Source organism: Quercus suber, unplaced genomic scaffold (assembly GCF_002906115.3).
Source record: "Quercus suber isolate HL8 unplaced genomic scaffold, Cork oak 2.0 scaffold_420, whole genome shotgun sequence".
NCBI lineage: Eukaryota > Viridiplantae > Streptophyta > Magnoliopsida > Fagales > Fagaceae > Quercus > Quercus suber.
In genome coordinates, this window is record NW_027069871.1 from 46,847 (window position 1) to 165,962 (window position 119,116).

The following is a 119,116-nucleotide window of genomic DNA, read 5'->3' on the forward strand; positions in this document are numbered from 1 at the left end:
TTCCTCACAACTTTAGAGTCCTCCGTTTTCTCCCTCAAGTTGAACTTGCCGACGACCACTTAGTTCAACTTGTTATAGAAAGAGTCAAAAGATTCATCCTCACTCATTTTAAGCTCCTTAAACTGAGTGGTCAACATCTGCAGCTTGGAGTCCTTAACTTTCTTTGTTCCTTCATAAGTAGTCTCCAGAATCTCCCATGCTTCCTTAGCAATAGTGATATGTGAAATCATGTGAAATCATGTGAAATTCTTCTAGAGAGACACCACAGAAAATAGCATTCAAGGCTTTACTATTAGCATTAGCCACCACAAGAGTTGCCTTATCCCAAATGGATTTGGCAGCCTCCGGCCTAGTCCATCATACTTCAACTACATCCTACACAGTATCATCAATAGAACACAAAAATGCCCTCATTCGTACTTTCCAAAAAGTATAGTTGTTACCATAAAAAAATGGTGGAACATTTAAAGATTAAGACCGGTCCATCTCAATATGGGGTCAAGGATCGCACTAAGGTGTTTAAACCACAAAGAGTGCACTCGCTCTGATACCAAATGAATGTTCAAATAGCGTTAAAAACACTATGAATGTTTAGACCCCCAAATACAAATTACCAATTCAAGCTTATAATCAAACAATAAATGTGTTGAATATGAACAAAAGCTAAACACAGAATTGATAAAAAATCTAAACCAAATAAAATCACATCCACAACAAAAATTAAATGGCAAAGATTAAGGGAAGAGAGATGCAAACACAAGGACAACACAACGATGTGTTATTGAAGAGGAAACCAAAACCCTTGGCATAAAACCTCTCTGCCGCCCTCCAAGGGGTAAATAATCCACTAAAGAATGTAGTTGGGATACATGAACAGCAGAAGACCCTCCAAGCCTAATCTACCCGGTGTACCTAAGCCCTCCAAGCTTCTTGCTCCAACGATGTTACGTCGAACCTATTTCTTCTTTAGCTTACTAGATTCCGCTATAGCCCATAGCATCAACCAATAACCATTGGTCCCTTTCTAACTGCTTCCCAAAGCACCAAATAGCCTTCTCACAGATGTGGGTATAATGAGAAAAGGATTTGGGTAAGAACCTCTCAAGGATGTAACAATGGAGAGGGTGAGAGTAAAGAAATTTGAAGAGTCTCTATATGAAGATTGTGGATGAATCAATCTTGTTTTTCTCTAGGGTTCTCTCTCAAAATTCTCTCTTGAAACTCTCTACATTTCGTGGGTATAAGGTATTTATACTTGGGTGAGAAAGAAATGCGAAGAGTCAGTTTTTCCCAAACATGGTGGTCTAGTAGCTTGGCCTCACAACTTGACTGAGTCGCGAGTTTAAGCCGCGAGATAACAGAACGGCCAGTCTGGACTTTTTGTCTTGTAGTGCTCCAGCTGGCGCGACTGTTCATCTTCTCGCACGCTTCACCCATGTGCTGCATTTGGCGGCTTGCCAGTCGCGAGTCACCCGCGAATCCCAGCCGCGAATCCCTGTGTCTTGCACAAACTTGAGTATTTCTTCACACTCTCTCACTCACTACCCTTACATGATTCCCACCTAAATACAGGGTTACTAATTGCTAAATTTCAAGCAAATTTAGCACAAAATAAAGCCAACGAGATGGTTCATTAAATTTAACCTTACAACTTCATAATGATTTGGCAATTTAAGGGTGTGTTTTTTGCCCCATGTTGATGAAATATGTAGTTTTTGTATTTATTTCTGAAATCATTCATTGCTAGATATGAGTTAGGTTTCTTCTCCAAAAAAAAAAAAAAAAAAAAAAGAGTTAGGTTATTACTCACAAACCAAACCAGATATGAGTTAGGTTTCTTCTCCAAAAAAAAAAAAAAAAAAAAAAGAGTTAGGTTATTACTCACAAACCAAACCAATTATGTGCTCGCTCTTTTTCAAAGGATGTGAAAATAATAATTATGCATGTAACTTAACATAAATAATTGAATAATCATGAATTCATTCACGCAATACATACATATTCTTAATTATGTTATGCTTAGTAATTTATGTTTCTTTTTTATTTTCCTATTTTTTAATAAATAAGATAGTTTACGAACCTTGTCTGAGATTAAGAAAACAAATACAACAGACAAAGTCAGCTATTTCCTATTGGGATCGGTAGCCTACGATTGGAGGTGAGCAATGAGATTGTGATGATGATCTGCTTGACAAAGCATTGAGCGGAACAAGTATGAAAGGGAATATTTTAAGTGTTTGGGTTTGTTGGGTGGTCATTATTTTGATAAATTGGTTACAAGTTTCCTTCACGCAAGTTGCTCAAGCATCTCTACCTGCCCCGGTGCTGACTGCAATCGAAGGAAAAGGGTCAAATATGGGGGAAAAAAAAAAGGTCTCTACGATATTGTGGAAATTGATATACTATTAAAAAGATTAGAAATTAATAATGTTATCATGATTCATGATTAGAGTAGTTTAAACATTAATAATAGAAAGAAGATAGGGTCCAATTAGAATAAATTGATCTTTGGGCCGAATAGAAACAATTAATGTGAACCTTATTAAATTCCCATGCTAACAAATGAATAGCTATACAAATCTCCTAACTCCTAATACTCTAGTTAATTGTTTTCGGGTTTTATTAATAGGTGCTCTTAAAACATTTATTAATGACTATTTTAGAAAAAATTTGATTCCACTTTTATGATAAATATAAAAAAATTGAAAAAAAAAATCAATTACTTTTTTTATTTTTCCATAAAAAGTTTTTAAAAATATTTCTCATTATATTTTTCTCATTATATTTTTTTATTGGAATTGCACAGAGGACAAACATTAGGGACTTGCATGCCCTTTCGGGATGGGATATGTCTCACTAGAATTCTATTGTGGGAGACAAGTTGTCATAAGAAAAATGCAATTCTTGAATTATAACTAATTTTCTATATTGCTCTTCTCAAAAAAATAAAAAAATAAAAAGTTCTATATAGAGGCACTATCAGCGACAAGGTTCAATATAAATCCTAAAAGGCTGATCCAAAACCCAAAGAGTCAACCCAAAAGTTTACTAAAGAACCATTCCTCATTGCCCATTTAATATCCCTTATTAAAAAAGGGCCCATTATTGTTTAAGGCCCATCTAGAAGTTCAACCCATTAACTTTAAACACTCCCTGCCTTGGAGTCCTTGAAGGTATTCTTGTCTTTAATAACTGAGGCCCAAAGAACATATTTACATTTTTGTAGTCTCTAACACAACTTTGCAATGGAAGCAAGGTTTCTGGGTTTAGCTAAATAAAGACCAAAGCCTGGCTTATTTTTTTTGGTCTGTTAACTTTATTCCACCAAGTAAGTCCATTAATTTAAAATAGATCCATCCTATTGTTCAAATTAAATATTATAAATATAAAAATAAATCTGAGTGTCATTTTATCATAAATTTTAAATTTCATGTTACTCTGTACATAGAGAAAAAGAAGATATTGTTCTGTGAATTTTATTTTATTTATTATTATTATTCATCACGTACCATTACCATTACCATTACATTTACATTTGACCATGAATTGAAACACTTGACGTGGTTGGAATTTCACTGTGGTTACAAATAGTATTTGAATAAAACATCCGGGGAGAATTCAAATAAGCACTGATGTGCATTACCAAAATTATTATAAAAAAAAAAAAAAAAAAGAGAATTGTGTATTATATAAAAGTAAAATTTGATTGGTTAGATGTCTCACCTATCACAATAAATGAAAGGAGAAGAGTAAAAGCTTTCTAAGTATCTGGCTAATACTAATTTAACCAATGTCAAATTACATCATTTAGTCAGCTATAATGAACTGTCTGGCAATCTATCAAGCTTGGTATGTTCAAACAGTTAATCCAGTCATCATCAATCCATTTCAGAATTTAAAGAAGCTTATTTGCCAGCAGTGGTTTCAAAATGGCTGAACCTGAAGCTAAGTACCAAGGATTCCCTATATTCTTTAGTATAAATAAAATGCAGTTCTTTTTAAATTATTTTTTATTATTAATGTGGTAAAAAGGATTTAAGCAAGAAATTGGGTCGGGAATGCTAAGGTATTAACACAGGCCAGACGAATTAATCTACTGGGATTAATCTAGTAATAGCTATTTCCGAGTATGAATCATTAGTCAAACTACATTTAATGTATTAGAGAAATTGCTTTGGTTTGCCAGACCCAGAACTGCAAGTCATTGGTGGGCGTGAGTAGCTTGTCTGAAGTGGCATAGAAATACCCTGTATCATTGGTTGCTCTGAATTCATTCAGTCCAACTTTCAAAGTTGTCTCCTTTTCTGGTTTTCTATTTTCTAAAAGGATTTTACTAATGTGTGCCTTTAGGGCACACATTAATTTTCATTTGTAGAAAAAATTTTCTCGAGAATTGAAAAAGTAATGACAACTTTTTCAATTTTCGAGAAAATGTTTCCACAAATGGAAAGTTTAACGTGTGCCCTTAGGGCACACGTTAACCGGACTCTTTCTAAAATGGAATCTTGGTATTCGTCATAGTTCTTTTTCTCGGCTCCTTGGTATAAATGTTGCTTCAAGGATCCTTTGTGTGATTCATCAAAAGGTGGTTTTTTTTTTTTTTTTTTTTCACAATTCACCCTCTGATCCCCCATTGAAAGATAATGAACCCCCTGACCCAAATTTTTTTTTATATATATAATATTTTTACTAAAATTTTTTGAACCCTTGACAATACAAATTTGCACACCCCCTGGAAAAAAAAAAAAATTCCTTCAAACCTGACCCTTTTTATTGAAGCCCAGCTTAAACTCAGGAAAAAAAAAATTCAGTCTTTAATTTCAGAAATACAAAGCCCATGAATAAAATTTTGAAAAATCATAAAAATAAGGCCAAATAAAATCTAGTAGTTGCCGTTGCGTAGCCTCAAAAACTCTCACTATTCTTCTTCACTCTCCAAACCTAAAGGAAAAAGACTGCCTATGCTTCACACACAAAATCTACCACTACTTAGCCCCACGATCTGCCACCGCTACCACTTACTTAATTGCCACTTGATATGCCGTCTGGATCTGGTTTTGACAATCTATGTTCTTAATCGCCGCCTCCATATCTCTCTCTCACTGTGAGTGTGTTTTTGCTTTGTCTTTATCTCTGTTCATGAGTTTGTCTTTTACACTTTGACTATTTGACTGACTTGTGAGTAGTTGTTGGCAATGTGGGTGGGTTAATACTTTAACACTTTCAATAAAAATATAAAATATTTAAAGAATTGTAAACTTATAAATTAAAAAATTGCAAAAAAAAATCAATTAACAACAATAATTAATATGTTTATTACATTAGAAAAAAAATATGCCAAATGATCTTATAGTTTATTTTTTATTCTTTTGCTAGAACTATGGACAAATTTGTAATAAATAAACTCCATAGACCGCAAGATTCATCTCTTATTCAGGATTTATCTTCTACTCAAGTTTCTTATTGACCCCCCCGACATAAATCCTAGAGCCGCCCTTGAACACGTTACGATGGGAATTTTATTTATTAAGAATGGTTTCCTTTCACTTGAATATGCTTTTCGAATACTTAATTGTATTTATATATTTTTTTAATGCAAATGTCACATATGCCCATGTGGTCAATTTATAGTGGGTAAATTTTATATTAAAAAATGAATGTGAGTTAAAAGGTTTAAAGTCTGTATTATGTATCTAAGAGTTAAACTCTTTTAGATATACACAACTATTAGTTTCTTCATGATCTTTTTCATTTTCCCCATGTGTGTTAAAATACTTAGAGGCTGTTTGGGTGAAAAAAAATGCTCACTTATCACTAATTACTGAAATATCATCACACATCACTCTATAACTCATTTCCTATCGCCCAATAGCGATGAAATATCTCTTAAACCCCGTTTGGCACCTAAAACCCAGTTAGAGCATCCACATCTAGAAATCTCATCCCATTATATTTTACCATCCCAAAAAGCAACTTTATCAATTATAACATATCATTTTTCAATACACCCAGCATCCCAAAACTCTATTTTTTTTCCCATTTTATTTAATTATTTTTTTACTATTTCTCTCTCTCTCTCTCTCTCTCTCTCTCTCTTACTGAGTCATAATTTTTCCTGTTCTTGACAACCAACGTCTGTTGTCAATCGATTAATTAAAGCATTGTATTTCCTAATTTGTGTAAACCTTTTACGGGTTTATATATGGGGTGGTTAAATACATTTTTTTCATTTTCACTTGTTGATACATATAAATCCAGATTGACTTTTTCTTTCCTTTTAAAATTTTGTGAGATTCGATATTTCTAATGGTATATAATGGTGAATTGAAATTTCAAGGAAGGAATTTGGCCACAACTCGATGATGGTGGGTTTGGATTACCACCAAGTGATTATTATGATGGTGATGGTACTGGTGGAGGCAACTAGTCAAGTGGATTAATTCTTAAAGGATAAGGAAAGTCAGGGGCCTTACAAGAAGAGAAGATGAAAGAATGATTGGAAGTTATCACTAGTGATAGTCCCTCTAGAAACAATATGCACGCGCGTGCGTACACACACACATATATATATAACATGTTCGATTACTGATATGGACAAGGTTCTTTGTACAGATGGGGAATGTCCTCAATTGTTTTTTTTTTTTTTTTGGATCGGGAAACCAGATACATCATAATAGCCTCCACTACGATAGACATATGACTTTCTCTTTTGTATTTTGTGGGAGAAAAAATCAATTGAGGTGAATGTTTCCCTTCTCCCCATGAGAGCAATTGGTAGCAGCCAAGAGAGAACTCGTAAATTTCAGGTAAGCTAGTTACTCTAAACATTCGCTATGTTAAATGCTCCTAAACTAGGATTCCTTCGATTTTTTTATTCCTATTTTTGTCGCTGGGATTCTTGTAAGAATTAAGCTCACTATCCCCTTTAAATGCTATCTACCAATTCTCGGTGTTTTTTTTTTTTTTTTTTTTTTTTGAGAGANCTCTCTCTCTCTCTCTCTCTCTCTCTCTCTCAGGCACAAAACAGATAAGGAAAGAAAAAAAAAAAAACACAACTAGCAAACCCATCCTCACGCTGATCCCAAACCCACCCTACTAATCCAACCCAGCCCGCCGATCAAACAACTCCCCCACCCTAACTCTGATCCAAACCCACCTCACTCCGATCCAAAAAAATCACAAGCAAAACCAACCCTCACGTCGATCCAAACCCACCCCATCGGTCCAAACCCAGCCCGCCGATCAAACAACCCACCTTAACTCCGATCCAAACCAAGCCCTCACTTCGATCCAAAAAAATCACCAGCAAACCAAGCCCTCACGCCGATCCAAACCCACCATCAACCGCCCTAACCAACCACCATGCCCAGATCAACCCATAACCCTCCGCCCAGATCAACACAGAAACCCACAAATCCATAGCAACCTCATCGAATTCCATAACAAACCCATCGGAATCCATAGCAAACGAAGCAGAGAGCAGAACGAAGCAACAACAATTCTTAGATCAAAACCCAAACACAAACACAAGCTGAATCTCCCTTTTTATTGCAGAAACACAAAACACAAACACAAAACCCACCTAGTAAATTGCTTTGATTTTGATTTTGATTTGAGTTGAGAGAGACCAACGAAGCTTCGTGAAAAAGATTTTGCAAACAAAATCTTAATCCAAACCCACAGACCCTTCAGATGCAATAAAAAGGATCGGAGAGAGTATGGGCCAAAGAGAGACAGAGCAGAGGAGAAAGAGAGAAGGAGGAGAGAGAAAAGATGAGAAATAATGAGAGATGAGAGAGAAATTCTCGGGTAAAAAGCATTAATTTTTTTTTTATACCATTCGACTACAGTACCATCTTACATTGAGCTAAATCTCAATTTTTTTTTTTTTTTTTTTGCATATGGGATATGGCCTTTCTATTGCTGATCAATTTTGGGGCTTAAATGCCAAATGTCCTAACATTTGACCTCAGTGGCGACGGCCACGTTGAACTCAGGGTGTTCCTAGGAACACCCTAAACTGAAAAAAAAAAATAATATATAAAATTAAATTTTTATTTGTTTACCCTTAAAAAGAATTAGGAACACCCTTAATCAAAATTAGGAACACTCTCAAATACAAAAAATAATAATAATAATAATAATAATATAATAATAATAATGTTCTACTTTCAAGCAAAAAAAACTCAAAAAAAAAAAAAAAACCCAGCCCATTCTTTAGCCCATAAACAATTTGAAAAAAAAAAAAAAAAAAACTCAAATCTCTTGTAAATAAGGACTCCAAAATCCGAATAAATACAAAAACACAACCCAAACTTCCTACCTCAAAGATCCACACTTCAGGAGGCTCACTGCCATTTGTATATAAAAAAAAAAAAAAAATTGCTTTTATGCCGCCAGCTACAACCGAGCAAGTGGCCATGACAGCCACCAACAAATTAGCCCCACTCGACATTTACGCCACCTCCACAGCTCCGCCTCCGTTGCAATCTTTGGTCTGGTATGAGTTTCTCACTCTCTCTATCTATGTTCCGTTGTCTGCATCTCTAGAGTAAAGTAGTTTTTTCACTTTTTTGGACTTTACACACTACAAGTCTACAATTCAATAAATATTTGTACTTTAAGTTTGAAAAGGCAAGACACCACGACCGATGACACTTCATTGCACAACACAATAACACTTAATGGTTTCCAGCTAAGCAATAATCTAATTCAAACCAAAAATTAAATACTCCCTCCGTCTCAATTTTTTTGTCCTCTATTCCATTTGAGATGTCCCAAAATATTGTCTTATTTCTAAAAAATAAAAGTCATTAATTACTAATGTTTCTATTATACCCCTATTAATTATTAATTCAATTTTTAATAATTTTTTAAGGATAATTTTGAAACTTATACATTTTTAAAAGGTAGACAAGACAATAAATGATGTTTCCCTTAAAAAGTTTGACTTTCAAACAGGACAAAAAATTTGGGACGGAGGGAGTAATAAAAAACCAAAAGCAACCACAGATTGTTTCGTACGGCAGCCTAGTTAACACTTAAATTAAATTTATTATTTAATTTGATAAAAGTAAAATTTTTAAAATATTTGTTTAATTAATAGTAGTGGCTTGGATAATTAAATTAAATTATTGTTTTTAGTAAGTTATTTCTAAAGAATTTAGTTCAAAATCAATTAAATTAAGTTATAGTTAATTTGTCAATAAAGAATGTTTTCAATCATTATTTTTGTTAATACTTAAGAATTTTATTTTGTTTACCTTGCCCTTCTGGAATAAATTCCTAGCTCCGCCACTGTCTAGTCTTGTGACTGGGCCATGGGGCATTGGGGCTTGTCTATTGAATTAGGGGTGGATGGGGCACGGGGCCGGGTAGTGCAAATGTGTTGTGTGATAGTACTTGTGCAAGTGTGCAACTAATAATTAATAATATGGCTGTGTGCTTTGTGTTAGTTGATTAGTTCAATTAATCATCATAAAATATGTAATAAATCACTCTTTTTTTGGACTTGACTTAAGCTATACTGCCTATATATTTTTGTGCTATACAATTATTGACTTTTTTTTTTTTGGTTAAGTAATAGTGTGATATTCCAAGTATCAAAAACCATAGTAATTAGTTGAACTAATTAATTTTGTTTGTTTGGATTATTAATTAACAATAATTAATTGGGGAAAGCAACTAATAAAAATAATTAATAATTTAATTAACCAATACATTATATTAGACAAACAAATTAAAATTATGGTAGGCTAAACAACAATTAATAATTTTGCTATAAAAAAACAATTAATAATTTTATAATTAATGAAACAACAATAACAATTTTTTTTTTTTTTTTTGAGAGAGAGTTTCAACCTATGACGTCCGCTTCAGATGATAGCTCTTTATCATTAGATCAAGACACCAATCAGTTTTTTGGTGTAAGCAGAGATTAGACCCCAGATCTCTTATACAACCATTAGAGACTTTACCAGTTAAGCTAACTGGAACCCACATACTTTGCGTTATTTTTGAAATCAATATTTAATGTAATATAATGAACATTGTTTGAATGTGTTATATTGCGTACCAAAATATTTTGTTTCCATAAACATAAACATATTAATGTCTTAATCATGCTGCTAAAACTCATAATTCTCCAACTACTGTCCCTATGTACTTTTTGAAGACTATTTAAGCTCTTTTCTCTGTACTTGTACTTGTTGGAAAAGTGCCAATAGAATAGAGAACTCAAAATAAAATTTTCATCTAAACCATCCACCCTTCACCAAATCAATTAAAACATATCTTTCTGTTTCTTCTACAATTCAAATTAGCAACATAGTCTTGCCAAAAAATATAATCTGTGATAATCTTATAAAATTGCAGCTTGTGACAGGCCATATAAATGTAACATATGAATTCATATTAACAGCTTCTGTGATTGTTCATTTGATTGGTAATGTTTTATATTATTCTCAAGGTTGTAATAGACAACATATGGATGAAAATGTGGAGCAAAAGCGTCCAAAAGATCAAAGAGCAGATGGACCAGAAGATAAATACAGCAGAATTTAGTTTGGTTGATTAAAAGCATTCTCATTTACTTGTGTCACCAACATATCAAGGGGGCTCAGGCAAACAAAGTTCAAGGTGGAAGAACTATCTTTGCACCCCAACAACACGTGGGGTAAGGTGTCGACACACTGGAGGTTCCATTGGTTCCAACCTCTCTACATTGGCTGCTAAATCAGGACCCACCAGTGACTCACTCCAAGCTCAGTAGCTCTCCTTTATCATGGGGATAAAACCATTGGCATAGTGGTTTTATATTCAGTTATCCTATTTTTTACTACGAGAATGTACTCGCATTCAGCTTTCTCTCATTACTGTTAATATTGAGTTTTCTCTTGTATGAAAACCACATTGTGCCTTAACACTATTATAATGCTATATATATTTACACTTTCATGGTCAAAGGAAAACATCCAAAAATTGATCTGTTGGATAAATACTAGCAAAATAAAAAAGGCCTCAACTTTGATTAGAAAATTGCATAGAAACTGTCAGCTGTCAAGATGTTCACTGCAAAAAGTAAATTTCAGCAGGCAGAACTACTTTAGGCTTCACATATTTGGAAACAACAAAAGATAAATTTCATGTAATACCCTACTACAGTGGCAACGAAGATAATTTATAACTCACACCTTGACAAGTTTTGAGAAAGAAATAAGGAAGATATAGTTTATTATCCTCTGGGATTTGTAATGTAAGGTTTGGATTCCCTTGCCAAAATCAGGTTGTCAGATATTAATCTCTTCTATGGAGACACTCAACATTAACTGAATACGTAGTGTTGAGTTTATTAATTTGAAGTGGACTAACATTCTAACATCATAACATTGTTGTTTTCCAAAGTCGGAAGGTACATCATCCTCCTACACAAAAATTATTGTGGTGCTACAACAAGCCATCACATGATTGCATTACAAGAGTTTAAAAAATGAGCAAAAGCTAAATCAATACAGCAAACTAATAACACATACTAAACATCAACACAAAACCTGCGACAAACTAGGCAACAACACTACAACACAGAAAACTACACAGTCGAAAATGGCATGACCCAATCACATACAACTTCTGTCTTAAAGATGGTTGAGGATTTCCCTAATTAAAAGAAAGAAGCCTGTTCATAACAGTTTTCTATTTTTTCTCTTTCATTAATGAAGAATACATGTACATATAGTTTACTCTTTCACAATTTATACCCAAATGTCATTATATAGAATTTTTAGCTATTCAAACTGGGATAGATAGCTACAGTTGAAAGAGATGCTAAGGGGGTGCCTTTGGTTAAAGCTAAATATCTAAAGGAAATTTGTTCAAAAGCCTTTAAACTAAAATCATGCTCTTGGCTATGAAAAGGTATATGTAAGGGATCTCATGCAACCTGACAAGCGGTAATGGGATTTTTAAAAACGCACCAATCTCTTTGATCCTCAAATAGTTCAAACTATTTGGAGAATTCACCTCTCCCCCTTCATTACTCAGGATAAATTATTCAATACTGTAATGAAGGCAAGTATGCAGGGGACACCAACATAGTTCTGACTTGCACCGTGGAGGTCCCATTGGTTCCAATACAGTAATGAAGGCAATAACAGAATCAACACAGCAAACACTTACCAAACATCAAAAACAGAACTTGCAATGAACTAGGCAGCAACACAACAACAGCGAAAACAACACAAAGCAGAAATGGTGGCATCACACCAGATACAACATCTTAGTCTTTAAAGGGAGTAGAAGACACTCCCCAATCCAAACAGAGAACCTTGTTCATAACAGTTTTCTAATTTGTTTTCTCTTTGCAAGAATAAAGAAAACACATACATACATACACACACACACACACACACACACACACACATATATATATAATGACATTTGCTATGCTATATGTAAATGTACATGACATTTGACCTATAAATATATATATTTTAGCCACATCAAAGCCATTACATGCAAGCATACCAACGAAACACTTGGCATACTTAAACCACTCTAGTGACAACAAATACATTTCAAATAAAAATTATTCTTTGTGTAGCATGAGTTTAAGAGGTTCATATGCTCTACACAGAAAAGACAACACAACTACAACAATACAATAACAAAGGCATCAATGGAGATGAGAACAACTATTGATGTTCTGCTTGGTTGAGCACTTGAAAATCCTTGAAACATTGGCATTTGAAGCCTGACAGTAAGGATAATAGCAATATAAATAACAAATAAAATAAAATATAATATAAAAATGTAAAAAAGAAAATGGTATATAATATGTGAAATGGGGAAATGCAGGCTTGCCAACAGTAATTCGCTCAAATGTCTTTCCTATCACAATAAAAACTTGGTAATATGAATTATAACATTAGTAAAAGAATTTTCTACAAATTTAGAAATTTAAGTAATGTTTGTTGTCCAATTATTACTTCATTCTACTCACAATGATATTTGTAAAATTATTTATTAGTTTCAAGCTAATTGGTACAATAGAAACAGTTTAGTTAGAAATAATAGTAGTATAAGAAAGAGGAAAAAACAGGGAAGATTGAAAGATTCCAGTAACTATTTGGGCTGCTTTCTTTTATCTAAAATTTTCATTGTGATACCAAACAGAAACGATGTTTTTGATCTTTCTTTGTAACATAATATTTTATGGTTATATTATCTCTATCAAAGCTAAAAGATATTGGGTTGAAGCTGTTTGGTAACACAAAATGGTGGCCGTAATTGTATGTGTGAGAGACTTTGGTAATTTACCATATATGTAATAGTCTAACGGAAAATTGGGTAGGGACGTACCTCTGATTTTCTGAAAGTGGTGTGGGCACTTTGGACCTCCACGAGTCACCTTTGTAGACGCTCCAACAATTTTGAATCGCCAAGCTTGGAGGTTTCATAGTAGTTTCCATGAGTCCTATACCAGAAAGTGACAAAGGGAATATGCTTGACTTTTCCAAAATCAGGGCCTTCATCTATTATCAACCAATTCAATCCTCCGAAATTATAAATCCTTAGATGCTTGAGTTTCTAAAGCCTCCTCTCTCAATATGTAATTGCTCACCTCTGTATCCATCGAGAAGCAGAAGATCCATCAAATTAGGGAGAGCTTGAAGGACCATTAATGGATCTTCCATTAATTTTGACCATCTTAAATGAATTCGAGCTATACTGTTGAGTTTCAAAATCCATTCTGAAAACTTTTCTAGCCGCCCAGATAGGGCAAGAGTTTGTAAGAGGGGTGGAGGAGAAGACATTGATTGTAGTTCAAGAACTTCTTCCTCACTTGTTGCCTTGATTCTCAATGACTGAAGGTGGCTCATTGTCTCTAGCACGGTGCACAAAGCTATCCCATTTTCTCTCTTCAATTTAGCGATCTGCAACTTCCTTAACTATCCCAAACTCCCCAATTCTGTTATAAGGGCATCGTCGTTGGCTTCAATCTTAGAAAGCTTTTGTAAGGATTTTAAACGCCCAATGCCACTGGGTATCTTTACTGCTTGTCTATAGTCAATATTGTATTCTACATCATAGTGTTCAATGTACGCCGCAAGATACCGTAACTTTTGGAGCATACTGATCTCCACTGGTAGTTTAGACACAAGGGAACCTTTCAAATCCAAAGTCTCTAGGTAGTACAGTTTACCTATCGACTTAGGAAGCATTTTCACTTTCATATCTTTAAGGCTTAAATATCTTAGATGTAATAGGTTTCCAACTTCTTTAGGAATGTAATCAATTGGAGCACCTTCAAAATCCATTGTTCTCATGAGCTTGAAATTTGCAAAACAAGTAATAAAAACAGAATTGGGTACTTCATCTACCCAAAAATAAGAACAGAACAAGTTTGAGAATTAGAAATTCTCTACAATGGAGTATTTACATTATTCATAATTGAGAGACGTCGAGCAATTTTGTCGAAACTTGTGTAGTTCTAAATTGAGACCAAGCAAAAATCCAACTCCTCTGATCTTGAAAGAATGACCTCACGTAACATATCATGAACTCGACAAAATCTTTTTTTGCCAACTTCATCAAACTTTGCCACTTGAACCAAGCTTCTATGAATGAGTTGGTTCAAGTGGCCTTGTGCAAGTTCTTCCAATGATATTCCTTGTTTTTCTTTTACAAAACCCTCAGCTATCCAAAGTCGAATTAGTCTTGCACAATCTATGGGGTAATCCTCTGGAAACATACCTAAATACAGGAAACAAGCTTTAAGGTAGTAGGGTAAAGCATGATAACTAAGAGATAGAATTTTAGGGATACTTCTTAGACATGAATTAGTGTCTAATTCCAAACTAAGACTATCATGCAATTTACACCACTCAGAGATAACCTTGTCCTTGCTTGACAAAAGGCCACCTATAACCACAATTGCAAGTGGCAAACCTTCACATTTCTCAACTATTTTGCATGACAGCTCAACTAGTTCATGTGGACGGTTGTCCTCTTCATGTTGGAACACCTTCTTGTAGAACAATTCCAAAGCTTTATCTGACGGTAGAGGTAGTTGCTTGTGCACATAACAAGATGAAGATTCATTGTGAGAGGGAGCAACATCCTCATTTCGAGTTGTAATTACAATTCCACTACCTTTGTCATTATTAGGTAAGACAAATTTTAAACATTCTAGAAAATCTGTATTCCATAAATCATCAGCAACAATTACATATCTTTGCTCATGCAAATATTGCCTTAATACTGTAATAAGATTTACCTCTTCCATTTTGTCAATTTCTTTAGGAACAAACTCCTTTCTTGCCTCATAGAACTGCTTTATCATGTCCCTGAATAGGTCTTCCTTCTTGTATGATTGAGACACAGTGATCCAAGCACGACAATTAAAGTGTCCTACCACTTTCTTGTTGTCATACACTTTCTTCACAAGAGTGGTCTTGCCAACACCGCCAATGCCAACCACTGAAATCATAGTGCGATTAGATGGTTCTTCTACTAGCCGGTTTATCAGTTTATCTCTATGCGACTCAATGCCCACAACCTCAGCTTCCTCAAGGAAAAGAGATGCCACTCGAGGGTCATACCATGTAACACTTCTAGCATTGTTGCTCAATCCACCTTGATCAATAGTGTTGAAACGATATTTTACAGCCAAGTCTCTTTTTTCCTTGAGATTGGCGTTGATGTCTTGAGTCTTGGAGGCTATGACATGTTTAGCTTTCAACATTTTGGTAAATTGAAAAAACTTTCAGAGGAAATGGAAGTGTTGCCTTGGCCCAAGAGGACCTTTTGCTAAATGAAGTATGTATTCATCAATGATGTCTTCAATGTGGTAAGCTTCTTCCCTTATCTATTTCACCCATGTTTTCTCAACATTGCTTATATTCTCTTGCTCGACCCTCGTATCTGCATCCTTAAGGAAAGATTGAATAATCTCTAATTCATCTTTGATTCTTGCAACTTTGTCGTGGACACCCTTGAGTAATCTCACTTCTTGGAATAACAATGGGACCAAATTTTCAATTACTAGGCTAACTGCTATCTCTGTCATTTCTCCTCCCTTCTTAAATAAGTGGCCACACTAAACTGTAAATGAATCAACTCAATGCCAGATGTAGCAAAAATACTATTGAAGGACAAGGTACTTTCTCTCCTTTATAACTTCACAAATTAGTTGTGTACGCAAAAGAAAAACCAGAAAGTGGGAGTCACTCCCCCATCGATCCTTACGAACCCACCATGTGCAATAGAATGAAAGAATCCTTGGTGCATGACAGCAACATTCTTCTATAAAAAGCAAACACAAACACATGAAAGTATATGTCAGATAAATTCATTAAGCCAAATGGCAAAGCTATATGCTTAGAATTATTTGGATTTAGTTTCTAAATTGATGCAAGGAAAACAAAATCATCATCATGGTGTTTCTGATAATTTCTAAATCAGACAAGTAGAATAAATTTTGCAATACAAAATAGTCTCTTTCTCCTGCTAAGAATAAATAAAACGGAATAATAAACTCTTTTTGGCATAGACCCAATGAAAGGCATCAGAAACAAATGAGTACCTTATCTTTATATTGAACCTGTTTTTCTTCTCAAGTAGACAAAGCAGCAACTTTAACCTGACATAAATGTCTAAGATAAGCTAATCTTGGTGAAAGGCGTATGCTACATTACAAAACACACTTAATGGAGTTTCTAACTATGCTAGGGGCTTAGGAACAGAGAGTCCCATAGATGTATTTTCCTTCACAAGTTATCACATCTATGGCCAAAGACGTGCAGGGAAAAAAAGGATGAGAGCCAGATTGTGACATTGCTTTGGGGAAAAAGAAATGATCTAAAGTATTTCCTCCAACGATTGACCGGTCAATAGCAATATGTAAACAATAATCTAAAGAATGTGGGAGACAAAAAATGGACCTACTGCTCTTAGTCTTTTACACTTTCTTAAAGTTTTCCACCAAAGGACCATTCATTTTCTTTTCTCCTCAGACTATCAATTCTATTTCTTGAGAAATTGTGTGGATATTCTAATATTCAACAATGTGCCAACGTTAGTGGAAAGGCTTTTACATTGTTGAATATGAGGATATCCACACAATTTCTTGCTATAGACTTTTAAAATAGACTTCACATGCCATATTATTCAAAGTTTCAAACCAATCTTACAATAATAGATTTCATAAAGTTCCTTTACTGTTTCAAATGGTGATTCTTTTATCATATTAAAACCTGGAAGCTCTGTATCTTCCCTTTCTAAAGTGCCCCTCTTCCTTTTGGAATCATTGATTCCATGTGTTGTTAGGGCCATATGTGCTCCTTTTTCTTAGCAATTATTGCTAGCTACGTTGCCATGAGGACCACACCATTTATACACTTCTCCCTCTCTCTCTCTCTCAAATTTTTTTTTTTTTCGGGGGTGGAGGGTGATTTGAAACAATAGCCCCATGTTAGGATATTTATTTTATTAGTAAATATTGTATTTTATATTTTCAAAATATAAAAATATTATATATAAATTTGGTAAAATTTTAAAATACATTTAATTATCCTTATTGGTAAATAGATCCCATGTATGTGGAAGTGATAGCAGCGATAGTAGCGAGAAGGGCTCTCTTATTTGCCAGAGAGCTGGGTTTTGAGCGAGTCGTGGTTGAAGGGGACTCTGAAGTTGTAATCAATGCCATCAAAGTGAAGTCTCTTCTCTGTTCGGACTGGGGCCACATTTTAAGAGACATCCATGCTCTTTCTTTATCCTTTAGTAGTATTTCTTTCCTTCATGTAAAGCGCTCAAGTAATAGAGTAGCTCATTGCCTAGCCCGTAGATCATTTTGTAATCCTCTGTTAGTTTGAATGGAGGAAGTTTCTCCTGACATTGTGGATGTTTACAGCCATGATCTTGGTTTTATTAATGCATAGTTCCTGCCCTTGCTTGTGGGCTGTTTTCTCAAAAAAAAAAAAAAAAAAAGATCCCATGTATGTATATGCAAACATGACTAAAGCTAGTTTTAAGGAATAGTGTGGGCCAATACTATCCATTTAAGGTAGGTCTGGACATAATTGGGCAAAAGTGGGGACATTATACTCTCACTCCCCAACCCAACTTTAAATTCAGCCCAATTAAATAAAACATAAGAGTTTCTAAAAAAATAAAAAATAAAATAAAATAAAATAAAACATAAGCAAAGAAAGAAAAATAAAAAATCAGTCGTCACATTCACCGCCCTTGAAATTGTAAACACTCTCATTCCCTGTTTGGTTAGCGACAAAACAGAGAGAAAAACACGAACCCAGAAGGTAAATCTCTCAATTTGCGGTCTTGTTGGCATCTCTGTGCCCACAGCCAATCCTGAGGCCAACAAAAGATACAATTTTACCCAAGGTAAATCCCTCTCTCTTAAAGTTTATATTTTTACTTTTTAATGATTTCTTCTCTCTTTATGTGTTTTGTTTTAGTGAGAATCTTCTTTGACTTTGAGACTAGTGAATACACATAAATTCTAAGTTTCACATTCTGAGTGTCACAAATTTTGCATAAATTCTAAGTTTCACATTGTTATTTGTCTGGTAAGTAATGTAGCAGGGTGTTTTGTAATCAAAATGTAAAGCTGTATGTATGACTCTGAATTTGGTGTTTAATTTTTTGAAATGGGTTATTGATGTTGAGCTGATGTATCGGGTTAATTGTGTGATTGGTTTTTATTTTTGGGTCTAAGAGATTATTTTTATTCAATAATTATCTCAAAAAACTGCAAGGGTTTCTCATATTATAGCTTCGAAATTAAAGACAACCTTTTCTATTGATATGTTGTGAGCAATCTTTTGGGAAACACAGAGATGTGAGTGTTTTGTTAGCTACATTGGACTATTGGCAGTTCAAACATTGGAAAATTCATAGAAACTTGGAGGCCAAAAATTGGACTAATTTAGCTAGGATGTGGTTTTTTTTTTTTTTTTTAGTTGAGTTGTAAGGTGTTATTTTCATCTTTCAATTAGGAATGAAGACCCCTGGCTTGGTGCTTTTAACCTTAGGGACTTGAGAACTTGCATGAACAAACTCTTTTGCTACAAGAACAGCAATGAATCACTGTAGTTCTATCTAATTTACTCTTTGTTTTAAGGTGATTAGTTCTCAACAGGAAAATGGGTATTCTTCTTAATTTGAGTTTTTTTGTTTTTGTTTTTTGTAACATTATCTTTGAAATACACACCCTTACAATTTAATCCAGAGCTTGATGGGATTAGTCATGTATAAGGGTGCTGGACAAAAATTATTCCTACTTATAAATGACTCTTGCTGCTGTATGACCCTTGCTTCCCTTTTATTTATTTTTATTGGAATGATTTTAATTCCATTATATATGAATTTATATTAATTATCTTTTTTCATATCACAAGCAATGGCAGGGAATGTAACATTTTTTTGTGTGTTTGTGTATAACATTTTGGAATATAAGTCTACTATTTTGGTTCATCTGATTCCAAATGCAAATCGACAGGATACCTAATTTATGATTTATCATAATGTCTTTTATGTTTCTTATTCCCATCATTAATTTCATCAATATTGTAAATCTTAATTTATTTGATAAATTTTATTTGTTTCTTGTCATTGTGTGAATTCTGCTCTAGCAGGCTGCCATTTTTGCAGGTTGTTTCACTACAGTCAAGATGCTGATGTTGACTGCGAATACTGTTGCCACCCTGCCTCAAATACCACTAGTTATACATGGTGACTACCTTCATGTAATCTAGCTTTTTAGGTACAATGATTTAGTGTGTGTTCTTTGGCTGCTAAAGGTGCAAAATAGAGGGCTCTTTTTCATTTTATTTTACCTTTTTGTTTTTAAAACCGAAGATGATATAACAAATGTGAGTTAAATTTTATGTTACATATAGCCAGTACAACCCCTAGATTAGTTTGATCTAAGTTCTCATTGGACCAAATCAAGTTGAATCCCAACTAAAGATGTTGGTTTACTTGGTTATCACTTTTTAAGGAATTCATGCTTTTGGCCCCCTGCATTTTTTGTTAAAATTATGATGATGAATTTAGAGTATGAGAGGTAGAGAGAGAATATATGTTTCATTTATTTCATCATTCCTTTTTGGTGTTATCATTTGGATGGGAAATTTTTACTCTTTCAAATATTTTTTTTTTTTGAACAAAGAGCTTCCTTCATGCTGTACTATAAGAACAAGTGCATTCTTTGGAGTTCTATTTTATTGGGTATTTTGAAGAGAGATTTTTGGTCTTGATTTTAACAATGTTTTTTTTTTTGATAAGTAATGGAAGATATATATTAATGAAGAACGCAGCCCTGTACATAGGAAATGTACTAAACAGGCAAAAACATCAGGAAACCAAATTACAATGATCAACCAAAACAGGAAGAGAAAAACAAGAAAAAGTTGGTATAGCTAAACACCATTCGAGAAGAGTAAAAAAGAAAAAAGACTTAAACTCAAGAATGGACCGTTCGTGACCCTCAAAACTTCTGGCATTCCGTTCCCGCCAGATACACCACATCAAACAGTGCGACACCATCCTCCAAATAACTATATTACGATGACGCCTGAAATTACATGACCAACAATCCAACAAATCCACAACCCTTTGAGGCATCACCCAACAAATACCAAACAAGCAAAAGACCATACTCCACATCTCATAGGCCAAGGGACAGTGAAGGAGGAGATGATCAACAGATTCTCCACACCTTTTGTACATAAAACACCACTCAAGGACAATAAAATGCCTCTTCCGAAGGTTATCTATAGTTAGAATCTTGCCTAAGGCCGCAGTCCAAGAGAAAAAAGCTACCCTGGGGGGAACCTTCGATTGCCACAGCAATTTCCACGGGAAGGGAGTGGCGGTAGAGGGGGATAGAGAGTGATAATACTTGCTCACCACGAAACCCCTATTGTTGGCCGGCTTCCAACAAAGCTTGTCAGTACCAACACCTCGCACCCTAGTGGAGTAAATCATAACCATACACGAATCCAAAGATTGTGACTCTTGATCATTCACTAGGCGGCGAAACTGAAGGTCCCAAAAAATTCTTCCATTAGCAAAACACATAACCTCAGAGACAGAAGCATCCCTTGTCCTATTGATATTATATAAATCTGGAAACGCCTCCTTAAGAGGACGATCCCTACACCACACATCATCCCAAAACTTCACACGAGAACCATCACCCACATCATACCAAAGGAACTTAGAAAAATTCAGCCAGCCTCTTCTGATGGACTTCCACAAACAAACACCATATGCTCCAGGCACGGATTTTGTACACCAACCACCCCACTCATTCCCATACTTCGCCTCAATGACCCTTCTCCAAAGGGCATCATTCTCCACACCATAACGCCACAACCATTTGGCTAATAGGGCAGAGTTAAACCTTCTCAAGCATCGAATGCCAAGCCCTCCATTCTTTACTGGCCTACATACCTTCAACCAACTTACTAAGTGAAGTTTACGTTCGTCACCTATACCTTTCCAAAGAAAGTCTCTTTGTAAATCCTCCATCCGCTTGGCCACCTTAGCTGGAATAGGGAAAAGGGAAAGAAAATAAGTAGGCAGGCTAGAGAGAGTACTCTTAATGAGGGTGACCTTGCCCCCCCTTAGATAAATACAATCTCTTCCAACCAGCTAGCCTTCTCACCATTTTCTCCAAAATAGGATTCCAAATCGTCTTATCTTTAAAGGAGGCACCCAACGGAAGACCAAGATATTTCAGCGGAAGAGTAGACACTTTACAGCCCAAAATCTCCACTAGCTTAAGCATATTAGGCACATCCCCAATTGGAACCAATTCAGACTTATCTACATTAATTTTTAGCCCTGACACCTCCTCAAATCTAGAAAGAATCCCACGCAGAACTGTTATATGATTACTGTCAACATCACAAAAAACAAGAGTATCATCTGCAAACAACAAATGGGACACCGTCACCAAGGAACCAGAAGCCCTCCCCACTGAGAAGCCCGAAAACTGACCTGTCACAATAGCTGCGTCTAACATATGGCTTAAAGCCTCCATGACAATATCAAAAAGAAAAGGGGATAACGGGTCACCTTGCCTCAGTCCTCTAGAACTCCCAAAAAAGTCAGAAGGACAACCATTGATCAAAATGGAGAACTTAACAGTAGATATACAACACCTGATCCATCTTCTCCACTTATCGGAAAAGCCACTTTGCTGTAACAAAAATAGGAGAAACTCCCAATTCACATGGTCATAGGCTTTCTCAATGTCTAGTTTGCACAACACCCCCAGAACCCCTGTCTTCAGTCTACTGTCTAAACACTCAGAAGCAATCAAGACAGAATCTAAAATCTGACGACCTTTCAGGAAGGCATTCTGAGATTCTGAGATAATACTGTGAACCACCCTTCGCATTCGATTGGCTAACACCTTAGCAATAATCTTATACAACCCTCCCACCAAACTAATAGGCCGAAAGTCTTTGATATCCACAGGATCATTTTTCTTAGGAATGAGAGCAAGGAAAGTAGCATTGAGACTCTTTTCAAAAACCGCATGAGCATGAAAATTATGAAACACCTGAAAATAGAGGGTTAATGCATGGGCCTAATATGCATACCGTATCTAATCTAGTGAAAGTTTTCATGTTGTTTCAGCACTTCAATGGAAAAACGAGGTCACTAAGATTGCTGCAGCTGGACCAATAGGGATTTTTGCCCAATTTTTGACTATTAATAGAGGAAGACATATCTTGCATTCTAGACAAATGCAGTCTGCTTCTGACATATGTCATACCGCTTTGGTAATTTCATTCTTTTATATCTCCAATTACTTGTCATATATGCCTTTTGTGCCTTATACTGTGGTAGAATTTTCTCATCTATTATCAATTGTGTTCAATGTAAATTCTACAGATGTTATATTTGTTTTTAAAGAAGGTAAATCTCTCTCTATTTCTCTGTTTTGTTAATGCTTTATGGGCTTATTATGTTAATTCCATGAAGGTTTTTTTTTTTTTTTTTTTACTCTCTATCTCTGTGTGTACTAGGTCCCTGGGTTTTTGGGGGTGGCTCACTTAATAGATCTTTATCACCCCTATCTTTGGATTTTCTCAGTGACCATGAGAAGTGTTATTAAGGAGGGACCTGAGTTTGGTTGTTTACAGGGTGTATATATATATATACCTTTAAAAATAACAACAAGATGGGAGAAATCAGTATCTAACCTTGCCCATTACAAGTTATGCTATCCTAAGCTGTCCACTAAATTGAGTAAGAATTTCGAATATAACAATTAATAATACAATAAGCCAAAAGATGCAAGAGAAGAAAAATTCACCATCATGGTGTTTCTAATAATTTTTAAATCAGATTTATTATAAGAAACTCTGCAATTCCTTTTTAAGTTTTTTACTAACAATTCAAGAAAAATTTGAAACAAAATGGGCTCATTTCACATGCTAAGAACAAATGTGTTACTGATTAGGAACCTGAGTTTGGTACTTTGGTTGTATACAGGGAATATACATTTTATATATCCATCCATTAAAATAACAGCAAAGTGGGAGAAAGTTCGAATTAGAATTATTTGAACTCAGTATCTAACCTTGGCCATTACAACTGATGCTATCCTGAGGTGCCCGCTGAATTGAGTGAGGAAGAATGTCAAACAATTACTGATACAATAAGGCAAAAGATGTAAAAGAAGAAAAATCCATTGTCATGGTGTTTTTGATAATTTTTAAATCAGATTATTATAAGAATTTCTTTAGTGCTGGCTCAAGTTCTTTACTAACAATTCAAGAAAATTAGTAACGAAGTGGGCTCGACTCGATTACCATGCTAAGAACAAATAAAACAGAATAAACTCATTTCAGGATGGTCCCAATAAAAAGCATCAGAAAAGTATGAGTACCTGCTCTTTTAATTGCACTTCTGCTCTTTAAATGTCGCTTCTTTTTCTTCTTAAGTAGATACAGCAGAAATTTCAATCTGAACATAAATGTATGTTAGTTATTCCCCACATAAAGTAGATGTCTAAGCTAATTTGCGAAAGAGCATGACATCTTACATTACAAAATTTACTTAATGGAGTTGTCTTGTATGCTCAGGGCTTAGAAGCGGAGTGCCATAGATTTATTTTGCTTTGCAAGAGATCTCTTCTATGGCTGAAGATGTCAAGGGAGAAAAAGAAAAAATGAAAAAATCCAGATTGTGCCATTGCTCTAGGGAAAAGAAATAGCAATTTGATATTGAATATGAAAATTGGTATTGCTAAAGACTGGTGATCAAGTTGAAGCCATATTATCAACACAACTATGAAATTTTTGAGGTGGGTATAAAGTTGCTAGCTGAAAGTTTATGTTGGTGAAATTTATAATAAAAGAATCCAACCGGATTGTAATTGCATACAGTCAATGTTACCCGCTGGACCCGAACTTATGGAATTTGATCACCGGCCTTTAGCAAAAGAAAAAATTTAGGTAGTCTTGGAGTAGTGCTCTTTGTGAAAGCCTAGAAACTACTCTAAAACTACCTAAGAATTGCCCATAAAAACAGATCTATTTTCATTTTCTGCAAGTTACAAATTAAAAAATTATAAATATATTGTGATTGGAGTACTTCTAACATTAATAATTGAATGAAGGAAAGCAAAGCAAGAGAAAAGTCAGATCTTTCCTATTGGGTGAGGGAGCCTTTGAGGTAAGCAAAGCATTTAAAGGGAGGATTCTGAAGGGAATTTTTTTCAGTCTTTGAGTTTGTGGGGTAGTCATTGTCTTGATCAATTACTACAAGTTTCCTTATTGCAAGTTGCACAGGCATGAGGCATCTATGTACCTTTATAACACTGACGATGACGGTACAACATCGCAGGAACTAGGAACAGATTATTACATCACAATTTATGGACTGTAGATTAACATTCATTTGTAAAGTGTCTTCTTGTTATAGTGTGTTATGAGTTTATTTATTTATTTATTTATTTTGCAACTAAACTTTTTTAAGATTCAAATGTCTCATTCTCTTAAAGAGATCATAATAATCAAACCTCATAATGAATTCACAATTGATATTGCTCAAATCTATATATTACTAAAAGCTGAAGCGTAGCGTTTAATGTTGCTGCTCTCACGTTGCACCACATCAAGTGCCACGTCATTTTTTTTTATAAATATATTTTGTCCAACAATTTTTAAATGGTTTTTACAATTTTCAGCCCTATAAATGCAGCCCACTACTTATTTATTTACTTCTACTATCACCCTATAATAAATCTATATAATTAATCCAGCCCACCTCTTATTTATTTAATTCCACTATCAAACCCAACCCAAAGCTTTTTCAGTTCAGTTTTAGGATTTTGTATGAGCCTTTTCAGTTTAAAAAAAACTTTTAAAAAAAAAAAAAAAAATTTCTTCTCACTCTCTATCTCTGTGTGTACTAGGTCCCTGGGTTTTTGGGGGGTGGCTCACTTAATAGATCTTTGTCACCCCTATCTTAGGATTTTCTCAGTGATTTAGTAGATGAAACCACTTGTTTCTAATTCCGAAAAAAAAGGTAGTAGACCATGAGAAGTGTTATTGAGGAGGGACCTGAGTTTGGTTGTTTACAGGGTGTATATATATACACCATTAGAAATAACAGCAAGCTAGGAGAATTCGGTATCTAACCTTGCCCATTACAAGTTATGCTATCCTAAGCTGTCCACTAAATTGAGTAAGAATTTCGAATATAACAATTAATAATACAATAAGCCAAAGGATGCAAGAGAAGAAAAAATCATCATCATGGTGTTTCTGATAATTTTTAAATCAGATTTATTATAAGAAATTCTGCAATTCCTTTTTAAGTTTTTTACTAATAATTCAAGAAAAAATTGAAACAAAATGGGCTCATTTCACATGCTAAGAACAAATAAAACTTGTTTTAGGGTAGTCTCAATGAATGGCATCAGAAACATGAGAGTACCGGCTCTCTAAATTCCACTTCTGCTCTTTAAATTGCACTTGTTTTTCTGCTTGAGTAGGCAGAGCAACAACTTCAACCTGATCACACACGTACGATAATTATTCTCCACATAAAGTATATGTCTAAGCTAGTCTTGCAAAAGAGCATGAAATCTTACATTTCAGAAATAATTTTATAGGAGTTTCCTTGTATGCTTGGGGCTTAGGAACAGATTCCCATGGATGTATTTTGCTTTACAAGTAATCGCATCTATGGCTAAAGATGATGAAGGGAGATTGCGCCATGGCTTTGGTGAAAAGGAATGGTAATCTGTGTTTTCTTCTTCAATTTTTTCGTCGATACACATAAAGAATGATCTTCAACATTGTGCCAATTGTTTTCTATTCTCTAAAGTTATCCACTAGAGGGACCGTTCATTTTGTCTTCTCTGCCTTTCAATTGTTTTTTCTTGAGAATGCGTGTGAAACCTTCCATCTTTCAATCATTGTAGAAAATTCAACATTGTACCAATGTTAGTGGGAACGCTTTTACAAAACCAATTGGTAGCTGACGAGTTTCAACTTTCAACTTGCTATAGACTATTCAAACTATGTTCTCCATCTTCTAAATTAATCATAACCAATATTACATATTTACACTGGTAGATTTCATAAAGTTCTTTTTTTTTAGTCCTGAAAATTTCATAATGTCATTTTTTACTGTATTAGATGGTATTTCTTTTTTATCTATTAATGAAAACAAATAAATGAAGAGTTGATGAATATTCTTTCTGCCTGATTTCTATTATGGTCTTTGAAAATGTTCTCCCCAACTGCAATAATCATCTATGCCATTTAGGATTGAGTGAAAAAAAGAAAAAAAGAAAAAAAAATCATATTCCCTTAAGAAAAGAATGTACCTCCTATATAAATAGCAGTAGGAAGTGTTGAATATTTCGATATTAGGAGTATTATATTAACCATTAAAAGAGAATACCATTTGATATAATGCTAACAGGAGCGAAGTTTTTCTTTTAAAAATGTCTTGTTTGAATACATCCTGAAAATAATAATATAAGGCTAATTAAAGGAGTTTCCTGAATTTAGAAAATTAGTGTTTCTTGGGTCCAGAAAAAGGTGTCCATTAGTTTGTTATCTCAATTTACAAAGTGGAGAGATCAATAACTCACTATCCATGCACAGCTCACCTTATCTGATATTTTTGAGAGCTTAACAACCAACCAATATCGTGAACCCATCGACCTATCTCATTCACTATCAATTTGTTATCTTAACTTATTACACATGAGGTAGAGCTTTATGACTTAGAAATATTGTGCAACTAGCAAGAAGAAATTTTGAGCCAATTAATCAAGACAATAATACCACCATGGCGGCAAGTTTTTCATGGAATGTACATCCTTTTGTCATTGGCCTTTCATTTTACTAGTCAAGAGTCTCTAGAGAAGATATTTGTGCAAGTTGCAAGAAGAAATCTTGTACCAATTAATCTGGACAAAAATGGCACCATCCAACAAGCTTGACAGAATGCAAGGTGGAAGAATTGTCTTGCTTGCCCACAACACGTGGGGTCCTTCCGGTGTCAACACCAACAAAATTCCAACTTGCACCATCGAGGTCCCATTGGTTCCAATTTCCAACCTCTCTACATTGGTTGTTAAATTAGGGACTATCAGTGACTCAATCCAAGCTCAGTAGCCCTCTATTTAACATGGGGATTAAAACAGTGGCATAGTGGTCTTATGTTCATTCTCCTATTTTTTACTCGAGTATTTTCACACCTACAAATTTTTTTCAATTAATGTTGATGTGTCCCTTGTAAGAAAATCACATTGTGCCTATATTCTTTGACACATTGCCATCCATTAGCATTTACACTTTCATGGCCAAGAAAAACAAAGGAAAACATTCAAAATTCAAAATTTGATCATTTGGTAAATGCTTATTTAAGGATACAACTTGGATTAGAAAATTGCAAAGATATTATTAGCTGTCAAGATGTTCACTGCATTAATTAAATTTCACTTATTTGGTAAGGATAAAAGATAAATTCCAAGTAGGACCCTGCAGTGGCAATGACAACCTAATTTATGAACTCATCCATTGACAAGTTTTGAGAAAGAAACAAGGGAGATATAGTTTATCAGACTCTAGGATTTTGAATGTAAGGTTTGGATTTCCTTGCCAAAAATCAGGTTGTAAGATATTAAAGCCTTTAGGGGAGACACACATCATATCTGAATCCATAGTTTTTAATAGTAATTGAACTTGTGTTGAGTTTAGTGATTAGTGGACTAATGTTTTTACTTATCATTATGAACAATGCATATGGCAAAATTTCATAGTTTTTCTTTTTAGATGGGTGAGTTAAATTTATTGAAATAAGAATCCAAATACAAGAGGTTTAAAATATGAATCAAAAACAAAATCAACACAGCAAACACTTAAATCAGACATAAAGAATAGAACCTGCGATGAGCTATGCAGCAACACCACAACAGTCAAAACAACACAAAATAGAAATGGCAGCACCACATCAGATTGACGCAGGACAATCAGTACAGAACTGAAACAATAGAAAAATAAAGGGATATGACCTAAGAGTCAGCACTTAGGCCTTGCTTGGAGTCAACATCAAGCGGGAAAACCACTAAGAGTCAGCACCTAGGGTGGACCTGGAGTGCTGGAGTCAGCACCAGACCAAGAGAGACCAAACGGCCATTTTTTCACTCATCAAAATATCAACTAACTCCTCAAGGAGTACAATAGGTTGCTTATAAAGGATTACTAAACCCTAGTTCTAATTAACTAGGAAACCCTAATTGCCTTATTACAAAAATAACCTTGTTTTCAAATTAAAATATTAATAGCCTAATAAACTATTAGGACCTAAAACATTAAAAATACAATTGACTTGCAAACATAAATAATACTAAATAAAAATCTTCTTTCGTCTCCCGCATCACAGATACAACATCTTAGTCTTTAAAGGTAGCAGTGGACACTCCCCAATCTGAACAAAGAACCTTGTTCATAATAGTTTTCTTTCTCTTTTTATTCATTGCATGAATAAAGAAAACACATACATATATATATATATATATTTTTTTTTTTTGATAGGCCAAATGTCATATACATTTTACATGTAGTTTACTCTTTCACAAATGTAATATTATATATATATATATATATATATATTAGCCACATCAAAGCCATTACATGCGAGCATACCAATGAAACACTCTAATGACAACAAATACGATTCAACTAAAAATCACTATTTTGTTAGCATGATTTTATGAGGTTCATATGCTTTATATGGAAAAGATAACACAATTACAAAAATACAATAACAAAGGCAGAAAGGGAGAAACCACTATTGATGTTTTGGTTGGTTGAGCACTTGAAAATCCTTGAAGCATTGGCATTTGAAGCCTGACAGTAAGAACAATAGCAATATAAATAATAAATAAAATTAAATATAAAAATGCAAAAAGGAAAATGGTGTATAATATGTGAAAGGGGGAAATGCAAGCTTACCAACTGTTGTTTGTAGGCAAGTAAAACTTGATAGCTCAAATGTCTTTCCTATCATAATAAAAACTTGGTAATGTGAATTATAACATTAGTAAAAGAATTTTCTACAAATTTAGAAATTTGATTAATGTTTGTTGTCCAATTATTACTTCATTCTACTCACAATGATATTTGTAAAATTATTTATTAGTTTCAAGCTAATTGGTACAATAGAAACAGTTTAGTTAGAAATAGTAATATAAGAAAGAGGAAAGTACAGGGAAGATTGAGAGATTACAGTAACTATTTGGGCTGTTTTCTTTTATCTAAAATTTTCATTGTGTTACCAAACAGAAATGATGTTTTTGATCTTTCTTTGTAACGTAATATTTTATGGTTATCTCTATCACAAGCTAAAGGATACTGGGTTTTTTTTTTTTTTTTTGAGAATGAAATACTTCCTTAAAATTAAACCAAAGAGGCTAAATCAGCCTGAACAACATGAAGGATGTCTGGTGGTACATATTCCATCCAGATATTTTGAACGGGCGAGCTAAAAGCCCTTCAAGCCAAAGCATAGGCGACACTATTTCCATGTCTACGGGTATGAGAAAAACGAATACAGGTAAACAGAGGAGTCAACTGTTTAACATCTTGTATAATGTGGCCATGTAGCGCTAAAGATGGGTCTGTGCTAGACAGGTCCTTAAACACGACTTCTGAATCACCCTCTAAAATCACAAAAGTGAAACCACGTTCCACTGTAAAAACAGCAGCTCGCCTCGCTGCTAGAGCCTCGACTAGAGAAATAGTTGTTGGCAAAGGTATTTGCTCTGACAGTGAGGCGATGACTTCACCATCCGAGCTGCGGCAAACTACTCCCAGACCTGCTCGACCCTCATCAGAGAAAATTGCACCGTCGTAATTTATCTTTACCACGTCAGCACCTGGTGGTCTCCAACGGACATGATTTCGGTGTACCAGCTTCTGGGAGGGAGACCTGGTACCTTGAAATTCAACTCTCCTCTCCTTTGACAGATTGAGGATTTGATCCAGTGGACAAGCAGCTACCTTGAGGCGAACCTGGTTTCGATGATTCCAAATTGCCCATCCAGTAAAAGCCAGCAGCTCAGTATCTTTATTTTTTGACAGGGCAAAGCTGAATATATCCTTCATAGAATGACCTTCCAAAGCCGAGAGCCAACTCCACTCCAAGTCAGACCGCCACACTACCTGCACATTTAAACAAAAGAAAATGGAGTGTGAGCCATCCTCAATCTGCTTCTTACAGTTCTCACAAAGGGCATCTTGGGCAATTTTCCTGTGAAACACATTTTCTTTAGTTGGGAGAGCTTCCTTGCACGCTCGCCATACAAAATTTTTCACTTTGTTTGGAACTTCTAGACCCCATATCTTCTTCCAAAACGATGAGTCATCAACTGCTGCTTGGGCTGGTGCATTATCTTCATACAAGAAACGATACCCCGACTTCACAGTGTATTGACCCGATGGTGTGAAGGGCCAAATGAGCTTATCTCGTTGGTTGAAAGAACTTAGTGGGATGCCCATGATGATAGCTGCTTCTGCTGGATCGAAAACATGCTCGATGACATCATTACGCCAAGTTCTAGTAGACTCATTAATCAAAGCTGCCACTAATGAATACATCTGCCCCTGAATCTGCGGAGAAGTAACTTTGGACGTCCCTTTTAAGGGGAGCCAATTATCTCCCCAAATCCTTATTTGCTGTCCATCTCCCACTCTCCATAATGCCCCCTTTTTGATGGCATCACGCCCCTAAAGAATACTCCTCCATGCATATGATGCCGAGACTGAGTCCTTAGCTTCAAAGATGGTTCCAGTGGGAAAGAAATGGGCCTTAAAGACCCTAAAAAAGAGGTAGTTATCATCGTGTAGAAGTCTCCAAGCTAACTTGGCAAGCATAGCCTCATTGAACAAAGTAAGGTCCTTAAACCCCATTCCCCCTTTATTTTTATGTGGACATAAATCATCCCATCTCACCCAATGGATTTTTCGCCTCTCACCTCTTTGGCCCCACCAAAACTTTCTAACCATTACCTCAATCTCATGGCACAAGGTGCCCGGGAGTTTGAAACAACTCATCGTGTGCGTGGGGATAGATTGAATCACTGATTTAATTAGAACTTCACGACCCGCTTGTGACAAAAGCTTCCCTTCCCAACCTTGCAATCTCTTCCACACCCTTAGTTTTATTTTCCCAAAGCTAGCTTTTTTATTTCTTCCCACCATGGCTGGTAAACCCAAATACTCCTCATATTGTTTCACCTCCGAAACCCCAAGTTCTTCCATAATCTGGGTCTATTGCTCTAAGGGCGTGGATTTGCTAAAGAAAAGGGCCGTCTTGACTCTATTCAATCTTTGCCCCGAAACCCTTTCGTATGCAGCAAGAATCTCCATCACCTTTCGACATTCTTGGATAGTAGCCCTATAGAACAAAAGGCTATCATCGGTAAGCAACAAGTGAGTCAGCTTTGGACCATTACGACAAATTGATACACCTTTGATATCACCATTGCATGCCGCTTTTTGAATCATTCTGTGGAGCCCCTCGGAGCACACCAAAAAGAGATAAGGTGAAAGTGGGTCACCTTGGCGAATACCCTTACTTGGTTTGATGTTCCCCATGGGTTCACCGTTGATCAAGATGGAGTATGTCACCGTAGTGATACATTCCATAACAAGGGCCACCCATCGCTCATCAAAACCCATCTGCAACATAGTATTTTCCAAGAAGGACCACTCAACCCTATCATAGGCTTTGCTCATATCTAACTTGAGCGCCATAAAGCCAGGGCTCCCTGAATTATGATTCTTCATATAATGCAAGGTCTCATAGGCAACTAGGATATTATCTGTGATCAAGCAACCCTTAATGAAAGCACTTTGGTGTTCGAAAATGATATGGGGTAGCACTCTTTTCAATCTATTTGCTAATACTTTTGAGAATATTTTGTATAGCACATTGCATAGACTGATGGGTCTGAACTTGGAAACCTGTACAGGATTTTTTGTTTTTGGAATCAAGATAATGAAAGTATGATTAAGAGGGTTAGGCAAGGAACCTGAATTCAGAAAATGCAAAACAGTTTGGATAACATCACCTCTAACCAAATGCCAAAAATTCTGGTAAAACAAGGGTGGCATTCCATCTGGTCTCGGTGCTTTGAGAGGGGCCATCTGATTTAAGGCTGCTTCAATCTCCCATTAGTAACAAAAAATGGTGGCAGTAATTGTATATGTTTCAAGACTTTGGTAATTTACTGTAAATGTAATAGTCTAATGGAAAATTGGATGGGGACATACTTGTAATTTCCTGAAAGTGGTGTGGGCACTTTGGTCCTTCACGAATCAACTTTGTAGATGCTCCAACAATTTTGAATCGCCAAGCTTGTAGCTTTTGTAGTATTATCCTCGAGTCCTATACCAAAAAGTGACAGAGGGAATATGCTTGACTTTCCCAAAATTAAAGCCTTCATCTGGTTGTAGACTGAGAACGAATTCGGTCGGCATTTCATCAAATCGCAGCTGTTTGAGGTTTTTCAAATGGTGGATGCCAGAGGGCACCTCCTTCAGCTGTGGGCAAGGTCCAATGTGATGCTGATCAAGAATGGGCAGCGCACCTTCGTCTGTCATCAACCTATTCAAACCTCTCAAACTTTGAAGCCCTAGATTCTTGAGTGTTTGGAAGCCTCCTCTCTCAATACATAATTGCTCACCTATGTATCCATCGTAAAGCCAAAGTTCCACCAAAATAGGCATAGCTTGAAGGAGCTTTAATGGACCATCCATTAATCTTGACCAAATTAAACTAAGTCTAGTTATACTCTTGAGTTTGGGAATCTATTTTGGCAACTTTTCTAGTTGCCCAGAAAAGCGGAGTTTTCGTAGGAAGGGTGGAGGGGAAGACATTGATTGCAATTCAAGAACTTCATCCTCACTTGATGCACAGATATCCAAAGATTGAAGGTGGCTCATTTCCTTTAGCATAGTGCACAAAACTATTCCATTTTCTTTCTTCAATTTAAAGATTTCCAACTTCCTCAATAGTACCAATTTTCCCAATTCTTCAATAAGAGCAACGCTGTTGGCTTCAATCTTAATAAGCTTCTGTAAGGCTTGTAAACACCCAATGCCACTGTGTATCTTTACTGCTTGTCGAAAATTAATATCAAAATTTTTATCAGTATTTTCAAAGTAGGCTACAACATATCGTAGTTTACAAAGCCCACTGATCTTTGCTGGTAGCTCAGATACAAAGGAACATTTCAAATCCAACGTCTTTAGGTTATGCAGTTTACCTATGTCTTTGGAAGCATTTTTACTTTTGTATCTCTTAGGCTTAAATATCTCAGATGAAATAGGTTTCTACTTCTTTAGGAATGTAATCTATTGGAGCACCTTCGCAATCCATTATTTTCATTAACTTGAAGTTTGCAAAACAAGTTGAGAGAAAAGAATTAGGCACTTCATCTACCCCTAAAAGCAGAATAGAACGAGTTTGAGAATTAGTAATACTCTGCAAATGAGTGTTCACATTGTTCTGAATTGAGAGGTATCGAGCCGCTCTCTCAAAATTTGAGTAATTTGTCATTGAGACCAGATTGAAACTTAATTCCCCTGACCTTGAAAGAATGACCTCATGCATAATATCACGAACTCGACAACATCGAATTCTCCCAATAAAATCTTTCTCATTCACTTGAACCAAGCTTCTATGAATAAGCTGGTTCAAGTAGTCTTGTGCAACGTCTTCCAATGTCGGCCCTTTCTTTTCTTTCACAAAACCTTCAGCTATCCATAGTCTAGTTAGTCTTGCACAATTAATTGAGCAAGCCTCTGGAAACATTCCAAAATGTAAAAAACATGCTTTAAGGTTGTAAGGTAAATCATGATAACTGAGGATAGAATTTTAGTGATACTTCTAAGATGTGAATTAATTTCAAACTCTGAACTAAGACTATCAAGAACTTTGCGCCACTCAGAGACTACCTTGGCTTTGGTTCAAAAAAGTCCACCTATAGCCACAATTGCTAATGGTAACCCTCCACATTTCTCAACTATTCCACAAGAAATATCAACAAAATCAAGGGGACATTGCCTCCCTTCACGTTTAAACTCCTTCTTACAGAAGAGCTCAAAGGCTTTTTCAAAAGGTAAGGATGACATCTTGTACACACAATAATCAAGAGATTCATTGCTAGAAGGAGCAACTTTCTCATTTCGAGTTGTGATTATTATTCTACTACCTTTGTCATTCTCTGGGAAAGAACATTTTATACAGTCCCAAAATTCTATATCCCATACATCATCAAAGATTACTACATACCTCTGTTCACGTAAATAGTGTTTCAGTTCTTCAATTAGTGATGTCACCTTCATTGTGTCAAATTCTTTTGGAGCAACCTCCTTCCTTGCCTTGTAGAATTGCTTAATCATATCCCTTAATAGCTCCTCCATCTTGTATAATCGAGACATAGTGATCCAAGCATGACAATCAAAGTGTGGTGCCAACTTATCATTGTCATATACTTTCCTGACAAGAGTGGTTTTCCCAAGGCCACCAATGCCGACCACTGAAAACACCATGCGATTAGATGATCCTTTTAATAGCCATTGATCAATTTGTCTCTATGAGACTCAATGCCCACAACCTCAGCTTCCTCAATGAAAAGGGATGTCATTCGAGGATCCCATGTATCACTTTTAGCGTCAATACTAGACCTTCCTTGCTCTATGGCATTGAAGCCATATCTTTCACCACTCTTTTGGATGTCCTTGAGTATCATGTTGACACCTTGAATCTCAGAGGCTATCACATGTCATGCTTTAAGGTTTATGGTAAAGTGAAAAACCTTCTAAAGAAAATAGAAGCAACGCTTTTGCCTTTGAGGTTTTTTGCAAAATGACGTATGTATTCATCAATGACATCTTCTATGTGATAAGCTTCTTCCCTCACCTGTTTTACCCATGTCTTTGCAACATTTCTCGTGTCATCCTTCTCGGCCCGTATATCAACATCCTTGAGGAAAGACTGAATCATCTCCATTTCACTTTTGATGCTTGTAACTTCTTCATGGATGCCCTTAAGCAATTTCGCTTCTGTGATTAACAGTGGGGCCAAATTTTGTATAACTAGTTTAGGGGGGGCAAGGTTTAAAGACAATATTAAACTAAAATAACCTTAAAAAAATTAGTCAATATTAATAAGCTAAAAAATAAACAATTGTAAATAACTGTAACTGTTATACAAAATTTAATGTAAGTATAAACTATAGTTTATTTTTTCATAACAAATTTAGTTTGTTCAACAGTATTTGACATTTTATATTTTGAAACCATTGCATAGTCACTAACAATCAAAGTAAAAAAAGTATAGCAATAATCTATAAAATTGAAAACTAAAAAGTCAAGAAGGAGAAAAAATGGATAGTGGAGGTTTGAGAATTTCAATACCATACTGGGACATTAGGTAGTTTATCTTTTCTATAATAAAAAATAATTAAAAAAAGTGTGTAAAATTTAAGGCCACCATTGTTGCGGTGAAAAAAACCCAAAGATAATAATAAAGAAGAAGAAGAAGAAGAAGAGAAGAAAACTGAGTTAAACAGTGAAGTGTCATATATGGTGATAAGCTATAAATTTGGATAATATAAGAGCTTAATAGAGAAAATATGTATTACTATTATAAGTGGGATGAGCTATGCAGCTTTTTCTCTTTTTATTTTTGCGCGTTAGGATTGTTTTTCTATAACAAGACATTTTGTCTTTTTGAATTCTTTTCCTATGTTGGGCAAAGCATTTAAGAAAGGAACGTAAATGCTATAACCTAGGGACTTTTCAGTAGGAGTCAGGGGGCAGTTGCCCTAGCTCGCCCCCCCTTGGCTCCGCCCCTGTCTCGAAGTCAATCAATATTTGTTACTAAAACAAAACACACAGAGAGAAGAAATCATTAAAAAATAAAAATAGAAACTTTCACAAAGAGAGAGAGAGAGATTTACCTTGTGTAAAATGACCTCTATTGTTGACTACAGGATTGGCTGTGTGCACAGAGATACCAACAAGACCACAAATTGAGAGATTTACCTTCTGGGTTCATGTTTGTCTTTGTTTTCTTGCTAACCAAACAGAAAGGCGGTGATGATTGTTTTTTATTTATTTATTTAGTGCTATTTAATTAGACTGAATTTTAAGTTAGGTTGGAATATGGAGTGAGGATATAATGTACTAGGCTGAGCCCAATTATGTCCAGATCTTAAATGGATAGTATTGGCCTACACTATTCTTTAATATTCTTCTATGATTGAAAGATTTAAGGTGTCACACCCTTTTTTTTTTAAGGAAAATTCAAATTTTCAATAAGAAAGATTGGCCAGTCTAAAGTCTGAACTACAGTTATAAAAGGTGTGGAGAGATATTTTCCAACCGCAATAATAAACCTGTGACATAAATTGTATTCTAAGCAAGGTTATAATTAAGTTATAGAATTGCGTCTTTTGAACAATTTTTCATATTGTATTAGATGATCAAGGTGCCAGACCCAATATATTGTATTAGATTGTTTGTGATTTCTCTTTTCTTCTTCCTCCTTTTTTTTTTTTTTTTTTTTTTTTTGGAGAGAAAAGATAAGTAGTGTTCCGTGTTGAATTGCAATTATGTATTTTACTAGAAACTAGCTCTAATTCATAATAGTGAGAATAGCATACTTAACTGTAAAAATTGCTCTCCACATTTGATACGTCAATAAAAATAAACAATAAAGTAGTGTATAAAATATTAGCTAGACTATACTAATACTAAACAATCGTGGGTGAATCCCATTGGAAACAATAATCTGAAGCCCACATGTGCTTCTCCTATTGTAACGAACTATCTAACTAACTTAATCTCAACATGTGTAACTAACTAATTAGTAACACGTGTAACTAACTAATTAACTACTAATTGAAGCAATGAAACTACAAAAATTATTATTATTTAGGATATTAAAATATTACAAGGCATATGAGATTCCTAACAGGATATATAGACAAACATTTCCATGAGGACGAATCTTTTATAGAATAAAGACCTTATTTCTTGCTAGTGATCGAATTCAATTCTTTCTCCTCTCCATTCTGTATGGATGATAATCCCTACTTTTCCAATTATTCATAGTACTATTGACTCTTTACTACCATTCCTGCATTGCATAATTTACAAGAGGGTTCCTCTATGGAATAAAGAACCAGAGACACTTTGAAAAAGAAAGATGCACTATAAAACGGGGTAGTGGGCCGCGTTTTTACAAACGCGGCCATAGACCCGTCTACAGCCCCGTTTTTATAAAACGCAGCCCAAAAGACCCTTCCTAAAGCCCCATTTTAAACGCGAGGCTATAGAACGCGTCTACAGCCGCGTTTTATTGAAGTATGGCCGCATTTTCAACGCCTATGGCCGCGTTTAAAACACGCGGCTCTAGCCTTTCATATTTTATTTTTTTGGCAAACATAATTTTTTTTTTTTTTTATCTTAACTAGAGCCGCGTTTTTAAAATGAGGCTCTAGCTTTCCTAAAGCTGCATTTTATACACGTAGCTTTAAATTTGGTCTGAAGCCGGGTGTACAAAACGCGGCTCTAACTATGGTCTAAAGCCGCGTGTTTAAAACGTGGCTTTAGCCAGGGATTGGGCTGCGTTTTTTAAACGGGGCTTCAGGTCTTGCCTATAGCTGCATGTTAAAAACGCGGCTCTAGGCTTTGTATAAATTACTTAGTTAAAAATGTCGTAACCCTATTTCTCAAGCTTTCAGCTCTCACACACTCTCAAGCTCGATTCCTCCACAAAATCTCACCTTGAGCCCACTCCCATCATCCTCATCCACAAACTCTCACCGATCATCAACCTCCTCACTGCAGCCACTAAATCGCACGCATCATCGCCGACCCACGCACCATCGCCAACCCACGCACCATCGCCGACCCACTTTCTAAGATCAATCTTCAAAAAAACACCGGCGATTTGTCAATCACCGAGTCGACTTAGGCGAGTTCACCCCCCTTTTTCTCTCTTTCCTTCAAATTTCTATTGTATGCAAATTTCAATTTCTATATTTGGGTCTTAGGGTTTCGTGTTTAACTTTTATTGTTTATGCTACGATTTCTAGGGTTTTGGATCTCACCCCTACTACTCTAATCCGAGTGATTTTCGAGCTAAATAGGACGAATACATCCAAGGTCTACAAGTATTTCCTTTTTCTTTCACTGATTTAATTTTATCGTTTTTTTTCCTCCTATTGTTGTTTGGATCTTGGTTTGTTTGATTTAGGGTTAAGCCTTTGTAATTTGTTTTTGTGCCTTTTTTTTTTTTTTTTTTTTTTAGAAAAATGGTTGGGAATTTTGTGTGTTTGATCTTAGCCTTGTTGTCCCACTTCACCTGATTGTGTATATGGCTCCATTTATTGATATAACTGCCAGATAGATAATTGTAACTTTTTTTTAGCAAGGATAAAACTCAAATTTTTATTTAATAACAAAAAATTGTACAAGTTAAACTAATTGAAATCTACTATAAATAATTGTGATTTAATTTTTGTTACTAAAATTTTTTATGTTGAGTGGCTGAGGTAGTTTTGAACTTTTGTTTCAATGTCTGAGTGTTATTTATTTATTTATTTTTTTAACTTCAAAACAATAATTAGTTTTGTATTTAGAAGAATGCTTGACATAAATTTTGTACATTAAAAGAAAAATTGTCAAAAATTTAATGAATTAATCGATCTTAACAATTCTACTAGGACGGGTCTCCCTGCCACCCATCCTAGTAGAATTGTAAGATTCAAGTCCATTTGTTAAAGAATTTTGATACTTGGAATAAAATTATAGATGATTGAATATGAAATCGAATCTGTTAGTTATACAATACCTTAGATGGGTTTGTACATGGAATGAAATTGTAGATGTTAGAATATGGACCATGATGCTGCTTAGGATAACTGGGGTCTACCTTGAAGCTGTTTTGTGTGGGCTCTTGTGTGAAGAAATGGCTTTGTAGGTCCTTGGACTCGTTGCTGAAAGTCATTGCATTGTATTCTTCTTCGATGTGAGAGTCCCTGCAATATGTGTGTCCTGCAAATAAAACTTGAACTGCGAAGTGTTTGATGAAATGCCTAAGAGAAGAGGAGAACAATTGGGTATATCTAGGTTGTGAAATTAGGTTTATTAATTGGGGGTTGTGACTTGTGTGGGGGGTTGGCGATGTTGATGAGGATGATGGATGAACAGCTGAAGGGTCATGTGTCAAGTTGAAAAGTGTGTATATGTGTCACTTCTGGAAATAGATGGAATAAACATGCTGCAGTAGGTCTGTTTCTTACCCACATCTTTCTATGTTCTGCTGCCATAGCTTGGGGAGGTATGTGAATGCCAATGACACTGGCTTTAACAATAATTAAATTCCTGTGAAGATCCCATGCTTACTGGTCAAGCTAGATAACTTACCTGTATAATCTTGGGAGACATCTATTACATTACTTTTTTACTTATCCCAAAAAAAAAACTATACTATCAAATGATTATAAGAGTATATCATTTACACTTGGATTTTGAAATAATTTTATGCCAGGAAAGTGTGACCTACATGGCCTGATGTACCACGTAAGCAAAAACTTGGTGAAAAATAAGTCCCATAACTGACCATGTTTTTGTGATGCCAGCCAAAATTGAAAGGGGCCTATACTTATAAACATTTATTTTTATTTTATTTTAAAAGAGGCCTAAATGAAGGTTGAAATGGATAGATTGAAACAAATTGCAGAGTTTAGAATTAATATTACAAAAATATAAAGTCCAGGAACAAAATTGAAACTCACCCCAATGTTCGAGGTACAGAATTGTAGGTTACCCTTACACCCCCCCCACCCCCCCCCCCCCCCCCCCCCCCATTTAAAACAAAGAAAAAGAAAAAAAAGAATAGGCTTTGAATTCTTTGGGTCTTTTGTACTTTCATACCCTTGTATACATGGAATCAAGTATAAACTTTCTGCCTCTTGTTGAGTTTTACTCATTTGGCTATTTGAATTAATATAAAAAGTGAATGCAAGGTTACATTATGTATGTTTTCAACCTACCAATTATCAGGCTGAATTGGCAATACTTCAATCTCCTGGATTTTGGGGAATTGAATATTATTTATTTGAAAGTTTGATGATGTTGAAAACTGTTCCTTTATCTTGAAATTGCAGTCTTCAGTTCTTCACTCAAAAGGTCATGAGTTTAGTTTACTCCGAACAAAAATTTGCATGATAATTCAATAGTTACAATGGGGGAGAGGAGATTTGAACCTTGGACGTCTTGGTTGGAAACTCCATGAGGTGCCAGTTGAGCTCCGAGGCTCTTAGCATTAAATTTATTATTTATTATATGTGGCTGCTTAGCTAAATTATTGACTCACATCTGATGTTAACTAGTATATTATCATATTAGTCGATTCCACATTTCTGGTTTAATTCTTATCCTTTAAGTTGTTAATGATTGCAGCACTTATTAAAAAAATGATTGCAGCGGTAACATAAGTTGATGTTTCAGTTTAAATTTTTGTAGGTACTTGGATCCTTTTCCCATAATAGGATGAGATTTTCAACTGCTGCGCCCAATGATCCTGACACGCATGAAGATTTTAAACCCACTAACAAGCTTGAGAGTTCTGACCTTTCTTTGAATGATGTTGTTGAGCAGGTAAATGAATCTTTTATATCATATTTACAATTTGTGTTCTGAACTCTGTCATCTGCTGTTAGCAATATGAAATTTTTTATTTTGAAAGATCTATGTTTATTGATTGTGTTTGTTTTTGGTGTAGGATGTCAAGGAAAATCCCGTTATGATTTACATGAAAGGTGTGCCCGAGTTTCCTCAGTGTGGATTCAGCTCGCTAGCAGTTAGAGTGTTAAAACAATATAGTAAGTTTTGGAGATGTTTTTTTTTTTTTATAAGTAACAAATTTTTTATTATCAAAATATAGAAACCAAGTACACTGGGGGTGTACAGAGGGTGAGGAACAATCAAACTCTCAAATTACAATGATCGAACAAATTGGAGATGTTTATTTTAATGAGCAAATCTTTCCATTCCTTGATTGGTTTAATTTAGCAATCAATATGTATGACTGTGTATACACAAAGTTGTGTGCAGACAGACATACAAACACATACCAGTCACATATACTATTTATTTTATTTTATTGGTAATATATACACGCACCCAATGGGTTTTGAACCCACGACCTCACCCTCCTCCTAGTACTTATAAGGGGAGGAGGTGCCAGTTTAGTTAGAGCTCATTGGCATCAGACACATGTATACATGCTTGTACAACATAACTCTGTATGTATATATGTTAGTTATGCATGACTTATTTTTTCCTTTAAAAATGCTAAACTTGAACCATAGTAATCTGGATTGTGTTTTTGATTTTACTGTTTTCTTGTCTTTGTGGAGAGGGCTCTTAGTTAATGGCATGAAAATTGTTTTTGTACAAGTGCAAATCACATGAAAGAATAGGAGGATACGAAGAGAAGTTATCTTTTGATGAGCTATTGGTATTTAGTTATGTGCAATGGGATGGAGTGAAAAAGAGTTGGGTGCACACACTCTCTCCTTATAATTAGGGATTAGTTGCATCTATTATTTTGTTATCTAATCTAAAGGGTGTTCTTCTTGGCACTTGTTAACTTCCGATGATGAATAAATTTATCTGGTTATTGTACTCTTACCATATATGTGACTGTTTCAGATGTTCCTTTGGCTTCTAGAAATATTTTGGAGGATCCTGAGCTTAAAAGTGCTGTAAAAACCTTCAGGTAAGTCAGCACTTGGTGTTTTTCTCTACTTAAAAAAGAGAGGGGAAAAGTTAGATTTTGATGTTTTACATATTTTTTGGGAATCTTGATGACTATTCTGCTTAGTTGTTTCAAAGTTGTGCTCACTTGGCTTCTGGACATTCTTAGTAATACAAGATGAATTTAGCTGGTTGTGATGACTAACGTAACAATCTATTCTGGTTGAGTGAAGATTTGTCATTGTAGTCAATTAGAATTTCATTCTACGTGTGTGCTGATGCTCATCAAATTCATTCTACATGTCTTATATGTGTCTATTGAGTACTGTCTATGTCTGTTGTGTAAACATCTGATGTATTTCTGCAAAGTTGTTTTGTTGTTGTTGATAAATATGAGACTGTTGGAGCTGGATGAAGCCCAATATAACTTGTATTCTGTTAATTTTTCACTCTGTTTGTTACAGTATAAAATGTTATGCGGAAACAATGTTTTGTTGTAAAACGTTGGTCAAACTGAAAATGTTTTCTGTTGACTGTAAAATCCTCAGTAAATTTTATAAAATGTTTTACCAACAAAACCATAATAAAACATTTTACAAAATACACAGCCACACCCCCCCCCCCCCCCCCACCCCCCCCAAAAAAAATTTTTGATTGATCTTGTGCTTTAAAAATTTGTTAGCGTAGGAATAGTTCCTTGATAAATTGCTGTTGTTCTATCATCATACGCAAAACCCAACATACACAGCTACCAGGAGTGATTTCCCTATCAGTCTAATGGAAATCTTGATTTCTTGATGGTGCCTATGAAGCTTATTTACCCTTAACGTCTTTGATTATTAACAAGAGACAAATATCTACAAGGGAATTATGTGTTGGTTCCATAGTCATTGGTGGAAGCAAAAAAATTCAGCTTGGTAATAATTTTTCCCTTATTTGATATCATATCATGGATAGTAGTGTGGGTTTCACTCGTTGGTCTCTTTCTCTATAAAATTCTGCTTATAAAAATGAAAATGGGTAGTAGCATCACATTAGTGTGGGTTTTAGTTTATATTTTTTTATTTTATTTTTTGGTTTATTTTTAAAATTTTTAATGTTTATTTTAATTGGTTTGAAATTCTATAGCTCAATTCGTTAGCTTTGTGGTGGAATTTTAGCCTTGTTGGAGGCGGCGTAGAAGTTGAAGATCGGAATTTACTTCACTACTTGGTGGGCTTTGCCAAATCACATTTTCCGATTTCATGGAGTGGGTGGTGCTGACAATTCTAAGGTTCGTTCTCTGATCTTTTATGTTATGAGATTTTATTATGGTTTGTTGGAGTTTTGCTATGCAATCTGAATTAACATGCACACTTTTTTATTTATTTGTTCTGTTTGGCAAAATTCCTGTTTGTTGGGATAAAGATAGTTCTTAAACCCTTCTGTTTTGATAGTTGGCAAAGGTTGTTAAAAGTTGAGAATTTTGGGTATCTCGAGTCATTTGGGTTTTATCATTTTGCGTAAAAAAAAATGCCCCACTTCTAAAACTTAAATGTAAGGGTAATTTTACGAGAAAATGAAAAAAGAGAAGAGAAAATACCTACAGTGTAATGTACACACCAATTTTGCCTCATATTGTACACACAAATTTTAGTTGTTCAAAAACTTATTAAAAGCTGGGATAATGTACACACCAATTTTAATTATGTGATTTGGCATCAAGCCTAATGGTACACACAAATTTGAAGCATTAAGCAATTAAACTGAGACTACACCTTATGTTCTTTTTGTGCATGTGCTACACTTTCTCGAATACAGAATCTTATAATATGCACTAAGGTGTTCATGATTGGCTAGTGAACAGTGGTGAGATGGTTATTTATGCCTTTCTCAAAAGGTTCAAGTCCGACAGTCAAAGACATGTGACTTCAAGATCAAGACAAAATGATCAAAAACCATAAACATCTTTCCCACACAACATGCACTACAAAGCTTCAGCTAGAAAAGTGCAATAGATAAGCTCATCAAAGTTAAACAAGGTACACAGACATGTTATGTAAAAATAAATTGACCAACTTTGTTTTCAAAAACTAAGAGAATGAATACAAAACACAAATTGCTTTCCTTTTTCTCCTTTTTTTTATTTTTTTATTTTTCTTGAAAAAAAGAAAAAAAGCAAACCTAGAATGAAATGCAGAATGTTATGCAATGCAAATCCTAGAAACAAAAAAACAAAAGAAACCAAAAAACAAAGGTCACAAAAGATAGAGCAATGAAGTATAAGGACCATGTCAGAAAGACTCAATTAGATCGAGCCTTTTGCATCCAAAACCTCTTAGTTGCATTACGAGCATTGGAGTTCATATTCACATTAGAGTGATTTCTAACACCAAGATTAGAATAAAGGTTTAGAGCCTTTACCAATTCACCAATTAATGCCATAGAATCTTGTGCTTGAGGCACATGCACTTTCGGCTTATTTGCTCGCTTAGCTGCTTGCAGCTTATAACAATTTGGCTGAATGTGTCCAGACTTTCCACAAAAATGACAAACCCAAACAGGTTTACCATGCATCTTGTCCTTAATAAGTGTAGACTCCTTAGGTTTAGACTCTTTCAGATCAACCCTAATCTTCCTAGGAGGTCTGATCTCTATAGGTTTAGTAGTCTCACTCACAACCTCACTCACAGGGGGTTCAGAGGAAGAAGAAGGAATAAAGTTTGTGGAATAGGGTGCGGACACAGAGATGCTCTCAACAATACCTAATCCAGATTTGTCAGAAGGAGACTTTTGAACACTCAGCATTTGATCAAGTTTAGAATCAGCAGATCTAGCAACAGATAAATCATGTTCCCAAGATTTAACTTCATCAAGTAAGAGCATATTCTCAGTTTTCACATTGTTCAAAAATTCATTAGCATCAAACAAGTTAACAAGCAAATTTTTCTTTTCGAGCTCAAGAGATGCAATTTTCTTTAAGCCTAATTCGACATTCATGGCATCCTTTGCAGCAACTTTACAAAGTTTATTGTAGGCTTCTTGAAGATCTGCATCCTCAAAGAGTTCCCCATCAGAAGGGTTCTCTTCAATAGATACACTTTCATTGACTACAGCAGTAGCAGTGAAAGTAATGAAGTTTCCCTCCTTGTCACATCCGGACTCATCATCAGAAACTTCATTATCACTAAGGGTTACAGCCATAGCCTTCCCTTTAGACCTCAAGTATGTGAGATATTCAGATTTCATGTGACCATACCCTTGACATTCAAAACACTGAGGACCCATAGAATTGTTTGGAGATTGACTAACTTTTTCTCTAGGTTTTTCATTGTTATTAACCTTAGTGGGATCATTCTTCCTAAAGTTTCTAGGTTCAGCAGTGTTTGTACCTCTTGCCTTTCTGTTATTATTCCTAAAAAAGTTTTTAAAGTTCTTGGCAAGGTAAGCAATCTCTGTAGCAGAGAGCTCATCATCAAATCCACTAACATCAACATCATCAACTGACTTAAGAGTCATTGATTTGGATTTGTTAGCTTTGGGTAGGTCTAACTCATAGGACTGAAGAGATCCTACAAGTTCATCAACAGGGATGGAGTTCACATCCTTGCTCTCAGTGATGACAGTCACTTTGGGTCTAAAGTCCTCAGTCAAAGATCTAAGAATCTTCCTAACAATTTTAGGTTGATCATAGATTTCACCCAGATTATATTTAGAATTAACAATATCATTCAGTTTAGCATAGAAATCATCAAAAGATTCATCATCAGACATCCTAATGATTTCAAATTTAGATGTTAACTGCTGCAACTTATTAATTTTAACTACCTTTGTGCCTTCATGCACAGTCTGGAGGATTTTCCAAGCAATGTGAGCAACCTTAACATTAGAGATTCTCTTAAATTCCTTCATAGAAACAGCGTTAAAGATGACATTCATAGCTTTGCTATTGGACCCAACTGCTTCTTTTTGAGAAGTTTACCACTCACTCACAGGAGTAGTGGGCTTCTCCCATCCGTATTCAACGGAGTTCCAGACTCTCTCATCAATAGATTTCAGGAATGCTTTCATCCTTACTTTCCAATAACATAATTATTCCCATCGAAGTGAGGAGGAATAACCAAAGAGTATCCGTGTTCCATGACAACAGGGGTCAAGGATCAGCTCAGAGATCAAAAGATCAACAAACAGAGAGCTACCCGCTCTGATACCACTTGAACAGTTTTTAGACCCCTTAACACAATCGGATTAACCTAGTTAATTAACCAAGTGACTAACTTAGTCAAATTATGTAAATCTAAGTTATCACAATCAAACAATCATATCAAGTATATAGCAGCGGAAAAATAAATAACACAAAGATATGATGACCTAGGAAACTACATGGTAAAAACCTGGAGAAGATTTAACCTAACTATCCTCAAGATAAACTTGAATCCACTATCTTGAAAGAATCGAAATTCATACAATAAGACTTACAAACCCCCAAACTTGACTTCTTATTGCTACCCACCTGTAGAACTTACTGACACGATTACGTGCAAGGTCCGAAATCACGGACTCCTTCTTTCTTTAATTCTCCAGCAAGTACAAGCACACCCGCTTGTGTATCATTAAGTTCCAATGGCAGCAACTGAGTTGATGATCAAGGTGTAGATAACATCACCTCCTTGAAAACCCTAAGCTTTGTGTAAAGGAAAGCTCCTCTAGATCTCACAAGAGATTTACACAAAACAGCAATATGAGCAACCTCTAAAACATGGCTAGGGTTTGCCTTATATACCTAGGGCAAAAACATAAAACCCTAAACGTTTTAGGAGTTAGGGCTGAGTTGGAAAAACTGCAAAAAAACGCATCTGTGTGAAATTCGATTGATCGAGCCTAAGCTTCGATCAATCGAGCTAGGCCGAGATGCACAGTGAATTCTGCATCAGCTCGATTCCAACTTTACATAAACAGTACAACTTTGAGCACATCTAAACAAGATTAAATAACCTGTTTTGATCATGGTTTGCCAACAATATAAATTAGAGTTCTAAACACATAAATTCCTAAATCTTTAGAACCTAACACAAACAATAAAACAACTCTAAGTCATATTCATCAAATCACAGCAGTAAAATGAAAGATAAAAGAGTAGGGAAGAAGAATGCAAACACAAAATAACAAGCCGATGTGTTATCGAAAGAGGAAACTGAAGAACTCAACAAAAAACCTCTTCGTCACCCTCCAAGTGGTAAATCAATCCATTAGAGAATAAAGTTGGAGTACACGAATAACAAAAGACCCTCCAAGCCTAGTCTACCCAATATACTTAAACCCTCCAAGCTCCTACTACCAACTAACTTCGTCAAGCCTTGTTTTCTCTAGCTCTTCAAATCCTGCAATACGTCAGATTACATCCGCCAAGCCTCACTGACTTCTTTCAGCAAATCTCCAAAACTTCCCAAGCTCCAAAACACTCTCTACACTCTAAAAAGATGTGGTTTGTGTTTAGGTATAAATCTCCTCTCAAGGAATGACAATGGGAGAGGGAATGAGAAGAGGCTAGAATGATTTCTCACCAATGATAAGTAGCTCTCTCTCTCTCTAAAAGATGGGTGTATGTGTTGTAGAAAATCTATCTAGGGTTTTTCTCTCTGAATGACCTCCTTACAATTTGTGGGTAATGATGGTATATATAGTATGGGTGAAGGGTAATAAAGTCACACTTAAAAATCCTCCAGGCAGAATGTTTCGCGAGTACCTTGCGGGAAGGCCTTACTCGCGAGACACTCACGAAACTGACAGCCTGGCATGACACTTCAGCTTTCAGTCATGTGCTTCTCAAATGGCTGCTTCGCGGGTTGTCTTCTTGCGAGCTTCTCGCGAAATCTACTTAATCTTCAATTAAGCTTGAGTCTTCACCAACTTAATACTAAACCCAATACAATAAAATCCTACAAAAATACAAGGAAACAAATTTATGCAATTAGAACACTTTTTGTCATGGAATAAGCCAATACTAATGTTATGATAAAAATCATAATTTAACAATCTTCCCCTTTGGCTATTCCGTGACAAAACATCCTATAACAGATTCTAGACTTAAACGTGAGTTTGAGAATAATGGCAAAATTCACTCACACCTAAATCTAGAAGCTGTGATGAACTTGGAACATGTATACCTGTAACTTGAAACACTTCCACAAAACACATTAGACCCTCAAGGTAAAGCAAGTAATAAAATGACAAGTATAATGTAACAAATAAATTGCGATCAAGTAAACATGATATGAAACATATGAGTAACTTGATCATACACCAAAACAGTCATATAGAAAAGACTACAATGATCACCTAGCAAAGCAAATGATCGTCTGAACATGCAATTAATAAAGCACAATGGCATAAGGATGTATACATGTTCAACACATAAGCATGATACAATGAGAGCAACAAAGTATAGATACTAAATGTAACTCAAAACACTATAAAGCAACGAGAAAACAAGCATAAAGTAAAACAAACAAAACAAGGTTTTCTCATAAAAAATGTCTTCTCCCCCTTGGTATATGCATCTCCTCTATGGCTTTCTCCCTTTATGAATGTACACGAGGTAGAATTTCTCCCCCTAAGAATGTGCACATGAGTCATATAAAAGTGATGAAACACACTGGTATACTCTTTGGAATACTCTCCCTCGATTTGTCACGAATAGACAAATGAATCAAGAGGAAGGAGTGAAAGAAAAGAAGATATGAACAAGGGTAAAGATGCATGAGGGGTGCAAGATATATGAGAAAATGAAGCTCAAACAAAAGATAAAACATTTTAAAGACACAATACTACAAAGCATAAAGTAAACACGACATGCTAAGGATGATGGAACATGATATAGACGTAGGTATGATATAGACACAAGAATATGTTATATATGCTAAAAGGGTCTAAAAGGACTTAAATAGCATGAGTGAATGCAAAACATGTCAAGTGTTAGAGTGTGTGCAGCAAATGTGCATCTAGTGTGCATGTGAGATGCATGACCAATGCATGAACAAGACACTTATGGGGTAAATTGTGTAAAATACGCAACCAATGATCAAAACATGATAAACATGCATAATCATGGTAATCCCCAAAAATTGGTATTCATCGGAGTCCAAAACAATGAGAAAATGTCATTTGGGCATTTTATCAAACACTCAGAGAGTGCACACACTACACATGTATGTTAAACAATGCATGAACATATGAAAATCTTATCTAAATACATGTTATTTTTGCCAAAAGAGGCCAACATCCAAAACAAATTATCATTTAAAACAAAACCCAATAAAAAAGATTGACAAAAATAAGTTTTCCAACTCCCATTTGTATGAACATAAAACCCCCAAAAATATAATCTAAGGATCAAAATCAATGAAAATGGTTATAGATTATCTTAGAGATGTTAATAGAATGAAAAACACTTGAATTTAGTTGAGTTTTGTGTAGAAACATTAAAACAAAGGTTTCGGAGAAAATGGGAGACGTTTAGAACAAATGTCCCACGAAATGCCCTTTAAAAAAAGCTGATCTGGAAATTTTTGCTGGTATCTCGCTTGTTAGCTTCCCATGACAATTTTGCTGGTATTTCGCTAGTAAGCCTTACTCACAAAACAATCGCGAAACTCTCTATCCAAAATTGAAAAACTTGAGAATTGGATCATTTAACTCACAATTGAGCTTACAAATGAAATAGGTCACGAAAACACCTAGAAAATATGTTTTTCACATAAAAACAACTTAAAAAAACTTTGAAATTTTCCAAAAGCAAACAAAAAAAACAAAGGTCTTTTTGGTTTGATCCACATATGGTTGAGCACACACACATCACATTTGAACATGTACAATCACACAAACGAAATAAGCATTCATTGAACAATAAACTTGTGTTTTCTGTGTGTGTATCAAATGTGGAATAGTCCTTAGTTTAAAGTGAAGCTTCAATGATCAATTCAATCACGTTGTACACAACTAGTACTAAGTCAAGAGGTCTATCTCAATTATAGAAATGAACATATATGACCTCCCACAAGAAAATGATTACATATATTTGAAGCTTTTCATTTGGCTTCATTACAAATTATAACATTTGATCATTTTTGAACAATACATCTCATTTTAAGATCGGTGCCTGAAATTTTTGATATTTCAATATTGAGAATAAGCCTTTGACTTTTTGGGCACCATACATTTCAATACAAGTTGCTTTCCCTTTTTTCTAGCAAAATACTAGTATGTGCGATGGCTTTTACAACTCATTATCTCTTTTCATTTTGAGATCCACATTTGTTAAGCTCTTTAATCAAAAACATAAAAAGTGTGGGAAGATATATAGGCACAAGTCTATGCATGTATTAAAACCATCAAGACTATTGACCAATCATTCATGACAAGCTTGAAGATCGATTTACAATAGTCACACATAGATTTCAAGATTTTTCCCACAAAGATAGATGTGCATACATAACAAGTTAAGCTCGTAAATGCGCTATGCCATTAGTATGAAGGTACTCGGTCAAACTCACATGTGACATGTGCTCAAACATATTCGATCAAAATTTTTGAATTTTTCACTTTTTATGTGGTTTTGGATTTTTATACACACAAGACATAAAAGTAAGATCAACAACAAAAACAAAACAATGCATATAAAGAGATGCATGATGCACAAATGCATGACAATGAAGCATCTAATGCATGAAGGGTCCTGCAAAGATCGAAAGAATTAGATCAAGGACCAAAAGAGCAAAAATTCACCATAGGAACCCTTTCTCATCCAAACGGAATGATTGTTTGGAATGATTGTCTCATGAGAAGTGAGATGATGGTTAGAAAAATGAGAACCGGAGATGCACATAGGCAAAGAGGTAAGAACATCAAAAACTTTCTTCAACAACTTACCATTTTCCCCCAAAACCGATTTAGCTCTTATAGCACAACTTCCAAAAAGCTCAAGTCTCTCTTTTCTTTTGATTCTTTTAAGAGATTGAAACTTAGAGTAATGAGGTCTAAGATGACCAATGGCACCAAAATGGTGACAAACAATGGGTTTAGGTCCACTCGGCTTTTTAGGAAGGAATCTAACAACATGGTTTTGTTCTTTCTTTAACTTGGGACATTGTGGTCTTATGTGACCAATCACACCGCAATGGTGGTAAGTTGGAATAAACTTATTCATTTAAAACCTTAGATTGAGACCTAAACGGAGGCTTTGGCTTAATAGTCTTTCTCTCCACTTTTTGATTTCTTTTGTGTGGAGAAATGTACACGAATTTGTCCTTTGAGGTAGAACATACAATAGGCATAAAATCGGGTACCACAACATGATTGCAACAAATATTTTCATTCTTTTTAGCAATAGGTTCAGTAATCAAACACTTGGCATGCATCTTAAGAAATTCATTTTCACATTTTAGCTCATCAACAAGTTTGTTAGACAAAACAAGTTTAGCATCCAAGTCCATATTCAAACATTCAAACTCTTTCAACTTTTCAAGAGAATTTTCAGCAAGTTTCTTATACTTTTCAACCAATTTATTGGATTCATTGAGCTTAGCAATCAAATCATCGTTTTCACAACGAAACTTGCTCAAATTCTTATGAAACTTCTTAGCATCTTTCTTCAAGAGTTTAATGTTAGGAATATCAACAACACCCAAAGATTCATGTAACATGGAATCATAATCACGAGGATAAACACTTATAGAGGCATTTTCACAAACACATGGCATGTTACAATCAACAACATTCATAGAAGCAAACAAAGCATTATCCATGGAAATAAACACAAGGGATCAAGAATCACACTTAGGTAATGAAACCAAAACAAGTGTACTTGCTCTGATACTTGTGTTATTTGTGTTTACATCTCTCTTCCCTACTCTTATTCATTTCATTTTTACTGCTGTGTTGCTTTAAATATGGATTAAAGTAGTTGTCTTGCTTATACGCTTGTGTTTACACTATTCCATACTTAGTATTAAGTTAGTGTAAAATCAACCAAGTCGTAACTTTAATTTGGGGGTCTAAACAGCTCGTGTTTTCCACACATTTCCGAACTTTCAATTGGTATCAGAGCGGGTACACTTATTTTGGTTTCATTACCTAAGTGTGATCCTTGACCCCTTGTGTGTTTTTGCTATGAATAATGCTTTGTATGCTTCTATGGATGTTGTTGATTGTAACATGCCATGTGTTTGTGAAAATGCCTCTATGAGTGTTAATCCTCATAATTGTGATGACATGTTACTTGAATCTATGGGTGTTGTTGACAAACTCTTGAAGAAAGGAGCTAAGAAGTTTCAAAAGAATTTGAGCAAGTTTATTTGTGAAAATGATGATTTGATTACTAAGCTCAATGAATCCAATAAATTGGATGAAAAATATAAGAAACTTGCTGAAAATTCTCTTGAAAAGATGAAAGAGTTTGAATATTTAAATATAGACTTGGATGCTAAACTTGTTTTGTCTAACAAACTTGTTGATGATCTTAAATGTGAAAATGAATCTATTAAGATGCATGTCAAATGTTTGATTGCTGAACCTTTTGTTAAAAATGATGAAAATAGTTGTTGCAATCATGTTGTGGTATCCGATTTTATGCCTATTGTGTGTTCTACCTCAAAGGACAAATCGGTGTACATTCCTCCACATAAAAGAAATCAAAAAGTAGAGAGAAAGGCTGTTAAGTCAAAACCTCTGTTTAGTTACGATCCTAGGGAATTGAGTGGATCTAAGTTTGTTCCTACTTGTCACCATTGCGGTGTGATCGGTCACATAAGACCTCAATGTCTCAAGTTAAAGAGAGAACAAACTCATATTGCTAGATCCCTTCCCATAAGGCATAGTGGACATAAACATATTGTTTGTCACCATTGTGATGCTTTTGGTCATCTAAGACCTCATTGCTCTAAGTTTCATGCTCTTAAAAGAATCAAAAGAAAAGAGAAACTTGAGCCTCTTGGAAGTTGTGCTAAAAAGGGTAAACTGGATTTGAGTGAAAATAGCATGTTGTTAAAGAAAGTATTTAATGTTCTTAACTCCTTGACTATGTGCATCTCCGGTTCTCATTCTTCCAACCCTCATCTCACTTCTCATGAGACACTCATTCCAAACAATCATGCCATTTGGATGAGAAAGGGTTTATAAGGTTGAACTTTTGCTCTTTTGGTCCTTCATCTAATTCTTTCGATCTTTATAAGACCTTTCATGCATTAGATGCCATATCTTCATGCATTTGTGCATCTTGCATTTATTTGTATGCATTGCTTTTGTTTTGATCTTATTTTTATGTCTTTGTTTTATGTGTGAAAATCCAAAACCACATAAAAAGTGAAAAACTCAAAAAGTTTAATCGTATATGTTTGAGCACATGTCACATGTGAGTTTGGCCTAGTACCTTCGTACTAATGGCGTAGTGCATTTACGAGCTTGGCTTGTTATGTATGCACATTTATCTTTGTGGAAGAAATCTTAAAAACTATGTGTGATTATTGTAAATAGATCTTCAAGCTTGTCATGAATGATTGGTCAATAGTCTTGATGGTCTTGATACTTGAATAGACTTGTGTCTATATCTCTTCTCACTTTATTTTTATGTTTTGCAAAAGAGCTTACTAAATGTAAATCTCCAAATGAAAAGAGATATCGAGCTGCAAAAACCTGTCGCACATACTAGTATTTGACTAGGAAAAAGGGAAAGCGACCTGTATTTTGAAATGTATGGTGCTCAAAAAGCCAAAGGCTAATCCTAAATTTTGATATATCAAAAATATTAAGCACCGATCTCAAAAAGGAGATGTATCATCCAAAATGGATTCAAATGTAATCTGTTTATGTTTTGAGTAGAAGCCAAATGAAAAGCTTCTAAGCTATGTAATCAATTTGTGGAAGGTCATATATACTCATTTCTATAATTGAGATAGTCCACTTGATTTTGTATTAGTTGTGTATGACTTGATTGAATTGATCATTGAAACTTCACTCTAGACTAAGGACTATTCCACACTTGATCCACACACACAACACACAAGTTTAATGTTTAATGTTTAATGAATGCTTATTTCATTTGTGTAATTGTACATGCTCAAATGTGATGTGTGTGTACTCAACCATATGTGGATCAAATCAAAAAGATTTTTGTTCTTTTTGTTTGCTTTTGGAAGTGATTTGTATCACCTTTCTTTTTCAAAGTTTTTAAAATGTTTTTGTGTGAAAAACATGTTTTTTAGGTGTTTTCGTAACATATTTCATGTATAGGCTCAACTGGGAGTTAAATGGTCTAATTCTCAAGTTTTTCAGCTTTGGACAGAGAGTTTCGCGGCTGTTTCCCGAGTAAGGCTTACCTGCGAGATACCAGCGAAATTTTCGCGGGATTCTAACCAGCAAGATACCAACAAAAATTTCTAGATCAGTTTTTAAAGGGCATTTCATGGGTCTTTTGTTTTAAACGCCTCCCATCTTCTCCCAAACCCCTGTTCTAATGTTTCTACATCAAAACCCAACTTATTTCAAGTGTTTTACATTCCATAAACATCTCTAAGGTAATCTTTAACTCTTTTCATTGATTTTGATCCTTAGATTATGTTTTGGAGGATTTATGTTCATAGTTGGGATTTTCTCAAATGAGAGTTGGAAAACTTATTCTTTTGTCAATCTTTTTGATTGGGTTTTGTTTTAAATGATGATTTGCTTTGGATGTTGGCCCATTGTGGAAAAAATAACATCTAATGTTTTTACATCAAAACCCAACTTATTTCAAGTGTTTTATATTCCATAAACATCTCTAAGGTAATCTTTAACTCTTTTCATTGATTTTGATCTTTAGATTATGTTTTGAGGTTTTATGTTCATAGTTGGGATTTTCTCAAATGGGAGTTGGAAAACTTATTCTTTTGTCAATCTTTTTGATTGGGCTTTGTTTTAAATGATGATTTGCTTTTGATGTTGGCCCCTTGTGGCAAAAATAACATGTATTTATGCAAAATTTTCATATGTTCTCGCATTGTTTAACATACATGTGTAGTGTCTGCACTCTAAGTGTTTGATAAAATGCTCAAATGACATTTTCTCGTTGTTTTGGACTCCGATGAGTAGCAAACTTTGGGGATCACCATAATTATTCATGTTTATCATGTTTTAATCATTGGTTGTGTGTTTTATACACCTTGCCCTGTGAGTGCTTATTCATGCATTGGTCATGCATCTCACATACACAGTAGATGCACCTTTGCTGCACACACTTGATCACTTGACATGTTTTTCCATTCACTCATACTAGTTAAGTCTTTTTAGACCTTTTAGCACATATAACATGTTCTTGTGTCTATGTCATGCCTAAGTCAATATCATGTTTCATCAACCTTGGCATGTCATGTTCTTTATGCTTTGTAGCATTTTTTTAAAGATGTTTTATTTTGCGTTTGAGCTTCATTTTCTCATACATCTTGCACCCCTCATGCATCATCTTTTACCCTTGTTCATATCTTCTTTTCTTTCCCTCCTTTCTCTTGATTAATTTGTTTATTCGTGACAAAAAGGGGGAGAGTATCGTCATTTCTATATGACTCATGTGCACACTTTTAGGGGGAGAAATTCTACCTTGTACACATTTGTAGGGGGAGAAAGACATAGGGGAGATGCATATACCAAGGGGGAGAAGACATTTTTTTAGAAAACTTTGTTTTGCTTTATGCTTGTTTTCTTGTTGCTTTATGGTGCTTTGTTATGCTTTATTGCCCTCATTGCATCGTGCTTATGTGTTGGACATGCTTTTATCTTTATGACATTGTGCTTTATTGATTGCATGTTCAGATGATCATTTGCTTTGCTATGTGATCATTGTAGTCATTTCCATATGACTATTTTTGTGTTTGATCAAGTTGCTCATATATTTTACAACATGTTTACTTGATCGCTTTTTACTTGTTACATTATACTTGTCCTTTTATCACTTGATTTACCTTGAAGGTCTAATGCATTTTGTGCAAGTGTTTCAGGTTACAGGTATCTTGTTCCAAGTGCATCACAGTTTTTAGATTTAGGTGTGAGTGAGTTTTGCCATTGTTCCCAAACTCACGTTTAAGTCTAGTGTCTATTACAGGGTGTTTTGTCACGGAATAGCCAAAGTGGGAGATTGTAAAGTTGTGATTTACAACTATGTTTTATGTTGGCTTTATTCCATGACAAAAAGTATTGTAATTGCTTTAACTTATTTCCTTGTATTTTTTGGGATTTTATTGTATTGGGTTTAGTATCATGTTGGTGAAGACTCAAGCTTAACTGAAGAATCAGTGGATCTCACGAGTGTCTCGCTGGAAGCTAACCCGCGAAAGAGTCATGTGCTGAAAGCTAAAGAGTCGTGCCAAGCTGTCGTTTTCGCGAGTGTCTCGCGGGTAAGGCCTTCCAGCGAGATAGTCGTAAAACATTCTACCTGGAGGATTTTAAAGAGTGACTTTCTTACCCTTCACCCATACTATATATACCCTCATTACCCACAAATGTAAGAGGCTATTCAGAGAGAAAAACCCTAGATAGGTTTTCTACAATACACACACTCATCTTTTTGAGAGAGAGCTACTCATCCTTAGTGAGAAATCATTGTAGTCTTTTCTCCATCCCTCTCCCATTGACATACCTTGAGAGAAGATTTATACCCAAACACAACCCACACATATTCAGAATGTTGAGAGTGTTTTAGAGCTGCTTTGAAGCATTGGAAGGAGCCAAGGATGGCAGATGCAACATGAAGTTTGTTGCAGGATCCGGAGAGCTAGACAAGACACGGTTCCGAGAAGCCTTGTTGGAGTAGGAGTTTAGAGGGTTTAGGTACATCGGGTAGATTAGGCTTGGAGGGTCTCTTGCTAACCCATGAAGCCCAACTGATTGTCTAGTGGATTGATTTCTGCTTGGAGGGCGGCGGAGAGGTTTTTCGCCGAGTTCTTCGGTTTCCTTTTCAATAACAAGTCTCGGTGTTATTTGTGTTTGCATCTCTCTTCCCTACTCTTGTTTATTTCATTTTTACTACTGTGTTGCTTTAGATATGAATTAGAGTAATTGTCTTGCTTATATGCTTGTGTTTACACTATTTTGCACTTAGTATTAAGTTAGTGTAAAATCAACCAAGCCGTAACTTTAATTTGGGGGTCTAAACAGCTCTTATGTTTTCGACACATTTTCGAGCTTTCAAATACAATAAAATCCTACAAAAACACAAGGAAACAAATTTATGCAATTACAACACTTTTTGTCATGAAATAAGCCAATACTAATGTTATGATAAAAATCATAACTTAACATTTCTTTTTTTTTTGCAATCAGGTTATGTTCTGCATCACCCTCTAAAGAAAGGCAAAGAACAACAGTTAGAAATAGAAAATCCTGATAGATGTATTCAGATTATAAATGAAGTTATGGTACATGCATCTACAAACACATTAAGTCAATTCATTTTGTATATTTTCTTCATTGATGCTTGGAAATTGAGGTTAGGAAACAAGGGATTCTATGGATTCTTGATATTGATCATTTTTTGGGTTAAAACCTTTGTCTCTGCCTCTCTGGTTTTTTCTGCAGAATGCAAGATGTGCTGCTGAGCAAACTCAAACTGTTACACGCATTGCTCCGACAATTACTCACATTCGTAGTAATAGTTATTTCCATGTATCAATCATTAGTCAAACTACATTTAATATTAAAGGAATTGCTTTGGCTAGCAAGACCCAGAACTGCCTGCCTTATGTCATTGGTGGGTATGAGTAGATTGTCTGTAGTGGCATAGCAATACCCTGTATCATTGATTACTCTGAATTCATTAAGTCCAACTTTCAAAGCTGTTTCCTTTACTGCTTTTTTATTTGCTAAAATGGAGTCTTGGTACTCAACATAGATCTTTTTCTCGGCTTCTTGGTATAAATGTTGCTTCAAGGATCCTTTGTGCGATTCATCAAATGCTAGTTGTATTGCTCTGTTCAGTTTAATAAATGCCAGATGAGTTCTTTTTGAAGTTGGATTAGTTTTAGGAACCAAGTCATAATTTGGCCTGTCCTTGGCAACCAACGTCTGTTGTCAATTGATTAATCAAAGCATTGTATTTCCTTTTTTGTGTAATCCTTTTTATGGGTTTATGGTATGGGGTGGTTACATACATTTTCACTTGTTGATACATATAAATGCATGTTCACTTATGCTTTCTTTCTGAAATTCTGTGAGATTCGATATTTCAAATGGCATATAATGGTTAAACAGAAATTTCAGGGAAGGATTTGGCCACAACTCAATGATGGTGGGACTTTGGATTACCACCCAGTGGTGATGGCGATGGCGATGGCGATGGTGATGGTTGTGGTGGAGGTAACTGGTCAAGTGGATTAATTCTTTAAGGATAAGGAAAGTGAGATGCCTTATAGTTACAAGAGGAGAAAATGAAAGAATGATCGAACTTTATATAACAAATTAGATAACTGGTACTAACAACGTTCTTTGTATGGATTGGGGAATGTCCTCAATTGTTTTTGTTCAGATCTGGAAACCAGATACATCATCCACAAGAGCCTCTACTACCAGAGACATAAGACTCTTATTTCAAGCTAGATAGTATCTAAGAACCTTAGCATACAATGTTGTCAAATTTTGTTCCATATTTCTAATGTGGAATTTTCCATTTTTCTTTTGTGGGAGGGAAGAAATCATTACAGGAGAATGTTTCCTTCCTTGGAACTTTTAATTTTCAGGTAAGCTAGTTACTCTAAACATTCGCAATGTTCAATGCTTCTAAACTAGAATTTCTTTTATTTATCATTCATTTTTTTTTGCCAATTTCTATCATTGGGATTCTCATAAGAATTAAGCTCATGATCCCCCTTCATGACATCCTTTAAGTGCTATCTGTGATACTATTGAAAATTGTAGCTTGTGACATGCCATATAAATGTAATATAGGAGTTCATATTCAACAGATTTTGCAATTGTTCATTTGTTTTGTCTTATATTTTGCTCAAGGTTGCAACAGACAAAACATGAATGAAAATGTGGAGAAAAAGCCTCCAAAGATCAACCTAAAGCGGATGGACTGGATGATAAATAGAGCAGAATTTAGTTTGGTTGATTTAAAGCACTCTCATTTACTTATCAAAAAAAAAAAAGAAAAAAAAAAGAAAAAGAAAAAAGCACTCTCATTTACTTGTGTCACCAAATTCACAAGGGAGCTAAGACAAAGTGTAAGGTGGAAGAACTGTCTTTGCTTGCCGACAACACATGTGAGGTCCTTCCGTTGTCAACATCATCAGAATTCTAGCCTGCCCCCTGGAGGTTCCATTGGTACCAACCTCTCTGCATCAGTGACTCACTCCAAGCTCAGTTGCTCTCTATTTCACATGGGGATTAAACCAATGGCACAGTGATTTTATATTCATAATTCTCCTACTTTTTACTATGAGAATGTACTCACATGTGAATTTCTTTCATCTTCTAATCAATTGATATTCTAATCAATTTTCCCCCTAAATAAAATCATCTTCTGATCAAATGGAAATAATTAATGTGAGTTTTCTTGACTTCTTTTTCCAACAAATAATATTGAGTATGTTCCATTATGCTTCTTTTATGTTTATTTTAGTGTCCTATTCCTATCTTTAATTTATTTGTTGTCTGTTTGTGAGTGCAAACCATCAAAGTGATGCAACTTTATGCAAAACTTCCAAAGTTTTGACAAAGGCTTTTTATTTTCCATCTCTCCATTTTTTTTTTATCTTAACTCCATCAAAGTTTGCATATTGACAAAGAATAATGTTCTAAAAAGTACAAAATAAAGATAAATTCAAATAATTTGTTCATTGCCAAGAGACTTGTAGCTTAGTATTCATCTTGTTTTCTTTTATAAGGAGAAATAGGATCCAAATCTTCATATCCGATTATACTATTAAACTGCAAGTCAACAGCATATTGTAACTATCTCAAAAAAATTCAAAAAATAATAATAATAATTCAAAATAGGTCAGTCACTCTTCATTTATTATATCCATTGAGTTTAACAGTAATTCAACCCATGTGGAGATAGAAAATATAATTTTGCTTTCACAATTTATAGGCAATTGTGTTTGATAGAAAATTGTCTTTCACAAGACTGGACGAAGTTGTTCATGCACAAGACTATTAATAGAGTCCGATCTATATACAATGCGATTCAACCAAATAGTCCACACAGCCATCGGAAATAGTCTCTAATGTTGAGGTTGCTTATACTGCATGAAATATTTTTCAAACTGTGCGTGAAGGCATAAAGATAGTTAAGATCAATAAACTGCAGCAGTTAACTACTAGATTTGAAAGTATTAGAATGTTTGATGATGAATGTTTTGATGAATTCTATGCTAAACTAAATGATATTGTTAACTCTACTTATAATTTGGGTGAAATTTACGATCAACCTAAGATTGTTAGGAAGATACTTAGATCCTTAACTGAGAACTTTAGACCCAAAGTGAATGTCGTTACTGAAAGCAATGATGTAGACTTCATCCCTGTTGATGAGCTTGTAGGATTTCTCCAGTCCTATGAGTTAGATCTACCTAAGACAAACAAATCCAAATCAATGACTCTTAAGTCAGTTGATGATATTGATGTGAATGGATTTGATGATGAACTCTCTTCTACAGAGATTGCCTATCTTGCCAAGAACTTTAGAAATTTTCTTAGGAATAACAACAAAAGGGCAAGAGGTAAAAACAATGCTGAATCTAGAAATTTTAAGAGGAATGAACCATCTAAGGTTAATAATTCTGAGAAATCAAAAGAGAAAGTTGGTCAAACCTCTACTAACTCTCTAGGTCAACAATGTTAGAATTCCAACCAAGATCACAATACAAGAGGTTCATAATAAGCAACAAAACCATTAACAACAAACCACCAAGTTAGAATTCCAACCAAAAATTAGGTTTTAAGATATCAAAGTCTTTTGTGGGAGACATTCAATAGTAACTAAATTCATAATGTGTAATACTAATTGAACCTTTGTTAATTTTGTTGTTTAGAAGTGGACTTACCTTTTTATCAATATGAATGAATGTTTCATATAGTAAACAAATTTCCCAAAAAAAAAAAAAAAAAAAAAAAAAAAAAAAAACTCAAATGAATGAGTAAAATTTATTGAAACAAGAAAAACCATACAAGAAGTTCAAAAAGAAGCAACAAAAGTTGAATTTAAACATCAAGCTAATAGCACTTAACAAACATCAAAACTAAATCTACAACAAACTAGGCAACAACACTACAGCATCACTAAAAACTACTCAAAGCCAAAATGGCAGCACCAGTCCATACACAACATCTTAGTCTCTAAAAATAGTCCCGTAATTTGAACAAGAAGCCTGTTTGATACAGTTTCTTTTTTTCTTTTTCTTTTTTTTTTTTCTTTTTTTTTTTTTGATGAATAAAGAAAGAAAACATATACATTTAGTTACCCTTTTACAAATTATATGCAAATTTCATTATATAGAATTTTAGCTATTATATCAAAGCCATTACATGTGGTCATACCAATGAAACACTTAACATACTTAAACCACTCTAAAAAGAAAACAAATACAATTCAACTGAAACATCACTCTTTTGCTTAGCATAAGTTTGATACAGAAAATATTACACACCATAACAATATTGATACAAAAACGATAATGCATTACAATAATACAATGACAAAGGCGACATTGAATGGGAGAAACAACTACTGATGATCTGGTTGGTTGAGAAAAGAGTTGTATCTTATTTGATCTGGCACTTGAAAATCCTTGAAACATTGACATTTGAAGCTAAGCCTAACAGTATTAACAAGAGAAATATAAATAAAAAGTTAAATCTAATAAAAAATGCAAAAAAGAAAAAGGTCTATAATGTGTGAAAGTGGGAAATGCAGGCTTACCAACTACAATTCAAACATAGTAAACAAACTTGGTAATAAGAATACTAACATTAGTAAAAAAATTGTCTACAAATAAAAAATTTGAACAATGGTTGTTGTCCAATTGTTGCTTCATGCTACTCACAATGATATGTATAAAATTATTGATAAGTTTCAAGCTAATTGTCATAATAAAGGCTATTTATTTGTTAGAAGCATTAGTATAAGAAAGAGGAAAAAAACCATTGAACAATGTCTATGATCATTTTCTGGGTTGAAGCTGGTTAACAAAATGGAGTAGTGGCTTATGAAAAATGGTGCTTGTAATTTAAAGTAAATGTAATAGTCTTAAGTGGGTGGGGATGTACCTGTAATTATCTAAAAGTGGTGTGGGCACTTTGGTCCTCCATGAATCACCTTTGCAGATGCTTTAACAATGCTGAATCACCAAGCTTGTACCATTTGTAGTTTTCTCCACGAGTCCTATACCTAAAAGTGACAGAGGATATATGCTTGATTTTCCCAAAATTAGGGCCTTCATTTGGTTGCAGACTAAGAACGAATTCAGTCGGCATTTCATCAAATTGTAGATATTTAAGGCATTTCAGATGGTGGATGCCAGAGGGCACCTCTTTTAGCTGTGGGCAATCTTCAATTTCAAGCTTTTCAAGAAGAGGCAAGGCACCTTCATCTATTATCAACTTATTCAATCCTCTCGAAGTTCGAAGAACTAAAGCCTTGAGTTTTTGGAAGCCTCCTCCCTCAATATGTAATTGCTCACCTTTGTATCCATCTTGAAGCCAAAGATCCATCAAATTAGGCAGAGCTTGAAGGACCTTTAATGGATCTTCCATTAATTTTGACCAGTTTAAAACAATTCGAACTATACTCTTGAGTTTGGGAATCCATTCTGGCAACTTTTCTAGTTGCCCATGTAGGCCAAGAGTTTGTAGGAGGGGAGGAGGAGAAGGCAGCAATTGCAAATCAAGAACTTCTTCCTCACTTATGGCAAAAATTACCAACGACTGAAGGTGACTCATTTTCTGTATCGCAGTGCACAAATCCATCCCATTCTCTTTCTTCACTTTAGAGATCGAAAATTTCCTCAACTGTGCCAAACTTCCCAATTCTGTTATGAGGGTAGCACTACTGGCTTCAATAAAAAAAAGCTTCTGTAAGGACTCTAAATGCCTAATGTCATTTGGTATCTTTATTCCACAATGAGAAACTATACAGTGTTGAGTATCTCTTTTAAAATTGTAGGCCACAAGATATCGTAGCTTACGAAGCCCACTAATATCTGCTGGAAGCTCAGACACAAGGGAATGTTTCAAATCTAACGTCTCTAGGTTGTGCAATTTACCTATGGACTTTGGAAGCATTTGCACTTTTGTATCTCTTAGGCTTAAATATGTTAGATGGAATAGGTTTCCCACTTCTTTAGGAATGTAATCTATAGGAGCACCTTCACAATCCATTATTTTCATTAACTTGAATTTTGCAAAACAAGTAGAAAGAAAAGAACTAGGCACTTCATTTACCCCCAAAAGGAGAATAGAACGAGTTTGAGAATTAGTAATACTCTGCAAACGAGTGTTCACATTGTTCTGAATTGAGAGGCGTCGAGCTGCTCTCTCAAAATTTGAGTAATTTGTCATTGAGACCAAATTGAAACTCAATTCCTCTGACCTTGAAAGAATGACCTCATGCATCATATCATGAACTCGACAACGTCGAATTTTCCCAATAATATCTTCCTCATTCACTTGAACCAAGCTTCTGTGAATAAGCTGGTTCAAATACTCTTGTGCAACGTCTTCCAATGTCAACCCTTTCTTTTCTTTTACAAAACCTTCAGCTATCCATAGCCGAGTTAGTCTTGCACAATTAATGAAGCAATCCTCTGGAAACATTCCAAAATATAAAAAACATGCTTTAAGGTTGTAAGGTAAATCATGATAACTGAAGGATAGAATTTTAGTGATACTTTTAAGACGTGAATTAATTTCAAACTCTGAACTAAGACTATCAAGAACTTTGCGCCACTCAGAGACTGCCTTGGCTTTGGTTGAAAAAAGGCCACCAATAGCCACAATTGCTAGTGGTAACCCTCCACATTTCTCAACTATTCCACAAGAAATATCAACAAAATCAGGAGGACATTGCCCCCCTTCTCGTTTAAACACCTTCTTACAAAAGAGCTCAAAGGCTTTTTCAAAAGGTAAGGATGACATCTTGTACACATAATAATCAAGAGATTCATTGCTAGAAGGAGCAACATCCTCATTTCGAGTTGTGATTATTATTCTACTGCCTTTGTCATTCTCTGGGAAAGAACATTTTATACATTCCCAAAATTCTATATCCCATACATCATCAAAGATTACTACATACCTTTGCTCACGTAAATAGTGCTTCAATTCTTCAATTAGTGATGTCACCTTCATTGTGTCAAATTCTTTCGGAGCAAACTCCTTCCTTGCTTTGTAGAATTGCTTAATCACATCCCTTAATAGCTCCTCCATCTTGTATGATTGAGACACAGTGATCCAAGCACGACAATCAAAGTGTGGTGCCACCTCATCATTGTCGTATACTTTCCTAACAAGAGTGGTTTTCCCAAGGCCACCAATGCCGACCACTGAAAACACCATGTGATTAGATGATCCTTTTAATAGCCAATTAATCAATTTGTCTCTATGAGACTCAATGCCCACTACCTCAGCTTCCTCGATGAAAAGGGATGTCATTCGAGGATCCCATGTATCACTTTTAGCATCAATACTGGATCTTCCTTGCTCTATGGCATTGAAGCCATATCTTTCACCACTCTTTTGGATGTCCTTGAGTATCCTGTTGATATCTTGAATTTCAGAGGCAATCACATGTCGTGCTTTTAGGTTTATGGTAAAGTGAAAAACCTTCTGAAGAAAATAGGAGAAACGCTTTTGCCTGTGAAGTTTTGCAAAATGAAGTATGTATTCATCAATGACATCTTCTATGTGATAAGCTTCTTCCCTCACATGTTTCACCCATGTCTTTGCAACATTGCTCATGTCATACTTCTCCTTAAGGAAAGATTGGATCATCTCCATTTCACGTCTGATGCTTGTAACTTCTTCATGGATGCCCTTAAGCAATTTCGCTTCTGTGATTAACAGTGGGGCCAAATTTTGTATAACTAGGCTGACTGCACTTTCGGCCATTTTCCTTCCTACTTAGATCACTGGCCATAATTATGTGCAAATAAAGTCAATGCCAAATATAACAGAATATCAAAAAAACAAAAAGGGCTTATGTTTCACAGTATTACCTTCTGAGCAGGAAGGTCAAGTTTCGTGTTCTCTTTTACAAATTTGGTGTGCACTAAAAGAAAACAAAATATCCCGCATGGCCACTAGGTGTAGTAGAATCAAAGAATTGTTGCCTCAGGCTAGCAACCTACTTTTGTAACATAAAGAAAATATATCAATACCACATCATTATTGTGAGCTAAATGGCCCAGCTCTATAAATGCTTTGTACTGAGACCCAAAGAAATGTATATCCTTACCAATAGTAGTACATCCAACAAAGGAATTTTTTCTTTTTCTTTTTCTTTTTTTTTTTTTTGTGCTAAATATTTGGTTTTTGAAATTTATTTTGTTAAAAAGCATCTATTGCTACTTATTTAGTTATGTAGTATCTTTTTGGAACTTGACTTTCTCAAAATTGAGTTCAAAGTAGAACTTGATTTTGCCAAAGTCGAGTTCTATACAATTTAGTGATATGTGGCAAATGTGGAACTCGATTTTCTCAAACTTGAGTTTCACGTTCCACTAAATTTCATAATACTCGACTTTAGTGAAATCAAGTTCCAAGTTCAAACTTGTTGACTTTCAAAAAATTGAGTTTCAAAAAGAAGTTACTTAACTAAATATTTTACGATAGAGACTTTGGAACAAAATAATTTTCAAAAACTGAATATTTAGCATAAAAGGCCCCCAAAAAAATATAATCTTTCTCATATTAATATAGATGCTAATTAGCGGGAATGGGAATAAACCTAGCAGATTGGAGCCTAGTATTTATTTTTATTTTTTTAAGTTAGGGCAACTGCCACTATATCTTACTAGCTTTACCGTTTTTGCCTTTACACAATGAAATGCTTGAACAAACTTTAATTTAGACGGTGGAAATGCATTAAAAAGATGCCATGTCACTATTAGTTAGCCCCATAGGCAATAATATTAACGACAGTTAACAAAATTACTAATAGTGCTCATTTTTTAAATTGAAGAACTAATAGTGCTCAATTGAAACTTAAGGTATTAATTGCACTCAAAGAGTAAACTTTAGGAACTAATATTATAGTTTTGCCTATTTAAATCAATAAATAAAATGGTCAAGTAAAATAATTAGAAAAATAATGAAACATTATTTTGTTTTAAAAAAAAACTAAAATTTTATTGGAATTTGTTTAGTGCAGGTTTTTTTTGGGTTAAACTATTATTTCTAATTAGTTTTACCTAAAATATAACAAAAGAAAAATCAAATACTTCGATCAGTTGATAGTGTAAAATTATCATGAAAATTTGATATAGGTAGGGTTGAGGCTCATGTAAAATAAAAGATATTTATTAGATATTATATTTATAATCTTCTCAATCCTTCCTAAGGAAAGTTATGTGTGTGTGTGTGTAGAGAGAGAGAGAGAGAGAGATTAGTATTATGTCAATGCGATATAAATAAACTATGGGTCATTCTACCGTACCCCCTATTATTTTTGGGGGGTACGGTACCCACCCATATCTGAACCATTGATTTGGTGTTGTTATCATCTTAGCCGTTAATTTAATTTTAGTAGAAACCGGTTACTGGCAAAGCAAGTCACTGTATATAAACTAAAAAAAAAAATTCTGATGGTCTCTCTGAGTTTTTTTTTCTCACGCGTTCTCCGATTTTTCTTCCTCTCTCACGTTCTTCACTTCCTCTTGCGTTTTCTGGTAAAGGTTTCCTTCTTTCTAAAAAACATTGAAGGTTTCTTTAAAGGATCATAATCCTTTTGATATTGCTAGAGGTAAGTATCAAAATGATAAAACCCTATTTTCACTGCTATTGTTTTTTTTTCCCTTTTTTCTTTATTAGTTTCTTGTGGGTATTGTGTATGGGGAAGAGTCCTCAATCTTCTTCTGGTATGTTTGGATGGCATGGGATTTCGTTTAGGATTTGGATTTGGGTGGGTAACTTAAAAAGAGAAGAATTTGTATTTGACCCAAATCCATCTTGGAATTAAAGTTCCAAATCTATTGATTTCAAATCCCTCACTAACCGTGGAATTTGGGAAATCCTTCCACAACGCTCGCGTCTTCACTGCCTCAAGCTACGACAACAATGTTAAAGCCGCAACCACCATGGTGTTCAAGTTTGTCTCTCTTAGCCTATCTAAGTTCGTTCTGGGTTTGTCTGTATTTCTGTTTTTGTTTGTATTTGAGTTGTGTGGGTTTTGTTTGGATTTTTCTATGTGGGTCTGTATCTACTGGAAAGCATGGGTTGGTTTAGTTTTGTTAAGAAATTGTTGGAGATATTTTTTTAGAGTTCCGAGTTGGTCTAATTTAAATGCAATGAATTGTTTGATGAAATGCCTCTACGAGCTATGTATTTTAATGCATGATAACTTTTTGGATGACAGTGGTGATAACATTTTAACTAGTTTAACATAAGATGTTTGCTTTGTGTATACCTACATTGATATCAAAGTTTGTCCTGTTGGTAGATTTGTATCAATGCCTAGTCTATGATGAAAGAAGACTACCTAGTGCTAATTATGTAATTGATTCCTTTTGTTTCCATAGAACAGGCAAAACCTTTTTTTTTTCATGTCTAATAAGCATTTTGATGGCTTTGCTTAACCCTGGAATAGCTTTGAAATATATTTGTAATGTTGAGTAGATAACATCAATTCATCTCAATCCAACATCCTCTCTTTCTCTTCTTAGTAGTTCTTTCATAGTGTTTCTCCCTTATTTTAATCACAATGTGTGGGATGCTTATGCCAAGGTATGGTCCCAATTTATGACTCTTTTTTCGCTTAAATTATGATGGGGTATTCTTTGTATTTGCAATTTTGGAACTTGTTGGTCAGTTTTTTTGGGTTATGTTATACTACTTAGGTTGGTTTTATTTTCCTCTTGTTATACTGTTAAGGGAGTGCCATTGGCCATTACATTGGGGCATTGGATTTTTCTTAAGGTACTAGAGTTTGCCGTTTGTTAAGGTTTTGTTACACATTTTCTTGTTGTAGATTTGGTGATTGAAGAACAGATTCAGCACTAGTAAATTATATCAATACTCGATAAAGTAATTCATTTGTACATGGTAGAGAATAAAAAGATCTCTATACTCGTCGATTCTTTTATTCCTTCTGTATTAAAATTTTATCTCTCAATGACTACGCAAGTATAGTGCCTCTGTTTTTAAAGTCATTCTCATCTATCTTGAGTCTTTGTGTATTATTTGCAAACAGGACTCATACCATTTTCAAAAAATAAAATAAATAATCCTACTCAGTACAACAAAATTGAAAATTCAAAAAAATAAAATTGCAGGCGTGAAGGATTCGAACCAGAGTTGCTCGGCAAAAAATATACTGACTTGCCACCATGTTGATTCGAACAAAGTATAGAGATGAAAATTGACCTTTTAACAGCCAATTATGTTCAAATTATATGTTCCAATATTTTATAAGAACAAATACCAAATGGCTTTAGAATGACGAGTTTGTATAAATTTTGCGAAACCTAAGAGAGAGAGAGAGATAAGTGTTTTGTGGCATCGCTAAGTCTTCAACAACAAAAACATTTCATTGCTATTAGGGCTTTCTTAGACTTAGCTAGTGGAGGCTCTGCTGACTCAAATGAGGCTTACACTTATCATTGTGGTCGATATGCTAAACTCTCAATGACAAAATTATTTTGATAATTTTTTTAAAAAGACTGGGTTGTTCGTTTTTGGTAAAATCGGTCAATTGTGCTTAATTGTTTTTAGCTTTTCTATTGGTAATTTTTGTTATTGTGGAAATTTTTTGGGATGTTTATTTTGTTTTAGATGGGTCTAAATATAATAATAATTTAATGAAACAAAACTACATAGACACTTTAGTTGGGGTGGTTATACTCATCATACACAGTCATTTGACACTTCCGCATACGTGGATCTAATGAAAATGCCTAAAAAATATAAAACCTGGTGTAGTAGCCTTGATTGATGACTATTTTATACTGATCTGTAGTTTCAATTCAAGTTTTTATTGAAAATTTTAAAATTTTCAACAATCTTTGTATTGGATTTTTTGCATAACTTGCTAATTGTATAGTCACCATATTTCCAACCTTAAACACCACAATAAACACACAACTGTGATTAAGTTGCAAATGTTGCATAAGAACAATTAGAGAGCACATAAGGTTATACATCTTCGGTTTTATAGTATATATTGATGATGCATAGAAAATCAGTAGGCTGAATGCTTCGGGCTTCAATGGGCTTGAGATTGCTTGGAAGGCCTGAAAAGAAAGAAGCATGAGATCAAAGGTGATCGGGGTGAACTGGCCGAGAACCCTCCGATGCTTAAGTTAGTTTTCTCTTTTAAACTCAGGAATTCCAACTCTATAAGTGGTGAAAAACTTACTTTGATTTCATATGGCTGAGTCCTTTTATAGTGAGTTTTGGAGTGGTCACTTGTTTAGTAACTTCCTCAACGTGGATGGAAGTTAGAAGTAAGGGAACCACCAAATGTGAAAAAAGAACCATCACATGTGATGTTGGAACAAGATAATGTGAGGATGGAACCGTTAAATATGAGAAAAAAAAAGTAAGGAAACCACCCAATGTAATAAAAGAATTGTCACATGTGATGTTAGAACTGCACAATGTGAGGATGAAATCGTCAAATGTGAGAAAAAAATAAGGGAACCACCAAATGTGAGAAAAGCACTATCAAATGTGATGTTGGAATTACATAATGTGAGGATGAAACTGTCAAATGTGAGAAAAAAAATAAGGGAACCATCAAATGTGATAAAAAATTGACACATGTGATATTGGAACTGCACAATGTGAGAATGAAATCTGTTAGGTTCTAAGGTCTTAGGATTTTATGTATTTAGAACTCTAATTTGTAATGTTGGCAAACCATGATCAAACATTGTATTTAGTCTTATTTAGACTTGCTCAAAGTTGGTCTTATATTGTAAAGTTGGAATCGAGTGGCTGCAGAAGTACTTGGGACTTTCGGCCTGGCTCGATCGATCGAAGAATAGACTCGATCGATCGAAAATCGCACAGGTTGATTTTTCTGCAGAATTTCCAACTCAGCCCTACTTCATTAAACGTTTAGGGTTTTATGTTTTTACCCTAGGTATATAAACAAAACCCTAGTCACGTTTTTGAAGGTTGTCCATATTGTATTGTTGCTCATACATTGCTGTTTTGTGTGAATCTCTTGTGAGATCTTTGAGGAGCTTTCCTTTACACAAAACTTAGGGTTTTCATGGTGGAGATTATTTCAACATCTTGAAGATCATTACTGTTGCAACCATTGGAACTTAAAAGAAAAGCAAGCGGGGAGCTTGTAGCTGATTGAGGAATTCAAGAAAGAAGTAGTCCGTGGATTCGGAGCCTGCGCGTGGTCGTGTCAGGAAGTTCTACTGGTGGGTAGCATTAGGAAGTCGAGCGGGGAGCTTGTAGTCCTTTTGTACGAACTTCAATTCTTTCATAGTGAATTCAGGTTAGCCTTGAGGATCGGTGGGTCAAATCCTCCCCAGGTTTTTACCGTGTGGTTTCCTGGGTGATCATATCTTGTGTTATTTATTTTCCGCTGCTTTATATTCTTGATATGATTGTTTGGATTGTTTTAACCTAGAATTGCTTAATTTGACTAAGTAACAACTTGGCTAATTAATCTAGGCTACGCAATCTGGTTGTTTAAGGGGTCTAAATTCCCGTCAAAATCATCAAATGTGAGAAAAAAAAAATAAAGGAACCACCAAATGTGAGAAAAGAATTGTCACATGTGATGTTGGAATTGCACAATGTGAGGATGAAACCGTCAAATGTGAAAAAAAAAGTAAGGAAACCACCCAATGTGACAAAAAAACTATCACATGTGATGTTGGAATTGCAAAATGTGAAGATGAAACCGTCAAGTGTGAGAAAACAGTAAAGGAAAAACCCAATGTGACAAAAGAATTATCACGTATGATGTTGAAACTGCATAATGTGAGGATGGAACCGTTAAATGTGAAAAAAAAAGTAAGGGAACCACCAAATGTGATAAAAGAACTGTCACATGTGATGTTGGAATTACATAATGTGAGGATGAAACCATCAAATGTGAGAAAAAGGAAGGGACCACCAAATGTGAAAAAGAACTGTTACATGTGATGTTGGAACTAAGATAATGTGAGGATGGATCCGTTAAATATGAGAAAAAAAAAGTAAAGGAAACCACCAAATGTAAAAATAACTGTCACATGTGATTTGAAACTGCACAATTAAGGATGAAACATCAAATGTGAGAAAAAATAAAGGAACCACCAAATGTGAAAAAGACTATCAATGTGATGTTTGGAATTCATAATGTGAGGATGAAACGTCAATATGAGAAAAAAATAAGGGAACCACTAAAGTGAAAAAAATGTCACATGTGATATTGGAACTGCACAATGTGAGGATGGAATCATCAAATGTGAGAAAAAAAAATAAGGAAACCACCAAATGTGAGAAAAGAACTGTCAAATGTGATGTTGGAACTGCACATTGTGAGGATGGAACCGTCAAGTGTGAGAAAAAGTAAGGGAACCACCCAATGTGACAAAAGAATTGTTATATGTGATATTGGAACTGCACAATGTGAGGATGAAACCGCATAATGTGAGAATAGAATCGTCAAATATGAGAAAAAAGTAAGAGAACCACCAAATGTGAGAAATAACTGTCACATGTGATGTTGGAACTGTACAATGTGAGGATGGAACCATCAAATGTGAGAAAAAAATAACCTGGTGTAGCAAGTTACTTACTAGTGGGTATCGTACTCCCCTTTTTTTTGGAGGGTACAATAGAATTACTCATAAACTATATGTAAACTAATAAATTTCAATAGTATAATTAAATTAGACAATAAATAGTTAATAAAAAATAACAAAAAGTACTTTAAGTTATGTGATAAAACACATCATTCAATCCAAATTTTTATTAAAGCCTAAATTATAAATTAGGGTAAATTACAAAGTTAGTTCCTATCCTTTACATCATATTTCAATTTGGTCCCTAACCTTTCAGCACTATGTCATTTTAGTCCTTGCTGTTATCTTTTAGATGAAAAAGTCTGATATGTTAAATGTAATAATAAAAAATTAACTTATTTGCCACATCAATCACGAACAGTACACCCACGTCATATTAAAATTGTTTTTTAAAGAAGAAAACTAAATTGTTGTTCTCACTTCTCACGTGAGATTGGGCTTGGGAAAATATTTAAAATCCCTATCACTCTCACTCTTGCTCTCATCTCTATGCCTAATCCCTAACTCTCTTGGCTAAAACAGGAGTTGCAGACGGATGGCAATGGCGAGGTCAGGGCCGGGTTTTCTCTCTGGCCACATCAATTGACTTTTAGAATTTTCTTTAAATGTTAATCTTCTCATACTCTGTTTGTTAATTAGCTTACACAAACTGTTTCTAGTTTTGAGAAATGAGACCCAAAAAAAAAAAAAAATTTGAAATCCAACCAAAAAAAGAAAAATAAAACATACAACAAAATCAAAGAATGCACCTATCTTCGAGTAATTGAGCAAACTCCTCTTTTATAATCTGGTACATGTAGTGTAGTTTATCGATTGGATTTTACATTGGGGCCCACAAAGTTTCAGCCATTTGGTACATGTAGTTTATGGACAAGGATTGAATATGGTAATAATGATTTCAATGATATCATGTGGTCATTATCTTCTAGAGCACCAAAACAGTCGAATCTCCCATATGCCTGAATATACAACTATTAGATTGATAAATCCATATTTCTAACTTTTGTATGCGATCTCTATTACGACCGCTGACAAAGAGGATAGAAAGTAGAAACCATAAACAATCACCCAAACCCCAAATGAAAATCCACCTTTCCAAAACCCCCAAACCCAAATTCCAAATTAGTAAACCTAAGGTGAGCGTGAGAGTTATTAGGGACATTGATGAGCATGAGAATGAGTGAGAGGGATTTTAATTTTTTTTATTATTTTGTTTGACAGTTGGGATTTGGTGTGACAAGTAAATTAATTTTTTATTATTCCGTTTGACACATCAAACTTTTCCATGCAAGAGATAATGGCAAAGACCAAAATGACATGATGGCATGACGCTAAAAAATTAGGGACCAAATTGACACATTGAAAGATTAGGGACTAAAGATAGGGACTAGCTTTGTAATTTACCCAAAGTAAAAATTTGGCATTTGCAGCCTCAGGATAATAACACAGATTTGGCTAAAAAAGAGTATAGGTAGTTAATAGTCTTGTTGAAAATATTTAGGATTGTAATTTCTCCTATCTATTGTAATTATTATATACTAGCCTCATCACACGCGCTTTGCGCGTGCGATGAGGCTCTTTTTTTTTTGTTGGGGTTTAGTGTCGTAATTTTTCATTTATCACAATTTGAGGTTTACATGTTTGTCCATCGTATTATGCATTTCCAAAATAACTTACCAAAAGACAAAAAGACTCCAAACAAACCATGCCTTTTGAATTATCCTATTGTTTTAGCAGATTTTATGTTACATCCCTTAATAGGATTATAGGACCAACAATTCTTTTGGCTTAGTAATCGATAAATCCACTAGGAATTTCCTCATGTGAACTTCTGGGTTCGTTAGTTGGAGGGGTAAAAAAGTGAGAGGATTAAAAAATGGTGGGAGGAAGGAAAAGTGAGAGGATAGAAAATATTTTAAAGAGGATAAATCCTGTGATAGAGAAGAAACCACCAAGCATTGTAGGTGAAAAAAAAAATTTATAGTAGTAAGAAAATTAAGCATTTAGTAAATTATAATCTACTATTTTCAAGTCACATCACTATTTGCAGTTCACTTTAACAATCTCAAGCTTCTCAAAAAAATTTAAAAATCTCAAATCATTCTTATGGAAGCTTTAAAGGTTCAAAGAATGATAGATGCGATTCTAAAGAGAAATCGCTGAACATTGTAGGTGTTGTGATGAAATAATTCAACAAAAATTAATTTACTTGGATGAATGATTTATTGGTCACAAATAACTGGCCTCTGAGCACACGCTCACGCGTGTGCTCAGAAGCTCTTCTTTTTTTTGGGTAAGGGTTAATTTAGAGTATCCATTATAATTTTGGATTACTATATTTTCTAATTACAAAAAAAAAAAAAAAAAAAAAAAAAAAAAAAAAAAAAAAACTTACGGGTGTGATGAGTATTATGTGTGGTGAAATAATTTCTTATCACACTCATAGATTTTTTTTGAAATTGAAAAATGTAGTGATCCAAAATTATAATTGATACTTTGGCTATATGATGGACAAAAACCTAGGGAAAAAAAACCCAAAATATCGCGTGTCCTAGACATCTCTCATTTTAAAAAAGAAACCCACCTCCCAATTTTCGGTCTTGTTTGGGAATTCGGCTTTCTTACGGCTCTTTGCGCACACAGCCAAGGCTGAGGCAAATAAACGCCACCATTTTTCACAGGGTAATTCTCTGTTCTGTTAATGATTTATGCGCTTATTATTTTTAGTCTCTTAAATACTTTTAATTAATATTTCTTCTCTCTTTTTGTTGTGTTCTGTCTTTATACTATGTTTCTGGATTTTTCCGATGTCTCGAGTTAAGAGTAGTAGGCAGAGCAATTTAATATATACACTCATTTTCTCTTTTCTCTATTAGAGTGAAAACTTCTGTCAGTTAATGCTCAGCTTTTTTTGTTTTTTTGGCAGAGAAGGGGAAGGGGATTCATGTGGTAGAACTCTTTGCTCTTCCTTTGTTAATTATTATTGTAATGTGTCTTTTCCAAGTTCACATCTATGGCATTTGTTGTCATGTTAATTCTGTCCTTGTTGAACAAGGAAACCCACTGTTAATTCTAATGAGAAGAACAAAGGAACTAGTTAATAATGCATTATTACTTTATTTTTCTGTTATTGACATGTCCATCCATTGCTTCCCAATTTGTGATACAAGTCTAGTGGCAACATTTTTCACAATTGTTGATATGGTCTGTAAAGTCATATCAATGGTAGACATAGGTGAAAGTGATGTTGCTCCATTTAGAATTGATCATGTTAATCGTTATGAGATTTAAACATTTGATTGTGTGCTTGTGTTCAAGCTCAAGAGCTTGATATTGAGCATGAACTTGACTTGACTAATGAAGCAAGCCGAACTCAGGCTTTTAGAATCTCTGACAAGCTCAAGTCAAAAAATTGTTTGTAGGCTTTAATCAAGTTCAAGCAGAGTTTGAACATGCTATCTTTATTATCAAGCCAATCTTGGCCTTTCTATACTTGGCTTGGGTTGATTACAGCCCTACTAGTTGAAGTTCTACGTATATTTCTCTGTTTTTTTACCTATATTTTCTCAGGGACCAAAAGCAGCCCGACCAAGACATTTTGAATTTAAAGTTGTGCTCTTTGTGCTGGAAGATTTCATCTTGGTTTATTATTTTTTTGGCATTTTATTGGGATGTCTTGTAATCAAAAAGTAAAATCATATGACTTTGAATTCTTTGTTTCTTTATTACTGAAAGGAATTATCGATGTTGAGCTTATGTATTGGGTTTGTATGATTGTTTTGCTCTATTGGGGTCTTAGAGATTGTTTTGATTCAATGATTATCTCAAATAAGAGCAAGGGGTTTCTCATATTATTGCATTGGAATAAAAGGTGACCTTTTCCATTGTAATGTTTAGAGTCATTTTATTTTTTGCAAACACAGAGATATGAGTATGGTTATTAAAATGTGAATTGTATTGTGAATCAAATTTTTCACTTTTTTGTGTTGTGTATCTTACTATATAAAATTTATAAAAAGAATTACAAATGTACATATAAATGGTATGTTTAATAAAAAATTGGAATATATATGATGTTGACTGCAAATAGCGTCACCACCTTGCCTCAATTACCACTAGGTATATTTGATGACCACCTTCATGTAATCTAGCTGTTTAGTGCAAATGTGTTCCTTGGTTTCTAAAGGTGCAAAAGGAAAAAAGAAAGAAAGAAAGAAATATATATTTATTTATTTCTTTATTTATATAAACCTAAGTAGATGATATAATGAATGACTAGGATATGAGTTAGAGTTTTCCTATATATAGCAGCAGGTGGTGCTTTACTTTTTCTTTTGTTTTTTGTTTTTTGTTTTTGTTTTTTTTTTTTTTTGAGAATCAGGTGGTACTTTACTTGATTATTTCTTTTGAGGAATTTCATGCTTTTGACCCCCGCATTATTATTATGTTAGGTACATTGGACACTTGGCAGTTCAAACATTGGAAAATTCATAAAGCTTGGAGGCAAAATTGGACTAATTTAGATAGGATGTGGTTTTGTTTACTTGAGTTGTGTGGTGTTATTTTCAGCTCTCTCTCTCTCTCTCTCTACACATGCACCATTGGGTTAGAATTCATTGGCAATGTTTTTCATCTTTTGATAGGGAATGAAGACCCCTTGCATGAACAACTCTTTTGCTACAAGAGAATCGCTGTAGTTCTATCTAATTTACTCTCTGTTTTAAGATGATTAGTTCTCAACAAGAAAAGGGCTATTCTTCTTAATTTGAGTTTTTATTGTAACATTATCTGTGAAATACACACCGTTACAATTTAATCCAAAGCTTGATGGGTTTAGTCATGTATAAGGGTGCAGGAAAAAAACTATTCCAATTTATAAACGACTCTTGCTGCTGTATGACCTTTGCTTCCCTTTAATTTCTTTTTATAGGAATGATTTTAATTTTATTATTTATGAATTTTATAATAATTATCTTTTTTTCATATCACAAGCAATGGCAGGGAATGTAACATTTTTTTGTCTGTTTGTGTATAAGATTTTGGAATATGTCTACTATTTTGGATCATCTGATTCCAAATTCAAATCTACAGGATACCTGATTTAGGACTTATTGTAATGTCTTTTATGTTTCTTTTTCCCATCATTAATTTCATCAATATTGTTCCTTGATAAATTTTATTTGTTTCTTGTCATTGTGTGAATTTTGCTCTAGCATCTGCTATTTTTGCAGGTTATTGTTCCATAACAATCAAGATGCTGATGTTGACTGCAAATTCTGTTGCCACCTTGCCTCAAATACCACTAGTTATACATGATGACTGTTTTCATGTAATCTAGCTGTTTAAGTACAATGATTTAGTGTGTGTTCTTTGGTTGCTAAAAGTGAAAAATAGAGGGCTCTTTTTCATTTTATTTTGTTTTTGTTTTGTTTTTTTTTGTTTTTTTGTTTTTTTTTTTGTTTTTTTTGAAAACGAAGATGATATAAGAAACGACAAGGAAATGTGAGTTAGATTTTCTCTTTGATATAGCCAATACAACCCCTAGATTATTGTGATCGAAGTTCTCTTTCGGATCAAATCAAGTTGAATTCCAACAAAATATGGTGGTTTACTTGATTATCACTTTTAAAGGAATTCATGCGTTTGGCCCCCTGTGTTATTTGTTATAATTATGAAGATGAAGATTAGAGTGTGAGAGATAGAGAGAGACAGAATATATTCCTATCAAAAAAAAAAAAAAAAAAGAGAGAGAGAGACAAAATATATGTTTCATTTAATTCATCATTCCTTTTTGGTGTCATTTGGATGGGAATTTTTACTCATTCAATTTTTTTTGAAAAAGGAACTTCCTTCATGTTGACTATTAATAAAGGAAGACATATCTTGCATTCTAGACGAATGCAGTCTGCTTCTGATATATGTCATTCCGCTTTGGTAAGTTCATTCTTTCATATCCCCAATTACTTGTTTCTCATCTATTATCAATTGTGATCAACGTAAATTCTAAAGATTTTACATTTGTTAGAATGTGAAAATAGTGAGCAATAAAAGTTATCTTTGATTCATTGCATTTTCTAACATGCATCAGTGATACTTTGAGGTGAGCCCTTTTGAGGTGAGCCAAAGTTTCAGAGCTTTCTAGGGATTATTTTGTGCTTGAATTTTTCAATTTTAGTCTCACTTACGAGTTGTCTTAGAATCAGTTACTAACCAGCTGGTTTGGAAATTTTCTGAACACAGTCTCTTGATACTTTCAATGTTAGAGCTTATCTGTGACTTTAGGATTATACTACTGCATCTTCCTTTTGCAATCAGGTTATGTTATGCATGATATATATATATATATATATATATCAAATTAGTTCTAAGCATATGTATTTTTAATGTAACAAAAATAGATAAATAATAATGTACTTTATACTTATCAAAAAAAATAATAATAACGTAGTTTATGTAAGGTATTAAAATTGAGCCCTTGAACAATTTTTTTATATAAAAAATAATAGGCATATAAAAGAGTACCAATAAGATACCAACTTGGAGTAAGTAACTTGTTCAATTTTCAAGAACCTTTTTCTCAAAAAAAAAAAAAAATTTCAAGAACCAGACTTAAAATAAATTATAATAAATAGGTATATAACTATTTTAATCAAGCTAATTAATTAAAAAATGTAACCCTAATATGAATTAGAAATTCAATAGGTATAAAGATATAAGTTTTTCTCATCCAGAATTAAAATAATAATAATAATAACAATAGCAAAAAAAAATTTCTTGAAAAAAAATTTCTAGGCTTAATTGGGCTCAATCTTTCTCAAAATAATAATAATAATAATAAAGCTAATTAATTAAAAAATGTAACCCTAATATGAATTAGAAATTCAATAGGTATAAAGATATAAGTTTTTCTCATCCAGAATTAAAATAATAATAATAATAACAATAGCAAAAAAAAATTTCTTGAAAAAAAATTTCTAGGCTTAATTGGGCTCAATCTTTCTCAAAATAATAATAATAATAATAATAATAAAATTGGACTCAACCCAACTTGAAACTCAGCCTTTACAAGGTCAATAGTCCAATCAGATAAAAAAAACATTAAAAAAAAAATAAAATATCATTCTCTCATTCCCTATTTGGTTAGAAAATGAACCCAAAATTTTTCATTTCTTACATTTTTCTCTTCCTTTCATGTATTGGGGTTTCTTTTTTCCTTGTGGAGGTGAGTTTTAAGTTCCAACAAATTCCTGGTTCTTAGTGCTCTCTGTGCACAGATCCATGGCCGAGGCCAACAAAAGCGACGATTATAAACAAAAGCAATGATTATAAAGAAGGTAAATGTCTCTCTATTTCTCTGTTCTGTTAATGCTTTATAGGCTTATTATGTTAATTCCATTGAAGTATTTATTTAATTTCTTCTTTCTCTATCTCTGTGTACTAGGTTCCTGGGTTTTTGGGGTGGCTCACTTAATAGATCTTTGTCATCCCTATCTTGGGATTTTCTCAATGATTTAATAGATGAAACCACTTGTTTCTACTTCTTAAAAAAGGAAAAATAGTAGACCATCAGAAAATTTGGGAGTTCATTCTAGTGGTTAAAATGTGTAGAGAAGTGTGTTATTGAGGAGGGACCTGAGTTTGGTTGTTTACAGGGAATATATATTTTTATATATTTATCCATTAAAAATAACAGCAAGCTGGGAGAATCAGTATCTAACCTTGCCCATTACAAGTTATGCTATCCTAAGGTGCCCACTAAATTGAGTAAGAATTTTGAATATAGCAATTAATAATACAATAAGCAAAAAGGTGAAAGAGAAGAAAAATTCATAATCTTGGTGTTTCTGATAATTTTTAAAGCAGATTATTATAAGAAATTCAGCAATTCCTTCTTAAGCTTTTTACTAAGGGTGTGTTTGGATACCGCTTATTTTGCTGAAAATTGAAAATTGAAAACAATAAAAAAAAATTTCCAGATTACCATTCACACCAAAAACACTGTTCATTTGCCTATTTGCATTGTTCATGACCCATTAACAGTGTAATAAGCGCTGGTAAAAAAAAAAAAAAAAAAAAAAAAAAAAGTTGAAAATGTAAAACGTGGGACATGGACGCTGAACCCAAACGCTGCCTAATAATTCAAGAAAAAATTGTAACAAAATGGGCTCATTTCACATGCTAAGAACAATTAAAACTCGTTATATGGTAGTCTCAATGAATGGCATCAGAAACATAAGAGTACCTGCTCTCTAAATTCCACTTCTGCTCTTTAAATTGCACTTGTTTTTCTTCTTGAGTAGGCAGAGCAGCAACATCAACCTGATCACACACGTACGATAATTATTCTCCACATAAAGTATATGTCTAAAGCTAATCTTGCAAAAGTGCATGAGATCTTACATTTCAGAAATAATTTTAATGGAGTTTCCTTGTATGCTTGGGGCTTAGGAACAGATTCAATGGATGTATTTTGCTTTACAAGTAATCGCATCTATGGCTAAAGATGATGAAGGGAGATTGTGCCATGGCTTTGGGAAAAAGGAATGGTAATCTGTAATTTCTGCTTTCATTTTTTTTGTCAATATTTATAAAGAATGATCTTCAACATTGTGCCAAATGTTTTCTGTTCTCTAAAGTTATCCACTAGGGGGACCATTCATTTTGTCTTCTCCTCTGCCTGTCAATTGTTTTTTTTCTTGAGAAAGCATGTGAAACCTTTCATCTTTCAATCATTGTAGAAAATTCAACGTTGTACCAATGTTAGTGGGAATGCTTTTACAAAACCAATTGGTAGCTGATGAGTTTCAACTTTCAACTAGCTATAGACTTTTCAAACTATGTTCTCCACCTTCTAAATTAATCATAACCAATATTACATATTTACATTGCTAGATTTCATAAAGTTCTTTTTTTTCTTTTTTTTTTTTATCCTGAAAGTTTCATAATGTCGTTTTTTACTGTATTAGATGGTATTTCTTTTTTATCTATTAATGAAAACAAATAATGAAGAGTTGATGAATATTCTTTCTGCCTGATTTCTATTATCGTTTTTGAAAATGTTCTCCCCAACTGCACTAGTCATCTATGCCATTTAGGATTGAGTGAAAAAAAAAAAATCATATGCCCTTAAGAAAAGAATGTACCTTCTATATATAAATAGCAGTAGGAACTGTTGAATATTTCGATATTAGGAGTATTATATAAACCAATGATAAAAAGAAAATACCAACCCTGAATAACATTTGATATAATGCTAACATGAGGGAAGTTATTCTTTTAAAAATGTATTGTTTGCATACGTACTGAAAATAGTAATAAAAGGAGTTTTCTGAACTTAGAAAATTAGTTTTTCTTGGCGCTAGAAAAAGGTGTCCACTAGTTTGTTATCTCAATCTACAAAGTGGAGGGATCAATAAATCACTATCCATGCAGCTCTTCTTGTTTGATATTGTTGAGAGCTTAATAACCAAACAATATCGTGGACCCGTCGAACTATCTCATTCTTCATCAACCATTCTTATCTTAATTTATTACGCATGTGGTATCAAGAGCTTTATGACTTGGCAATATTGTATATTTCCACTTGAAACCAATTTCCATGTGCACGCTAACTTGACTCTTGGTAGTCAAAAATTTTGAATGAAGATATTTGTGCTACTTGTGAGAAGAAATATTGCAAAAATTTAATCAAGACAAATATGGCATTATCGCAACAAATTTGATGTGGAAGAAATTTTGAGCCAATCAATGAAGACAAGTTTTTTCATGGAAGGTACATCCTTTTGTCATAGGGCTTTCATTTTACTAGTTTAGAATCTAGATATAGAGAAGATATTTGTTCAACTTGCAAGAAGAAATCTTATACCAATTAATCTGGAAAAAAATGGCACCATCCAACAAGCTTGACTTGGAAGGAACACCATTTTTTTAGTTATAACTTAATTGGGGGGTTAACCAAAGACCAGCGGGGGTTGTAAATTTTTGTATGGATAAATGGAGGAAAGGTAAGGCTGACTCAATAAGAGTTGAGGGCTAAGGCGATAATATGAGTGAGTTATTTTTTATATATTTATATATTAAAGACAAGGCGAGAACTTTGGAACATATAAAATGTTTAATTTTTTGTACTCTGTTTCTTTGGGCTCGTATTTGGGGGTGTACGAACTGTACTGCTGTAGCTGATTTTTTAGTTTCTATTTCTTTTAGCTCTTGATCTTCTTGTATTTGTTTCATTGTTCAAAGTGTTCACCATCATGAACATGATGTTCAATTTTTTCAATAAAAGTCTTATTACCTATCAAATATATATATATAATCTTCTTTAGAATTGATAATATGACAATTTCTTCTTTATATTTCTTTGTACATAACTGGTTATATGTATGGTTTTATTAATTTTAAATTTGAAAATTTTCCAATTTTATTAATATATTAAAAAATAAATAAATTGTACCAATACATGATTTTGGATTAGAACCTAGTGTGTGTGTGTATATATTAGTATATCAATTGGATTTTCTTTATTCATAAGACTTCTTTTAAAACTATAGTTCTTAAAACTAAATTTAAACTATCAATATCAGATTAAATTTAAAGTGTATAACAATATAATTCGATTTATCAAATACGCTATTATAGTTTCTTTGAGTAATAGAATCACTCAATAATCTCAATCTTCATAAGCAAGAAATCATGGAATAATCTTTTACATTAGATTTGGGGTGACATCTTTAATCCTTCAATCATAGAAGAATAGTGAAGTTGAAATGGGTGAGTCAATACTAGCATGCCAACTTAGCCCGTCAAGGGTGAAAAGCCCTTGGATTACCCAGTAACTGGTTTTGGCGGGTGGGGTTAGTTGCCCGTAGGAGTTTGATTAACAGTGAGGATTGTTATACAGTATACTCTGCGACGTGCAACTAATCTGAGTAAAGTTCTCCTATGTCATTAAAAAAAAATACTAGCATGCCAACTTGCAAGGAGAGTTGGTACAGGCTTTCCTTTCAAAATCATGATTCCACGCACAGCCAACTATTGACTCTTGCTAGCCAAGAGTCATGAAAGAAGAAAAGTCTAGAACAAATTAATCAAGACAAGGATGGAATCATCAAACAAGTTGTCATGGAATTCAGTCCATAGTCTTGAAAGTAGATATTTGTGCAACTTGCATGAAGAAAATTTTAATTTTCCACATAGAAGAGCTGCCAAATTTACCTTAGAATTAGTCAATGTAGAATCCTAGAGCAAGTTCCATAAAATTTAGGAAGGAGAATCAGAGTGAAACAGAGACTGAAGTTTCAGATTGATAAACAGAACTAATGAAATGCGGTAGGTTGAATGCTTCAGGGAGGATAAGGAAAACCCATGGAGGAAAACATGGGTAACCAACATACATTGAGTGAAAATGACTTGAGAAAGTGGTGATACTAAATGAATAAATGCCAAGTGCCAACCTCCACGCTTTTGGAACTAAGGCTTTGCTATTGTCGTTGTCTTTGTTTTATGGGATACAAGAACTGGGTACCTGAGGTTGTCCCTCTTTCTCTCTTTAGTAGTAATGCATATTGGGTTCTCATTAGTACCACAATTGAGAGTTTCATTGAACAGTGAACAAAGCAAAGTGACAAGCTAGTACATTATAGAGTGATTAATTATTTTCTACAATTGTACCACAATTTTTTTTTTCTTTAAAAAGGAGCTCATTATGATTACTTTCAGTGATTAATTAGAGCACTCCATCCTTTATGACGATGAAAAAGACTATCAATTTTTCTTAATAAGTAATTAATCAGAAATTTTTTTTTTTTAGTAAGAAGAGATCCCTTTTGCATACACAAAAATAAAAAATTGGGGGGTTATTTTATAGAAAATGAAACAAATTTATTGATCATGTAAACCAGGTACATCATATACTAAAAGTCCCTCTAGAATCAATATATAAAAGAATTAGAAAACTGTTGTAAACATAATTATTTGTTGGGATTGGGAATGTTCTCAACCGTCTTTGTTCAGAATGGGAAACCAGATACATCATCCACAAGAGCCTCTACCAATAGAGACATTAGATTTTCGCTTTTATCGGTACAGAAAATTATTTTCTAAGAACCTTAGTATATTGTGTTCTCAAATATTGTTCCACATTTCTCATGTAAAATTGTAGCATTACTCTTTGTGGGAGAGAGAAGAAATCAAACTTTTTTTTTCCTGATCCTGAATACAATGGTAGCAGCTGAGTACTTATAATTTTCAGGTAAACTGCTTACTCTAAACAATCACCATGTTAAATGCTCCTAACTTAGAATTTCTTCATTATTTATTTATTTATTTGTATTTCTTGTTTTGGGATTTTCATAAGAATTAAGCTCATGATCGCCCTTCATAACATCCTTTAAGCTTTAACAGCCATCCACCAATACTTTTGGAGTTATCTTTGAAATCTATATTTAATCAGCAATCAATATCAATATCAATTAATAGTCATATATATATAAAAGCAGAGACCTCATGCGGGAGAGTATGAGATTTTGCCAAGTGGAGCCTTTTATGGTTAGCTCTTTTATTTAAGCCATCTAGCTTTTTTCTTTTTCTTTTTTTCTTTTTTTTTTTAAATTTTTTGGTTAAAATTTATTACACCTTATCTGTTATTACTTCTCACTCCTCTCTCTCAATTGACAATATAAGATTAAAATCATGTTTAAAGTTTCTCAATTGATTATAAATTAACGTTTAAACTTTCAAGTATGTCTCAAACGTCTCCTTAATTACACAAGCTCAATTATTTTTACCTCTTGCTAATCTGAGTTCTGACCCTTCTCATTTCCATCTCAATCTCCTCTGTTTCCCATACATTTGGTCAGACAACCAAAAAACCAATCTTTCCTGAACTATGTGGTTGAATCTCAATCTTAAAAGATTTCGTGAATGACTTTAAAGGGCCTCAATTCAACTACGGAGATGTTCTCCATGCTTGGCATGACATCAATTTCAACAGGTCCCTAAATCTCTCACTCTGTTTCTCTAAAATTAAATTGTTATGCTCTTTCTCTTTCTCATCTCCTTTTTGAGGAAAAAAAAATGATTATTACCTGTAGCATCACAAAGATTTTTGTTGCAAAATTTCAAAATTAAATGAATTTGAATTTTGGGTTTCTATGTGGTCTTTTAACATTTGGAATGATTCCAGGAATATAGGTCCAACCAAGAAGATCAACCTCAAGCCAAACAGTCGACCTGTCAAGGTAATAAGAGAACCTGCATTTGGGGTTTTTTATTTTATAAATTTATTATTGTGTAGTTAAATTCTTTAAGAAAATGGTTTGGGTTTTTTATTTTATAAATTTTTTATGGTGTAGTTAAATTCTTTAAAAAAGAAATCAGTAAGAAACTTTTTTTTGAAACAAAGAAACACAATTTCTGTTAATCTATTAATCCATATCCAGATTTTTGTAAATACAAATTGTAAGGTTGAATTTAATCAACCATCTAATTGGCTTTATTCCGTGACCAATTTGCTTGTAATTTAGCACTTAGTAACCCTGTATTTAGGTGGGAAAATTGTAAGGGTAGTGTGTGAGAAGATGTGAAGAAAAGCTCAAGAGTGTGCAAGAAAAACAGAGTCTCGAGGCTAGGACTCGCGGGTGGATCGCGACTGGCAAGCCGCGAAAGGCAGGCACGTGAGAGGCACACTAGGAAGCTGAAGGGTCGCGCCAGCTGTCACGCTACAGGACAAAAGTTCCAGGCTGTCCAGGCCGTTACGTCGCGACTGGAACTCGCGACTTGGACAAGCCGCAAGTAAACCCTGTTTGGCAAAAACTGACGTTTTGCATTCCCTTCTCACCCTACTATATATACACCCTTATACCCACTAAATTGAGAGAGCTTCCAGAGAGAATTTTGTGAGAGAAACCCTAGAGAAATACAAGATTGCCTCATCCCCAATCTTTACCTTAGAGACTCTTCAAATTCCTCTACTCTCTTCCTCTCCATTGTCATAACCTTGAGAGGCATTTTACCAAATCCTTATCTCACCACACCCACGTCTGTGAGAAGGTTCATTTGGTGCTTTGGGAAGCAGTTTGGGAAGGAATCAATATACATTGGTTGATGCTATGGTCAAGTAGCGGAATCCGGGAAGCTAGAGAAGAAATAGGTTCGGCGTAACCTCGTTGGAGCAAGAAGCTTGGAGGGCTTAGGTACTTAGGTAGATTAGGCTTGGAGGGTTTTCTGCTGTTCATGTATCCCAACTATATTGTTTAGTGGATTGTATCACCACTTGGAGGGCGGTGGAGAGGTTTTACGCCGAGGACTTCGGTTTCCTCTTCGATAACACATCGTGTGTTGTCCGTGTGTTTGCATCGTTCTTTCCTTTATCTTTACCTTATATTTACTGCTGTGGATGTGTTTATATTTGGCTTTGATTGTTCTATCAATTCTGTTATAAGCTTATTATCATATTCCGCACATTAATTGTTTGATATAAAGCTTGAATTGGTATTTTTGTAATTAGGGGTCTAAACGTTCAAAGGTGTTTCATACCCTTTTTGAACTTTCACAAATGGATCCCACAGATCGATGATTGAAGCCAAACGCATAATCTGCTCATGACATATAAAATTTGAGGAACAAATACTTCAGTGTCAAGAGGAAAGTAAAGGCTCAAATTTTTATTTTATTTTTTTGTGCAGGTAGAGTTGTCCAAGGCTCTAGGTAATTGGCAGTGATCTTAGGTCTCTGACATTAGTCATGTTAAGATTAGTGTAGGTACATAACTAGAAGTCTAATGTGGTGTATTTAATACAACATATGCGGAGGCGTATGTGTTCATGACTTTTGTTGGATGTTGAAAAAGCCACAAGATTTTCTGATGGTAGTTAATCAAGGTAAATTCATATCTGGTAGTTCAGCCAAATCCCACAAATCAAATGAATGAGTTATGATACTTCTGAGCTTCTGAAAGTGGCTTTCCTTGATAGAATACCTTTATGGACCTGAAATACATAGTCATTAATCTCCAGACCAAGAAGAACCAATTCCCAGAGTTGCAGGACTCTATAATCACTATGAATGGCAATGGAGTAAGAACTAATACTACAAAATCATATATAACTACACACCATAACTGCCAAAAAAACCCAAGCTAAGTGTCAACCTTCTATTATGTGTGGCTACTGTAGGTGAGGTTAAGTAGTGTATTAACAGTTGGTCATTATTTTGCAAGAAGTAGAACCCAACATAAATAATGTTATAGTTGGTCTTAAGTAAAAAGATTTCATCTTTTAGCCAAGTTTCTGGAGCCCTTTGCCATAAGGAAAAAATTCCTTTTGTTTTATGCCTTTTATCTATTTTTTACTGCCTATTCTCTTCCCTACTCAAAATTTTCATGTGTTTTATGGTTGCCTTAGAAATTTTCATAATTTTTTGTACTAGGTATGTTAGAGATTGCCAGATGCATATTATCAATTTTATTTTTATTAATACTTATGCTCTTTTAAAATTTTATAAATTGAAATGGTTAATCTTAGTTCTAATCCTTTCAATCTTTGAACTTTTTTATTTATTATTTATTTTACCTTTGCTTGGATCATGGTCCTCAAAGACTCAAACAAATTTCCAAATATTGCATTGTTTGCACCTATCTCACTTCAATCAGTTATGCATCAAGTATTGCTCAAGATGGAGGGTTGGCATGCCTATCCACAGAAGGTTATAAAATTAATTTTTTATCCTCTTGGCATGCCTATCTCACTTCAATTAATTTTTTATCCTCTTAAGTTTTATCAAGCAGCCTAAAAAATTAGTGTAACTACTGATTCTTTAATTTTTATATTATTATTATAGTTCTAGACTATGAAACAGATCAAATTAGAAGTTGCAACTTAGCAGATGACATTCTTTGAGTATATTTGAAAAAATTACTATCAAATTTTGTCACTACTGCTGCTTTTCTTGACTGTGAAATTCTTTATGAATCTATTAGTTCTCCAACTTGGATCATGATTGCAATAAAGTTGATCTATGAATGAAAATTCATAGTGTCCTTTTCAAAATTTTCTTTCAGGCCTTAACTACGGTGTTTGATTACTACATAGGCAATGCTTTTATAACTGATAACATATTTGCAACACTTGGATTGAAAATTCATGGTGTTAAAATTGTCCCTGGTGGGACATTTTTAGGGTATTAGTTCTTGGTATGTATTCTGTAAATTCTGGAGAAATACACAGTGAGAGTTCCAAGTAGAAGACTTGGTCTTGGTGCCAAAGGATAATTTCTTAGAGCATTTTGCCATAGATAATGTGTATTGGAAGCTTCAAGGATGCTAAAAACGCATTATAAATGAATCATTACACTACTATTAATAAGTTGAACAATAGTGAGATATCACTCTTTCATTTTCTTTATAAAGATGGTTGTGGTTAAACAAAAATATCTTCCTTCTGAACTCTATTCCATAATGATACAATGATTGAGAAATTATGTGTTGGGCATAATTTGGTGGCTTACATACAAGACTTCGCTACTCTTAGGAGTACTCTGGGGTATATTTGTTAAAAAATCAATACCATGTACCCCCTTGACAATTAGTATCTTTGTTGTAGCTAGCTGATAAAATTCAAGAAATACTTGGAGTAATTTACTTCATAATGATTTCGCAATTTAAGGGTGTGTTTGTTTCCCCATGTTGATGAAATGTGTAGTTTTGGTATTTATTTCTGAAACCATTCATTGCTAGATATGAGTTAGGCTTCTTCTCCAAAAAAGAGTTAGGTGAATACTCACAATCCAAACCAATTATGTGCTCGCTCTCTATCAAAGGATCTAAAAATAATAATTGTGCAACTTAACATAAATAATTGAATAATCATGAATTCACTCATTTAGTATAATATAATGCACACTGTTTAAATGTGTTATATTACATATCACAATACTTTGTTTTCTTAAATACAGATTAACGTTGGTATTAATTTCTTAATCATACCGTTATTATTCTCCAACTACCAATCCATATGGGGTACATTTAGAAGACTATTTAAGCGTTGTCCTTGTTACTTATATGTGTTGGAAATTGTTAATAGCCTGCACCATGGGGGTCCCATTCGTTCCAACTTCCAAACTCTCTGCATTGGATGTTAAATTAGGGCCTATCAGTGGCTCAATAGCCCTCTATTTAACATAGCGGTTTTATATTTATGTTCTCTCCTTTTTTTTTACTGAGTATGTAGTATGTACTCACCTACAAAAATCTTTCAATTAATTCTGATGCGTCTCTTGTAAGAAAATCACATTGTGCCTTAATACTATTTATTAGCGTTTACACTTTCATGACACACTGCCATCCATTAGCGTTTACACTTTCATAGCCAAGAAGAACGAAGGAAAACATCCAAAATTTGATCATTTGGTAAATTCCTGTTGAAGGGATACAACTTGGATTAGAAAATTACAAAGCAGACTCCAGGATATAGTTTTATAGAATATGGAGTAGTTTTATAAAATGGGTAGGTTTTTTTATCCATTTACGATTTTAACCTTATTTTTATGTTTAAGAATAAGGATAAGTTAATTAAATTAGGGGTATTTTTGGAAAAAAAAAAAGACAATAACTAACTTTTTGAATCCTCCTAATATATAGAGATTATCAGAGGCGGAAGTTATATTTTGAAATAGAATAACTAACTCTGATCATTTGAGAAAGAAACAAGGAAGTTATAGTTTATCAGACTCCAGGATTTGGAATGTAAGAATTGGATTTTGTTGCCAAAAATTAGGTTGTAAGATATTAAGGCCTTTTGGGGAGACGCATCATATCTGAATCCATAGTGTTTAATACTAATTGAACTTGCGTTTAGTTTATTGATTAGACGCGGACTAAAGATTTTATCATTATGAACAGTGCATAAGGCAAAAAATTTTAGTTTGTTTTTTTATTTAGATGGGTGAGTTAGATTTATTGAAACAAGAATCACAATACAAGAGGTTCAAAATAAGAAGCAACACAGAAAACACTTACCAAATATCAAAAACAGAACCTGCAATGAACTAGGCAGCAACACAGCAACAGTGAAAACAACACAAAGCAGAAATGGTGGCACCACAATCTTAGTATTTAAAGGTAGTAAAGGACACTCCCCAATCTGAACAAAGAATCTTGTTCATAAAAGTTTTCTCATTTGTTTTTTCTTTGCATGAATAAAGAAAACACATACATATATTTTTTTATAGGTCAAATGTCATATACATTTATGTATAGTTTACTCTTTCACAAATTATATGCAAATGTCATTATATAGAATTTTTAGCCAATCAAAGCCATTACATGCGAGCTTACCAATGAAACACTTGGCATACTCAAACCACTCTAATGACAACAAATACAATTCAACTAAAACATCACTCTTTGGGTAGCATGAGTTCAAGAGGTTCACATGCTTTATACAGAAAAGATAACACAATTACAACAATACAATAACAAAGGCGTCAAGCAGGGGAGAAACAACTGGTGATGTTCTGGTTGGTTGAGCACTTGAAAATCCTTGAAACATTGGCATTTGAAGCCTAACTGTAAGAAAAATAGCAATACAAATTAAAAATAAATAAAATGTAATAGAAAAATGCAAAAAAGAGAAGTGCAGGCTTACCAACTATAATTCACAGGCAAGTACAACTTGAGCAGTCAAATGTCTTTCCTATTGCAACCAAAAAAAAAAAAAAAAATTGGTAATGTGAATTATAACATTAGTAAAAGAATTTTCTACAAATTTAGAATTTTGAGTAATGGCTGTTGTCCAATTATTGCTTTATGCTACTCGCAATGATATCTATAACATTATTGATTAGTTTCAAGCTAATTGGTAAAATAGAAGCAGTTTAGTTTTAAGCAGTAGTATAAGAAAGAGGAAAAAATATAGAAGATTGAAAGATTATAGCAACTGTAAGGTTGAATTTAATCAACCATCTAATTGGCTTTATTCTGTAACCAATTTGCTTGTAATTTAGCATTTAGTAACCCTGTATTTAGGTGGGAAAATTGTAAGGGTAGTGTGTGAGAAGATGTGAAGAAAAGCTCAAGAGTGTGCAAAAAAAACAGAGTCTCGCGGCTAGGGCTCGCGGGTGGATCGCGACTGGCAAGCCGCGAAAGGTAGGCACGTGAGAGGCATACTAGGAAGCTGAAGGGGCGCGCCAGCTGTCACGCTATAGGATAAAAGTTCCAGGCTGTCCAGGCCGTTACGTCGCGACTGGAACTCGCGACTTGGACAAGTCGCGAGGTCAAGCCGCGAGTAAACCCTGTTTGGCAAAAACTGACGTTTTGCATTCCCTTCTCACCCTACTATATATACACCCTTATACCCACTAAATTGAGAGAGCTTCCAGAGAGAATTTTGTAAGAGAAACCATAGAGAAAAACAAGATTGCCTCATCCCCAATCTTTACCTTAGAGACTCTTCAAATTCCTCTACTCTCTTCCTCTCCATTGTCATATCCTTGAGAGGCCTTTTACCAAATCCTTATCTCACTACACCCACGTCTGTGAGAAGGTTCATTTGGTGCTTAGGGAAGCAGTTTGGGAAGGAACCAATATACATTGGTTGATGCTATGGTCAAGTAGCGGAATCCGGTAAGCTAGAAAAGAAAAAAGTTCGGCGTAACCTCGTTGGAGCAGGAAGCTTGGAGGGCTTAGGTACCTGGGTAGATTAGGCTTGGAGGGTCTATTGCTGTTCATGTATCCCAACTACATTTTTTAGTGGATTATTGACCGCTTGGAGGGCGGCGGAGAGGTTTTACGCCGAGGGCTTCGGTTTCCTCTTCGATAACACATCGAGTGTTGTCCTTGTGTTTGCATTTCTCTTCCCTTTATCTTTACCATTTAATTACTGTTGTGTGTGTGATTATTTATGGTTTAGATCGTTCCTCAATTCTGGTATAAGGTATTTATCAGTTTCCGCACATACGTTGTTTGTTACATAGCTTGAATTGGTATTTTTGTATTTGGGGGTCTAAACGTTCAAGGGTGTTTCATACCCATATTGAACTTTCAATTGGTATCAGAGCAGGTGCACTCTTTGTGGTTTGATTACCTGAGTGCGATCCTAGACCCCTTGGCTATGGATGCAGCTGTAAAAAAGGTCATGCTGAATTGTGGTTTAAGTGTTTGTGATAATGACTCTGTGAGTATATTTGAGGGATACTCTAATAATGAACTCTTAGAGCTAATTAAATCCAGGAAACATGCTAGGATGTTCATTCATATGCTGAAATATTTTGAAAGCAAGAACCACATTCTTCACAATAGTCTATGTGTGTCTAGCTCTTTGATTGAGAAATACAAAAGAAGAAATAGATCATTGTGTGAAAAGGTTGATAATTTGAAAAGGAAAACTCAATCTGGAATAAGCATTGATAATAACAATGAATTTTTGTTTGATGGTCAAGAATGCTTGTCTCATGCTTGTATGTTTATGCACACCTCATTGAAGGTATTTAATTCATGTCTATGGTACCTTGACAGTGGATGTTCTCGTCATATGACAGGAGATAAATCACTGTTTAAGACTCTTAAAGAGAAAGCATGTGATTATGTGACTTTTGGTGATGGGAGTCATGCTCAAGTTCTCGGGAAAGGGACGGTTGAAATACCCGGATTACCTTTGTTGAAAGAAGTTCTATACATCAAAGGATTGAAGGCAAATCTCCTAAGTATTACTCAAATATGTGATGAAGATTTTCTTGTTCAATTCTCAAAGAAGGGGTGCATAATCATTGATGAGAAAGGGATTCAAGTCTTGGAAGGAAATAGGACTACCGATAACTGCTATGGAGTAGTGCCTACGACACCTATTTCGTGTAGAAGTGCTCGTGTTGATATGCTGAAACTTTGGCATCATAGGTTTGGACATGCGAACTTCAAACAAGTATGTAAAGTCTCTAAACTTGAGGCCGTTGAGGGACTTCCAAAGTTTGGAAAGGTGGAGAAGACTATATGTGGAGTATGTCAAATGGGGAAACAAACAAAAGCAAACCATCCCAAGGTGAATGTGATTGTTACCTCACGATGTTTGGAACTTCTTCACGTAGATTTAATGGGGCCTACAAGGACTGAAAGCCTAGGGGGAAAGAGATATATTATGGTGATAGTTGATGATTTTTCAAGATACTCTTGGGTGGAATTCCTTAGAGAGAAGTCTGAAGCATGTGATAAACTCCAAAGATTATGCAAGAGATTGCAAAATGAAAAAGGGGTTCCCATAGTCAAAATCAGAAGTGATCATGGGAAGGAATTCGAGAATGCTAAATTTGAATCATTTTGTGAAGAGCATGGCATCAAGAAGGAATTTTCAGCTCCAAAGACTCCACAACAAAATGGAGTGGTCGAAAGAAAGAACCGGGTGATCCAAGAGATGGCTAGAGTCATGCTACTCAACAAAAACATACCTCAAAGGTTTTGGGCAGAAGCTGTGAACACATCTTGCCACATTTGTAATAGAATTTATTTCCGAGCGGGAACAAAGAAGACGTCATATGAAATATGGAGAGAAAAGAAACCCAAGGTGAAGTATTTCAGAGTATTTAGGAGCACATGCTATATTCTAAATGACAGGGAAAATCCGGGAAAATTTGATGCTAAGAGTGATGAAGGAATACTCCTAGGATACTCCACGAATAGCCGAGCTTATAGAGTGTACAACAAGCGCACTAAGACGGTGATGGAGTCAATCAATGTGGTCATAGATGACACCATATCTGAAAAGGAAATTGAAGATGATGGCAAGGGGCTCAAACTCAAGGAGAATGAGGATGATGATGATATGCCTTTAAGTGATGATGCTGAGAAAGTAACACCCGAAAAGGAGACCACACCTCTTGTATCAAGAAGAGAGACTAGATCAACACAGGAAGTCTCAAGTCCACTTACTCCTCCAGAAATTCAAACCCCAATTTCTCGTGATGAGGAACTCTCAACTTCCAAGAAACCCTCATCAAGAGTGACACTTAATCACCCATCAAGTAATGTTATTGGGGATGTGAACGAAGGACTTCGTTTGAGAAAAGGGCTAAAGTATACTGCTAACCATGTAACATACAACTGTTATCTTGCTCAATTTGAACCCAAAAAGGTGGAAGAAGCACTGAAGGATGAGAATTGGGTAGAGTCCATGCACCAGGAGCTACACCAATTTGTCAGAAATGATGTGTGGGAATTGGTTCCAAGGCCAGAAGATACACATGTGATCGGCACCAAGTGGATTTTTAAGAACAAAACGAATGAAGATGGTGAAGTTATCAGAAATAAGTCTAGATTGGTGGCTCAAGGGTATACTCAGGTGGAAGGCATAGATTTTGATGAATCTTTCGCTCCGGTAGCAAGATTAGAATCCATTCGGATTCTCTTATCCATAGCATGCATCATGGATTTCAAGTTGTACCAAATGGATGTAAAGAGTGCCTTCTTAAATGGCTTTCTCAATGAAGAAGTTTTCGTTGAACAACCAAAGGGGTTTGAAGATCCTCACTTTCCGGGTCATGTACTAAGACTGAAGAAAGCCTTGTATGGGTTGAAGCAGGCGCCAAGAGCATGGTATGACCGTCTCACTACCTATTTATTGGATCGTGGGTTCAAGAGAGGTCAAGCAGATCGTACATTGTTTGTTAAAAGAGATGAAAAATCCCTCCTTGTCGCTCAAGTGTACGTGGATGATATTGTATTTGGATCCACAATTGATAAACTAGCTCATGAGTTCTCGGAAGAAATGAAAAGGGAGTTTGAAATGAGTATGGTGGGAGAGTTGAACTACTTTCTAGGACTTCAAGTAAAGCAACGAAGAGATGGTATATTTATTTCTCAAGAAAAGTATGCCAAAAACCTTGTCAAAAGATTTGGTCTGGACACCAAGAAACATACAGCTACTCCCATGAATTCCTCGGCAAAGTTGAGCATAGATGCAGCCGGTGTTGACGTTGATCCAACCCTTTATCGGAGTATGATTGGCAGCCTTCTCTATCTCACAGCAAGTAGGCCGGATATTGCATTCAGTGTCGGAGTCTGTGCAAGGTTTCAAGCTGCTCCTAAAGAATCCCACTTAACAGCAGTTAAGCGAATCATTCGCTATGTAAATGGCACATCTGCATATGGGATTTGGTATACAAAAGATTCGAATGAGTGTTTGGCAGGATATTCAGATGCTGACTGGGCAGGGTGCATAGATGATAGAAAAAGTACTTCTGGAGGGTGCTTCTATCTTGGAAATAACTTGGTTTCATGGATGAGCAAAAAGCAGAATTCAGTATCGCTGTCAACGGCTGAAGCTGAATATATTGCAGCAGGAAGTTGTTGTGAACAACTGTTATGGATGCAAAAGTTATTGCATGACTATGGCATTTCTCAAGACACTATGTGTGTGTTCTGTGATAATACGAGTGCCATAAACTTGTCAAAGAATCCGGTTCAGCACTCCAAATCAAAGCATATCGAGATCCGCTATCACTTCATTCGGGATTTGGTAGAAGACAAGATAGTATGTCTAGAATTCATCAATACTAAAAATCAAAAAGCAGACATATTCACCAAACCTCTTGATGGCCCAAGGTTTGAATCATTGCGTAAGACAATTGGTGTCGGTATCATTCCTTAAACTCAATCCTCCACGATATCTTATTGTGTTTTAGTTGCTTTGTGTGGTTTGTTTTGTGTGTCTTCTGTTTGTTTATTTTTGTGTCAAATTTGCTTTGTGTCAAAAATCTAAAAAACACATAAAAATTTGAAAATCCAAAAGGTTTGATTGCTTTTTTGAGTTTTGTCTCAAAGCATGTTTTGCCTTGTACCTTTGTACTTATGGTGGTGTGCATTTAACGAGCTTAGCTTGTCTCTCATGCACTCATATCATTGTGGAAGAAATTCTGAAATCTATGTGATTGTTGTAAATAGATCTCCAACCTTGTCATGAATGATTAGTGAATAGTCTTGTTGATCTTGAGACATGCATAGAATCATGCCTATATATCTTCCCACTTTTTGTTTTTTTTGCTTTAAAAAGAGCTCTCTAAATATAAATCTCCAAATGAAAAGAGATATAAAGCTGCAAAAGCCTGTCGCACATACTAGTATTTGACTAGGAAAAAGGGAAAGTGACCAAAATAAAATGTGTGATGCTCAAAAAGCCAAAGGCTAATTCATCAACTGAAATATCTAAAATTTTAGGCATCTATCTCACAATGAGATTTTCTTTGCTCAAAAGTTGCAAATGATATGTTGAATATGGAGCCAAATGAAAAGCTTCAGAGAATTGTTATCAAGTCTTTTTGTGGGAGGTCATATATGCATGTTTCTATAATTGAGATAGGTCACATTTTCTAGTGCTAGTTGTGTATGCCTTGATTGAATTGATCATTGAAGCTTCACATTGGACTAGGGACTATCTCATTTTCGATATCCACACACAACACACAAGTCTATGTTCAAGGAATGCCATATTCATTTGTGTGATTGTACTTGATTAAATGTGTTTTCACATGCTCAATCTTTGTTGATCAAACACAAAAAGATTTTTGAGTGTTTTGTTTTGTTTTTGGAAAGTACTTTGTTTTTGTAAAATGTTAAAAATTTCAAAAACAATGTTGCCCTGTTTTGGCGACTAAGTCACGGGTTGGCCCAGTCACATGTACCAGTCGCGAGCTCACTCAGAGATTTTTCGCAGCTTACTGGCGAGTCAGTACCCTTGTCGCGAAAAAGACTTAGAAAATTTTTTCAAAATTTGAGTTGTGCACTTTTCGCGGGTCAGTGTGGCGATTGTATCGCGGGTGGAAGGTCCAGTCGCGAGAGGTACTCAGGGAATTTCGCGGCTCATATCGTGACTATCTCGCGGGTAGACCTTCCAGTCGCGAAAAACACTTAGAGAAATTCTCAAGTTTTTCTCCTCATAGTGTTTCGCGGCTCAATCTGGCGACTTACTGGCTACTTGATTCAGTCGCGAAAAATGCGTGTTTTGCATTTTAAAGACGACTTTAAAATTGTTTTTCAGTTTTCCCTTATACTTGTGTGACTGTTCATTGTCTTCCTCATTTTACTCTCACAACCTCTGCGAGTTTCTCGTTGAAAATCTTCCATTTCTGCATCATTTTCTCTCAAATCTTCAACAAAAAGGTATGGGTTTTCTTCCTTACCAATTTTTCTTCCTGATTTGGGCAATTTGTTTCGTTTTGTGAAGATGTTGTTGTGATTTGTGATTTCTCCTGTTCAAACATGGGTTTCTGATTTTCGGAGTATAATGTATGGTTGTGCTGGTCCATACACTGATCATTTTGATCTTGTGTACTTCTTATGGTGTTGATTGTTTACATACACTCATTGTCATGGTGTGATCTTAAATTTCAAGTGTTTAGGGTTTCCCCTATTATCCATGGTATGGCACTGACAAAATGCTAATAATGTTTGGTGTCGTGTTTGGTGTTTGTGTATGTCTCAAATTATAGTGCAGAGTGAAAATGTCTCCATTCAAGAGATCAGCTGTGAAAGAAGGAAGCAGCAAAGGAAAGGAACATGTCATTGAAATTGATGATTTCTCTCCTAGACCAAAGCGGGCTCGTTCTCCATCTGGTATGTTCGATCCCAACAAGTTTCGATCGTATGCTGCCTTTCAGACTCATGAAAATTACTTCAAAAAGGCGACACCTCTGATTGAAAGAGTCTTTGACCAACATTCTCTATTTGACATCAACATTTCTCAATGGTTTGCTCGCAAGGATTGGAATTATCTCCTTTCTGATCTTGATGATGCATTTGAAGATCTGGTAAAAGAGTTTTATGCCAATGCAATTGTTGAAGGAGATGAACTTAAGTGCTGGGTTCGAGGAAAAAGTTTCTCAGTCTCTCCCGCATATCTAGCAGAGATTCTGCACATCAACAGGCCAATACTTGGGATCTCACCGGTCTATGATGATCTTCATCTAGATGAAGAACTACTTAAAGCAGCTCTTGGGGATAATATGGAATTTTCCTCGAAAGGAAACTCAGTCAGTGTTTCCTTTCTCCCTCCAAAATTGAGGGTGCTCACGATAGTCATGTTTCACAACTTGTATCCCCTATCCAGCACAGGGTATATGAATCTCAGGCGTGCATTGTTTCTTTATGATCTGATTTCTGATGTCGAGATTGACATCTGTGCACATGTATTTCATATCCTTCACAAAACCGTTCTTCGAACAGAATCAAGGATGTGCATCCCATTTTGCTGTCTCATCTCACGGATTCTGAAGCGTAAAGAGATCCATCCGTCTGAGAATGAAGTTCCCTGCACAAAATCATGTCCAATCAACATGCGCACTTTCAATGCTAGCATCAGTCATAGCAAGAAGGGAATCAAAACAGAGACTTCTGCGTCCCACAGTGGCTCGCGCTCCAACTCACTCCCGGCAGACGAGAAGCTAGACTCTATTGTAGCTTCTGTTCATGAACTCAGTTCAAAGATGTCCGATCTTACTTCCATCTTGCATCATCTCAACTTTCGATGGGATACGAAGTTTACTTCGATTCAAACTCAATTGGATGAAATTCAAAGGAAGCTGGAAGATCATGACGACTAGCTATTCCATGACAAAAAGGTGGAGATGCTGTTGGCAGGGGGAGAGCTCAGCGAAAGGGGGAGATTTCAGCTAATAGATTTTTGTTTACTGTTTTTTTTAGTTTTTATCATTATTCTGTATCCATCTTATGTTTTTCAGCTTCTGTACTTTAAGTTGTTACTCAGTACCCATTGTTGCTTTTGTAAGCTTTGAGGGTTATTTCTAGCACTTTTGCATACTTGTAGGCTTTTATGGTTTGTGCCATGTATTTGCAAAACTTTGCTTATGCAGCCTTTATGCTTTTGTGTTTTGGTACTTGTTAATACCTTGCATTATCTTAAGTACAACACTCTTGTGCACTTGTAGGATTGTTCCTAGATGCATATATGTTTGTATGCATTGGTTGAGTGTTGGACTTGCAAAATGATTCTCTTCAATTGACTTAATCACTTTTGCATGTCCGGATGTTCATTTCCTGTGTGAATGAACATAGTAATCACTTTTGTTTAAGTGACTACTGTTGCTGATCTTGCCTTGAATTATTGCTTTTGTGCTTATGTTCATTTTTGCTTGATCATGCTTACCTTGCTCCATATGCTTATTAAGTTTTCTGCATACAATGATATTGTTATGTTATTGTGTTTCAGGAGTTACTTATTCATATGTTCAAGAGCTTTACAGAATCTAGAGTTAAGTGTGAGTGAGTTTTCCAACTGTTCCCAACTCACGTTTTAAGTCTAGAGTCTGTTGTAGGGTTTTGTCACGGAATAGCCAAAGGGGGAGATTGTAAGGTTGAATTTAATCAACCATCTAATTGGCTTTATTCCGTGACCAATTTGCTTGTAATTTAGCATTTAGTAACCCTGTATTTAGGTGGGAAAATTGTAAGGGTAGTGTGTGAGAAGATGTGAAGAAAAGCTCAAGAGTGTGCAAGAAAAACAGAGTCTCGTGGCTAGGGCTCGCGGGTGGATCGCGAAAGGCAGGCACGTGAGAGGCACACTAGGAAGCTGAAGGGTCGCGCTAGCTGTCACGCTACAGGACAAAAGTTCCAGGCTGTCCAGGCCGTTACGTCGCGACTGGAACTCGCGACTTGGACAAGCCACGAGGTCAAGCCGCGAGTAAACCCTGTTTGGCAAAAACTGACGTTTTGCATTCCCTTCTCACCCTACTATATATACACCCTTATACCCACTAAATTGAGAGAGCTTCCAGAGAGAATTTTGTAAGAGAAACCCTAGAGAAAAACAAGATTGCCTCATCCCCAATCTTTACCTTAGAGACTCTTCAAATTCCTCTACTCTCTTCCTCTCCATTGTCATATCCTTGAGAGGCCTTTTACCAAATCCTTATCTCACTACACCCACGTCTGTGAGAAGGTTCATTTGGTGCTTAGGGAAGCAGTTTGGGAAGGAACCAATATACATTGGTTGATGCTATGGTCAAGTAGCGGAATCCGGTAAGCTAGAAAAGAAAAAAGTTCGGCGCAACCTCGTTGGAGCAGGAAGCTTGGAGGGCTTAGGTACCTGGGTAGATTAGGCTTGGAGGGTCTATTGCTGTTCATGTATCCCAACTGCATTTTCTAGTGGATTATTGACCGCTTGGAGGGCGGCGGAGAGGTTTTACGCCGAGAGCTTCGGTTTCCTCTTCGATAACACATCGAGTGTTGTCCTTGTGTTTGCATTTCTCTTCCCTTTATCTTTACCATTTAATTACTATTGTGTGTGTGATTATTTATGGTTTAGATCGTTCCTCAATTCTGGTATAAGGTATTTATCAGTTTTCGCACATACGTTGTTTGTTAAATAGCTTGAATTGGTATTTTTGTATTTGGGGGTCTAAACGTTCAAGGGTATTTCATACCCATATTGAACTTTCAGCAACTATTTGGGTTGTTCCGGTTGGTTGAGAAAAGAACAGTGTCTTGTTTGATCAGGCACTTGAAAATCCTCGAAACATTGGCATTTGAAGCTAAGCCTAACAGTATTAACAAGAGCAATATAAATAAAAAGATAAATGTAATAAAAAATACAAAAAGAAAAAGGCCTATCATGTGTGAAAGGGGGAAATTCAGGCTTACCAACTATAATTCATAGGCAAGTAAAACTTATGCACTCAAACATCTTTCTTGTCCACAATAAACAAGCTTGGTAAGAGTTGTCTACAAATTAGAATTTGAACAATGCTTGTTGTCCAATTATTGCTTCATGCTACTCACAGTGATATCTATAAAATTCTTGATTAGTTTCAAGCTAATTGTCATAATAGAAGCTATTTATTTGTTAGAAGCTGAGTATAAGAAAGAGGAAAAAACAAGGAAGGAGAACCATTAAATTTTCAATATGTTACCAACCGGAAACAATGTTTATGATCATTTTCTGAGTTGAAGAATTTTTTTTTTTTTTTTTAATTTGAGAAACATTTTCTGAGTTGAATTTGGTTAACAAAATAGAGTAGTTGCTTATGAAATATGGTGCCTGTAAATGTATGTGTGAAAGACTTTGGTAATTTATAGTAAATGTAAAAGAATAATAATAAATAAATGGGTGGGAATGTACTTGTAATTTCTTGAAAGTGGTGTGGGCACTTTGGTCCTCCAAGAATCAACTTCACAGGCGCTTTAACAAATTTGAATTACCAAGTGTGTACCAAATGTAGTCTTCTCCACGAGTCCTATACCAAAAGGCGATTGAGGGAATATGCTTAACTTTCCCAAAATCAGGGCCTTCATCTGGTGGCAGACTAAGAATGAATTTGGTTTGAATTTCCCAAAATTTTAGAGTTTTTAGGCTTTTCAGATGGTGGATGCCAAAGAGCACCTCCTTTAGTAGTGGGGAAGGTCCAATTTCAAGCTTTTCAAGAAGAGGCAGTGCACCTTCATCTATTATCAACTGTAGGGAGATTTTCCAGTACAAGCTCTTTGTCCGCTTTGGGGAGCCAAGCCCGCACGGTTTTGTTCTCAAGCGACATGGGAGGTCAGGATTTTCACCTTTGAGGCTTGACACCTTGTGTAATAGTGGTACACTCATGCTTGTGCCAAGCACTTATAAAGCATGAGTGGGGCGCATCTCTTGCCAATGTGGGACTAAGGTGTCAAGTCTCAAAGGTGAAAATCCTAACCTCCCATGTCGCTTGAGAACAAAACCGTGCGGGCTTGGCTCCCCAAAGCGGACAAAGAGCTTGTACGGGAAAATCTCCCTACAAAAAGGCGCTTTTGAATGCAGTGCCCATCAAAGGTATTGTTTGCTTTGGGCATGCTTTTGCAACGTCCGATCCTTTGGCTGGCATGCTTTGCAACCTCCGCACGGTTTTGTTACCCTGAACAGGGCACGCCTCTACCACTACTACACAAAGCTCGCGATCCACGTCTTCATTGCATCAGTGTCGCTGCGGAGGGGTTTCTTCTTCCTAAGGATGTTCCTATCCCAGAAGGCACAACCATCTCCCAGCCGCTTTTTGTGGGTGTCCCCTCCATAGAAGCATCTTTGTCTCAACCCATTGTCAAGGAAGAGGAGGAAGAAAGAGAAGAAGAAAAAGAAGAAGAAACGAAGGGAGTCATAAACTTGATAGACTCCCCAGAAGAATTTGAAGTATTCAGATCTCCATCCCCCGAGAGTACCTCGGCTAGTTTGGGTGAGATGGGCATTCAAAGAAAATCTCAAAGAAGTTTGCTGGAATTAATAGAATCCCAGCCTGGGAAAGACGCTAATGGAGGATCATCTCAGCCTAAACTTCCTCCACCCCCTCCTAAACATCCTCTTCCTCCTTCTCAGCCATCTTTGCCCCCTAGGCTTGAACCTTCTGATCCGAAGAGGAAAGGAGAGCAGAAAGGTAAAGATGTGGTTGATGCTGAGAGGTCTCGTCCTTTATCAGAAGACCCCTAACGTGCTGTAAAACAGCAAAAAACTAGAGCTGGAAGGCAAAGAGTCTCAGAGAGAAGAGACAGCCAGCCACCCGAGCCTCAGGCTTGGCTTCCAGCGCCGATGATCAATGGTGAGCCCCCGAGGGATGATGCATCCATCAGGGACTTCCATGGAGGCATTGGATGCTGTGTGGCCTCGGCTCTGGAAAAAGCTCTACTACTCCCAACTAATATGGCCGAGCTGTGGTCTATCAGGAGGCCAGAGGTCTTCCTCAACCTTAAACGATATCTTGGCATGGTATGCAACTCCCCTCATTTCTCATTTTTCTTTTTTCTTCTTTTCCTTTAATTTCAAAAGATGACCACCCTTTTCTATTAGGCTGTCCAAGCCACTTTCAGGGTTAAGGAGATAACCAACTCCTGCTACCAGCAGCTGGAAGATGAGAGATCAAGGCGTGTGGTAGCTGTGAATTCCTTCAATATCGTTGATCAGTCCAACAAGGACTTAAGGAAAAAATTGTCGGAGGAAGAGCGGGCGAGGAAGAGTGCTAACTTTGCTTTGGAGGGTGCTCAAAGACAGGCCGAGGATCAGAGGCTGCAGCTGCGCGATGCCAAGCAACAGCTGGCCTCTTCCAAAAAGCAAGTTGCAGCTTTGCAGAAGAAGTTAGCTAAGATCCAGAAGCAGAGGGATGAGGCCGAGAAGGCCAGGGACAATGCAGAGCAGCATGGTTATGACCTCGGGGTGGCTGAGACCGAGGAAAACCTCAGGGCAGAGGTTCCCGCGGTGTGCCGAACCTACTGCACTCAAACTTGGACTGAAGCCCTCAACTAGGCTGGGGTTGAGGCTTCTTCTGAGCTGAGGCAGCGAGAGAAAATTTACTATCCTCCAGCCATCCTCGCCTCGGACCTTCCTTCCATCACCAGTGAAGCAGCCCCTACAGTATCTGATCCTGTTGAAGAGACACAGCCTCAAGATCCTTCTCTTCCCCATCAGCAGGAGCAAGAAAAAAAAACTGAAGCTCCCAAGGAGACCTCCTCTGATGTGACTAAGTCCTCAAATAAAAGCGCAGAGATTCCACAGGATGGGGACGCTTCTCAAAGTTTTGAAATGGTCTTAGTCTCGGTCACCATACCTGCCAAAGAGGGCTCTAAGGACAAAGAGAAGGTGACTCCTACTGAAGTAGCCAATCAAACAGACAAGACTTCCAAGGCTGGGTTTCAGATAAAACTGAAACGTTGAATCCTTATCTTTATAATGTAATTGCCATATTTATAATGTAGTTTTCCTTATATTATATATATGTTGTTTGTTTTTGGGACATGTTTTAATGGAATGTACACCTTATTTTCTCAAGCTTGCAAGAGTTATTTTCTTCATTTATGCAACTTTTACTTTGATTATTAATTGATTGAACATAGCTATGTACCTTGAAAATGTGTGATTGTTTATTCAAGGGAAATTGCAAATTTCACAAATTTCTAATTGAGACTCAAAGTAAATCAAGATTAGTTAATTCACAGTATTGTCAATACATACCTCGGATTTACAAACTTTGAGAAGTTTTCTATCCTTAAGAAAAATATTCAACTGCTGATCCAAAAAACAGCCAAATCCAAGGCACCCTAAAACGCTTTAAGTGATGCTCATGGAATTTAATTTACATTCAAATTGGGTGATAGCAAATCATTTTACCTCAAGAGGAAATCAGGAGTTTGCCTTTTGTTTCTAATGCTTGGTCCAATATTTGTCCAATACTTCAATAGACATCGTAGTGTCTAATTGATACTGAGTGTACGATCCAAGGGACCTGATACAATTAAGCTTCTGCTTAACAATTAGAAAATTACTTAAAAAATATCAATTTCCCTAAGGTATATGGTCCAAGGAACCAGGCATGACCAAGGCTCTGTTTGATACTCTCATAGATGATGTAACGTGTTAATTTTCCCAAAGCAGATAGTCCGAGGAACCAGACATAGCTTAGGTTCTATTTAACACTTAGGAAATTACTTGAAAAAATATCACTTTCCCTAAGGTATGTGGTCCGAGGAACCAGGCATGACCAAGGCTCTGTTTGATACTCTCTAGATGATGTAACGTGTTAATTTTCCCAAAGCAGATGGTTCGAGGAACCAGACATAGCTTTGGTTCTGTTTAACGCTTACAAAATTACTTAAAAGATATCAATTTCACCAAGGTATGTGGTCCGAGGAACCAAGCATGATCAAGGTTCTGTTTGACACTCTCATAAATGATGTAACGTGTTAATTTTCCCAAAGCAGATGGTCTGAGGAACCAGACATAGCTTAGATTCTGTTTAACACTTAGAAAATTACTTAAAATATATCAATTTCACCAAAGTATGTGGTTCGAGGAACCAGGCATGACTAAGGTTTTGTTTGACACTCTCATAGATGATGTAAATCATGTAGCACATAACACAACAAACCCAAATTGGACAAAGGAACTCTTTATTAATAATAATGCCTTCTAAGATTATTTACATTCGAAGGACGAGGTACAACTCTTTCGTCTAGATCTTCAAGATAATATGCACCTATCCCAGCCACTGATGTTATACGATATGGGCCCTCCTAGTTGGGTCCTAGATTTCCCCACGCTGGGTTTTTGACAGCTCCCACAACTTTTCTTAAGACCAAATCCCCCACTACCAATGGTCTTAGTTTTATGTTGGCATCATACTCTTGCTTGAGTTTATGTTGATAATAGGCCAATTGGACCATGGCATTCTCTCTTCACTCTTCAATTAAATCTAAACTCCTTTCCAATAGTTCATCGTTGCTGCTCAGAGCAAAAGAACTTGTTCTTAGGGTGGGGAACCTAGTTTCTAGAGGAATAACAGCTTCTGCCCCATACGTTATTGAAAAAGGCATTTCTCCTATGGACCTACGAGATGTGGTCCGATAAGTCCACAGAACATGTGATAACTCTTCGACCCATTTCCCTTTTGCATTATCCAGTCTCCTCTTGAGTCCACTTACTATGACTTTATTGATAGCTTCAGCCTGCCCATTCCCCTGTAGGTATGCCAGGGTAGAATATCTGTTCGTTATGCCCATGTCGCGGCAATATCTCCTAAAGGCCTTGCTATCAGACGGCAAGCCATTGTCTGAGATGAGAGTGCGAGGGACTCCGAACCGTGTTATTATGTTTTTCCAAAGAAACCATTTGGCATCCACATCCCTAATATTGGACAATGGTTCAGTTTCAACCCATTTAGTGAAGTAGTCTGTACCGACCAGTAAATACCTCTTATTCCCTGCTACCTTAGGGAAAGGACCAATAATGTCTAAACCCCATTGAGCGAAAGGCAAAGGACTGGATATAGGATTAAGGACTCCACCAGATTGGTGAATGTGTGGGGCAAACCTCTGACACTAGTCACATTTCTTTACATAGTCCTCCGCTTCTTTTTGCATCTTCAGCCACCAGTAGCCTTGTGTAAGGGCCCTGTGTGATAAAGATCTTTCCCCCGTATGGCTTTCGCAAATTCCCTTATGAAGTTCTTCTAAAATGATCTCCACTCCATCCGGATGTACACAGAGCAGGTATGGGCCAGAGAAAAATCTCTTATACAACTTCTGGTCCTCGGACAGCCAGAGCCGAGGAGCTTTTCTTCGTACCTTATTAGCTTTGGACTTGTCTTTTGGTAAAATATCCTCCTTAAGGTACAGTACAATAGGGTCTATCCAGGTTGGAGTCGTTCTTATTTGATGTACATAGGTTACGGTCTTTCCTACCTCGGCAAGTTTACATAAATCTTCAACGAGAATTACCCGAGGTAGATTTTGTGCCGAGGAGGTTGCCAATGTAGCCAAAGAGTCCGCATGTGTATTCTTACTTATAAGGACTTGTAATAAATTGAAAGATTAGAATTTCAACTGTAAATATCTAACCTGGTTTAAGTACTCTTGCATTCTAGGATCTCTGGCTTCCAACTTCCTGTGGACTTGGCCAACGACCAATCTTGAATCTGAGATCAACTCCACTGCTTTTCCACCCATTTTTTGTACCATAATCATTCCTTCTAGCAGAGTTTCGTATTCAGCTTCATTGTTTGTAGCCGAGAATCTTAATCTTAAAGATTTTTCAATCGTAATGCTTTCTGGGGATATCAAGACTAGCCCCATGCCAGATCCCTTATGATTTGCTGCCCCATCAACATAGACCTTCCAGGGTGTAAGTTCCTGCACAGAGATCATTCCAACCGATTTTCCATCCATGTTTTGCTCTTCTATCTTTTCTTTTTCTGAGGATTCAGCAAACTCAGCAACTAGGTCGACGAAAACCTGCCCCTTGATAGAGGTGCGTGGCATGTACTTGATGTCAAAAGCCCCTAACATCGTACCCCACTTAGCCATTCTCTCTGTGTAATCATCACTACGTAGCAGAAATCTAAGCGAGAGTTGGGTCAGGATAACAACCGTGTGTGATTGAAAATAGTAGGGAAGTTTGCGTCTAGCATGCACGACAGCCAAAATAGCCCTCTCTAATGGTAAGTAACGAACCTTGGCCTCATGTAATGACTTACTTATGTAGTATACTGGCCTCTGTATACCATTATCAACACGTATTAGTACCAAACTCATTGCGTGGGTGGCTACAGCGATGTAGGCAAACAACACCTCATCCACCTCGAGTTTGGACATAATGGGAGGTTGAGACAGATATTCTTTGAATTGTTGGAAAGCCATTGCACACTCCTCAGTCCATTCAAACCCCTTCCACTTATTTAATAACTGAAAGAAAGGTCTACATCTATCAGTTAACCGAGAGATGAACCAGTTTAGAGCAGCAGTCATTCCTGTAAGCCTCTAAACTTCCTTGGGATTTCGAGGTGGTTGTAGGTTGTTGATTGCCTTGATTTGGTCAGGGTTGACCTCAATCCCATGATGAGTAACCATATAGCCCTAGAATTTCCCTAATCCGACACCAAACGAACACTTAGAAGTATTAAGCCGCAGCTCATGCTTCCTCAAGGTGTCAAAAGTATTTACGAGGTCAACAATGTGGTCTGATTTTATTTTTCTCTTCACCACCATGTCATCGATGTAGATTTCCATATTCTTTCCTAGTTGCGGTTTAAACATCCTTGTCATCATTCTCTGATAGGTGGCCCCTGCATTTTTCAAACCAAAAGGCATCACTTTATAATGGTAATTTCCGGTAGGGGTGACAAAAGCCGTTTTCTCCTGGTCTTCTGCGGCCAGAGGTATCTGGTGGTACCCTTGGAAGGCATCAAGGAAACTAATCCGAGGATGGCCTACAGTTGCATCCACGAGCTGATCAATCCGAGGCATAGGGAAAGGGTCTTTGGGGTAGGCCTTATTCAAGTCCGTGAAATCTACACATACCCGCCATTTTTCATTCTTCTTTTTTACCACTACTATGTTAGCCAACCATTCCGGATAAAAGACTTTTTTAATAGCCTCAGCTCATTTAAGTTTCACTACTTCGTCCTTGACAGCATTAGAATGCTCCTTGGACGAACGCCGAGGAGGCTATTTCTTTGGGGTAATAGCTGGATTGACATTCAAATAGTGGCAGATGAAGTTTGGATTTTACCCCTGGAGCTTCGTAGGCATCCCAGGCGAATACATCTACATTTCTCTTAAGAAATTCCACCAACTCTTGTTTTTCCTGAGGAGACAGCTTAATTCCAACTTGAAAAAACTTCTCCGGATCATCTCCTATGATAAACTTCTCTAGATCTTCACATTTGACCTCCTCAGCTGGCCCCTTACTAGGTAGGACTGTAGACATTGACTGCTATAAACCTTCATTCACCAAGGCCAAGGACTCAATTGCTAACTGATGCGAGATGGCAGACACAAGGCACTGCCAAGCCACAGATTGGTCCCCTATCAGTTCCTCGATCTGGTCTCCTGGCAAATATTTTACCTTTTGATGCAGAGTTGAAGAAACAGCCCCTAGAGTGTGAAGCCAAGGCTTGGCCACGATGGCTGTGTAGGGAGAGTATGAATCCACCACTATAAAGTTTACATCTACCACCTCTGAGCTAGCTGCCTACACCGGCAACCTGACCTGGCCCCTTGGAATAACCACCTTCCCATCAAAACTCACAAAAGGGGAATCATAGGCGGTTAGATTCTTAGGTTTCAATTGCAACCCTTTATATAGATCTGGGTACATGATTTCCACACAATTGCCCTGGTCTACCATCACCCTCCTTACATCATACCCACCTATTTTAAGAGTTATCACCAAAGCATCATCGTGCGGTTGGATGGTCCCTACCTTGTCTTCATCCGAGAAACTCAATGCCGATCGAATTTCTACTCTGGCCCTCTTCGGCCTAAAGCTTGCATCCTCGGCTGGAAACTGAGCTACAGACATCACCCTAGAGGGTTGTGAACCGGTCCTACCAGGTGCAACAAAGATGACATTGATTGTGTCTATTGTGGGTCTTGAAGAAATATTCCCCTGAGTACTAGACCTCGGCTGGTTATCCTGTCCACTAGGGTGATACAAGAGATGTTGCAATTTCCCTTCCCTAACCAATTGCTCTAGGTGACTCCACAATGTCCGACAGTCCTCGGTAGTATGTCCTCGCTCCTAGTGGTACTAATAATAAAGGCTCTAGTTTCGTCTCAAGGGATCTCCATTCATCTTACTCGGCCATTTGAAGTAAGGTTCCCTTTTTATTTTCTCCAAAACTTGATGTACTGGCTCTTTAAACACAGTATTTACAGCCTGAGGAGCCACAGGTAAAGATTGCCCAGCAAAATCTCTCCGGGGTCTGTTATTGTTGTAACGGTCCAATCTGAAATCCCTCATCTCTTGAGAGATGGCCTTGCCTTTGCCCTTATCTTGCTGCTGGTCCTCTTCTACTCTCTTGTATTTTTCAATCCGATCCATGAGTTGACGTACATTGGTAACGGGTTTACCGGTTAAAGACTTTCTTAAACCATGCTCAGTGGGTAGGCCGAGCTTAAAAGTGCTAATGGCAATATGAGCAAAATCACCATCTATTTCATTAAACATCTCCCAGTATCTATCTGAATACATCTTCAAGGTCTCTACTTCTCTCATGGACAAAGACAACAAAGAAGCCAAAGGCCGAGGAGCCCTTCTACACGTGACAATTTGGATCCAAATGCTTGAGTAAGCTCTTTGAAAGAATCAATGGAACCTGCCCTCAAGCTATCAAACCACCTCATCGCCACTGGCCCCAAACTGGATGGGAACACTTTGCACATCAAGGGCTCATTTCCAGAATGTATAGCCATTCTTTGATTAAAGTGACTAACATGCTCCACAGGGTCCATTCTTCCATTGTATATGGTGAACGTGGGTTGTGAGAATCGCTGAGGGAGTCTTCCTCTTTCGATCCAGCGTGAAAAAGGAGGCTTTGCAATCTGGTTGAGTGCTCTGCTCATGGCATCGTTTTTTAGGCCGTTCGAGGACGACCTTCTATCTCTGTGCTCATGATGATAATCCTCATCATATGAAAAAGTCTCGTTAGGAGGAGTTCTTGATCTACGCTTGTAGCTAATATCCCCCTCACCATCAGAAGAGAAGTCAGGATCTGGGGAAGCTTGCCTCCGACGCTCGTGGCGCAAGCTTCTCTTTAGGTGATCAATTTCCTTCTGCATATTCCTAGTATTTTCTTCTTGAGAGACATGGCTTTTACCCTTAGCCTAGCTTCTATTAGTGTGATTAGTATGTACACTTCCTTCCTGGTCTCTTTGTCCTTCAAGATTAAGAAAATGATCTTGACGTTGAGACCCAATAGACTCTGCTTCATGTGGACCTAATCCTACCATCTTTGATAGTGAGATCAACTGAAAACTCTAGTTCTTTCCACAGACGGCGCCAATTGTAAGGACCTGTTTTGAACTTGTAGCCCACTACGTGGAATGGCTTAAGCCCAAAAAGCCCAAAAACAATGAATTTATAGAGAATGGGTTGGAGAACTGGGCTGTAGTTGATCGAATAAATGTTGGAATAAGTCAGATGATAAGAGAATGAAACGAAATAGGATTATAATGAAGAAAAATTATCCTCGGCAAGGTCCGAGGCGCACTGTTCTTTTATATTATTCTCAAATTTGGTTACAAGTTTGGTTCTTGAATGCTATCTTCTTTTTCTTTCTGATTCTCGATCCTCCTTTCATGAAAGACCTCCTTCCTTATATATCTCCTTCCACAGCATCCTCATCCTACATTTGTTAAGCATCTGAGTCACCACTTGAGTGCTTGTCCTATCAGACACCCTCTCTGGTTTCATATGTTTTGGAGTAACCAATTTCTCACTATTCAGGGGTCTTCTTCACATTAATGCAGGCAGGAAAGTAGCAGCAGAATATTAAATGCGGTGGTGACAACTTTGTTCCTAAGATATCTTAGGATTTCCTTCAGTTCAACGTCCCTTCAGTGACTATTCATACCAACAATACATCCTGGGAGGCTCTCCTGCATTAGTGAGCCATTTCTTCTGACCTCGGCTCCAGTTTTTCGAGGAGATATTATCCTCGGCTAATATCTCCTTGAGCCTCTGTAACCAAAACTAAACATTTTTCTTACTAACATGGTCTTCTTTGATGGAAATTACTCATATTTAGAATAACATTTATCCTCGGCTTGGGCTATGGGCTCACTACAATAAATTTACATTAAACTTCTGGGCCTGGGGTCTAACATCCCTACATCAACCTATTCAATCCTTTCAAATTTCGAAGCATTAGATTCTTGAGTTTCTGGAAGCCTCCTCCCTCAATATGTAATTGCACACCTCTGTATCCATCGTAAAGCCGAAGACTCATTAAATTAGGCAAAGCTTGAAGGACCTTTAATGGATCTTCAATTAATTTTTACCAATTTAAAACAATTAGAACTATACTCCTGAGTTTGGGAATCCATTCAAGCAACTTTTCTAGTCACCTTGATAGGACAAGAGTTTGTAGGAGGGGAGGAGGAGAAGGCAACAATTGCAAATTAAGAATTTCTTCCTCACTTGTTGCTTTAATTTCCAATGACCGAAGACGACTCATTTTCTGTATCACAATGCACAAATCCATCCCATTCTCTTTCTTCAATTTAGAGATTGCCAACTTCCCAATTCTGTTATAAGTGTAGCGCTAGTGGCTTCAATTATCTCAAGCTTCTGTAAGGACTCTAAACGCCCAATGCCATTTGGTATCTTCATCCCATGGAAAGAATCTATATTGAAATTTATATCTCTATTATTATTGTAGGCCACAAGATATCGTAGCTTACAAAGCCCACTTATCTCAGCTGGATTCTCAGACACAAGGGAACATTTCAAATCCAATATCTCTAGATTATGCAATTTACCTATGGACTTTGGAAGGATTTGCACTTTTGTATCTTTTAGACTTAAATATCTTAGATGGAAAAGGTTTCCCACTTCTTTAGGAATGTAATCAATTGGAGCACCTTCACAATCCATTACTTTCATTAACTTGAAGTTTGCAAAACAAGTAGTAAGAAATCAATTAGGAACTTCATCTACCCTAGAAATGAGAATAGAATGAGTTTGAGAATTAGTAATACTCTGCAAACAAGTATTCACATTGTTCTGAATTGAGAGGCGTCGAGCAGTTCTCTAAAAATTTGAGTAATTTGTCATTAAGACTAGATTGAAACTCAATTCCTCTAACCTTGAAAGAATGACCTCATGCATCATATCATGAACTCGACAACGTTGAATTCTCCCAATAAAATCTTCCTCATCCACTTGAACCAAGCTTCTGTGAATAAGTTGGTTCAAGTAGTCTTGTGCAACGTCTTCCAATGTTAGTCCTTTCTTTTCTTTGACAAATCCTTCAGCTATCCATAGTCGAGTTAGTCTTCCACAATCAATGGCGCAATCCTCTGGAAACATTCCGAAATATAAAAAACATGCTTTGAGGTTGTAAGGTAGATCATGATAACTGAAAGATAGAATTCTAATGATACTTCTAAGACATAAATTTGTCTCAAACTCTGAACTAAGACTATCAAGAACTTTGCTCCACTCAGAGACTACCTTGGCTTTGGTTGAAAAAAGACCAGCTATAACTACAATTGCTAATGGTAACCCTTCGCATCTCTTAACTATGCCATGAGAAAACTCAACAAAATCTGGAGGACATTGCCCCCGTTCACATTGGAATGCCTTCTAGCAAAAGAGCTCCAAGGCATTTTCAAAAGGTAGAGATGGTAGCTTGTACACATAATAATAAAGCGATTCATTGCTAGAAGGAGCAACATCCTCATTTCGAGTTGTGATTATTATTCTATTGCCTATGTCATTATCCGAAAAAGCACATTTTAGATGGTCCCATAATCCCGTATCCCATATATCATCAAAAATTACTAAATACATTTGTTCACGTAAATAGGTCCTCAATTCATCGAACTTTTCTCGAACTTTTCATCGAACTTTTCTATCCTCAATTCACGTAAATATCCCATACATTTTCATCGAACTTTTCTCTTTCTTGTTTTGGAATATGAGCATAAGTAACACATCCAAACACTTTTAGAAGATGGACTTGAGGTTTCTGTCCATGCCAAGCTTGATAAGGAGTCTTGTTCAAAACGGCCTTTGTAGGAGACCTGTTGAAGATATAAACAGCAGTGTTAACTGCTTCAGCCCAAAAATTATTTCATAGCCTTTTCCATTTTAACATGCTTCGTGCCATTTCCACAATTGTACAGTTTTTGCGTTCTGCCACGCCATTTTGTTGTGGAGTATGACGAACTGTGAGTTGTCTTTGAATACCTTGCTCTTTGCAATATTTTTGGAAGGGTCCATAAATAAATTCTCCACCACGATCTGTTCTGAGAGTCTTCATTTTACTGCCACTTTGTTTCTTTGCAAAAGCTTTAAACTGGATTTTTTTAGAAAATAACCATCAAACCCAAACAATATCATTAGTTAGGCAAACTTTCAAACATATTTGGTTAGTAACAATTCGAGCTCAAAGGGGATGATTTATGGGTTATAAAATCGAGTATACTGTACTCGAGTTCTTGTTTTGCCAGCAGCTGAGATGGCAGCCACGTAGGCCAAAAATCGAGTTCTTTAGAGTTAATTTGTAAGCCCAGAAACCGAGTTTATTAAAATTGGTTTGTAAGGCAAGAAAACGAGTTCATTTGAATCGTTTTGTTTTAAAGGAAATCGACTCCAGTGTAGTCGTTTTCCTTTCGTCCACCTGTCACTCATCGCACGCACTCAAAAAACAACTTCAAAACACAAAAAAAAACGTTCAAAACTCTTATTCCCTCTCACTCTCTCACTCTTAGTCTCTCAGTCCCTCTCGCTTTCTCACTCTGATTCCCTCTCACTCCCTCTCACTCGCAGTCTCTCAAAAAACAACTTCAAAACACAAAAAAAAAAAGTTCAAAACTCTCATTCCCTCTCACTCTCTCACTCTCAGTCTCTCAGTCCCTCTCGCTCTCTCTCTCACTCTCAGTCTCTCAGTCTCACTCTCATTCGCTCTCGCTCCGTCGCCGTTGCAGTCGCCCCTCTCGCTTCGTCGCCGTCTCTCAATCTCAGTCTCACTCTTATTCCCTCTCGCTCCGTCACTATCGCCCCTCTTGCTCTGTCGCCGTCGCTCTGTCTCCGCCTCGCTCAGTCTTTCTCCCTCAGTGGCTCATAAAAGTAAGGACTCTCTCTTTTTTCTGGGTTTATTGGCATGCATTGATTGTACTTGATAGATTTTGGGTTTAGTGGTGGGTCTCTTATTCCATTAGAGGAAGAAGAAAGTGGAGGAGATTCAGTTGTAAGGAATTAAAGGAAGAATAGAGTGGATTCGGGTTTGGGTTTTTGTGGTGAGTCCTCTCTAAGTACGAGGATGATGAGTGTTGATGATGACTGGTCAACGCAAAACATAGAGTTTTGATTTCTAAAGACACTCAAACGATAGAATTAGACAATTAGACAATTAGCCAATTACAATTTGTACATTGGTACAATTAGTCATTTTTTTTTTTCGAAGAGTATAAATGTTTGTTTATATGTTTTCAGTTTTTTCTTTTTTTAAAGATTTTGGGATAAGCATGATCACCCCGTAACCTTTTTTTTTTTTTTTTTTGGTTGAGAAAATGATAAACATGATTACCTCATAGTCCTAGTTATATGGAAAATAATAATAATAAACACACCAAGTACCACATTATTATATTTCTCTTCTCACACAGAAAACCATTCTCTCAAAGTTAGTTCTCTCCTCTATCTAGGCCTACACTTTCTCAATCTTGTAAGCTCCTCAGCATATGTGAGGAAATGATTTGTTCAAATTTATGTGAGGAAATGATTTGTTCAATTAGAGGAAAATGTAGGATTTTGATTATGTTCTTTACACTTATATACTAAATGTTCTTTACTTGTATTATTTATTCAAAAAGTTCTCATTCTATCAAATGTAATCTGTGTAAGCTAAAGATTTTGCTTGTACATTTTAATTCTTCCATTCCTTAAATGCCTATCTTCTTACTGAAAAACAAGGAGAATTCAGCTCTTTTAGCTGGTATTGATCATGACCTGCTGAGTCACATTTTAATTGATCATGACTGTTAATCCTTGCCAATTTATGTTCAACATGTGCTTATATTACTCTGACTCCCTAAACTTCGTGCAGTATGGCTGCTGTTCCTACTCAGAGTCGTGATGAGTTCGGACCTAGTCCCATTGAGAATTCGTGTTAAGGTTTCTAACAACTCATTGATCGTGCGCTGTTTGGAAAGGCAAGGTAAAATTAAAACCGACCACGTGTTGAATATTCTCTTCTTATCTTTTACATTATATTTTATCATAATTGTCCTTGAAAATTTTGTTTTATATGTTTGCAATCGGTGTTTAGGAAGTTGTAAATTTTTTTTTTTTTGATAAGTTGAAGTTGTAAATTTTATTGCATTGTGTTATAATAGATTAACTCTTTTATATAATTTTTGTATGTATGGGACAAGAGAGTCGGCATAAAACATTTTCCAAATTTACTTCATGAGATTATTATTTAAACCACCACTTAGAAAATTGAAACAAAAGCTCTCAATCTAGCTGGCAACAATAAAACCAGCATTGAAAACCTTCCAAGTTCTAAGTTCTAACACTGACCAGTGATAATTAAGCATTCAGAACTCCATTAAGGCTGGCTATATGTGGTCAATTATTTTATTTATTTATTTATTTTTTAGAGGAGAAAAAAAATTATCATACAATTGTTTGTATGATATAAAATTGTAAGATAATAATTTCAAATGGGTCTTTTATAATTAAATATTACATGAATAATATTTGGTTATTAATTATCAATTTAGTAAATGTTTGATAGCTCTGCATTGTGCACCAACATTCTATCAAATGTATCAAGTGCATTGCATCCTTTTATTTTGCTCCTGTTGTTGCTTTTTTTTTTTTTTTTTTGGGGTGGGGATGATATTTTAATTTCCCTTCATAACAGCTTTATTTTTGTTTTTTGGGATCAATAGCTACAATCACATATACAAAGGTTATGGCATATTGCATCTCATCACCATGGTTCTATCATGTGCAGGATCCGGGGGCTTTGAAATGCCATGGTCGTAATGACAAGCTCCGAAAACGACGCCCCATAGTGGTGGATGATCGCGTCATCGACATTATCAAGAGAGTTGGATTAATTGGGCTGTATAGGACCCCATGCAGAGAGATTGATAATAACTTGATAACGGCCTTGGTTGAGCGATGGCGGCCAGAAACCCACACCTTCCATCTACCATGTGGTGAGACAACAATCACATTGCAAGATGTGGAAGTTATTTTCGGGATTCCAATCAATGGTGAGGCAATTGTTGGAATAACTAACTTGACATGGGAAGAGGAATGTCAGAGTATGCTTGGAATTCCTCCTAATGGAAATGTGCTTAAAGGACAAAGGATCCTAATTAAGAAGCTACTAGAAAAAATTGACAACAGGTTGCCTAATGATGCAGTAGAGGTGGTTGTGCATCAATATGCACGGTGTTATATTCTAGCACTGCTGGCAGACACAATTTTCGCCGGCAAGTGTAGCGATAGGGTGCATATGATGTGGTTGCAGATGTTGAGGGACCTTCGCAATCCACCTCAGTATAGTTGGGGGAGCGCTTGCCTTGCATGGTTGTACAGAGAGTTATGCAGGACAACCGATAGTGGTGCCAGTCAGATTGGTGGGGCCTTGCTACTAGTTCAGTATTGGGCATGGTTCAGACTCCATTTTTTGTGCCCAAGGAAGGAGGACCTCCCACCAGATGATGCATATGGCCCACCATTTGCACCTTCTCCACTGTCCATTAAGTAAGTCTCTTCCTTGATAGATTTTGAAAATTGGAAATAGATCCATAATTTTAAACGACATGACACATTGTTAGACATAGAAAATAAAATTTTAACCTTGATATTTCTCAAATCTTGAAAATTAATAGGATTTTTATTTTTTTTTATATATCTTTTTACAACCACTGAGGTCATATGTTATTATTGATGTATAATACAAGTGTTATTAATTTCTAGCTCCACCACTAATCATATGTTTAGATAATCAATGTTTGGTATAAACTTAGTGGTATATAATGTTAAATTTACGATTGCCCATCATTTATTGTTGTTGATTACTTCAAATTCTCAATTCCAAGTATTGACTCTCTTTCTTAATTGTAGGATTGTGTGGGTCATGACCACGAAAAATAGCCCCCAAGAAATCTGTTTGGTTCGGTACCGTCAGCTATTAGATTGTATGCGTCCCAACCAGGTACCCAAATTGTGTTCCATCTATTGTTTATGACTATTGTATTTACTGCTTGTAAAATAGCTCATAGTCGAAAATAATGGAACATTGCATAATGTGCTTCCCTTTTATTTGGCTATTTCAGGTGGTGTGGGAACCATATCAAGGTGACTTAGCCCACTTGCCTCCATTCTGTGTCGCAGGAAGGGACGTATGGACGGCGAGGGTGCCGCTTGTATGCTTCTGGCTAGTAGAAAAACATACACTAGACCGTGTTTTTCGTCAGTTTGGGATGGTACAAGAAATCCCTCTATATGTTGATACTGATGACGCCCTTCATGACATAGACCTGAGGGGGAAGATAGAGGTGAATTGGGGGGACAAACATTATGGCCATATCCAAGTATGGAATAGTCGAGCATGATCTCTATGTCATGGAGCACGACTACAGGGTGATATGTCGCTTGCTCATCCATACTTCGGTTGGTATGATAGGGTGACTTGGATGTTCGTCGACCACACTTCCGCTTCACTTCTTATTACGGTAATCGCTTCGACCTTTCTTTTCAATTTTTGTTGCGTATCACCATTTTTTTGTTAGATGTACTAATTGTATTTTTGTACTTGCAGGTTGCTAGTCACAAGCAGATGTTGACGCAGTATACAGTAGGCAGTCCCATGTACAAGCATATCTCAACTTTACTTAAATATGTGGAATGCCTTCATTGTATAACTGCCAAACTTCCCTTGGAAGAGACCGATGGGGCAAATCCAAATGCGGCAGAAGATACTGGATGACCAAGCACAAGCTCAAATCGTGCCAGCCATAGCCATGGTCACCGTGGTGCACCCCATCAGGTTGTCAGTAGGCCGGATCCCCCTCCACCCCCACATGCATCTTCTGCGCTAGAATTCCCTCCACCCCTACATGCATCTTCTGCGCTAGAATTCCCTCCACCCCCACATACATCTCTTGCCCCAGAGTTCCCTCCACCTCCACATGCATCGCCTTCCCCAGAGATCCCTCCACGTACTGCTCATGCAGTTCCTGACCTAGAGATCCCTCTACCCACTGCTCATGCATCTTCTCACCCCGAGATCCCTTCACACACCTCACGTACATTTTTTGACCCCGCTCATCTTTCATTTACTCCGCCATCCTTTGATCTCGGCTATGATTTTAGTCAGACCCCTCCTGTCATGCACACTCAATCCCCCTCGTATAGTGTTGGTCATATAGACCATGTACCACCCCATAGTCACTCCATGTCATTCATGCCCACTCCTGGACTGCGTATAGATCCCATGACTATGGGCGTCATTCACATTTCATCTGCTACACCATCCCCCCCCGTAGTTGTAGGATCTCCAGTTGTTGGGAGTCAAGCAAAACAGTCAGATGTGCATGTTGAGAATGAGCAGGTAGTTGTTGGGTTACAGTCACCCCCACAAGGTCGACCTAAACGCACAACAAAAGCACCTCCTTGTGGGACAGGTGGTCACAAAGCAGGACACAAGGCTGGCCCCACGGTATGACAACTCATTTAATGTAATGAATATTGAGTAATTGTTGTTAATGCTATTATAATTCATGTAATCCATTGTTTGGTTGTAACTCCATCTTTGCAGCAACGCGAGGAGCCTCAC

At 35.7% G+C, this 119,116-nt stretch overlaps 4 protein-coding genes and 3 long non-coding RNA genes across 8 annotated transcripts; 3 read left to right on the top strand and 4 right to left on the bottom strand.

The window, feature by feature from the left end:
* Positions 1-12,539: 12,539 nt before the first annotated feature.
* Positions 12,540-16,267, bottom strand: LOC112029821 (disease resistance protein RPM1-like). The gene is made up of 2 exons (XM_065761573.1): positions 13,357-16,267; positions 12,540-12,748 (listed from the first exon to the last, which is right to left on the bottom strand). The coding sequence occupies exon 1, from the start codon at positions 15,740-15,742 to the stop codon at positions 14,489-14,491; it is 1,254 nt and encodes a 417-aa protein (XP_065617645.1). The 5' UTR covers positions 15,743-16,267; the 3' UTR covers positions 12,540-12,748; positions 13,357-14,488.
* A 1,977-nt stretch (positions 16,268-18,244) lies between these two features.
* LOC136062484 (uncharacterized) lies at positions 18,245-22,923 on the top strand. The gene is made up of 3 exons (XR_010624212.1): positions 18,245-18,402; positions 19,656-19,783; positions 22,672-22,923. It is a non-coding gene; the product is annotated as an uncharacterized LOC136062484 (long non-coding RNA).
* Positions 22,924-25,920: 2,997 nt separating this feature from the next.
* LOC136062498 (uncharacterized) lies at positions 25,921-26,576 on the bottom strand. Its single transcript, XR_010624222.1, has 2 exons — positions 26,141-26,576; positions 25,921-26,060 (listed from the first exon to the last, which is right to left on the bottom strand). It is a non-coding gene; the product is annotated as an uncharacterized LOC136062498 (long non-coding RNA).
* Positions 26,577-33,380: 6,804 nt separating this feature from the next.
* LOC112029819 (disease resistance protein RPM1-like) lies at positions 33,381-35,126 on the bottom strand. The gene is made up of 3 exons (XM_024062497.1): positions 34,556-35,126; positions 33,939-34,376; positions 33,381-33,778 (listed from the first exon to the last, which is right to left on the bottom strand). The coding sequence occupies exons 1-3, from the start codon at positions 35,124-35,126 to the stop codon at positions 33,381-33,383; spliced, it is 1,407 nt and encodes a 468-aa protein (XP_023918265.1).
* A 4,192-nt stretch (positions 35,127-39,318) lies between these two features.
* LOC136062485 (monothiol glutaredoxin-S15, mitochondrial-like) lies at positions 39,319-110,075 on the top strand. The gene is made up of 5 exons (XM_065761575.1): positions 39,319-39,344; positions 41,115-41,249; positions 41,374-41,473; positions 42,306-42,371; positions 109,936-110,075. Exons 2-5 carry the CDS (start codon positions 41,142-41,144, stop codon positions 110,073-110,075), a joined length of 414 nt encoding a protein of 137 aa, XP_065617647.1. The 5' UTR covers positions 39,319-39,344; positions 41,115-41,141.
* On the bottom strand, positions 61,936-80,914 carry LOC112029818 (disease resistance protein RPM1-like). 2 transcript variants are annotated; one of them, XM_065761589.1, is made up of 5 exons: positions 80,717-80,914; positions 80,559-80,635; positions 65,564-65,691; positions 62,619-65,476; positions 61,936-62,167 (listed from the first exon to the last, which is right to left on the bottom strand). In XM_065761589.1, the coding sequence occupies exon 4, from the start codon at positions 65,454-65,456 to the stop codon at positions 62,664-62,666; it is 2,793 nt and encodes a 930-aa protein (XP_065617661.1). In that variant the 5' UTR covers positions 65,457-65,476; positions 65,564-65,691; positions 80,559-80,635; positions 80,717-80,914; the 3' UTR covers positions 61,936-62,167; positions 62,619-62,663. The 2 variants fall into 2 exon arrangements, with proteins under 2 accessions (XP_065617661.1, XP_023918264.1); XM_024062496.2 differs by having other exon boundaries at positions 65,564-65,694.
* On the top strand, positions 74,848-77,213 carry LOC136062499 (uncharacterized). Its single transcript, XR_010624223.1, has 2 exons — positions 74,848-74,998; positions 76,768-77,213. It is a non-coding gene; the product is annotated as an uncharacterized LOC136062499 (long non-coding RNA).
* Positions 110,076-119,116: the final 9,041 nt, after the last annotated feature.

Excerpts from the sequence above, each read along its gene's own strand:
- LOC112029821 (XM_065761573.1), bottom strand. The coding sequence starts at position 15,742 with ATGTTGAAAGCTAAACATGTCATAGCCTCCAAGACTCAAGACATCAAC.
- LOC112029819 (XM_024062497.1), bottom strand. The coding sequence starts at position 35,126 with ATGGTGTTTTCAGTGGTCGGCATTGGTGGCCTTGGGAAAACCACTCTT. Across the intron at positions 34,377-34,555 it reads ATTAGCAATTGTGGCTATAG|AGGCTTGCTCAATTAATTGT; the intron begins GTGGACTTTTTT and ends GAATGTTTCCAG. Across the intron at positions 33,779-33,938 it reads GAAAATAATGGATTGCGAAG|CAAAGATCAGTGGGCTTTGT; the intron begins GTGCTCCAATAG and ends CTGAGCTACCAG.
- LOC136062485 (XM_065761575.1), top strand. The coding sequence starts at position 41,142 with ATGAGATTTTCAACTGCTGCGCCCAATGATCCTGACACGCATGAAGAT. Across the intron at positions 41,250-41,373 it reads TGAATGATGTTGTTGAGCAG|GATGTCAAGGAAAATCCCGT; the intron begins GTAAATGAATCT and ends TTTTTGGTGTAG. Across the intron at positions 41,474-42,305 it reads TAGAGTGTTAAAACAATATA|ATGTTCCTTTGGCTTCTAGA; the intron begins GTAAGTTTTGGA and ends TGACTGTTTCAG.
- LOC112029818 (XM_065761589.1), bottom strand. The coding sequence starts at position 65,456 with ATGGCCGAAAGTGCAGTCAGCCTAGTTATACAAAATTTGGCCCCACTG.